The 143,397-nt window shown below is 42.3% G+C and overlaps 4 protein-coding genes across 12 annotated transcripts in view; all 4 read right to left on the reverse strand.

The window, feature by feature from the left end:
* Positions 1 to 7,444: 7,444 nt before the first annotated feature.
* On the reverse strand, positions 7,445 to 31,650 carry CTTN (cortactin). Of its 3 annotated transcripts, XM_071559241.1 has the most exons (17): positions 31,478 to 31,650; positions 28,259 to 28,342; positions 27,958 to 28,031; positions 26,801 to 26,930; positions 25,659 to 25,769; positions 24,796 to 24,850; positions 23,309 to 23,419; positions 22,557 to 22,667; positions 21,233 to 21,343; positions 19,578 to 19,633; positions 18,369 to 18,438; positions 17,784 to 17,932; positions 12,587 to 12,676; positions 12,325 to 12,517; positions 11,312 to 11,383; positions 8,909 to 9,041; positions 7,445 to 8,433 (listed from the first exon to the last, which is right to left on the reverse strand). In XM_071559241.1, exons 2-17 carry the CDS (start codon positions 28,340 to 28,342, stop codon positions 8,430 to 8,432), a joined length of 1,554 nt encoding a protein of 517 aa, XP_071415342.1. In that variant the 5' UTR covers positions 31,478 to 31,650; the 3' UTR covers positions 7,445 to 8,429. The 3 variants fall into 3 exon arrangements, with proteins under 3 accessions (XP_071415342.1, XP_071415341.1, XP_071415343.1); XM_071559240.1 differs by having other exon boundaries at positions 7,445 to 9,041; XM_071559242.1 differs by lacking the exon at positions 21,233 to 21,343 and having other exon boundaries at positions 7,445 to 9,041; positions 31,478 to 31,649.
* Positions 31,651 to 33,957: 2,307 nt separating this feature from the next.
* PPFIA1 (PTPRF interacting protein alpha 1) lies at positions 33,958 to 88,236 on the reverse strand. Of its 6 annotated transcripts, none has more exons than XM_071559244.1 (30): positions 87,125 to 88,235; positions 85,761 to 86,024; positions 68,379 to 68,480; positions 67,713 to 67,877; positions 66,864 to 66,938; positions 66,317 to 66,418; positions 65,842 to 66,063; positions 64,967 to 65,113; positions 64,106 to 64,240; positions 62,949 to 63,032; positions 62,267 to 62,398; positions 60,055 to 60,117; positions 58,779 to 58,858; positions 58,354 to 58,483; positions 57,502 to 57,725; positions 56,488 to 56,722; positions 53,060 to 53,211; positions 52,161 to 52,333; positions 51,934 to 52,027; positions 45,952 to 46,033; positions 45,632 to 45,832; positions 44,745 to 44,807; positions 44,146 to 44,172; positions 42,395 to 42,570; positions 42,205 to 42,302; positions 41,353 to 41,528; positions 40,556 to 40,624; positions 38,933 to 39,098; positions 37,641 to 37,711; positions 33,958 to 36,321 (listed from the first exon to the last, which is right to left on the reverse strand). In XM_071559244.1, exons 2-29 carry the CDS (start codon positions 86,022 to 86,024, stop codon positions 37,653 to 37,655), a joined length of 3,696 nt encoding a protein of 1,231 aa, XP_071415345.1. In that variant the 5' UTR covers positions 87,125 to 88,235; the 3' UTR covers positions 33,958 to 36,321; positions 37,641 to 37,652. The 6 variants fall into 6 exon arrangements, with proteins under 6 accessions (XP_071415345.1, XP_071415346.1, XP_071415344.1 ...); XM_071559245.1 differs by having other exon boundaries at positions 57,502 to 57,719; positions 58,354 to 58,486; XM_071559243.1 differs by having other exon boundaries at positions 58,354 to 58,486; positions 87,125 to 88,011.
* Positions 88,237 to 106,514: 18,278 nt separating this feature from the next.
* FADD (Fas associated via death domain) lies at positions 106,515 to 109,884 on the reverse strand. The gene is made up of 2 exons (XM_071557117.1): positions 109,424 to 109,884; positions 106,515 to 109,067 (listed from the first exon to the last, which is right to left on the reverse strand). The coding sequence occupies exons 1-2, from the start codon at positions 109,776 to 109,778 to the stop codon at positions 108,781 to 108,783; spliced, it is 642 nt and encodes a 213-aa protein (XP_071413218.1). The 5' UTR covers positions 109,779 to 109,884; the 3' UTR covers positions 106,515 to 108,780.
* A 12,524-nt stretch (positions 109,885 to 122,408) lies between these two features.
* ANO1 (anoctamin 1) overlaps positions 122,409 to 143,397 on the reverse strand; it is an 83,254-nt gene continuing 62,265 nt past the window's right edge. The window contains exons 14-27 of one of the 2 annotated variants that reach the window (XM_071559251.1): positions 142,693 to 142,704; positions 141,784 to 141,855; positions 139,971 to 140,048; positions 138,761 to 138,835; positions 136,995 to 137,196; positions 136,030 to 136,141; positions 135,817 to 135,874; positions 135,603 to 135,703; positions 134,879 to 135,024; positions 134,024 to 134,176; positions 132,263 to 132,315; positions 127,431 to 127,615; positions 125,827 to 125,932; positions 122,409 to 124,914 (exon numbers count right to left, since the gene is read on the reverse strand). In XM_071559251.1, the coding sequence (XP_071415352.1) occupies positions 124,654 to 124,914; positions 125,827 to 125,932; positions 127,431 to 127,615; positions 132,263 to 132,315; positions 134,024 to 134,176; positions 134,879 to 135,024; positions 135,603 to 135,703; positions 135,817 to 135,874; positions 136,030 to 136,141; positions 136,995 to 137,196; positions 138,761 to 138,835; positions 139,971 to 140,048; positions 141,784 to 141,855; positions 142,693 to 142,704 (1,614 nt within the window). In that variant the 3' untranslated portion in view covers positions 122,409 to 124,653. The remainder of the gene's footprint in view (positions 124,915 to 125,826; positions 125,933 to 127,430; positions 127,616 to 132,262; positions 132,316 to 134,023; positions 134,177 to 134,878; positions 135,025 to 135,602; positions 135,704 to 135,816; positions 135,875 to 136,029; positions 136,142 to 136,994; positions 137,197 to 138,760; positions 138,836 to 139,970; positions 140,049 to 141,783; positions 141,856 to 142,692; positions 142,705 to 143,397) is intronic. The other variant, XM_071559250.1, reaches the window with a different exon arrangement.

Genomic DNA, 143,397 nt, shown 5'->3' on the forward strand with positions numbered 1-143,397 from the left:
GTGTGGTGTCCTACAGGGAATAGTGTGAGAGTTCCCAGTCCCGGGGGTTGGAAGTTCATAAATCCAGAAGAAAGGGGCTGTGGTGTGGTGTCCTACAGGGAATAGTGTGAGAGTTCCCAGTCCCAGGGGTTGGAAGTTCATAAATCCAGAAGAAAGGGGCTGTGGTGTGGTGTCCTACAGGGAATAGTGTGAGAGTTCCCAGTCCCAGGGGCTGGAAGTTCATAAATCCAGAAGAAAGGGGCTGTGGTGTGGTGTCCTACAGGGAATAGTGTGAGAGTTCCCAATCCCAGGGGCTGGAAGTTCATAAATCCAGAAGAAAGGGGCTGTGGTGTGGTGTCCTACAGGGAATAGTGTGAGAGTTCCCAGTCCCAGGGGTTGGAAGTTCATAAATCCAGAAGAAAGGGGCTGTGGTGTGGTGTCCTACAGGGAATAGTGTGAGAGTTCCCAGTCCCAGGGGCTGGAAGTTCATAAATCCAGAAGAAAGGGGCTGTGGTGTGGTGTCCTACAGGGAATAGTGTGAGAGTTCCCAATCCCAGGGGCTGGAAGTTCATAAATCCAGAAGAAAGGGGCTGTGGTGTGGTGTCCTACAGGGAATAGTGTGAGAGTTCCCAATCCCAGGGGCTGGAAGTTCATAAATCCAGAATAAAGGGGCTGTGGTGTGGTGTCCTACAGGGAATAGTGTGAGAGTTCCCAATCCCAGGGGTTGGAAGTTCATAAATCCAGAAGAAAGGGGCTGTGGTGTGGTGTCCTACAGGGAATAGTGTGAGAGTTCCCAGTCCCAGGGGCTGGAAGTTCATAAATCCAGAAGAAAGGGGCTGTGGTGTGGTGTCCTACAGGGAATAGTGTGAGAGTTCCCAGTCCCAGGGGCTGGAAGTTCATAAATCCAGAAGAAAGGGGCTGTGGTGTGGTGTCCTACAGGGAATAGTGTGAGAGTTCCCAGTCCCAGGGGTTGGAAGTTCATAAATCCAGAAGAAAGGGGCTGTGGTGTGGTGTCCTACAGGGAATAGTGTGAGAGTTCCCAATCCCAGGGGCTGGAAGTTCATAAATCCAGCAGAAAGCCTGTGTGCATATTCTTATATATTATTTGTTGTGATACTAAATTCTTCCCTGTGAGGGTGGGCAGGCCCTGGCACAGGTTGCCCAGAGAAGCTGTGGCTGCCCCATCCCTGGGAGTGTCCAAGGCCAGGCTGGACAGGGCTTGGAAAAATCTGGGGTAGTGCAAGGTATCCCTGCCCAGGGCAAGAGGAGGCATGAGATGAACTTTAACATCCCTTCCCACTCAAACCATGCCAGGATTTTCTGATTCTATGATATATTTTACATTGAAAAATAATAATCAGATTAATACTGAAGCACTAGATGAAGCACTGGAGCAGGGAAACAAAAGCCTGAGATATGCATCTAAGAGATCCAAACCTGGCTGCAGTGTTCATCTGGGGGAAGAGGGGCAACAGTTTAGTCAGGAGAGATAAAATCCTGCCCCCTCTGCACAAGCAGTGCATAAAATAGGTGCAATAAAGTAGCTAAAATAATGAGCTGATGACACAAGACTAAGCAACTGGCCCTGTTGCTCCTGTTGACAAGTGCCATTTACTCCTCACCTTCAAGTTCTGTTTGTTTTCATGGCTTGTTTTGCTCTTTAATTGATTGATCGATTAATTAATTATAAATGAATGAATAAGTGAATGCATGAATGAATAAATAATTTAACAAATGAATGAATAAATGAAGGAATAGATAGATAGATATAGATATAGATAGATTATAGATGACAGATAGATAGATAGATAGATAGAGAGAGAGATAGATAGAGAGATAGATAGATAGATAGATAGATAGATAGAGAGATAGATAGAGATATAGATAGATATAGATATAGATAGATATAGATAGATATAGAGATGGATAGATAGATAGATAGATAGATAGATAGATAGATAGATAGATAGATAGATAGATAGATAGATAGATAGATAGATGATAGAAGTTGCATTGCTGTTGGCATCAATCCCTCCCTTCCCACTGCAGCTGGAAGGTTTTATGTGTATGACTTCACAGGTGACATCCTCTCAGCAAAACACATAATTTTCCTTTTAACCATTAAAAAACAGATGGAAGAAACATCCTAACCAGAGGATGCTCCATCAAGGGCAAAAATCCTGTGTGGGTAACTCCAGCAGCAAATCCCACCAGGAATGGCTTGAAAGGCAAACCCGGTATTGGAAACAAGGAGAAATCAGTGGGGGATTGTAATGGTTTGACCCATGGCTTCCTCAGTAACCATTGTATCTAAGGAAGTTACAAGTATTCCACACGTGTCTTCCACGTAGCAGTGGGGGAGTGGTGTGGTTTTCTTTTTCCTTCCCTTCCTTGGCTGAGGAGCTGGAGGGAGGTGGTGGAGGTCTGGTCCCTCCGGTCCCTGGTGTTTCTCCTGTCCTGAGTGAGATTGTTTCATTCTTGTTCCCCTTCCTTGAGGTTTTTAATTGTGTTTGTTTTGATTCATTCGGTTTCTTTGGGTTGGGTTGGTGTCTTCCCTATTTTCCAGCTAATCAATCCCCTTTTCTCCCTTCCCCTCTCCCCTGGGGGGTGGGATCCTACGTATTGTGTATACAGTGTGGTTTGTAAATGTTAGTAAATATAATTTATTCTTTTTATTCAGTTCAGTTTCTTTAGAGTGTGTTTCTTCTCAGTTTTTTTTCCCTTTCCTTTCCTGGGAAGGTTCTAGGAGGGGGAAGGGGGGCCAGTCCAGGGTTGGCAACAGCTGGGCCAAACCTGCGACAGGGATTCACTGTCCCCTAAAGGGTGACAGGGCCACCTGTTAATAAGGACATCACTGTCACCGTCCAGGGGGACTGGGCCAATATTTGCTCATTTACACTACTGAAAACACAAGTTCTATCTCATTGTCTGAGTCTCTTGGGTTAATTTTAAGAGTCCATTTTAACCCTGAACTGTAAATGGAGGCTCAGAGAAAAGCTGGAATGAGTCGGATTTATTTTTGGGAGGGGTTGTTTGTGGGGTTTTTAAGTCTAAGAACTTAAAATATTGATTATTTGGGGTTGTGCCACTGCCTTACACAGAGCTAAGAGGGAAAGCTGCCCCCTCAGTGGTCTTGGTGCCTCTCAGAGAAGCTGTGCTGATAATTTGGATTGGTCAAACTGGTAGGACTTGGCAAGGTGTGAGGCAAGGTTGGTTGTTCAGCTTCATTATTTCACTCTTTTCTTTCTTTCTTTTTCTTCTTTCTTTCTCTTTCTTTCTTTCTTTCTTTCTTTCTTTCTTTCTTTCTTTCTTTCTTTTTCTTTCTTTTCTTTCTTTCTTTCTTTCTTTCTTTCTTTCTTTCTTTCTTTCTTTCTTTCTTTCTTTCTTTCTTTCTTTCTTTCTCTCTTTTTCTTTCTTTCTTTCTTTCTTTCTTTCTTTCTTTCTTTCTTTCTTTCTTTCTTTCTTTCTTTCTTTCTTTCTTTCTTTCTTTCTTTCTTTCTTTCTTTCTTTCTTTCTTTCTTTCTTTCTTTCTTTCTTTCTTTCTTTCTTTCTTTCTTTCTTTCTTTCTTTCTTTCTTTTTCTTTCTTTCTTTCTTTCTTCCATTTTTTTGGGTTTTTTTAAATATTTTTTTACTCAGGGCTTCTTTCTCCTGACTAATCTCTTGTTCTTTCTGAATATATGATATTCCTGATTTTCCTTCCTAATCTCCAATCTAAGCCCACCCTCTGGATATTTGTATTGTCATATCCACCTAACAAATTCAGAAACAAATGTTAGAACAATATCTGTGGCAATAGGTCTAATAAAGGGCAGGATTTAATCAACAGCTTCTAATGTGTTTAGACTCCTTCAGTGTAATTTTTGTCATGATGTGGATACTTAGAACTTCAGTGTAAAGATTTGTTTGTAGCTCTCAGCTAGAAAAGCCAAAGGCCAAAACTAACTTGGAGGCTTTACAGAAGGAAAAGGTTATTCAAGCACAAATGAACAGCAATGCCATTTTGAAATTAGTAGAATGAGCTCACAAATCTCAGATTGCAATGGAAACAACACCCAATATTCAGCAGAGAGATGTTGTTATCAACTCGCAGCACTCCCAGGCTGTATTTGGAGGTATTGCTACAATACCAAGGACTGTGATTGCCTTTATTTTCATCAGTGCTTTGCTGACCACATTAACACTGTTGTGTAAACACAGGGGAACAGAGCAATGAGAGGCTTAGGATTTTATTTCTTTTGTAGCTGGCGTATAGATGAGTTCAGGGTGAGATGATGCACGTAGTGGTTTGTATTCTACCAGAAAGCCTGAGTCTATATTGAGTGTCTTTTTTGCTTTGCTGACCTACCTGAAGTTTGGTTTGTCACATGCTCTGCTTTCAAAGCAAGGTCAGTAATTACTGGGAGTGAGAATTACTGCCCTGTGTAGGCAAGAAAGCAAATGACGTCATTTCTCTGAAGCTTCTGCAGGCCTTGCAAAGCTTTCAAAGGAAAATCCAATTAAATGAGACCCTCAGCCATGGCCCAGCTCCTGACTTGCCATTAGCCTGATGTTTACTCTTCACTTAGGGCTTCTCTTGCTGTCTAGAGAATTAATGAACCTTGTTTAGCTTTTCATTTTCACCCTCTCTGACATTGTGCATTTTTTGCTGTGCCTGAAACTTCTAAAACCCAAAACCTGGAGTTTGAAAGTGAAAAGGCTGAGCTGGGAAGTGATGTGAGCCCAGCTCTCTGGGGAGCATCACCTTGATTTTAGCATGGGAGTTCTGGGAGAAGTTGAGGTCAGGCAGAATGGGTTTGGATAATGGAAATAGCTGATTTTTTTGCTTTAATTTTTTTGCTACATAAAATTAACTATTTAATTGATTTTGCCCAAATCCACACATCAAACTCTGTTTTTGTGGCAAACTGTATTAGGCCCCCAGGCACCTGTTTTTGGGGTTGCCTTGCTGGGTGTGAGGCTGCTGAAGATACATTGCCCCTTTTTGGGTCCCAACTCCTGGGACAAATGTGTCAAGCAAAGCTATTTTGATCAATTCAAATTCCCTTTTTGGAAGTTCTCCAAGACACCACTCTGCACACTTAGCATTGCATGGCTGAGATTGATTTTTGCTCTTTTCCCCTGGACCAATATATCAACTTCTCCTTTGCCAAGGAACTTCAGAGCAGCTTCTGTAAATCAAAGTAGGAACAGGCTCAGCATGAGGAGAATTTGAAGAAGCTTCTTTCAGATTTAGCACAAATTAAACACCACATCCTCAGCATCCTGTTGATAACTGTTGTACTTTGAAGGCTGAAGTGTCTCAGGGAATCACAGGTGGCTTTAAGTCTGCATTTGCAAAAGCTCTCACCTAAAAGTAGGGGCTTCAGATGAATATCCTTGGTAACCTGATGGAAAAGGCACTGAAAAACTAGAATATGCTGAGGTTGAACATGAAGGTCAACTGTCATAGGGAAAAAAACCCGCAGAGGGATGCAGAGCACATGCAAGGTGAAAAGGTGCTGGTGTGCATTTTATCTTAGCCAAACCACCCCTTCAGAGGGTATTTATATCCTCTGCTTCACTTGCTCATTTATCCTGCCTCTGTTCTCCTTCATTGGTTAAAAGTCAAAAATCAAGGTATGTTGATTCCTGCTGTTGAAAATCCACTCAAATTAAAAAATCAACAGCCACCAGCAATTTGGGGCAGTCAAGGGTATCTCATGACTGAGAATTTATCCATCTCCCATGTAGTATCTTTTCAAGCCATGTTTGTTGTTGCTAGTAATTATTACAGAAAGAGGCAAATTAAATATTATATTTATACAGAAATACTGCATTGATTTCCTATGATTTTCCATTGAGTGCTTAGTTCTAATTTAGAAGAATGATGCTTAGAAGTGTGAAATCATTGATTAGACAGTGAATAAAATGGGTTATGCTGCCGCCTCCTGCCAGCTGAACCTCAGCCCCAGCAGGACTGCATTAAGCAGCAACACTGTAAATTCAAGCCAGGAAAGCCATCCCAAGTCAGACAAGGGATCAGTGGGAGGTTCATTAACAAATAAATGGGGTTTGCTTGCTGCTTGCATTGGTTATCCAGGCTGCTGGCAAGTGCTGAGTGTTTGGGGTGCTTTCCTTCCAGCAGCAAAGTGTTATGGATCACTTTATCACTGCTGTTAAACTGGAGTGATCCTAAAACTTCCAGACTGGACTCATGAGTGGCAGCACTCACAATTCTGCTAGCTAAAGATGTTTGACAAGATAGTAACTCCATCTGGACAGAACACCTTGCCATGCTGTGAGATTAGAGATGAAGCTTTCTCCATTAGGTGAGGCAATCCATGAATAAGCTCCCAAAACTCAGTATCTTAATATTGCTGACAGTGTCATCACCTCATTTGTCCTTCCAGTAACTCAGTTCCTCCTCATTTCTCTCCCCAACAAAGGGCTGCAGTTTTTCTCTCATGAAAGAGTTTATGAAATTTATGAAGTTTACACACAGTGAATTCACTTTGAGGTTTCCCCTCCTTGCTGGAAGCTCATTTCTTGTCATGCAGGTGCCTTTCAGTGGCTTTGGCACTCCCCAGCCCTGTCGTGGCACCAGGCTGTGCCCAGGGAGGGCTCAGGGGCTGCTGTCTTGCCCCAGATCTGCCTTGAGCAGCACCAAGCTTGGACAACACCCCCCTCCACCCCTCTAGTGCAAAACCTGCACTTTGTCTTCTCCAATTGTGTGGTTTTTGAGTTATCTGTTCTCAGTCTGTAGTTTGGGACTTGTGGCAGTCGGGTCTGAAGCTTTGGGTTTCCTGTTAATTAGTAGCATTAATGAATTATTAGAAAAGGGCTGTTGGGCTCTCCTTTTGTAGCGTTTTCCAGCAGTGCATCCAGCACCAGATTCTCAGAGAAGTTGGGGATTAGAAACTGTAAATTATGGACAGCAAGGCAGGACATCTTTCCACAGCCAAGGCTTGAAGGACTGGAGCTTTGGGAAGCTTATCCTGCCATGAACCAGAGCAGAACAGCCTTAAAGTGATGGAAAAGTTTCTTTGTAACTGATGGCCACGTTTTCTCTGTGTTCTGCTGCCACCAGTACTCCCAAAACCAGGACAGCTCTTCTCACCAAACCCACAGCTCACTGGAATTTATAGCAGAATTAACAGCCACATAAAACAAAACTGAGCTCAATGCTAAGATGTTTGAAAAGAAAACAAATTGCAAAAAAAGAAAAAATCATCTCTCCTTTAAGTTTACCCGAAGTCTCATTTTGAGCTAAATATTTCTACATGGGAGAAGGACCAAAGGACAAAGTGGTGTTCTGAGAAAGGGAATTATGAGACAGGCAGCAGCAACCTGGAAGGATGAAGGTGTCCTCACCAGAGAAAATACAATTCCTTAGAGTAAAAACAGTCCCAGGTAAGCTTGCAACGAGGTGAACTATCTGTAACAGACTGACAAAGAGATTTAAAAACACACAAAATGTTCCATGCCAATGGTTCAAAAAGTTTATTGATTATTTAATTTACAAAAATCATATCTCTATGAGGTGTTCTATGCAAAACTGGATAAAATAAACTGCATATAAACCCCAACCCCAGTAATGCAAATACAACACAGAAATGAAACCATGGAAAGGAGGGGGAAAAAATAGTGATAACGAGACATTTATGACATTCATCAAGGATTGTCTCAACTATCCAAGAATTTGTTCAACATGACGTTTTCTTCCTCAACACATTAGACGTCACCATTTTTATACTGGTCTTCTATATTCCATTGGTCCAAATGTACAGTTAATAAAAATTCTTTGCATTCCTTCTTAACTGCTACACCAGTTTTGCCCTTTTCATTTGGATCAGAAGGTGGGAACAGACAGTACAGACATTGAACATGTGCACTATTGGATGCAGCTTGCTATCTTTGGTAGGGACCCTAAATCTGCAGTGGGCAGCTTTCTAGAATGACAAGAAATTCAGGTTTGGCAAAAAAAAAACCCCCAGGTTTAATTTTGTTGTTTAGTAGAACATTACTGGCAGTTGCTGTTGAACATACAAAAAGTGCAGTTGTCTCTTGTATGGTTTGAAAGGGGGATTGTTTATATGGGTTTTGGATCTAACCACTGTGTTTGCATCTCACTGAGTGACTTAACACTTGGCTAGGAACTTTTCCCAGTTTTTCTCAGAAAAGAGGAGGGTGAAGCAAAAGCAAAAAGTAAAGAAATGTCAGACAATCAGTGCTAAAGAGTTTGCAGCCCTCCTCTGGGATAACATAAGCAGGAGGAGCAGGATCAAGACAAAATCATTAATAAAGAGGAAAAAACCCAAAAAAACAATGCAAGACCCAAGGAACTTCACTTGAAGAGAAGGAAAAAGTACCAGACTTTCCTTCAGAACATTAATATTCCATAATACTGGACAGTATCTGATTAACTGCCACTAGCTGTAGCTTTCAAACATTCTCTCTGTTTTTTCAAGCACTATCTGGAAAAGAAGAGAAAAAAAATTATGCACCTCCCCACTCCCTCTAAGTGGAAATGCAAACAACCTACAAAAAACCAGGATTTTCTTTGCTGAAATCACTTAGTGGAAGACTAACTAGACTTAAACACTGAAGTAAATCTGCTCACTTATGAGTAAAACATGCAATATTACAGCAGACAGCCAACTAACTGTCCTCAAAAAGGTGTTTTTTTGCTAATTTGGCAGAGAAGAAACGTTCCCAAACGCATGAAAATAATCTGAAGGAGCCTTAGTGACAAACCCTATGAATTACAATATATTAGCGATCCTCTGTGGCGTAAACACCTTAAAAAGCATCAGCAGAGTTATTAAATATAAAAGCAATATGTATACACCCCCCCACCCCTTCCATCCTCAGAAAAAAGCATCATGATCTGTAGTGTATGGAGTCAGGGGATGGGGAATTAAGGCATGACCAGGGGCTGGGGGTCCTCACTGCCTGAGCTCCACGTAGTTGGCAGGGAAGAGCCCATAGCGGCCCTTGCAGACGCCTCTCCACCAGCCATCGTCGATCATCTCAATGTTGGTGATGATGTCGTCGGGGTCGAAGGAGATCTCGTCGTCCCCAGCTGCAGAGAGAGTGGGCAAAGGGCTGGTGGGCACACAGGGGGCAAAGGAACCACCCCAGGTTGGTGTTTGAAGCAGCTCCACTGCCCCAGTGCCAAGGGTTTGAGGGGAGATGTTAGGGAATATGTGCCTTTTCAAGCTAGTGAACCAAGCACCAATTTGTAGGTGGAGCTTCTGAGATAAGAATGGAATTTCTTTGGAGACCTTGGGCCCACAGAGGAGCTGAAAATGGAGCCTGCAGAAACTCCATGGAGTAATATTATGTCTTAGTTCAGCAGGTGGGACCAGTTTATCACTGTGTGGGTGTGACCAAATCTGTGTATTCTAAACCCTCTATCCCATTTCCCAGGAACTGTTAACAATGGACCATTTGCAACAGCTGCCCAGGGCACACCTGACCCCTCAGGCTGGGAGCTGGGTGGGAAAGAATCCTGGGAGTCAGGAGCTGGGATAACTCCCCTCCAGGGAGTCATTGGCACCTTCACACCCACCTGAGGGGTCATGTCTGCCCATGGGCCAGCAACCATTCCAAAATCCCCCCTGACTCACAGAGTCAGATCACCCATTGTGGAACTCCCTGCCCTGGGGGAGGGACTGGGTGCTCCCACCTGGCCCTGAGAGGATGGAATCTTGGGGTTTGGGGACTTCTGGGACCACTCGTTGGATCCAGAGGAGGTTCAGAACCTCGACAGGAGGAGACCACCACTCTTGACCAGACTGTGACATCATCTGCACCAACAGGGTTTTCACTTCCTTTTACTTTGGACTCAGAGGAACCACGTGGGGCTCAGCACAGGGGCCAACAAACCCCATCGTGTTTGTGCCCCAGTGGACTGGGTTATACTTCTGGGTCTTGTGGGTTAAAACCAATCTCTCTTTGTGCCATTGCATTTATTGTAATATTGTTATTAAACTGCAACTCTGACTTATAATCTCTTTTGTGTTGGGTTCATTTTCTCCTGCTGGTTTACCTTTAAACCAGCACACATTAGTAGAGCTCTTTTATAAAGTTAAAATAAGTTGCATTAAGACAGTTTAGATCTAGCAATTTTTAGGAAATATGTAGTACTTCATAATTAGCTATAGCTGTGTGATGTTAAATAGCTTGCATGGTGCGTTTAAGATTGTGTGTAACTGTGTGGAAAAGTAGCTCTGAATATAGTCCCTCCTAAAAGTTAAATATGCTTGTGTAAGTTTAGTTTAAATATTGTTAATGTAAACATAGTCAGCCCTTCTTCTGCTCCTCTTCCTTTCTTTCCACAGGACATGGAGCTGCTGGAGTGAGGCCAAGATGATCAGAGGGATGGAACAGCTCTGCTGGGAGGAAAGGCTGAGGGACCTGGGGTTGTTCAGCCTGGAGAAAAGGAGGCTCAGGGGGACCTCATCATTCTCTACAACTACCTGAAAGGATGTTGTAGCCAGGTGGGGGTTGGTCTCTTCTCTCAGGCAACCAACAGCAGGACAAGGGGGCACGGGCTTAAGCTCTGCCAGGGGAGGTTCAGGTTGGACATCAGAAATTCTTTACAGAGAGAGTCCTCAGGCATTGGAATGGGCTGCCCAGAGAGATGGTGGATTCACCATCCCTGGAGGTTTTTAAGATGAGACTGAACATGGCACTCAGTGCCATGATCTGCTAATCAAAGCGGGCTTGGATCAAGGGTTGGACTTGATGATCTCAGAGGTCTCTTCCAACCCAACTGATTCTATGATGCTATGATCTAATTGTGGCCTTCCAGTGCCTGAAGGGAACTCAGCAAAGATGGAGAGAGACTATTTACAGTAGTGACAGGACAAGAGGGAATGAGTTCAAACTGAAAGAAAGTAGGTTTAGGCTGGATAGTCGGTAGAAATCCTCCCCTGTGAGGGTGGGCAGGCCCTGGCACCGGGTGCCCAGAGAAGCTGTGGCTGCCCCATCCCTTGAAGTGTCCAAGGCCAGGTTGGACAGGGCCTGGAGAACCTGGGCTGGTGGAACTGGCAGGAAGGTAGAACTAGGTGATCTTCAAGGTCACCTTCTAACACAAACCATTCTGTGATTCCATGAAGAGTGTTAACACTTGGCTAACTGTTAAGATTTTGAAACTTCCCATCATTTCCAGAAACCTTAGTGAGAAATTTTCAAAAGTGGCTCAGTGCAACTGTTAAATCACTAAATTCCTAATTCTCCACATGTTCATTTTACATACCACTACAAGAGACCAAAAGATGAAAAGGCAAAGGAAAAATCCAGACTTATCTGTGCAGAACAAAGGTTAAAAACAAGAGCTTTGCTTACCAGCTTGATAATCATAAAGGGCTATGGCTGTAATTCCAAGTTCATTTTCATACTCATCATAAGCATTTTCTTCTAAAGAGAGAGAGAGAGAGGGGAGAAGGATTAAAGCATGAAGCACACCAGCCATCATCACCCTGAGCTCTTCTCTGTCACGCTCCTCCTTTATTTCCACTGCCAACCCAAATGGCAAGCAGGGAACAGGCCATGCCAGGTTTTAGGAGTGCTGACACTCCTTGTGGATGGACTTTTTCCCTAAACCACACACAATTTAAGCCTGGAAGGAAGCATTCACAAACAGGCACCTCATACAGTACAAAATAAAAACTATCAGCCTTATAATGCTTCTGTAAAATGTGACATTTAATACAAGTTGTGCATGTTGGCAGAGAGGAGAAAGGAGCCTGTTTAAAATCCCCAGGCTTTTCTACCAGAGCAAGTTCATTCTTCACACCTCATTTAGTCACCAGAAGAGGTGAGAAGAGACTCAGAATTTCAAAAGAACCTCATTCTTACAGCTTCAGAAGCTTCATTCATCCGGGCACAGAACACAACACATCCAATTCAAAATCCAAAAAGCACTGACAGAATTTTGTGCTGGCTCAGCAAGCATTTCATCTCCGTCTCTGTGCTTTCTTCCCATGCTGAGCTTCATTCCATAGGGTGGAAATGGTTACCCCTAAAATTCTTTTTGAACTGAGACCCCAGAGAGCACTGTAAGGACTCCAACATCAACTCACTGAAGTTAAAAAATTTCAGCCTTACTTTAGCCATGTCTTTGATTTAAAGAAAATCTAGATCAAGATAGTTTGAAACTTTTAAGCCATATTACATTGTCTTCGTTTCATCTTAATTTCCTAATTAAATTTTGTTGGTGGAGAATCTAAAAAGACTCATCAAACCAAGCCTTTAGAAAACTAGGACAAGTGTGCTATCAGCACAACTATTCATTAAGTCATTGCACCAGGAAACAAGCTTTATTTTAAAGGGTTTTATAAGAGAAATAAACACTCTACCTGCTTGGTAATGGTCTCCTGCTCCTGCCACTTCATAGACAGTCTCTGCTCCATAGTCTGCCTCTCTCTGGCTCACTGCTTCTTGGTAGTTGGGCTCTGCAGCAGCTTTGTAGCCAGGCTCTGGCTCCTGTGCAGCTGGATGGGATGAGTTGGAACCCTTGTGGGCAGTCTCTGCCTCGCAGGAAACTGCGTCCTGCAGGAACACAGGGGTTTGTCAGGGCTTTGCTGAACATTCCTGTCCCTCAAAGTGACCCCAACACACCTCATAGACTGGGCTGGAGGGTGCCTTCTGCTCAGCTGGCTGGGTGACAGGAGATGGTGGGGGAGTCTGCTTCTTGGCTTTAGCTTGTTCCTAAATTGAGGAGAAAGGAAAGTTTCAGTGCAATTTAATCACGGAGGTGACGTGAACAAGAAACAACCCTCCAGGAAGAAAGAGAGGCAGCACATCCTGCAATAAACTGCTGGGAGCAGGGAGCAGAGGAGGACTGGATAGTTAAACCTACTGAAGGTTGAGACTGGTTGTACAGCAAAGCCTCAGAGATCCTGTGAAGCAGAAGAGAAAAAGTGAAGACATAAAAACCCCACAGTACATAAGCATGTGTTTAAAAACCAGAGGATTTTGGTGTCCAGTATATTAATTTTGTTCAGCACCTGGGTGGGCCTCGTCTCCCATTTCAGCCTAAATTTAAAGAACCTCAAGTCCACCCATCCTAATTGTACAACTGATTTATTATCTATCTTGGATGAGAAATAACTCTATGCAAGCTCCTGCAGGTCTGCAAAACATCCTGCCAAGGCAAGAGACTGAACAGACAAAGCAGGTCCCAGATAGTGACAGTGAGGGATTCAGACACTCAGAAGACTTGGATGTGGTAGAAATAAAAGCAGCATTGCTATGGCATTCTGTGACACAAAACCCGTGGATCTCAATCGAGTGTTCTGGCACTCAAGAGGGCAAATCCACAATGGCTGGAAAGCCACTCCTTAGGGAGCCAGGACACTGTAGCACTGTCAGGTACCTATTTAACTTTGCCTCTCTTTACCATAGAGGAAAATTGTGAATCTAAGACCAAACTGCTTTCTTTATTGTAAAAAAAGGAGAGAGAATATGTGCTGTGAGAATCTGTGCACTCCAATAGTTTAGGTCCACCAAGTCACAAATTCCCAAAGGATTCTCAGGGGAAATCACAGTCCAGAGACAGGATTCTGCTGCAGAAAATTCTTTTTTTCCTTTGTTTGCCACAGTTCAGAAAAAAAGTACATCTAACAAAGGAAGCAAAGCATGTCTTAAGAGCAGAGCCAGCTTTGAAGACAATTCAAAGCTTAGTACTTGTTCTTTCTGAAGAAAGTCTATCCTCATGCAAACCCTCCCCTACACTTTTAATTCCTGTGCCACAGAGGAAAAAGCATGAGCAAAGTGATTACTGAAACTTGAACCTAAGTTTGGGAACAAATGAAGTAGCATCAATCCATTAACAGTGTCCCATGGCAACAGTTTGACTGATTTGTCCTAAAAAATGGTCTCTGCAGTCCAGACAGGAGTTGAGGACAGAGACACAGAAAACATTTGACCCCTCCAAGGCTGGGTTTTGCTGCACAGAGAAATGGTTCTGGTTGTTCTCCAAGGCAGCAGAAGATAATAATGGAATCATGAGGCACCAACAACCCAAAGCAGCCATCAAAGAGCTCCCTGAGCACCATTTCATTACATGACACATGTGAAAAGCAAATCAGAACCAGGATATCCAGGAAACAGGGCTCTGGAAGGAAGGAATGCAGCCCATATGCACATTCCCATTGTGGGAGTACCTGTGCCCACATACTTTCTCAAAGTGAGACTTCCTTCCTTTGGTGGGAAGTTCACTTAGAGAAACAAAGTTCACTCAAGCCACAGTCCATCCCCACCCTTCACAGTGCCTGTGGATGGGGTGGGTCCCATCCCTGGCCTCTCCATGCTCAACCTGGCAGCAAAGGGCAGTGCCAGCAGTGCCATCTCAGCTCCCTTTACCCTCATCCCCCCTCTCTCAGCGTCTGCAGAATCCCACAATTAACCATGGAGACGTTCAGACTGTGAGAACATTAATCATCCCGTTATGGTGAAATTTAAATACCAGCTTTGGGGGGAAAAAAGCTCCAAATGTGTCCAGGCAACAGAATCTTTGATGAAGCACAAGAAAAATCAAGCATAATGGCTTGAATTTAACCCACATTTACAGCAAAAATATGGGTAAAGGAATAATGTAATTTTTGATAGCAAAGAGAAGAAAAAAAAAGAGACTCAGCAGCTCATTGACTCACAAGAATCTGTGTTAGCACATTTAAATCCTTCTGGAGAACTATGTTCTCAGCAGCAGGAAACCTCAATGAGAAGCTGAATGGGTAACAAAAGCCTAAATCCACCACTGTCCATCCACAGACCTTACCTATGATACATGAGCACCCAAAATGAATAGCAAGAGAGCCCATGGAGCAGGTGAACTTCTTCCCCCACTCAGCCCAGGTTACAAAACCATGCAGTGGAAGGGAACGCTGGGCAGAAAGCCTGAGGACTTTGTCTGGTCTCACTGGTTCAAAACATGGCTCCAACTGGGTTGTAAGAGGAATAGTCTAATGGAGAGACATCCAGCATCTGTAGCAGGTTGTGGCCTCCACATCTCTGGGAATGTTCAAGGCCAGGTTGGATGGGCAACCTGTGGAAGGTGTCCCTGCCCACGGCAGGGGGCTGGCAGGTGATGACCTTTCAGGTCCTTTCCCACTCAAACCATTCTGTGATCTCCTCTTGTCCCAGTTTTGTCCAGCAGAGTCAAGAAACCTTAAAGGTATTAAAAGTCCACATGACTGAAAGGTTATCATTAAAATACATCACTGATGTACAAAGCTGAACTCCATCCAACCTTTGTGCTCACACTGTGCACCTAGAAAAAAGCAGATCACTCCAGATGCAGAGAGCTGATTTATACCACAAAACCAGAATTTCCCAAGCTCCACACACAGCTAAAAAGGAAGACAGAGGTTTTCAGAAGTCAAACTGGACCCAGGACACATGAGCCATGGAATTTCAGCACAGCACCAGCCTGAGCAGCAGGGCTGAGGGGCCAAACCACTCAACCAGGCAGGGGAACTAGTTTGGGTCTAGTTAACCTGAAGTATGTTTTATTTGCTAGGGTTAATTATCATAGAATCACAGAATCGATTGGGTTGGAAAAGGCCTCTGAGATCATCGAGTCCAACCCTTGGTCCAACTCCAGTCCCTTTACCAGATCATGGCACTCAGTGCCACGGCCAATCTGTGTTTAAAAACCTCCAGTGAGGGGGAATCCACCACCTCTCTGGGCAGCCCATTCCAATCCCTGAGCACTCTCTCTGGAAAGAATTTTTCCTGATCTCCAACTTAAATTTCCCCTGGCAGAGCTTGAGCCCATTGTCCTATTGCTGAGTGCCTGGGAGAAGAGACCAGCCCCCACCTGGCCAGAACTTCCCTTCAGGCAGTTCCAGACAGTGCTGAGGTCACCTCTGAGCCTCCTCTTCTCCAGGCTGAACACCCCCAGCTCCCTCAGCCTCTCCCCACAGCACTTGTGCTCCAGTCCCTTCTCCAGCCTCGTTGCTCTTCTCTGGCCCCGCTCCAGCCCCTCAATCTCTTTCCTCAACTGAGGGGCCCAGAACTGAACACAACACTCAAGGTGTGGCCTCCCCAAGGCAGAGTCCAGGGGAAGGGTCACTGCCCTGGGCCTGCTGGCCACGCTAGTTTGGATCCAGGCTGGGATCCCATTGGCCTTCTTGGCCACCTGGGCACACTGTTGGCTCCTGTTGAGCTTCCTGTCCCTCAGTCCCCCCAGGTCCCTCTGCCTGGCTGCTCTCCAGCCACTCTGTGCCCAGTTCTCCACTTCTCCACTTCTGTGTGACTACACATGGGGTTTCTCTGCAGTCTGTTTTTCTCAGTTTAGGAAGATCAGAACTACCTTGCCATAAACCTACCAAGCACTTTTCATACTCTCCAAACAAACCAGTCAGATCAAGTCTGGACTTGTGATGAATCAGCTGACACTGAGAGAATGGGATGGACATGGTGTGACCCTGACATCCTGCAGCAGCCCCCAGATAAGGGGGTACCCACCACATCTGAGAGAGCAGCACTGGCTCTGCCCTCTTTGTTCCCAAAGAGATCTGAGAAACCACCTGACTGCCCTTCCTGGAATCCAGATGTCTCACAGAGGAGGTTGAGACAAGTTTTATTAGTGGGGCTGCAGCTGCTGGCATATATTGGCTCTAACAATGAAAAACACTTTTGGCAGAAAATAAAAGCAAGAGAGGAGAGAGGGGAAAAAAGAAAAGTAGGAAAACTTCCCCCTATAGCCAGATACAGCTTTTCGTGTCCCTTGCTTAGTCTCCTCCAGCATAAACTAATACCTGTAAAACAAGAAGGGAAGGAGAAGGGGAAAAGAGAGACTACTCTTATATCTGTAAAACAAAAAGGAGAGGGGAAAAGAGGGTCTATTCTTACTCCAGCACCAGCTGCTTCCCTATTCTGGCCATAATATCAGGGTTATTATGCACTACAGTCATGAAATCAAAATAGCAGCATGAGAGCACAAGAGGAGCTGCCAGAGAGGCTCTGGACAAACCCTGGGGCAGCAGCAGCCTGCATGGAAGGTCCCCCAGCTGCAGACTGGTCTTACTGGGCTGGGTCACTGGGGATAGGTCACCTCAGTCCCTGTGTAACAACGCAAAGGAAGGAGACACAAAGGACAAGTCACTATTAATGCACTAGTCCTTCTACCTCACTAGTCCTTCCACCTCAGCAGCAGTTGCACCAAATATGCAAATTCTAGAGAGCTGGTAAGATGTAATTCCTGACTAAACACTTCCTGAAATTATCTTGCTTATGAATAACACAAACATCACAAAGCTTTACACCATGCCAAAGCCAAGCTAATATTTTTTTTAATTCCCAAACTAAGAATCAATTAACATTTGAAAGACTTGTAAGAGTCTAAGACTATCTTCTCCTACCCTCCTGGCTACATCAATGAGTAGTACCACCTCCATCTTCCACAACACTGACTCCAAAAAGCTGCATCACCAATTATCACCATGGTACTCAATTTTTTGACAAGCTTTTGGGGACCACAGAGCTCTTCCCTTCTGGGCTCCAACAAGGGAATCTGGTAGTACCAAAAGGCAGCAGTAAGGAGGAAAAGGTCCTGCTACAAGGATTAGTGGTCAAAATTAGCATATTTTGGGCCAAGCTAATTAAAAAAATGACATCCTATGAAGTGTTACCCTCTCACCCTGTGTGCTGGCTGATACTCTCATGGTGCATAGAGTCAGACACAAGTAAAGAGCAGGTACAAACACAGGCAAACACAAAAGGAGCTTTAAAAGGAAAGAAGGGAGATACCTTTTCTTAAAGAGCCCCTTTTCTCCCAGCACTGCTCCAGTGGGAGTTGAATCCTACTGACCTCCAGTTTCCTTCGAGCCTCCTCCTGTTCCTGTTTCTCCCTGGCCATTCTTTGTGCTCTCTCAGCTTCTGCTTTCCTTCTGTCCTCCTGTTCTTTCTCCTTGGCCAGGTTTTCAAAGTTAGCTCTGATAGTGCTTGTTTTATTAGCAACTGGAACACAGATTGGAAGTCAAGTCAAATAATACTGTTGAGTTTTCGGGACAAATTCCTGCTCCTCTGCCTTCTGAGCTCATAGTCCATCCAAAAAAAGTCCTTCTATCCTTCTTTTACCCTCCTCCCTTCAAAGGCCAAACCTCTTGTGCACATTCCTGATATGAAAAAACCTCTGCAACACTTCTCCCTCCTCTCCATGGCACAGCCTCCACCACTCCCCTCCTCAAGTCCATTCTCCACTCTGATGCTTTTTATTCTCCCTTCTCAATAAAAAGATAAAAAGAAAAGAGAAAACAAACCCCAACAAACCAAACCAAACCCTAAAGGGAGGAGGGAAAGCAGCTGAGGTTTCTAGAGCTGCTGCATTCACAGGAATTCCCTGGTTTTTGGACGTTACCATCTCCAAAGAAAGGATTTGGGGCCAGAGCTTTACCAGCTTCTATTGGCTTGGTCTTCTGGTAAGTTGATGATGGTTTCTCAATATCTTCAAAAGTTGCTGCATTCTGTGAGTGAGGAGAAAAAAAGAACACATTTTAAAAGCCCCACAAAACCTCATGAAGACATTCAGGTACTTCCATCTGTGGCATTTTATTGTGATTCTGTCCCCAAGGGTTTTTTTTCAGAGCATCAAAATAAAATCAGGAAGAATCCAAACTTCACAAAGGGAATAATCCTTTCTGTAAGTCAAACTGCAAAATAATTAATCTTCAGGGGCAGGTTTAAACACATCAAAATCTTACTCACTAAAAAAAGACAGTTTATGAATAGATGATTCATCAGAACTAAAAATGAGGCAATGTCCTAAACATATATTGTGTAGCTGTTGCTGTTCTAATCCACATTGTGCAGAATTTCTACCATGGTAAAAGCCTCCAGTACCCTTGAAGAGGAAGATATTGTTCAAATGGAGCAACTGTTTTGGAAACAATACTCAAAAAATGAGGGTTTTTTTAAAATGAATGGTCTCAGGTCCTGAAGCCACAAGTTGAAAAAAAAAAGCTACAGCTTTTCAAACTCTGCCACTTTCTCACTTTTAAATGTCCTACACAAAGCTGAGAGTAAGATTTATTTAGTAGATAAATCTCAATGAGGACCTTTTCACTGCCTATTTTCTTAAATTAGAAAGTAGACAGGGGGCATAAACTTCCCTATCTTGCACTGTTCCAAATACCAAACCAAATTTTCCTAAGGAGAAGGTCCCTGACAATCAAAGTGAGCAAAATTGGAAGGTATCAGACACCTATTTTAAGCATCCTCAAGATATAAGACATCAGCTAGTTGTTTGAAAACATGAGTAAAATCATGGAATTCATGGTTTTTCTTATTCTTTTTTATTGATTTTGCTGTTCTATAATTTCCCTACTTAAAGAGATACCCCACAAATAAGTACCTGCATCCAGGTGGGTATGAAGAGACTCTGTGTCACTTTTTGCTTTTTGATGATTCAGAAAGGCACAGAACTCTACTGGAAGATGGGAGAATGCAGAGTTGAACACTACAGGCTTAGTGCCATGATCTGGTAATCAAAGTGGGGTTGGATCAAGAGTTGGACTTGATGATCTGATCTCAGAGGTCTCTTCCAACCTTTCTAGGATTCTATTTCGTACCCCTACAGAAGCCATTGCCTTTTGGAGCAACTCACCTTATCCATCCGATCCTTCTGCACACCATATTTCCCTCCAAACCCCTTAGAATAATCTAAAAGCAGGATAAAAAAACCAGGTCAGAGCAGGGGAGTTTGTTATCCCTCCCACCTTCCAGCCACCTCAGATGCAAACAGCCATGTGAGCTGCATGCAGAAGGTTCAGCCAAGGAAAATGCAGCTTGGTTTGGATGCAGAAAGGGCACAGAAGTGTCAGAGCCTCCAGGAAGCACCAGCAGACAGACCATGGGCCACATGCACTCTGGGAGGAAAAAAGCTGAGCACTGAGAGGACGTCAAGCAGGACTGAGCCCTTCTAATGCATCCCTTCTGCCTTTCCCAGCAACAATTCTGAGCCCTCTGCAGTGGGCACAGAGCCCAAGGCACTTTGCTTGGCTCAAAGGAGACCACAGAGGAGTTTTGGGGTGGTTTTTTGGCCTCTCAAACTTGTTAAATTGTATAAATGGCAGGAAAAGTGAGCAGATTTCTTGTTCTGGTGGATTTGGTTGCAACGAGCATTAAAAAGTCCTGCTCTAACTTGGACAGGGGCAATGCCAGCAGAGCCTGTGGCACCTTCCCAGCACAGAAATGGGCACCCTGAGCTTCACACTCCTCCTCTCACTTCAGCCTGACTCTGGCACCACTTCCACTCCCAAACCCCACTAACTCACTCCTGGCATTAACAATAAAACGAGCAACCAGAGTAGTTTTCTGCTCTTTCCAGTGACCTGCACTCCAAGGAATGTCTGAGGAGCACCAGAGCAGGACTGGAAACACCTCTTTTTGGTGGCAGAGAGCTGTAGGAATGTGCCCTGGGGACAGACAGGCTTTCTATGCCCCCCTGGAACACAATCCCAGTTACCCCTTCTCTCTCAGGCCCCAAACCACCACCAGTGTTTGTATTCAGGCTCTGCCAAGGCTCAGCTGACACTGCAAGTCGGAATTTGTGTCACTGTAGCACATCAGAAGGAACAAGCTCCTCTCCTTCTGCTTTGTATGTATTGGCAGCCAGAATAAATGTACTACACTTACATTTTCCTGATCCAGACTCCTCACTTTAAGATAAAGGAAAACCAGGAATTCATTGTTTGTACCTCAACTCTTTCACAACGATTAGAGAGAGCATTTTAGAGAGAGCATTTTAACAGCATTTGCTCACCCAAGAACCACAAACTTGCTTCAAAGACTACGAACACTTTAAAATGATCTTTGCCATAAACATTACCTACTTCTTGTTTCAAAGACTATGTCACTTTAAAATGATCTTTGCCATAACCCATTGCTTGTTAATGGTTACATGCACTGTCCTTATCCGAGTATTTTTTCACCAATTTCTCCAAGGAAAACTTTTTATTTAGACTCTAAAACTGCTAAGCACAAAACTTCCTTAACATCCCACTGGCAATAATGTTGTTATTATCATATTCTATGCACAGCTATTGACTAACTGCCTGCTTTTGTAAAGCTGTTAACTAAACACTGGACTTGTTTCCTGGACACAGGATTGGTTCAGATAACACTTTAGGAATAAAATGGAAGAGGAGGGACAGAAGCAAGAAGGTGCCTGCACATTCCTAGCAGGGATCTGCTCAGAACAGAACCATTCCAGCCTGGGTGAGAAGTGGCTGCCCTGGCAAGAGAGGAAAAAAACAGTGCCTTTTTGAGATTCATGCTTGGCTAGTTTCTCCTTGTAATCAAACCCCACAGCAGATGGGTCCTGCCTTTCTGTCTGTACACCAAATTTCCCTCCGAAACCACTCTTATAGTCTGAAAAAGCCACATGTGATAAATTAAAAAGGAGGGAGGAAAAAAAGAAAAATTCAAAATATTTCTTGCAGTATTTTCAATTATTTTGGATGGTGGGAAAAGAAAAGAAATAAAATTTCAGGACACTTTTGTGACAGTAAATCCAAAAAAAGTTTCGACTTGAGATGAGTAAGAGGTCAATGTGATTTATCAGATGTGAAGTCACAGAATAAAAAGAATTTCTCAACTTTTTTCATCCATTCTGCATAATGCACTTCATCAAGGTTATGAACACAAACACACAGGTAATATGTTCACCAAAACAAAACAACAAAAGATACAAGAGAATAAACAAAATAATAAGTAACAAAACATGGAAGGGAATAAAATGAGCTTCCTTCATCAGTGTGGTTAATATCTGTACAGACATCTGACTGATGGGCTCCACAGAGCCCAACCCTCAGATATTCCTACAAAGAAAGGAGGAATATTCGTGCTATAACACAGCTTGGGGAAAAAAATTACCATAAAAATTATCTCAGCTGGAGCTATGATCATTCCCTGCTGCTGCCTAGGGAACAGCCTTTACAAATACACACATAAATATATATATATATGTCATAAAATGAGGGAGGTCACATTAAAAAATGGGTTTCAGGTAAGCCTCTCAACCAACCTGCTGGAGCACCCAACAGAACAATATTCTGAGGATCACCTTGAATTTCTTTGATTAAAAAAATCATCATTTCCCCAAGGGAAGGAAAGGTGAAGACAGGCAGAGGGATGGAAAGCTGTATTTTACAGCTTTTATTCTAGATCCCAAGTATTTCATGGGAACAGGCCATGAGAGGGGACAGCATTAGATATTAGATATCAGATTTTCCCTGCATGAAAACAGGGCTATGCACAACAGAGTCTATGTGGCAAGTACAAAGGAATTGCAAACCTGTGGTTTGCATCAGTGAACTGAAAAAGGGAAAAAAAAAATGAAGCATCTCCAGAGAGAGCTCAGCACTAAGTCTGAGCTTTCAGGGCCTCACTATCAGATGTGCTAAACTGCTTTGCAGACATCAGTACAACCAGTATAACCAGTACAACCAGTGCACAGGAACTACCGCAACGCAGGGAACGGAGACTCATGGGGGAGGATGTGGCCAAAGCCACCAGGGAACAGCAAATTCAGGATGAGGGAAGGGAGAATAAATAAATAAATACTCAAACTGAGCTGCTGTACCTTTCTGGGACTCGTGAAGTTGCACCTTCTCCTGGTGGTCCCAGCCAAGGGCACACTTGTCCTGTCTGTCTGTCTGCACACCAAACTTGCCTCCAAACCCCTTCACATAATCTGTGGAGTTGCAGAAAAAGTTATTGCAATTTATGGCTGTAAACAGGATTTAAAAAAAAGTAACATCATGTCATTAATGACACCATCTTTAAGGATAATACTCTTTTTATCCCCTGCTACACTTCCTGAGTGAAGGAGAAGGGCACACAGGCAGTAACTCTGGGACTACAATGCAAGGAAGCACCAAAAGTCTGACACAGATTCAATAATATTTAAAGATCTGAAGAATCTGCTGCACTTCCACCTAGAACTGTAACATCCACATGTATATGCACAATAGAAATATAAAGAATGAAGGGCTTGATGCTGCCTCTGAATAGCACAGATCTGTGCAATTATACATCTATTTCAATAACCAATTATACATCTATTTCAATAACCAATTATACATTTATTTCAATAACCAATTATACATTTATTTCAAGGTCCCTTGGAAATCAGGCTGTGAAAATAATGCAGTTTGTAATGGCTTCCTTTTCATTTAAGGCAATCCAAAATTTGCAAACACAAGAAGCAAACACACACTTACCATAAAACAAACAAAATCCCATAAACCAAACCAACCCAACCCCACAAAGGAAATACTTTTCCCAGGTTTAAAAGGATTTGAATGTCTGTTTTAAAAAGATGAAAATAAAAACCTTTCTGTGATTCATGTTTTTCCGTTTTGCCTTGATACTCAAAGCCAACAGCACTTTTATCCACTTTATCCTTGTCCACACCATATTTCCCACCAAAGCCCTTGGAATAATCTGGAGATAAGAGGGAAGAATTTTATTTGTCAATAGCAAAAATATTGCCTTGGAAAATGGTGACAATCAGAGCTGCTAACATTGCATCATGAATTAAAAGAAGCACTGACATCCTCAGTTAAATTCATTTCAGACACTTATGGCTTTCAAAATACATTCTCCAGGATGGAAAATGAAATAGAAATAGCATCATGTCAGGGCAGTATCAGCAATTCAATTGCTTAATAGAATTCTTAAGACACTTCTGCCACAGTGAACTGCAAAAACCATGTCAGCAGCAGCCTGGATGCTTTCAAATAAGCATCCCCTTCTTGTCAGCATTTCTAGACAGCAAACATTTCTTTGAGATAAACAGACAGCAGATGGCAAAAATGTCACCATTTTTCAATAAAATGGTCGATATTTTGATCAGAGATGCCTGGAAACCTGATTAGCAACAGAATATTAACTCTAGACACCACTGACTGGTAGATGTTTTAATCTACAAATAGAAGATTCTTTTAGAAGCACTGGTTAAACTGCTTGGAGTTCTAAGTATTTTACAGCTTGACAAAAGAAGTGGTTAAAAAAGTCCAGACAAACCCATTTCCAAAGTAACTGGCAGTTGGGTCACCACTTCAAACCAGGCAGGACCTGGTTTTGGTGTCTTTTTCAGAAATTCAGGTTGTCAACAGCATCAATGTTATTCAGTGTTACCTCTCAGGAGTGCAAGAGATGTAAAATATTAAGAGTTTACGACATGGCCTGTGGTCAGTGCCTACAAAATCAGAACCTGAGGCCACTACAGTGTCTATTCACCCTTCTGGGAGTGGTGTTTCTCAGTTTTCCCCTGGTAATCAAACCCCACTGCACTCTTGTCCACTCTGTCAGTCTGTACTCTGAATTTTCCACCAAAACCACTCGAGTAGTCTGCACAACAAAATCAAAATGAACACACTTTTCATGGGCACATCACACCCCAGCAATTGAGGGCAGGGGAGGGAAGTAATTTCAGAACTGAATATGAAGCTTTTAGCACATGAAATTAAACTTCTTTTTGAACACAAACAAGTCCCACAGTTTATGATGGTTCCTATTAAATTGGCTCCCTATTTCCAACAGGGTGCAAGACAGCAAAGAACAATTCCCATCATTTCTAAGATGTCCTTGAACCTCATTTCTAAAACAAGACTCTCAATGATACGTCATTTTCTTGTCTTAAAACCTCATCAACTCATGAAACTACTTTGAAATACACTTTTTCATCCTCTCTTCCACTAAACACAACATCTGATTCACTGAGAATGTCATGCAGAGGTGTTTTGCAAACAGTGAAAGCATGAAGATCTATCAGTTATAGAAAACATGCCCACAGAGGTGACTGCTCCCCACTGTACCTTTCTGGGAGGGATGCTTCTCAGTTTTCCCCTGATATTCAAACCCAACAGCTGACTGGAAGAGAAATAAAATTTTATGTGAGACAGAATTAGATATTAAGAGGAAAACTGCATGAACTTCAGTGGACAGAGAGCATGGAAAGCTCCTGTGTCTTTGGTACTGCTCTGACCCTCTTGATTGGGAGCATAAACACCTACTTAACTTCCAGGGCATATTCATTTCCATGATAACTTAGGACTTGTGTCCATGGCAAGGATTTTTGCCCTTCCTTGCCAAAGCAAACTGCACCAGCAACATATTCTAGTCTTGCCAGGTTGAGTAATTCAGTGCCACAGAAATTCAGTATTTCCATGAAGGGATTGTGACAGATTCCTGGAACAGGACATGAGTTATCCTGCCCAGCAGTTTGTGTTGAGATACAGGATAAACCATCCACAAATCCCTTCTACAGCATTCAACTGACCTTGTCAGAGAACACAAAAAAAACTGGTTTAACATCTCTTTTCAATTCATCTCAATTTCCAATAAAAGCTTTTTTTTTTGGCTTTACTTTAAACAGTAATTTGTCTTTGTTGCAGTCAGTGTTAGTTTGCTGCTAAACTTCAAAACCAGCAGGAATGGCAGAGGCTCCCACCTCTGTCCATTCTTCCCATTATACTGATGGAAAACTCAAAGCCCTGGAAATTTTAGGTTTTACGTGTTTTTTACAAGAGCTCTCTTGTTATATCACCTGAGGTAGGAAAGGCTTAAGCATGTTGTACCAGACCTTTCTACATCTCATCAAATACCAAACATCACAACATTTTAAGCACATCAACATTTGAAGGAATTGCACACACAAAAGGAGATGAAAATCACTTACCTGGTCAACTCTGTCGGTTTGTACTCCAAACTTCCCACCAAATCCTTTCACCAAATCCACTTGGGAGCAATGCTGAGAAAGCTTGGATTGATATTCATGTCCAACAGCTGACTAAAAGAAAAGGGCAAGTTCAGAAAGAGCAGTTCCACCCAGTTCTGTGTGTAGGAGAAAATGCTTTTCTCTTGTCCTGTGCTAAAGGGCAACCTGCACTGTGCCACTTAGGGGTGCCCACACACCTGAGTGAGTAAAGTTATTTTTACAGTGTTTGCCCTTTTTCTTCCACACAGGTGCTGGAGGGAACATTCCTAACAGGTGGGAAAGCAAAACATTTCTGCACACAATGGCTGAAGTAATTGCCAGGTAACAGAAAAGGATGTCAATAATAGGACATCATTTCAACTTCAAGCATTACAAAAGCTCCTTTCTTTTGCTGACTGAAACAATCACCCCCTTGTTCATTTTGCAGATATTCTGTAGTAGAATGAATGTTAAATGTGACAGGAAAGGCTCCCACTCCCTTTATTCTTCCCATTACACTTATGGAAAACTCAAAGCTCTGGAAATTTCAGTTTTTAGATGGTTTTTACATGAGCTCTCTTTCGTTATACCAACTGAGGTAGGGAAAGCTCAAGCATGTTGTACCAGACCTTTCTACATCTCATCAAATACAAAGCAGCACAACATTTTAGAAAAGACCTGGGAAAAGACTTTTCTTGGAAATCTGTGGGTATTTCAGAGTAAAATACCCACAAAAATAATTCCTCAGCAGGACACTCTGCTACATTTTAACTCAGTTCTCGAGGGCTGGCTGACAGAATGATGTACATGCTCATTTTAACTCAGCATCAAGGTTTGGTCCCAAATTCAGCAAATCTCTGTACCATGACAATGCTGCAGTAACTTAAAGCAAATAAAGGAAGAAACCCTTCCTATTCAGGAATGTTTTGATACTTATTTTAACAGAGCATATAGAATAAAGTAGCCAGAAGTTGAAATGTCTAATTATCACACAGCTAAAGGAATTACATAAAGAATTATTTTAAAGAGCCCTCAACTCCTTACATAAACAGTACAATCTCACTGGACTACAATATTTTACAATGATATTTTCCAAGGATATTTTAAATACTTGGATGACTCACTTTATCCATTCGATCCTGTTCAACACCGAATTTCCCTCCATATCCATGGGAAGCTTTGGGTCCTCTTTCAAGCTCCTTCTCTTTGAGGTTCTGGTGCTCTTGGAAGACATTCTCTCTCAGCTGGTGAATACTTTGAAGGCAATGATAATGAGCAGAAAGTTTGACTAAGAAAGTTTCAGCAGACAACTTCAAAAGGATGCAAACCAGAAAGTTGACAAAAATATCATCTTAATTAGGAGCTGGACAACTTGCATTTTTCAAGCCCTTCCCATTTTTTCACTGCATAAAACACTTCATCATATTCTGAAGAACTGGATTTGTTCCACTGCCCAACTGTCTAAAAAAGAACCAAAACAACTGTTGGCTTTAAGATTAACATGGCAGGGAACTTTGCTATTTGAACAATCAATTATCTAGAATTAATATGTGCCTGAAACACTTTTTTGTGTCCTAATTTAAATTCTTTCTTTTTATTCAAATGACTACTTTTCAGAATAGAGATCATCTCCCATCACACAGTCCCTATGGTAAAAGGACTCATTCTAACTGAGCATTTTGGACACAAATGTAATGCAAAAATAAGAATGCAAAGGGACATGCAGTTCCTCTTCCCAGAGTGATCCCTTGCAATATGCAGGAATTGAACTCACAGTAGTAAGACAGAAAGCTGCAAGAAATACAAGATTCAGCAGATAGAGAATTTCTGTTTCCTACAGCACTCTGTGATACTCATCTGCTTTCCTACCAGTTTGTTACTTGGCCAGAGGTTTTGTAGTTTGGTAACAGGTTTCTAAATAAAGCCTAAGAATTAAGGGCCCAAACATTTCCTTAAAGCACCAAACTGGAGCTGCTCAGATCACTCAACAGCAATTTCCTCCCTGGAGCTATTTGCTCATACACCAGAGCAAAGAAGCTTTCCAGACACAGAGGCTGGAAAAGAACATTTCTGGTGACAAAGAAAGATTTAGGAGTCTCTACACCATATTTCTGATTTTAACATCAGATCGGAAGGTACTGAGGTATCTGAAAGAGCAATCTGGCAAATAATCTTCTACAGGGCCTCTTGTTTTAATTATGAAGACACAAGTAACTGAGAACATGAGTTGATTAAAAGCTGCCTGTCCCTATTAATACATCCCACAGGAGAGTTGCTTTACTTGATGTGCTCCTGGTGGCCGGATCCATTCACAGTTTTGGCTCCCCAGCGCTGCTCCTTCTCACTCACATCATTCTGTGAAGGACACACAGAGAAAGAGTTAACCCCCCAGAGAAAACACACAGTTATCTGCACTTCAGCGTTCAGAGAAAAGCCTCCAGCAGAAGGAGAGATCAGGAGAGATAGAAAGGTGGATACCACCACCTTCACTTCCAGGAACATGCTCCCAGCATTTGATTTGGCTACCACAGCCCCCACCCTGAGGAGTTACTCTGAACAGGAGTAACCCAAAATCCATTTACCACGAAGTCAGGATCCGTCTCCCAGTCGTCGGCCTCATCTTCCCGGTTCACACACACCACGTAGCCTGCAGTGGCCTTCCACATCTGCAACAGCAGCAGGACAGGCAGGGTCACCCTCCAGTCACCTGCAACTCATTCATGCACCAGCTGATGGAGGTGCAACCTAAAATTCCCGATAAAATATGTTATTTACCCACAGCACCAGAAGCTGTACTTGCAGTGAAAGCAGATTTGGCCACTGGCACTCAGGATGTCTTCTCAAGCTGGTTTGAAAACCCCTTTAAGGTTTCCTATCTACACTGTAAAAAGGTTAGGAGGCATCACTGATATGATTTCAGAGAGAACAACGAGGTCTTTCCTTGCTCATATTAACACATGTCTTCTCTTCCTTCACTCCACCCAAAGGCTTCTCCTCACACAGGTTTCCAAGCCAACATCCACCTTCTTCCAAAGGCTGCTGCTAATTCCAGCTCCTCTGCATTTAGTTAAGGTGCAGAAAGAGGTGGTTTTTCTGCTCTTCAGGCTCCATAACCCACATTATGCCTGCACAGTCTCCTGCATTGTGTAAGAGTTTCATTAGGACTACAGAAATCCAGATAACTGTAAGACTTTGCACACAATCCACCAACAGAAAATGTGAGTTTGCGTCTCTTAAGACAGACAAACAAACTCAGCATCTTGTTTGATTTCAGAATAAACACAGGATGAGTGCTGGAGTCCTGACACCAGGAAGCAAGATTCATAAAAAGGCAAAGAATGACATCTAGAAACAACATCCATCTAGAAACAACATCCAGCACTTCCAAGAGGTTAATGACTTGGGGCATCTCACTTCGGGACACCTTATCCCCTGTGGAGTATCAAGTTGGATGCTTTTAATTAACACTTCTGAATGTGACTAGTTAGCAGAATTCCTGACCTGCCTGGAATGTGGCTGTGTTTTAGACCCTTTGTTCTAGCTAAGTCAAAACAAATAAATTCTAAAAAGCAAAACTGAAACGTCAAACCCAAGCTTTCAGCTCTTCCAGCTTTTTCAGAAACACAAAGAGGATTTTTCTTTGCTCTTCTACTATAGTTCAGCTTTTTAACATGCCACCATTCTGACCCCTTACCTTTATCTTTGCAATTGAGAACAAATTTTAAGGAGGATTGTCACAGGCTATTTCATTCTCACAAGCATAACTCAGTAGGTGGAATGACAACTCCCCTTTAAAAGCATAACTATTAACCCCTGGGTAAAGTCCACAGCTTGTTCTGCCAGGCTTGTTCTCCAGCCTGCCAGAATGAGCTGATGAACCAGTTTAATGGAGCATTTCAGAAATTTCAGGACTGGCAACGTGAATAACTGCAAAACTGATAGTCCAACACCAAGGCAACAAAAGGATGGAGCAGCCCAGGAGGAGGATGTAAAAGTTTGTAACACAAACCTTTGGAACACTGGTATTTTATCCTTGTGCTTCGAATATTCTGCCTAAAGCCTTCTCTACTCTGAGACCATGTCTCAGGTTTTTCTGCTGTTTCCTACTAAAATCCAATTGCTCACCAAAAAAGAACAAAAAGCCTTGGAAAACAGAAGCAGAATCACCAGCATAATAAAAATCAGCACGGGGTGCAAGTTCTAACTTGATGGGGGATCCCAGCCCAGTGATGGGGGATCCCAGCCCAGTGATGGGGGATCCCAGCCCAGTGATAGGGGATCCCAGCCCAGTGATAAGGGATCCCAGCCCAGTGATAAGGGATCCCAGCCCAGTGATAAGGGATCCCAGCCCAGTGATAAAGGATCCCAGCCCAGTGATGGGGGATCCCAGCCCAGTGATGGGGGATCCCAGCCCAGTGATGGGGGATCCCAGCCCAGTGATAAGGGATCTCAGCCCAGTGATGGGGGATCCCAGCCCAGTGATAAGGGATCTCAGCCCAGTGATGGGGGATCCCAGCCCAGTGATAAAGGATCCCAGCCCAGTGATAAGGGATCCCAGCCCAGTGATGGGGGATCCCAGCCCAGTGATAAGGGATCCCAGCCCAGTGATGGGGGATCCCAGCCCAGTGATAAAGGATCTCAGCCCAGTGATGGGGGATCTCAGCCCAGTGATGGGGGATCTCAGCCCAGTGATGGGGGATCTCAGCCCAGTGATGGGGGATCTCAGCCCAGTGATGGGGGATCCCAGCCCAGTGATGGGGGATCTCAGCCCAGTGATGGGGGATCCCAGCCCAGTGATAAAGGATCCCAGCCCAGTGATGGGGGATCCCAGCCCAGTGATAAAGGATCTCAGCCCAGTGATGGGGGATCCCAGCCCAGTGATAAGGGATCCCAGCCCAGTGATGGGGGATCCCAGCCCAGTGATAAAGGATCTCAGCCCAGTGATGGGGGATCTCAGCCCAGTGATGGGGGATCCCAGCCCAGTGATGGGGGATCCCAGCCCAGTGATGGGGGATCCCAGCCCAGTGATAAGGGATCCCAGCCCAGTAATAAGGGATCCCAGCCCAGTGATAAAGGATCTCAGCCCAGTGATGGGGGATCCCAGCCCAGTGATAAAGGATCTCAGCCCAGCGATGGGGGATCCCAGCCCAGTGATAAAGGATCCCAGCCCAGTGATAAAGGATCCCAGCCCAGTGATAAAGGATCTCAGCCCAGTGATAAAGGATCCCAGCCCAGTGATAAAGGATCCCAGCCCAGTGATAAAGGATCTCAGCCCAGTGATGGGGGATCCCAGCACAGTGATAAAAGGATCTCAGCCCAGTGATGGGGGATCCCAGCCCAGCGCCAGCAGGAAGCTTCCTGGTTTCCGCCTCTATTCCAGCCTCAGTTCCAGAGCACAAGGAGGAGAAATCCGACCCACCCGGGAGTCAGTGGCTGACGTGGTCACAAAAGGAAAAGACGACCAGCCCGGACTGGAGCACAGAGCGAGCGCAGGGCTCGCTGCGAGCGATGTGCGGACACATCACCCTTCAGGCAACTGCCCCTGCCCAGGGCCCCGGGACGAGTCCCGCAGGAACAGGGACAGGGACAGGCCGAGGCTTCCCGGTGAGCGATGCGGGCTGGGGGGCACTGGGAGCGGGGGTCGGCCGCGGCATCCCCGGCGGAGGCGCCTTCTCTGCAGCGCCTCTCCGAGCGCAACCAGCACCCCATAAAACCCCGTAACACCAAAGGCAGGAGATGGAACAGTCCCGGGACCCGCAGGATGCTCCGCAGCCGCCCCTGCCCGGCCCCGCTGTGCTCACGGTGGTGCTGGTGCTGGCTCTGCCTCTGCCTCTTCCTCTTCTTCTTCTTCTACTTCTTCTCCTCCTCTTCCTCCCGCTCCCGCTGCTCGGCCCTGGCTCCGCCGGCGCTCCCGGGGCTGGCCGCGGCTCCGCGGTGTAATTTCCGCTCTGTCCCGTTCCCACTTCCTCTTCCCGATCCAGGTGGGAGCGGCGGGGCCGGCCGCGACCCGCCCCGGGGCGGTGCTGGGAGCGGGGCAGGGGCCAAGGGGCGGGACCGCATTCCCGGGAGCGGGGCAGGACCCCCAGGAGCGGGGTAGGACCGGGATCGCATGCCCAGGAGCGGGGCAGGACCCCCAGGAGCGGGGCAGGACCGGGATCGCATGCCCGGGAGCGGGGCAGCGGCCAAGGGGCAGCTGCGAACGCGCGTTCTAATTGTTCTCATTCTTCTCTTTTCTCTCCCCCTCCTTTTCCCCCTCTTTTTTTCCTTCTTGTTTTTCCTATTTTCTCTTTTTTCCTACCTTTTTTCCTTCCTATTTTTATTTTCCTTTTTGCCTTCCTCTTTTTTCTATTCTTCCCCGCCTGTTTTCTTGTTTTCCTTCTTTTTTTCCTTCTTATTTTCTTTTTTCTTCCTCCTTTCCTTTTTCCTTCTTCTTTTTCCTATTATTTCCTTCCTTTTTTTCCTTCCTATTTTTCCTTCGGTTTTCCTTCTTCTTTTTCCTTCCTCTTTTTTCTTCCTTTTCCTTTTTTTTCTATTTTCTTTTCCTTTCTCTCTTTCCTATGTTTTTCCCCTCCTCCTTTTTTTCTTCTTTTTCTTTTTTCCTCTTTCCTATTTTGTTTTTCCTTCCTTTTTTCCTTCCTGTTTTTGTTTTCCTTCCTTTTTTCTTTCCTATTTTCCTTCCTATTTTTTTTCTTTTCCTTCCTCTTTTTTCCTTCCTATTTTTTCCCCTTTTTCCTATTTTTCTTTTCCTTCCCCTTTCCTTTTTCCCTCCTTTTTCCTTCTTTTCTTTCCTTTTTTCCTCTTTCCTATTTTGTTTTTTCCTTCCTCCTTTTTTCCTTCCTATTTTTGTTTTCCTTCCCCTTTTTTCTATTTTTTCCTATTTTCCTTCCTATTTTTCTTTTCCTTCCTCTTTTTTCCTTCCTCTTTTCTCTTTTTTTTTTTTTAATTTTTTTTTCTCCCTTCCTTTTTACCCCCCAGTTTTAATACTCATCTGTGCCCCATTATGTTTTGGTAACCCAAACTGCCCTGTCCCAAAGGACATCCAGTTTCCATCACTTTCATCAGCAGGCAAAACAGTCTGGCTGTTCCCAAAAGACTGGAACTGAAGGGATGCCAAAAGGAAAACCAAGTGGGGTTTAAAGCCTTAACACTGTAGTAGGAGTTATTGTTTGCCCTCTCTTTGTGTCCCTTGGAGGAAGGGAAACAGACTCCAAGGAATGACATTTCCAGTGAAAAACATAATAAATACACAAACTGTAGTAAAGGATAAGGAAAAAAATCCAGGTGAATAGGAACATGGCTTACTAATTCCAAAGCATAAACAAATTCAATTACTTTTTTCTGGGTTAAATATAGTCTAATTTACCCTATAAGCTGAACACAGCATATTTTAAAAATTGGGCTAAATTGACCCTCAAAAAGCTGAGAACACGGGGCAGAGAATCTGAATCCTTTGGCAAGACTTCTGTCCCTGTTCTGTGCCCTTTTGGAAGCTTCCCCTCTCCCTCCACATTCAGGTTGGAGTAACAACCACATCCCTGTATTACTTTTCATCCATCTGTTCCAACATCCCATGTAAACAAGAAGGCACTGATACCTGAGTTAACTGCAATTGCCTTTTCTTCCTCCAAACCCCCTATGTTTAACAAGAAATGTACTTAATTAAATTTAGAGTAACTTGAGTTTAAGCAGGGTACCAAATCTACTGCCCTGACAATGGAAAGTGAAAAATTTTCCTTTATAGAGATAAAGTAACTCTTTAGTTCCTTTTAAAAAAAAATCACTCCCAAACATAACTTAGTGTCAATTTTTATCTGAAAATTTGTTTTGCTGCCCCTCCCTCACAATCCAAGCTCCCAGAATAAATCCTGCTTTGAATTTATTTCCTTCACTACTTCACCCTTCTCCAAATGTTGGCACTAAGTCACTACTGTCCATAAGGCACTGCTAAAGCAACTTCCTGTCCTTTACATCAGTTTGAAAGGAGCAGGTGAAGATATCTGTGTTGAGATCCCCTGTCCTCTAAACATGCAGGAATTGCAAGCTTGAAGTTCACTCAGATAATTCTGCTGTCTCCTCACTGCTGACAGAAGGCATACTTTAATTTGTATTACATTTTTCCAACCAAAGCCTTTAAAGACATGGGGCAGTTTACAAAGACCTGTATTTTCCACAATGTTTTTTCTTGGGCAAGGAGGGTGTATGGGTGCTATTAAATTAATGCTTTTCTTGTTTTCCCTGTGTAATTCAGAAGGAAGTCACCACACAGTTGTGCCAGTTCATGAAAGCTTTTGCCATTTCACTCATTTATTAATTCTAGCTCTCATGTCAGTTCCATTGTTCCATAAACAGTTATGGTTTTACAGCCTTAAAATAATAAATGCATTTCCTTTTCACATTTGACAAGTCTACCCCGCATTGGTTTCACTTTTGAGAAGCAACTATACATGACTTTTCACACCCACTATCACATCAGTGACCAGCAACAGCTATGCAATTTTGCTCTAAGCAGTGAAGTTCAGCTGAACAGGGAGTCAGGAGCTTCTTCTGCAGTTCCATTTTAGCTTTTTCTAGAAAGATAGATTCTCTGAAAGTATAAAAGAGCCTGCAAATGAACAGAGAGCAACTCACACAGACAAGGCAGACAAACAGAGATGCATTATTGAACAACATTTAGAGCATCAATGGCAGTATTTCTCCACTCCAGGCATTCCTGCTGTCCATCCAGAGGACAGCATGGAATGTGCTTCACTACTGCTTCCATTTTTCCATAGCTTTATCCTTGTCTTCTCTTCTGCACAAGAAATGGCTTACAAATGTATTACAATTGAAATAAACAGCCCTATTGTGACCCAGCTTTTTATTGGTTCCCTGTTTCTCCCCAAATATCTCTATGGTCATAATTTCATTTGATTAACACAGTAACTGTAGCTGCTCTCTAGAACAGCACTCCAATCTTCATCTTGTGGACCAGAATACACTGAAGTTGCGTGGTAGTTTTTGGAACCACTCTTAAAAGCAAACCAGAGCTGTAACAACAAGTAGAAGGAGGCAATAAAGCAGTTTTCTTTGGAAAACTGGTTTTCCAAAACCGATTAATGAATTTGAACCTGAACAATTCCAAAGAAAATGTCACCTCTAATGGAGTATTTTCTTTTCCCACTGGAGAAAGGTCATCATTCCAAACAAGATCTACAGGGCAGCAAACAATCATTAAGATGCTTTATTGACAATATCCACTCACTGCAAAAGTTTCTGCCTGCACACAATTAGATCTCAGCTTTTCCATAGTGTTTCATTGGCAGTGGAAAATGCCTCAGTACTTTATTGAAAGAAAGCAATAAATAATACTGTGATAAAAATAGTTCAAAAGTAGACTGTACATATTGTTACATAATCTGAAAATACACAAAAGATTAATAGAAAAAAACAGAACAGTAACAATGAATTTCAGTTTTACAAGCAAGTTAAAAGTGGAAAAGTAAGAAAAAAAGACATGCTATATATATTGTTGCATAATAAATAATGCACCATCAGAACAGATTCTTGCTGGCTTTTTAATATGCCATTTACAAGTATCAGATACATTTTCTACTCATACAGTCCAAAATGGCTACACCCATCAAAATGAAAGTCCAGAGAAGTCTTTAGAACAAGTTTACAAAACACATAGGATGACTTACACAAGAAAAGTAAGGCCTTTAGTAGAAGATGCACTGCTTTAGTGTTCAGCCCATGGTACCTTCATCTTCCCCTACCCATCTGACAGGAGGCTGCAGTGCTTTGATTGGTCCATTACAAATAGTCCCACCAGAATCTTGCCACAAGTGTTTTCAGTCCAAAAGCTCTAGGACAAAAAACCCACCTCCCTGTGGCCAGGAATCATTATGAAGTCTGTCCTCAGTTCCTCAGTTAAGGAAAAGAAAAAATACAAACAGTTCTTGTTTTATGGCTTGTTTTCAGTCACTGCAAAGAGTCGCTTTACAAATGCAGCAGAGAGTGTTGTGAGTGAGTCAATCACCCCTAAAACGTGTTTTCCTCAGTGTCAGAGGTCCTTCCAGCTCTTAAAACAAGTTCTACTTTAAATACAGACAATTTGCCCCTACTTGCCAAGTCCTCTGTGTGGAAAGGGCCAGGTCTGAGGAGAACAACACTGGTGTACCGCACCTTCTGCACCAGCATGAGCAGATCTGACAGCTCCAAAAACACAAAATATACTGCTTGGTGTCATGATACTTTTACAAAGGTATTAAAATCCTTTCCACCTTCAGGATCATTATTAAAAAACAAGGATAATTACAGTAATGGCATAATTTACAAAATCCCCTATATTGCTCATAGGGACATATACATACAAGCATTACAGTACATTCAGTTGGAAAGACTAAAATTAGAATAAAAAAACAGCAATGATTTGATTTGTAGACTGAATAGAAACAGAAAAAGTGACTGTATAAATGAGAAGTCACATAAATATAAGAAACATTTAGATTCTAAAATATTTTCTCTATAGTACTCATGAATTTCTTTGCTAATTAAAAACTCTGTAATAAAATATCTCCAAGTGTCCATTTAACAAGTATTAACAGTTTAAGGGTTCCAAATGTTCAAAATGCTGCATATCACCGGTAGAAATAGTGTGGGTAAACTGTGAAAAGAACAACAAAACAAACAAGAAACAAAAAAGAAACACACAAAAAAAAGATCCATTAGGAGGTTTTTAACAATTTTCACTGTAAGATTCCCACACACAGCTCAGGAGTGCAGCATCATGCATCAAAATATTACCATGCCACCTTGTGTGCCATTTGATTGCCTCCTGTTGCAATGCAAAGGACACGAGGTCAAATATTTCTGCCTCCAAGAATTTTATCCCAAGTCACCTGACTATGGAAAATCCAGCAAGTGTGGGGACAGTCTGAGGGAGGGGAAGACTTAAAACTTCAGCTCCTTGGAACTAAAAAAACCTTGGAGACAGCCCCTGAGATCATGAACTGCCAGATCCACATGATCTTTGTTTCTATGTGCAGGAGCTTCCCTTCTCAGCATTTCACACATAAGAACTCCTTAGAACGAAACTCAAATGTGCAAAAAGGTTCAGATTTGAAGAAAAAGCAGCCCATATGTGAGTTGGAAGAATAAAGAATAAAGAAGCTGCAAGAAGAGACAATTTACATTCCATGAAATATACCAGCTAGGGAGAAAGATTCACTGAATTACTTCTTTTTTAAATCCATTATACTAAAAATTAAAAAAATTAACTTCCTGACTTGCTTGAAAAATGAGAGAAAGAGTGTTCATGAGAAAATACAGCCAAGGCTGATGAAGAAATATTAAAAATCTTGGAATAAGACAGACTATGGATCTTTCACAAGCCACAATACATGTATTTTGTGTTACACCACCTGTATTATCAAGCTGCCTTTCACTGCCAGCACTGCTGCAAATTTAGGCTGCAGTTACCCAAATCCTAAGCAATCACAGTGGCATGGAGTATCCAAGGACTGGAAACCCATGGAATTATCCCTGTAACCACTCAACCCCCAAGTATGTTTTAGTGGGATAACTTTGACCAAGTTGGCCCTGAAAGATCAATAGTCAGAAGTGAAGTGTCACAGACTGAACTCCTTTCTTTTCCTTCCATGCCCACTTTAGCTCTCTTCCCTCCTCCCCACTTTCAAGAGTTGTGTTCCATCCAAATTTTGCTTTCAACACTTTCTACACAGCTACTTAGCACAGGCCCTTTGGAGGCTGTTTAAAAACCTTCACAAGGCTACAATATTGATAAAGCTAAGTATTTAAACCTCCAGCCTTCACTGTAAGAAATAAGCCCAAGATTTTCAGTATAAATCTAGCCTTGAGAACTCCAGCAGTTATTTTGGTGTGTATGATCACTGTAATAAAATACCTGACTTTTATCATTCCATAAATAGCTGCTTTACCAGCAGATCTATCAACTTTACTCACCAGGAGAAGGCTTTAACAGGAGTAGGTCCTTACTGTAGCAGAATCCAATCTTTGTGTTCCTGATACACTGCCTATTCCAAGGAGCATGGGGAGACATGCAGAACACAGCATGCATGTTAGTTTTCAAAAAAAAAACCCCAAACCATCACAGCAATGTGATTACAGCTATGGTACTCACTCAGCTCTAAGGTTACAAGTTAGCAAAGCAGAGTTTGTTTCACATTTTATATATTAACCACTCCCAGTTTCAGTGGCTAACAAAGAGAGTTCTAAAAGAACCTGCAAGCCAACTGGCATAGGTAATTTTATAAGTTTTTTACTACTTTACCTAGTTTTCAAGTGTTTATTTAATATCTCAAAAAGAAAGGGGTTTTATATGGTAAATACTTCACTTGTTTTAACTTAGGGAATTTCTCACATGAATTCTGGAACATATTTTGAGCTAGTGACAATACCTAAGATTTAGAAAAGCTCACATTTTAGAGAGTACCATCAAATGCAAAGATTGCTTCTTTGAGCTTGACTGATAAATACAATTCTCAGAACCTGAGACAAATCTGACAGATTATGCTGCAGTTCTCACCCTCTGTTCCAATAAAATGTAATTTTTAATTGTCTTTTGCAAAACAAATTCAAGTCAAACCTTATCCTCATGGTACCACACAGACTGTTTTTTAACAGACAAGACCCCTCATGTGACAGGTCATCAACTTCCACTTCCAGATGGGGTTTTGGGGTTTGCTCTTGTTGTTCTGTTGGGTTTTTAAAATTCATATCCCTTTCTGTGCACACATACACCTGCTGACCATTAAGTGCACACCAGTGAATGAAGCAGTGATTTCAGATAAGATCAATATTTAAGTGACCACTGCAGGGGGTAATGCACATATTACTCAAATTTTAATAATCTCAAAGTCACCTGAGTGAGTTTACTGACACCATTTCTGATTGCATTTTACTGCATTTCAGAAGTGGGACTCAATTGCTGCTAATTACAAATTATGCACCACATGATTAAATGACTTCTGCTAAAATGTCCTTTTCTTTTCCAAGTTTAAACTACATTTATTTCTAACTGAAATTCTCATTTTGCTACTCCAATGAAGCAATAAAGAAAGCCACATCTAGTTCCTGCAATGATAAAGCACCCTGTGGTTAAACAAAGTGTTAAATGTACAACCATGCACAAGGTAGATGCTTTTTTATGCAGCAAAAAGGTCATTTGAAATGGATTCCCCTGTAAATCTCAGGCAAAAAAGCACATCATGCTTAAAATAATACAAAACCAATACCATCAATCTGCATCTTCTTTGGCTGCATAGAGGGTGAAGACATTGAGGTTGTAACTCTGAAGTTTGCAGGGAGAGTCTCTGCTGATCCAGCAGCTAAACCTCTGATGTCCTTTGGTCTGAACTTCTTTCTCCATGAAGGGGCTCTCCTAAAGCTCTTCTCATCATCCTGTCATAGTCAGGGACAACATTAGCAATGCTAAAAAGGCAGGGTTGTTACTGGCATTAACAGAATTACTGGCAATCTGGAGTAAATGTATCACCACTGAGTTAACTGTGAGAGAATAACAAGTTTAGTAAATGCTGTACTGCCAAACAGTGTTTTGCTTAAGCACTTGGGTAAACTTAACTTGTAACTACCCAAGTGCATTTTTCCTTCCCCCATAAATACATCTGCATCTTTCAAGCAATAGTGCCACTTCAGAAACATAATGTTGCACTTACTAAATACACTTCAAGTCCCACTTCCAAAGCCATCTTTTCCAGTGAAGGTGTTGTATCAATGCAAATACACCCACTGTGCAGCTCCATTTGCCAACTCCCCCTTTAGAAACAGGTCAATCCTTTGAGTGCCATTTTACCTCAAATGTATTCCCTTTTAGAATTAGGAGATAAGTATCTACATTATTTTAGGAGATTTTCATGATCAAACTGCCCTGTGCCACTGGAACAGAGCAAGCATCTGTTCCCTCCAAGCTCCTTTTGCAGTTTGAAATCTCCAAGGAAAAACACCTTAAGGAACTATCAAGCTGCTTTCTGGTATGTTATTAAAAGCTGAGTAGAGATGCCCACAGAGAATAGAACCATCAGGATGTGCCACAGAAGGGCTGCAACAAGTGCATTAGGCAAGAGAGGAACACAAAAATAACCAAGGTTTGTGGCTTTGCCACTTTAGCCTTAATCTGAACCACTTCCACCACAACCTCCCATTAGCATCAAAGATGAGGCAGCACAGAGTGAAGACTCTCCAGGGGAAGTAAAACCAGCTTGAAACCATCCACAGAATTACAGCATGGAGAAACTCAAAAGGTTAAAGATGAAGCACTTTCTCCTCTATGGTGTGGGTTCACAGGGTCTACAAAATAGTCTCACATTTTCAAAGTTTTACACTCATCACATTTCAGTGACATTAACACATTTAATATCACAGGTTGTCCATCAGAAATTACTCAGATGTGTGAACACTCCTGGTGATCCTCTACTCCAGTATTAATGAAAATTAACTCCACAAGATTTCTTGAAAAACACTCAAAGCTATTTGAAATTTGCTCATCAGGATAAAGAGCCTTTCTCTACTACACCTTGTTAATCTGCAGCACTGGGCACTAATTTTCCCATATTTTAGGTAAAGAAGACAGCCCAAAATGCTACCATTAGATACTAACCACTTGAGCTACAAAAACAAACTTGCAAATCTTCTCCATACTTTCATATTCGAAGCCATCTCACCTAAATACACAAACCCTGACATATTTAGAAACTCTCAAAGACCAGGAGGTTCCAGTTAAGGCTTCTGGCACTATTCTGTCAAAAGCTTCAAAAGGTTCAAGCTAAATTCTTTCATATAAATTCTTTCTCATAAAGTTTCCAGGACTGTAAAATGGGTCAACAGCTTAAGTAACTTACTTCATCAAGTCTTCTGTCAGTGCCCATAGCAAGAAGGTTATTAAATTCCCTCTCCAGAACAGCACGAGCCTAAAAATTCATGGTATGAAAGAAATGGAAATTAATTTCAAAAGATTAGTGATTAGTAACCTGTAATGATTTTGAAAACTTAACAGAACTCAAGTTGTTTAATACTTTCTTATCAGATTAATAAACATACCTTATACTTGGAAAGACAGTACTCAAAAAGTTACAATTTAATTCGTAAGTTATTAAACATTTCAATAAGACTTAACATCTCTCCCTTAGCTGTGACATGGAAGTTCATGAGGAAGACTTAACATCTCTCCCTTAGCTGTGACATGGAAGTTCATGAGGAAGACTTAACATCTCTCCCTTAGCTGTGACATGGAAGTTCATGAGGAAGACCTAACATCTCTCCCTTAGCTGTGACATGGAAGTTCATGAGGAAGACTTAACATCTCTCCCTTAGCTGTGACATGGAAGTTTCATGATTTTGGCTCAAAATTAACTATTTCACAGTAAAAACTAACAAACAACAAAAATGATGAGTTTTACAGTAGTGCTGTCAATATGAGCTATGAGGAAAATATTTAAAAATTTTCCTCCTCAAAAAAAATTTACCCACGAGAATTGTTACTAACAAACAGAAAACTGTGAGACAAGCATGGTTTGAAGGTTTTCTCTTACATGATAATGGCCAATTTTCCATTTCCATGCACTTACCTATGCAAAAAACCCACTCAGTTCTGGTTTTAACCTTTCAGTGAGCCACAAAGCAGCTCCTTCTCGCTTACCTGTGTGTTCTGGGTGGGGATTTGCAATAGGAGAGCTAATGCAACGTAATCAAATGATTCATCTAAGGCCACAAGTGCACCATGAACTCCACTCTCAAGAAGGTTATTGGCATATTCTTTGAGACCGATGGACACGACCCAATGGATCATCCTTTCATTGCTCCACACAAGGACATCTGGGGAGGGGAGGAAACCACGGGAAAAGATTGATAACAATACAAACCTTCTGAGAAAAAACACCCACAATCTTTACTTTGAAGTAGAAGTTTGCTGGAAGGCATTTCATACTGTAACAGTAAAGGGGAAGAGGAGGCAATGAGGCTTCTAAGCAAGTTGTGCACAATGTAACCCCAAATATTTTAGTCTAATATATTAGAAAAGACTTCTGATATCAGGCAGGGAACAAAATTTCTATGAGAAGTCTCTGAAAGTACTGTGAATTCCCACCCTGCTTTTTCTTATTCCTCCTTTTTCCATAATGACCATGAATCTGGAAGATATAAATACCTAAATCAGTTGGATACTTTCTCATAAGCTGCTGGGGTAAAAAAACCCCAAAAATAACACCACCACCTCCTCCTCCCTAAAACATTTCATATCAAACTTCAGAGCAGTAAGAGTTGATTTCAAACATGCTCACATTTGTAGCACATCTCTGCACAAGTAAATGATTTAATGATGTGCTTCATCATTCACTGTGCAGGGCCTACATCCAGACACACCTCCTGCATTTAACACTTGGTATTTTATAAGCGATTCCTTCCCCTAATGCCTGTTCTCTGTTAATAAAATTTTGAGGCTGATCAGTGCAAACATGTTAGAATCAGACTGAGGGAAAGATAACACACAAACCCTTAATTTCATTCTGGCTTTCTTCTCTTTTCCTTTCAAGCTCTTTTCGATCATAATTCAGTCTTCGCAGGCACATGATTCCACACTGAAAACTGTTTCTGTTTAGAAAAGAGAAAAATAATTGAAGACAAGTCCTTGGAGACAATGAGAACACTGAGTGTAAGTGAGGCTGCAGCTGCAATCCCTTTACCTGTGGAAGCTGTCCACCATCTTGAGCTGCCCACGCAGGTCCTTCTTGGTTAGGTGGTCCAGCATGCGAGCGTCCACGAGGCACTCCATGAAATAGCTGCGGTACTGGGGCAGCCCCAGGCTGGGCAGCCATTCATTGCCAATCCACTCGTGGTTCATGTCACCATAGGCCAATGTCTGTGTTTGGAAACAAAATGAAGCTTATGAAAATGAGAAATGAAAGAGAAAAGCTGTTTTAGACAGCATATTTTAAAAAAAGTGCCTTCTGAACTGCCTGTGACAACAAGCACATTAAAATAATGAACACTCCATGTGTGTTTTCTGAAAAAGTCACCCTCATGGAGAAAAGTCAATTTAGACATTCAGATCAGCAAGTAAAAACTGCCTCAATTTACAGTAAGGAGGAGCATGAAAATAATATGCAAGAGCCAATAAAAATTAAAAAATACTAATCTTTACAGAGAGTGGTCAGGCATTAGAACGGCCTGCCCAGAAAGGTGGTGGATTCTCCGACCTTGAGGTTTTTAAGACGAGACTGGATATGGCAATAAGTGCCATGATCTAGTAATCAAAGCAGGGTTGGACTTGATGATCTCAGAGGTCTCTTCCAACACAACTGATTCTATGATATGGTTTGACAGCAAAAGCCATAGAATTTTATTGTGTTGAGATGTTACAAATACTGTCTCTCTTGAAAACTGGGGGGGGGAAATCTTATTTTTCATGTGACTTTATAAGGACAAGATATCAAAAATATAACTGCAGGCTTCTTTTAATATACTTAGCTATTTTCAGAAACTGACAAAAACCTACTACCGAAGAACAAGCCATTCTAAGTCCTAGTCCCTTTCCTAAAACAGACCTTTCACACTACAGTTTTGAAATTCCAATCAAACAGGCATTTTTTGGAGAGATGCCTAAAGAGATGAGAGTTTGTAACTACGTATGTAATCATTCTTTGGGCAACAAAACCCAGCAGCTCCTTTTTCCAAAGGGTAATAATTCTTTCACACACACACACACCCCCTCCTCTGCAATTAAAAGTCCAAAGCTTTATTTCCCCTCTAGAGGAAGCACCTTCCAGAAGGGAGCAAGGCCACATGGAAATGCACTTCTCCAAGCCATCAGTAGGCAGCAGAGTGAAGTGTCTGCGGGCACAGGGAGCCAAGTTGGGACTATTATCATTGACAATCACCAAATGAGTAGCTGAGATTTAGTTAATGGACCTTAACTAGGTTTAATTTGAAGGGCAGCCAAGCAAGAAGAGACTATACAGCCCAAAGATATGGGGCAAGGGTAAATACTCAGTTTTATTTAGATCCCTGTATAAATACTCAACTATATCAATGCCTGAAAATACAACCAGGATTTGTCACCACTTTAAGGCAAAACAATTAATCAAGGAGGATTACAGAATTAGTGCATAGAAAACTACCTAACTATCTAGGCTCAGGGTGTCTTGCAGCACACCTGGAGGTTGAACAGGGACCTTCTGCACAGAGCAGGTATTTTTCTTGGACTTTGGCTTCCCAGAGAGCCAAAACATTAAACTTTTGAAATCACCTGAATATAAAGATGTATCTTCCAGGTATGGATTGTACAGAGATAAACCTGTGGTTTCCCCCTCTCCCAATCCCCAAGCCACACCCAGAATCACTAAAAGATGCTGCTATAAAAGAAAACAGATTCTTGCATGCTCTAATGATTGTATCAGTTTACATACAGTCTGTAATAATAGAGAAAGTTTCCAACCTGAGCCCAGCTTCCCTCCTCATCTTCCTGTTACGTGGTTAGAAAAGCAAAAGAACACACACATATTAGTATTTAAGTTTAGTAAGGAGATCAAAGTTAATGGTGCACTGCAAGACTCTACTTCTACTGCATACCAAAAAATCTAGATAAAGCAAGCGTCATGCAATGTAAAAAATTATACACAGGGCCATTACTTTGTATGAGAAGTTGCAAACCCCATCTACTGATTACATTTTTCTGAGGAGGAGAAATTTCTGCACCAGTAATTTAATTTGTCTACTAGCTAATCAAATCAGAGCTCCATTTTACAGATTAGAGTTTTGTTTACAATCTTATCAATGTTGATTTTTTTTTAATACGCTTCTGAGAAAAATAACCCTTTCAAGGTGCAGGTTACAAGGTTAATAATTAGAAAAAAGCAATGATCCAGAATTTTAGTGTGTTAATTTGAAAAGAAAAAAAAAAAAGAAATAGAACACACACCAAAAAAAAAAGAAGGAAAGAAAGGAAAAAAAAAAGACCAAAAGGTACTTGATTCAAAAGTTCAAAAAATAGGAAAAGCACTCTAAGGAACAGAAGTGGCAACACTGTAAACTAACCGTTTGCTGTGTGGCTGTAAGATTTTCCATTTCTTCATGTGTTACCCAGACATTGCCCGTGGTCTAATATGAGCCCACAGGGAACCAATCCCATCCAGTGAAAGGAAAGCAGTAACAGAGAGGAGAGGGTGCAGAACAAATAAGCAATCGGTACATGTGAGGAGCAGGCACGGGCAAAGCAATGGTCTCTACAGTCAGGGACAGGGACATCTACTGACAGTAAGGGCATGCAATAAAACCTGCTGAGAGGGACCAGCCTCCTCCAGACATCAACAGTACTGCACGAGGCCACAGCTTACACTGATTTCATTAATGGGGAGCCACTGGACCCTGCCCTGCTCCGAATAATGCATGTATGCAATCCCAGGAGTAACTCTGGATTGCAGGATAGTCTCACAAGAGAAAATTCGCACTAAGTGTCTGAATTTACTGTACCAGAGAGACACAGGGGAACTCCTATGTAGTCTCAAGTTTTTGGAGCTAAAGGCCTTGTGTGTGGAGTAAAAGAAGCTCCAACTATTTTACAAATTTGCCTACACACACATCTACTTCATCTGTATTATAAATTCTTCCAAGACCAAAAGATGAGGCAAATAACACGTACTCTAAATATTATTTTGGATTACATACTTATATTGAAACAAACTTCTCTCTCCCTCGAGAAAGAAAACATAGTTATTCCTTAATTTCCATGAAAGGAAGAAACATTCTACATTTAAGTAATGTGTTCCTTCTACAACTCCAAATTCTTAGTTAAAGCTCAAATTCTTTCAGTTACGTATTTACAGTCGAAAGCTCAAATCCTTTTGGTTACATATTTAAAGTCAAATCTTGGGAAATCTAATGGTCCTAAAAGCTGTTTAATGCTGGATCCCCACGTTCCTTACCGTCCTGGAGGTGGGAGGAGCAGAGGGGCTTGTGAGGGACATGATTTCCTGGATGGCCAGCCTCAGCTTGAGCCTGTGCAGGGGGTTGCTGATGCCGATTTCCCGCTGGATCTCTGTGTCAGACAGCGCTGACATGATGGCACCGCTTTTCACATTTGCCCGGCAAGCAGCCACGTACCAGGCTGGCATCCCAACCCACAGCTGCAACACAAAAAGGGCAGTGAACAGGATCTGGGGAACTGTGCCAGCTGCAAAACCTCACATTCTTTAGAAGTCTGTGTATTGAGGGTTTTTTTGTTTATTTTGTAAGGACCACTCACCTCCAACCACACAACGACAGTGGGCCCATCCCACTGTGCAAAAGGCAAGCCTTGCCTTCTGGCTTCCTCCAGCAGCTCATGCCTGCAATTACAGAAATAGTTTTAGTTAGAATTGATGTTACAATTTGAACTCTGCATTCAAACCACCTCATTTCCAAGAGTTGTCTTATTTCTTTCTCAGCCTTATAGGATGCACTCACTAAGGCAGGTACAGCACAAGTACAGGGATGAAAGCTGAACTGGACTGGAAATTTGAGAGCAGCAGGGAAACTGTGCCTGCAAGCTCTAATGACACTCCAACCAACACTCCCAACACAAAGTGGAGATGTCAGACTCATCTGGCAATCAGAGCCTCAACTGCTGCAGTTTTCTGTACAGCGAATTAGACTGGCCCAAAGCAGTCACTGCCTCTCACAGTGCAGGTCTGAAACCTGTGGCAGAGCATGAGCACATCAGATGGAAAAGGCTGGAAACTGGGACAGTGACCATTTAACAGGTGAACTCTGCAGCAGCCTGTCAGAATTCCAGGCAGACGTTCAGACAGCCATTATATTCAGAGAGCCATGCTTTGGCAATTACAGCCCAAAAGGCTGTGTACTGAAACTCAGCTTTCATCTCCTGTGATGACACCACTTCCTTTGTTATTCTGAAACACAAGAGCCTGAAGTTTAATATTGACAATTCAGCTTACAGAAACAATGGAAGCTCACAAGGGCCCTATAAATAGCTGCCAAAAATGTTTGATAAACCAAAAGACAAAAAACAGTATTGTGGGTATAGGCATGCAGTGCTGCTTGGCTATGCCTATCTGAAAAAAACAGAAAAAGTCTAAAAAAAGCATATTTACACTGCCTTTGAAAGCCAGTTGTATATGGTTAAGTCTCCACTCACTCTGCAGAGAAATTCTGAAAAAACAACTTGACCTAATTAGGGAGCTTTTACTGTTTTATGCCATTTATTCCTGCCTGCCCAAGTGTAGAATTAAGAAGATAATCAGCAATACTACAGACTCAGGTTCCTACATTATGCATTTGTCATTTTCTCACTATTTAAATCAAGTAAAATCTCCTTGCCTTTTGAAATGTGTCATTGGGTAGATCCAAGACAGTAAAATATTTAGAAGTTGTATATAATAAAAATGACAAGGCATCTTGAACAGTGGTTACTGACAGACTAGGAGCTTTTTTGCTACTAGTACAGAATGGATGTGAAGCATTCAGCTCTTCTAGACAGATCTGGAATCCTTGTGTTATATTGGTAGATAATATTAAAAAGCAATCAGTGAAGGAATAAATCAACTGTTCATCAATAAATGTGTTTTCCACCTGCATGACAATAAATTCCTACTGCTCTGGAAGAAGCTCCCAATAATTTTTCCTAATTACATGTGCTGCCCAGAGATGGAAAAAGGGGAAAAAGGAAGGGACCACCAGACAATGGGTTATAAATAATAATTGTAAGGGACTGTTTGAAGGCTCAGCAATGAAGGTAGAACAGTGTTCAGCAGTCAGCAGCTCAATAGCTCAATTGCATGAACAAAGAAGAGAAAAAAATACGTTTTGGACACTTCAAAAGATACATGTATTTCTAAATTAGGAATAAAAGATCACCTATTTTCCTGCTGCTGTGGAACACTTTACATTAATCCCACAAATCACTAGCCCTGAACACATTCAGTTCTATTTCACTTTGTTGCTTAAAGATTTAAAAATTAGGGGAAAAAAAAAGATCAGATATTATAAAATACTGTTTGGTAAGAACAGATTAAAATGCTTAATACTGTATTCACCAGAAAGGAATACAATGGTTTTTTTCCAAGTACTTTGACTTCCAAATTGGTGTCTTTGTCTTCTTTTTTGGTGGTTGTATTGTACAGAGTTCAGAGAATTTCACTGTAATTTCTGGTAGTTTTATAAGTCTCACTGTGTAATTCATGTGAGCCATGACACAATAAATCCTTTGGAGTAGTAGAGGGAATATAGAAAAAATGTAAGGAGAGGTTATGATGCAAAGTGGAAACTCATGGTGGTACTGTAATGCAGACAAGAACTGCATGGCTGGAAGTGAGTGTTATGTGATGGAGGCAAATGTAGAAATAGAAATAAACAGAGAAAAAACTGTTTATGAGGTGACTTTATACAAAAAATATTCAAATGGGTCCAAAGAGAAGTGTAACCATGAAGAGGAAAATTAATTGTAGAATTTGTTCATGCGCAGTAAGATAAAAAATGTGCTTTCATGAGAAATAATTAAATCCAAAGCTCAAGATGTGGTACAGGCTCAAAACATCTCACAGAAAGAATCCAGAGGCAGCTGCTGTTTCAGCTGCAAATGATCCATCAGTGGTGTTCCTTTTCCTAGAGCACAGAACTTCCCTTTTCCAACTATTTCCTTCCAAGACACTCCCTGCATTCCATAACATGTGATCACACCCCTGAAAGAACACCACTGAGAGGGCAACTGAATTCCACAGGCCATCCAATTACACCAGTGAGGAAGTGAGTGCAAAATCCAGCCTCCCATCTTGGGGAGTTAAAAAATAACACATGGTCCAAACCTGGCACTGGGAGGGATAACAGAATGCCAAAGGAGTAGCTGGCTACTGGAATAACTCTTGGGTGACAAAATCAAGGGATAGACTTCACAAGAAAGTTGGCAGAGCTTCACTTGGAATGAGAGCCCAAACATGCTGCTGCTTGTTGTTCCACAGGTTTCAGAGGCATCTCACACCAGCTGTGCAGAACAAAGGAACTGTGGACAAAGAGGATGGGGAATGGTGCCCAAAGTGCAGGTGCTTGCTGTAGCAGGGAATGCATAAAGGCCATCCTAAAGACCTTTAAAGACCATCCCAAGGGTCTGTGTTGGGAATGGCTCTTGGCAGGCAAGGACAAAATAACTCTGTAAGGAAAATAAAGCAGCCTGAAGCAACCTCACTTTGTCAGTGCATTAAGGCAGCAAGGGAAGGGCTAAATCCAGGCCTTGCAGCCAGAGGGGAAATGCTGCATTCCACATTTCTTGGAAGGAACCAAAGAGAACTGATTTGGAAGAAGTTCAGGACAGAGAAAACACAGTAGTGTGGAGAAGAGAGTGATGCTGATGGAAGTGAGAGTTTCAAGGTGTAAAAACTGAAAAGCAACAGTGGCAAAACATGGAAATAACTGACCAAGTCCAGGCAGAGCATCAGGGCAACATTAATATTCTTATCACAGACTCAGTTCAGATGTATAACTTTAAGAAGAGGTATCTTAAATTTAGGTTTGCCTTCCTTTTTGATTAATACAGTATTAAGTTTGCTGTGTGGTACACAGAAAAGCACAAATACAGTTATGGCAAACACTGTCAATGCTACAGCTCACAAAGATGGACACAACACTAGAAACAGCTCCAATGTAGTAAACAACAAGCAACAGTTTTACAGGAGTACATCTACCTTGGAAACAAACACCCACTATTGCTAAACAACTTTCAAACCCCAAATTACAAAAATAATTTAATCTCAGTAGGGTTTAATATTTCCATTATGAAAATTCACACCATGCAAATTAAGACAAGACAATGAACTACCATTCACACTGAACTAGGTGACACTGGATTTATGTTTTCATAATATATTCTTTGGAATCTAGTATTTCCTCTCATAATTAGACTTCCTTGAAAAAAGGTTAGAGCTTTTAATATATTGCTAAAAAATCCAAATGAGATTTATCATACTTCCACAACAATCCTAATAAAACAAATATAAACTTACCCTGATTTTGCACTACCACATCAAATGGTAAACAAAAGGAAAATAAAATAATGAAGGAAAAATATAAAACTGGGATTAAACTGAACTCAAAGGCATACAAAAACAGACAAATAATGTGTACTGTAATTCAATTCTGTAGCTATAAATAGCTTTTTGCTAGCAGACAGTGAATACTGTCCTCAGCCTGTTTGTGCACATGCATGCAGAAATCAGAAAGATAAGCAAGCAAACAGGGATTAGAGACAACTATAAATAGCAGTAGCTGTCGTTGTTCCAGGCATTCAGGTAACTGGAATTCTTTCTGCTGAATACAAGATTTTATAAGAGCAAATAGCCAGCCCCAAGAATTTGTTTTAACCCACTCTCCTCCAACATCAAAATGAAGAGCAACTCTGGGCAGCTTTCCCACTTTTTTCCTTTTGCTAAGGAGCATCCCAAAGGCAGCAAGGGATCTCTGACCCTTTGTGGTGACATTGCTGCCCATGTTCACAAACCTGCCAGGATTCTGAAGCAGCTGCACTGGAGTCTCTTACTGGGCTTTTTAACATTACAGATTTAGGTTGTATTAATTTATTTCAATGAGAGCCAAGCCAAAGCTCCAGGGAGATCTTAGAACCCCTTCCTGTACCAAGAGGGGCACCAAGAGAGATGGAGAGGGACTTAGGAACAGCTTGGGAAGGCAATTCCAAACTAAAAGTTTCCATTTCTTTAATACAGACTCTTGCCTTTTAATCAATCAACAACATGCAGCCATAAATTACACTTTAAGTAATACAATACATTTTTGAAAGGCAGGATGTTTACAAGGAAAACCATGATTTATCTGCAACTGCACTTTTTGCATTTCTTAAAGCAAGCCAGAATAGATTGTTCTACTTGAGAATGAAATTTGTGGCTGGTACTGAGAAATTCCTGTATTGCTCAAAGCATAAATTACATACGGCCAGACTAAAACTATTCCACCATCACGTGGGGTATGACTTTAAAGCTCTGTAGAAAAGGGGAAAATACCAGATCAGAATAATGTATGATTGCCTTCAGTGCAGCAGTCTGAGGAAAAACAGCTGAGCCTTCTGTTATACAAACAAACCCACATTCCAGTCCCACTTTCCAAACCAACACACTGCTGGTTTGCATTAGCAGCCACCAGGCATTATTCTTAGCTGTTAACACAACTTAGGTACTGCAAGAAATCCCTTGCAAAGACAAAATTAACACACCTTTTTTTCCAACAGTCACTAGTTTGACTTCAGAAGGCAAAGAAAAAAAGCAAGAGCTGTCTGAGCTTTGTCACCTTTTCGACACAATAAAGGCAGCTGAAGAGAAGCAACAGAAGTTCAAGGTATATGGCTCAGTTTTGGGTGAAAAAATGCAAAGAATGCCTGATCCTACTCACATAAATTCAAGTGTTTCACATATTACCATATGAGCCTTAAATCAAGATGTCTGCTGGTAGCAATATCTATTTTTCACCTATGATTATAGTCTTTGATTCATGTCTTCTAACTTTAGCAACAACAAGCATGCAAATAGATATTCAAAAGTTGAGCAGTAAACTACAGATTTTCTTGGACACACACTGAAAAAATTCTCCTGACTAGAAAAAGGTAACTGCATAAAAGGTGCTATTAAAAAAAGGAATAGTCACAATTTTTATATAAAAAAGAGGAAATCAGTTTCATATGGTGCAGACTTCAGTTGTTAAAAAATGTGTAAGAGAAAACATCAAGATAGCCTTAACCAGAAGTGAAAAAATGAGTGAAGAGAGAAGCAGCTGGCAGCTGCAACACAGAAGGGCAGAGAAAAGAGCAGCAAATTCATACAGAGGGATGTCAGCACTGAGCATCTTGTGTCTTCACTCTGTCAACTCCTTCACACTCTGCAGCAAGGAACAGCCTAAGGCAACTTTGGGAAAATTTCCAACTGAATTAAACCCAAACCAGGTATTTAATATAACAAATTTCAGGGAGGGTTTGATAAGAGTCCACTTTTATCTCAAAGTTTCTTTGTATTCCAATAATAAGGTTTCAGCACTGAAATGAGTTTCAAACTTACCATGACCTATGCTACTATTAATGTTCTGAAAAAACAGTAAAAGAAAAAAAAACTACAGAGGCTTATTAGCCATAGCACTATATTAGGCAAAAACATCCAAAAATAGGACTAAAAAATAAACCACAACATTTTTAAAGAAAGCAATAACAACAGAGGACTAAAAATATTTGATAACTTACTTTTTCTGCATTTTCCTGTTTTTCTCTGCCTGCCCTCCAAGCTTGCTGAGACCTAAGGCATCCTGAGAGGAACCATCTGCTTCTCCCATGCCACCTAAAGAAACCAAACCAAAACCCAGCTTATGTTCTCAATCAAGCATTTAACCCTCTGTAGTATTACTGATCATGTCCAAAGCCCAAGCCCCAAGCCCACCCCTCTTCCTGTGCAAAGCAAAAAGCAAACCTACCTTGCCCTAATCCCTCCTTGCTTGTTTGTCCAGGTCGTCCCTTCTCCTTCTTGCCAAACAAGCGGCCGATGGAGGATTTGATGCCCTTCTTTTTGGGAGCTTTGTGAAGGGAATCTTGGCTACTGTTGCTGCTGCTGGGATTACTTGTTTGCCCATCCTGAGAACCTGTTGAACTGTACCCAAAAAAAGGAGCCCATGTAAAACAAATTCACCAGTGTAACAGCGAGAGACAAGTTCAGGGCTCTGTGCAAATTAACAGAAGTTCAGTAACTCAATCATGACATCTAATTTCAGCTTTTATGAGTCAAGGGAGGAAATTTATCTATTAAAATACATAAAATTGAACAGAAAAAACAGTGAAAACAATGCAAGAAAGGAAGGAAGGGAAATAAAAATTATATTCTATGGCATGGAACTACAAATCAGTGGAATTGTTTAAAGTGCAGTTCAGAGAGGCCACAGTTGCTAACATGAATTCCTGACCAACCGAGGCAGGCAGCAAAAGCTGGAAGTACCTGAGTGGAATCTAACCCAGGCACTGAGGCACTTTGAAAAGAATGTATGTCAATCAAAGTGATTGTAATTTTGCAAGTTATTCTTAAATTTACACCTGAATTCCAACCTGGAGAGTGGAACTGTGCATTTGTCATTTCCTAAACATGAAGCAAACTTAATGCAGATTTGAGTACCAGAAGAATTCTTCACGTTAAGGCTGTTTCTGATCAACAAAACTCATATTCTTATTGTTTATGTAACCCAGTCACTCATTTCTGTGTTCAGACATTTCAACACCTAAATTAATGTCCTGCAGGCTGAACAGCTCTGCAGATTCAGAACTTTACTCTGATGCTGTGAAACACTGAGTTTGTGGTAGGGCTGGGTGACTGAGAGCCACTTACTTCCTGATGTCCCTGATATCCTCGTGGCTCACAGTGTGCAAAGCTCCTTTCTGCACTCTGTCCAAACGCAACGACCGAGGGGAGGACGGTGGTGACGTCTCACATTTGATGGTGGTTTTATCATCTCGTACCTCTTCTCTGGAAGCTGGAGACTAATGGAAAAGGAAGGAAAACTTGAGGGGGAAATGTCAAACCATGAATGTAGTATCAACACTACACAAAACAGTGAAAGGAGAAGTAAATTCTTTAAATGTTAAAAGGATTACTCTTGCCCTCACCATCCTGCAGGTGCCTATTTTTTGCTTGACTTATTTCTGATTTTCCTGCTACCTTCAGTGACAAACTACTAAATTTCAGTCTGAAATGAGCAATTAGCACTTATCTTTTATTCATTCAGAGAGCTAAGAACTAAAGTAATGCCTTAGCACCACAAAACTAATGCACCTGACTTCAGTTTGAGCAAGTGCAAAGACAGAAAACCAAAGAGTCCTGTGAAAAGAATCATTAACAAGTTTATTGACTTTATGAAGGCAGTTTTGACACACTTGTGGCTATTGCTGATCTTGAAGTTTTAGTGAAAGAAACTGTAATTTCTTTGTGTGTGCACTAACAGATCTATAAAATTAAACATTGATGCATCAAGACTGAAAAACAGTGTTTACAAACAGAAAGCAGCACAGCAGTTCTCCACATCGGCAAAAAAAAAAAAAGCCAAACAAATAAAAAAACACCCACAAAACAAATCCACACTTTTGCTAAAATGATAAACCATAATCTTGCTTTATTAAAGAGTTACCCTGCAAAATGCTTTCTTTTATGTTCCTGTTATCCTTTAAGGAGTTTGGGGTCAGGCAAGGAGGGAAAGGAGCACACCATTAAACAAACTGAAGATGTTTACCTTTCTACGGTGTTTCCTTAAATCACTAGGCTGACAGATGCATGCAAAGAAAAGAAATTTGGAAGAGCTGTATTTATTGTAAACTGCAGCACAGACTGAAACAACCAGCAGAGAGACAAAACATATTAGGGAGAATATAACTAACAATTACAACAACGGCACAGAAGAAGATAGTGAGCATGAAGTACTCTTCAAACCCCAGATTACTTAAAATGCACCCCTGAAAAGAGGAAGGAAAAAAAATAAACACTTAAAATTGGTTATCTGCTGAAGAACTGTAGATATTTGAGTGTAATGGTACTACAGGCAAATGAGCACACAAAAAGTGCAGCACCTTCAGCAAGAAAAACAGTGAAGTGTTGCTTTTAAAAGGTGAGAGATTTCCAGTCACTGTCAAGGGCTTGCCTTGAACCCACGTGTCACCCACAGCAGCCTCCCAACACATTGTCTGCACTAGTTCCCCCCCAGCTGAGTGATTTCTGCAGCTGTTTCCTACACAGCACAAAAAGCAGCCAATATTTCATAACTGGGAAAGACAACAGTGCCAATAGTATCTGATTTCTATACAGTAACAGGATTCTGTACCTTTTTACTAAGTTTAAAGTGCTGGAATGTTTGAGCCAGAGTCCACCCCCAGTTTTACTTATCCCTCCTTTCCCAGGTACTGCTGAGCTCTGCCAGTGCACAGAGCAGGGCAGAAACCTTGAGCTACATAAACAAGGTATTCAGACTGATGCCGACAAAAGTTAAATTGAGATGGTTTGTTTAACAGTTCTCATTATTTAAAAACGCTGCAACCAAAAATAAAATCAGTTTTATCTATTAAATCTGATGACCCCTAAAAATGCATATGTTTACCACATGGAATGAACACTGTCCACCAAAAATGGCCAAGAGAGCTTTCTGCAGGCAGCACTGAGCTAATATGCCTACATGATCATCAACTGATGCAACTTTCCATTAAAACATTAAAAAACAAAGCAGAACTCTGAATATTCAGTCTAGTAATTCACAATACTGTCCCAGAAGTTTCTAGAAAGCTCATGTTCTGTAATTCTAGAACAGCTTATTTTCAATTTTAATACAAGAGACATTCTCCTAATCTAGTTAGATTAGATTTTAATACAAGATACATTTTCAGATTTTAATACAAGATACATTCTCCTAATCTAGTTTTTGGAAAAAGAGCTACTTAAATTTGTACATGGTTTTATGCAAAGAAGTACTTTGCTTAACTACTTACTGTGAGATGTTAAAAGATAAAGCACCTCATAGCCTGAATTTTGAGAGTTTGTTCTTCTGGGCTTTTTTCAAGAAATGTGTTTTGCTTTCCATGTACAAACAAGAAAGGAGAAAACTTGTGTCTTGTTTTCACAGATGTGCTTACATGCACGACACAGCTCTAGAAGGATTAATTTTTCTAAGCAGTCATATGAATGTCAAAGAATGGACCCATCTTTCTCTATTAATTTAACTGCTAAACCTCAAGTATTTCATTAGCCACAAGGTCTAACAGATACTTCTATTACCTACCAGCTTTAATAGCCTAAAACAGGACACTGGCACTCATTAATATTAAAACAGCAGTGATACCATCACAGTCCTCAAGATTAATATGCAAATCACTTTTTACCTGAATGTTTAGTGGAATTGTGGATTGCTAAAAATAAAGTTTAAAGCAGAAGGAGAAAGTGGTTGTTGAGCAAGGGTTGAAAATAAAACATTACTTTTGCTGGGGAGTTTGAAGAAAGACCATAACAACAGAAGGAATAATACTTAGGCATGAGATGTTGACCAAACAATAGAGTTGAGCTCTGAGTGTTTTACCTAATCATTATGACTGTATCTTACACTTTTCACAGAAATTTCACAGAATATTCTGAGTTGGAAGGGACCCACAAGGATCATCAAGTCCAACTCTAATGCTTATCTCAGTTTCAGCATATGGTGAAGTGTGTTTGCAATCAAATAAAGTGAGAAAAAAAGAAAACTCTAGGGGAGACTGGATAACTTTGAACATTCACTTTAAAATGCTTAACAGACACCTGTAAATAAACTGAGAGAAGGAATTTAACTTACTACATTCAGGCTGAAGTAAGAACTATTTCAGCCTCCACATAACATTAGCTGTCCTCACCCTTAAAAAGCTCCCTCTCTGGAATTACACCTTCACACACAGATCATAGTACATGTGCAAAGAGGATTTGAACATGCAACAAAACAAACCCACTCTACCCCACAAAAAACAATTAGGCTGGTGGTGTGAGACCATCCTTGGTATTTCAGGACTCCCTGGTACAGACACTCAGCTTAACCCCAAAGGAGCCACCGGATCAAAGAGGGCTGGGGCAGGGAACGGTTAAACAGATTAATTGGTGACATGGTTATACTTCTTACAGAAGCTGAAAGGAAGCATTAGCAAAACCTAGAGAAAGGAAAAACACTGCTGAGTAAGGAGAGGAAGCAGAAATCAAACAACCCACACCCGAGAGGAAAGAAACACTGTTCCAAAAGAGCTGGGGCCACTTACCAGTGTCATGATGCCCAACCTGTCCACTTCCCGAGCTGGGCTGTGTGGGACTCGCCTCGGGGTGGAGCGGCCGCTGCCAGGGGGGGAGGATCCAGCCAGGGAGGTGCTGGCATAGGAGGGAGGGAGGGAACCCATGGAGCAGAACCGGCTGTGGGCATCCAGGCTGCCGCTGCCCACCCTGCTCTCGATCTCTTCGGCGCGCTGCTCCGTGTTCTCCTTCTCCTCCTGGATCAGCCTGAGAGAAACAAGAGTGCCAAAGGAACACGGCGTTCAGACAAGGGCCATACAAACACAATGAGTGGGTGTTAGGGGTTTAGCTAAGTGTAGGCCTCAATGTAAGCTTTAGATTTTAGAGTGAGCCTGAGACTATCAGCTGACTTGAGCTGGGCTGGGCCAGTGGACAGCTGACTACTATGGCCAATGGTATTCCATACCATATTCCAACATCATCTCAAAATATAAAAGCTGGTGTAGGAGTGGCTTAGTTCCTTCAGGCTGTGGGCCCAGGAGGACACACTGTGCTGTCCCAGGAGGGATGGGAGGCCCAGGCCCAGCACTGGCTTACCCCCGTGTTATCTTAGGGAAGTAAAACACTTGTTCTTAGTCTTTCTCCCTGCTGGGTCTGTCCCTCTGGAGACTGAGTTCTCTGGAGTGATTTGTAGCTAAAATAGTGGGATTTGCATTCGATGGGGAGTGGGGAGTTATTTTCTGTTATATCTAACCTGTGTAAGTGTGTGTTATACTGTAGTTTTCTTTTAAATTTCTCTTTTCTGTATAAATATATATAATTAGTTTAAGCATAAATTTAGTTTGAGTTTCTAGTTTTTTTTATCTTTCTCCCTTTTCTCCAGTGGGGAGGCTTTGACTCTGTGTTGGGCAGTTGGCATTTTGCCAGCTCAACCCAAGACAGATATTTGGTGGAGAATGTGGGCACCGACCAAGGACCTTGGCAGGAAGGATCAGGACATTTTCCAAGCAGTTTTTATCAAAGCCCTGACAGCAGACAGGCCCTACCTGATCTCTTTGTTGATGGCATCCAACTGCTCTTGAAGCATTATGGCCAAGGTCTGAGCATCAGCCTGGCCACTTGGGGACAGCAGATCAACTGAGCTGAATATGGTCTCCCTGTCATCCTCCACATCAGAAACATCCACATCGCTTTCAAAGGCTTGTGCCACATTGGCCAACACACTTGCTTGCTGGGCTCGCTCCCAATCCTGCTCATTCAGAGTCTGAACCTAAAAGAATCCATTAAAAAAAAAATAAATCCAAATTCAAAGAGCAAAAACATGATGCTTCTACTGATTTTCAAGATGTCTAAAATAATTTTTGTAAGTCCACTTACATGCAGAATGCATCCATCAAGACAGCAAGTTTTAGAGAAATGTAAAGAAAAAAAAGCTGTAATGTAGGAAACTTTTAAATTTCACTTAAGTGGAAGACACAAAATAAACAGGCTCGTGGAATAAATTCAAACATCACTATCTTGGCTGTACACACTATAAACTGAAGTAGAATTCTGCTAAAAATTCCACGGAAATTCTGGAGTCAGTCCTGAAAGGGACTTGAAATTGCTTGCAGAACAGTAACACATTAGATTAGTGTATAGACACAAAAGTAGGACTGTTTCAAATTATATTTTATGGGCTTAGCAAAATTAAAAAACAAAATTGGAATTAAAACCATAATCTTGCAATTACTTGCTAACAATTAAAAACACCATTTGTGCCTTAGTTAGTAAAACAGGATCTGTAAAACCTGATTTATTGCTAGGTAGATTCTAAAAACTCCCTGCAATGATTAGCTCTATGCCACCTATTTTTTTGTCACAATTTTATCTGTACTTTGATTTCAGAGTTGTGTTACCTTTGAAGGCTCATCTCTGAGAGCTGCCAAACGCCCCTTCTGGGGACGCCTTAACACAGAGGAGGTGCCAAAGGAGTCTGGGTGAGTGTCACCCACAGATGAGGATGCCACAGGGAATCTGAAATCTGGCCTGCTGGAATACACAAACAAACATTTCATCCTTACAGAAGGGGCCAAAGGGGAGAACAAACCTAAAGAAAAATCACCCAAATGATTCCTTTCATCCTACCAGTGCCAATTGTTTCTAAGCGGAGTAAAAACTGCTTTATAAATGTATTATTTAAAAAAAGTATTAAAAGTATTTATTAAATATAGAAGTATTTTTTGTAGATATGACTAAGGTATTTTCACTTATGACACACAAAATTATATTTAGCATAGTGACTTTAAAGAAAATGGAAAAAAAAATGAAATTCTGCCATTACCCATGATGAAGTGATGTGGCTCTAAGTCTCACTTGGTCATTTTCAGCCCTTAATGCATCAACATTTATTGCAAGTTGATCCTGCAAAAATAGGTAAATCAAATACATAACAATATGCTTTAAAAGCAGTCAGTGTCAAACAGGGATTTATAAACTAACATTTAGGGTTTTGACCTGATTTTTATGCAACTCAGAAGTAACAGATTTTAAAACACACCCATTAACAATGTAAAGTGTAAAAATTGCTTTGCAGCACTGCCACAAAAGGCATTCCAGAGTAACTCTGCTGCCTCTCTACACTGACCCTAGTAATGACAACACGTATTTTAAAAATCAAATTCACATGCTACTAACTTTATTCTTTAAGTGATACTAGTAAGAAACAAGAAGATTTTACAAGCTCTCTGCACAGAAGATTCTAAAGCATTCACTTTTAACTTGGACATTTTTACATACACTAGAAACTCGGAATTTGCCAGCAGAGAAAATTCAATGAATGACAAAACAACAGCAGGCCAATAAAAAGTGGCTGATGATGAACATCTGTGCCTTGTGTGAAAACTGCTGGCCTGCACACACAGGAATTCCAAGCCCATTTTGCAGAACATTCTTCATTTTATTACAGAAGCACAGCCTCTAAACTCTAAACACTGGAAGGGTGTGGGGAGGTGCAGTACACCTGTGATTTAATAAGCTACAGGAAGCATTATTTCAGAACAGACAGTGGGACACAAACCAACTGCCACTGCTCAAGGATGCAAAGATAAGAAAGGCCTCAGCACTTGTTCAGGGAAGGAATTTGTCATTTCCAGGGCAAGCACAACAAGAAAGCTGCTATTAAAAAGCAGCAGCCAAGTCTAATAAATTGGGAAAAAATTCTAGCACTTGCACAAGCATTTCATGATATCCAGTGCTTTAAAAGGAACTTTATGAGGAAAATACTCAACATTAAAAGTGTTTCTCTGTTCTTTTTGCCCATCGAGGTCATATGTACCACAGCATAAGAAGTCTACACAACCTCCAAACTTTGGCAAATTAGCATACCCAGGCCCTTCACATATTCAGGAGTGTGTTAAGCCTTTGAATAAAAGATTATGCATTCCCTATAAAATCCTCATAAAGCTGAGGCACACAATACCATAACATGAACAATAACAGCTCCCTTCTTTCAAGCAGAGCAGGTAATGTTGAGTTTTACAGGGAATTAAAATCTGAGCCTACTATGTAGCAAAGCAGCAATTATGCTCCACCAGAGTATTTCAGAAGTGCAGTTGTACCTTCTCATTTTGAAGTTCTTCTATTTGTTTTTTTGCGTTTTCAATTTCTCGAAGAAGTGAATTCTAAAATAAAAGGTATCACAAATTAAATCACTTATAAAAAGCTTTACACTTTAAAAACAAGACCATGAGGAGTATAAAAAAAATCCAGTCAACATTATTACATCTTAAGTAACAGAGACTTTACTGCTCCTGTCATTTCACTTTGATTATAGCTGAAAGGCTTCTCCTTCAGGTGTACAGACCTCCAAATAATGGATTTAATAATAATACTGGTTCCATAAATTTTTAATAGCAATAGCAGCCTTTTAAAGCTCTGTTTGAGAAAGTCTGACTAGGAAAAAAAAGGATTAATTAGGCAGCTAAAATAATTCCAAGTAATTCACTGAGTGGTTCCTAAGGTATTAGCAGCCATTATCCTTAAGTTTTCATTCTATTTGCACTTGCTTGACCCAAAAAATTTACTCCACAGTCATTTTTTGGATGTACTGTACCCCCAGAACTGCAACGCTGCTTTCCTGAACATCAGAGCTGTTATCCTTACAGTTACACCAGGACTTCTGACCAGCAAATATAAATACTTATGACTGTTACAATCTCTACTCAAAGCATTTTCCAAATACAGACCAACAGTGCTCCGAGAAATAACATTTGAGAGCTACAACAAACAAAATTAATTCCTACTTCTGCACACGACTGCAGTATGTGACAGCAAGGAAAAAATGAGACTCAATACCTTCATTTCATGCTTAAGATGCAAATACATTTTCATACATGAAAAAACAAATCATTCCAGGGAAAAAAGACCAAGTGATCAGAACAAAGTCTTAAAATTTTTCCAGCACGTTTCCTCCTAACATCACAAAAGAATGGGCTGGAAGGCTCAAAAAGAACTTCTTTCAGAAGCTGTTACTTAGAGTAAAGGACAAGCAGATTTTCCTCATTATTCATGAGGAAATTCATGAAGGAAATTGTGAAAGCCAAGAGGGAGTTTGGGTCAACCCTAAGACACACACTCCACCCCCCCCTAATATTCAAGCAGTTAAAAAAACCAATGCAGTCATCTATTTCTTAGAAATTGAATTTAAAAGCGCTGTTAAAGCAACCCTGTTGATGTCATAACATGGCACATAACTGGTATTTCTGAAGCAGTTGGTGATGTTGAAAATAGTGATGTTAACTAAAAAACACAAGGCACAGTTTGCAGCCATAGATGTCAGATAAGCCCCTCTGTCATCACCTCCAAGGATGAGAGTCACCAGGACCTGTATTTGTTCTGCACTATTCAATTCCTCCCAGCTCCGAGAGTGAAAACGCAGGGAAAAGAAGGAACTAAATCCCTGTAATTATCCAATAGGAGTAGAGTCCTGGAATTACTGAGCTGAAAAAATGCAATAGGAAGCAAACATTTAGGGAGAGCTTGAATACATCATTCTACATACTGAAGTGCTCTATTGCCATGACTTTAAAACAAAATTCATAGAGCTTTTACTGGAACATTTTCAAGATGGTCATTTCACGCTCCAGTAAAAGAAACCAAGTTGTTTTTTTTTAATTCAAGACAAAGCAATTCTACATCAGCATCAAGCAAAGTGCCACTTCAGAAGACATTGCTTTGTTGGATATAAGGGAATCTAACTTAAAGTCATGCATGGGAGAAAAACCCATAAGGACCCACAACCAAAAGCAGAAGGGAAAGAAAAGAAGTGAACTGTGTGTCACAAGTCAGAACTTGAACTGAATGCAAGGAAAAGCTCCAAGAGGTGCATGGACAATACAGGGAACAGTACTAAAATTGTCCACCTGGGAAGAAAACACAAGGGTGTTTCAACTTGTAAGAATCACAAGGACTCAAGGGAACTGGTACAGCCAAAAGCAGCCAAAAGAAATTGAACTGAAAAGGCCAAAGGTCTAATCTTAATTATTTAGGCTTCCTTTATTACTCTGGATGGGTCTATTTATGCAATCCACACCAGTCAGCCAGGAAAGGGTAAAGCTTCTTAAAAGATGCCTTGTCAACACTGCAGTGCAATGCCCAGGGCCAACCTCAAAAACTGAATTTTAAGTACAGACTTCCAAAATCCACACTGAAACCAGCCTTACGAGAAACTACTTATTAATAAGGATTTCATATTTATTTACTGAAGTTACAGACACATTGCAAAATTCTGAGCATTCTAATGAAGGTATAGGCTGGAATGAGATTGGTTACCTTATCTTCCAGGGCAGCCATCCTTTCCTTGAGGTGAAGCTGGAGCCTTTCATTGGATTCAGATAGAAGCTTATCAACAGTTTCTGACAAACGCTTGTTATGCTCTTCATTCATCTTCTCTCTCTGTCTGGCCTAAGATACACAAGAGCTACTGAAATAACTTGAAATTTTCAATGTCCATAACAATTGTCAGGTTACAAAAGCAGTAAGCTTTTATTAACACTCATTTTCTTTAAAAGAACTATTTTTCCCATGGACCTCCAGGGCTCTGTAAGGGAGTACAAGAGACACTTCAGAGTTTAATAACTGTTCAAGATCAGAAGCTTGCAAATCTGAGCTTACATTTTAAGGAAAAGCAGATTTCAGAACTTATTTCATTTACAACCCAGGAACCAATTTTTCCATAGTCATTTGATTCAGCAAGTTTCTGATCTCTCTCTTCATCAGGAAGTGTAACTAGCAATGAGGTATTTTCTATTTTCAAACTTTCATTGGAGACTTTCAGCTTTCCCTTGAGATATAAGGTGAGACACAGAACAGCAACTCAAATGTCTCAAATATCAGCCCCAACTCTGGCTTTATTTTAAACAGAGAAATAAAACCAGCTTTGCTGAATGGTGGCAGCCATGAAGGGGATTCAGTACTTTAGGCTTTGTATCTTTGTCAAAATTCTGTACAATACCCTTTGAAGCTCTTGATTCTTTTCCTCTAGCTGTGCTTCCATCTGCCTCAGTCGCTCCTCGATGTTGCCATGCCTCTCCTCAGCCTGTCAATTGGAAAACAAAATGAGAATTGAGGTTGGCTTTTTTTAGGTTTCAAAAGCATAGAAACACTGAAGCACAATAATATTCTAACATGCTTTGCACAAGTGCCATTTATGGTAACACAAAATGCAGAACAGATGCTTTTCTGTACCAGAAACCTTGCAAGAGTTCATATGGGAGTAGCAAAATGATGAAACCTCTCATCCCTAAGTGCCATGAATCAACTGCTATCTACACAAATGAGTTTGCAGCAGCAGAAGTCCATTCATATCCCCAGGAATTAAAAACAAATAGAAATAAAAACTCAGTGCAGTTTCAGCTTTCCCTCACTGGTCTGGACGATGTGAGCCTGTGTTAGTAACCATGACAAAGCAGGAAGCAGCAAGCAGAAACAAGGACTACCATTCAAATTCTACCTTCCTAAGCCTGGTGGCAAGTTCCAACACTTTTGCATCTTTAGCAGCAGAGCTCCCAGGAGACAAAAGGTCAGACTACAGAGCCAGTTAGAGACAGGAAAGATAACAGGGAAAGAAATGAAACTAAGGCTTCAGAAGAAAGCACACACACACACAAAGTAGTTACTAAACAGAATTCTTCAGACTTCATTATTCCATTTGGAGCCCTCTAAAAATCTTCATGTTTATTAGTATCATTACTTATCTCTCCCCACATTTTTCCCTTGGTTAACAGAGGAAGAATTTTAGGTTTCCCCTTCAGAAATAGTTCATGTTTAGAAGACTTTATGCCTACTATTGAATTGATTTCAATAAAAAGCACCAAAACAATAATTCAGAGAGCCATTTTCATACTGTAACATCATTAAAAGAAAACCTGCTAAGGTTCCAAAGAGCGGAAATTTAAAAAAAATTAAAAATGAAAATAAAAATAAAAAAAGAGTAAATCAAGGGCATCTTTAGAGAGGTAAGTGGAAAAAGTAGAGAACAGGGATAAATATTTTCTGAATTATTTGTGGGAAAACCAGAAGCACAATGTAACAAAGCCAACACAGAGAAGAGATCTGGTGCAGTGGGTCACCAATGGAGCACAGTCTGGAAGATACTGTCAGGTGCCTCACCTTTGTAAGGGCTGCAACTCTCTGGGCCAGCTCAGCTTCCACCTCTGGCAGTGTCTCAGCTTTCCTCAGAGTCTGCTGCAGCTTCTGCTCAGCCAGTTCCAGTCGTTCCTGCAACTGCCTGTTCTTATCTTCACTCTGACAGGATGACAATCAAACAATGCCTGGGGTTAAATGTGGTAATTCATTTTCATCAAAGCAGCGAAGAACAAGCTGTAAATTTTCTGTATCAAGGCTGTGCTAAGACAAGGAACAAATTCCTCCACATTTTAAATAACACTGTGCATATTACTGCAAAATGTAATGTTTTTTAAGTGCATACAACTACTTTTATGAATTATACTAAAAAGAACTTCTCTTGTTGACCAGGAGTTGCTGCCTCTAACAAGAAAGGGATTGGCTAAACAACCATTTGTGGTTTATAAAGTTGGAGTATTTCATGTCAAGCATACATCAAATTTTCTCCCCACTAAAGCAATATTCACTACTATTGTAGGCTATAAAAAACACTACACACTATCCAATATAAATAATAAGTAATTCTCATACACGAAATTGAAGATGCTTGAATACACAAACAGTAACTTAAAAATCCATACATAACAGGGACAACAGCCCTGCTGCACTGCAATAAAGTGCACTGAAATTCTCAAAATCATTTCCCTCTCCCACTAAAACTTTATCATCTTCATTACCAACGTAAAACTCTGTATAATGCCCACCTCCAGTTAGCAACAAAAACAAATTACAGGTTATGACATGTATCTTCCTAAAAATAAAGTGCTTCAGTAGAGTGTGAACAGTAACTAATTCCATTTGTTTTCTGCTGAGCAAAATGCATTGTGTCTCATTTCAAATCCCAACCTGTCGGTGCATGGAGTCTTTAGTGGCAATTTCATTTTCAAGTTTATCGTTGAGGTCGTGCACAGATGTAGCTTCACGTTGTGCGGCGAGGTAGCGTTTCTCCAGAGTTGTAATCCTCTCCTCCATGTCTTCCTTCTGGGCCATGGTCTGGGCAAGCCACAGGACAGAATTTAGAACAGAAGAGAGAATTATTTAGTGATCAAACTGGGGGAAAAAACCCCATAAATAATAAAAATTTAAAAAATAAAAAAATCCGGTATTTCTGTTATTTCTCTCGGTATAGAATGAAGTAGAAAGAACAGCCTCACTAAAGCTTACAAGTTCAGTGTCTTTTCTCACCACAGATCTGCTGCTTACCCTTTCAATGGCACAAACACAGCAAATCTTTACTTTATGGGGATGGTCAGAGAGTGTTCTTGGACTTAACTAAGCACCTTTTCTATGTAATTTCAGTACACTGTAATACCTGGGGCCTTGGAGATTACTGATTGATCAGGAACTGTCAATCACAGCACAGAATTCAGAGTGATTCCTCAACCATGTGCATCTCTTAAAAATGCAAACACCATGAATAGGCTTGGCATTTATGACAAGATCAAGCACCGTCTCAGGAACATGTTCAAGTTTGCCATGCTAAATCTCCAGTAGGTTAATGAAATATCTAGTTAGTCCTACATTTAGTCTAAAGACAAATTTTCTCAAACAACTGATCTTTTATATTAAAAAAGCAGAGAATGATCATGCCTTAAACAATTCTCACCTACCAAAGCAAAGACATTCAAAAGCATAAAGGCTCAACTGAGCACCAGTAAGACTAAAGTTTTCTAAAACAGTTGCATTTGTGGCTACCCAAATTCTGAAAGTTCCCTCCTCACCTCTCGTACATCCCTCTGTAACTTGGTGTTCATTTCTTCAGATTTTATCAAGTCTTTTCTAGCTGTGTCCAGATCTTCTTCCAGCTCTGTCACTCTACTGGACAGAGCAGTGAGACGCTCTTTCATCTGTGTCTGCTCTTTGTTTTGCTTATCTATGATGTCTTGGAGTTCAATCACTTTAGCAAGGTTTTCATCATGGCATAAAGAACCATCAGAGGATCTCTATTAAAGAGGAAAAAAGAGCATATTTGAGGTTACAAATAAGATGGAAAAACAAACTGTTACTCACCTGTAAACACCCCTCCTCAAAGATAATTTTATTACTGGATAGATTGCAAAAATTGAAATTGTGGTAACTAAGACCTTTTAATTAGAAGATCACTAAAAATATGTTACTGTAGTTTAAAATTAAAATGTTACAGCTACTGATTAAGAATCAGATGTCAACTGAACCAAACAGGGTAAACAGCTGTACCTTCCCATTTGTAGTTGGTGTATTTTCTTGTTCATGATTTATATCCAGCATCCCATCTGGAAGTGTTTTCTTCTGATTATTTTGCTCTTTCAGAATCATTAACTAAAAAAAAGTTTACACACACATGTTTCAAGTCAGTTCCTTTCTCACTAATAATATAAGAAAGAGCTGCAAAAGCAAAGAAGCAAAACATTTACTGATTCCACTGCAAGCTATTTATTGGTAAAATATGGCCCAGGCACTTAAAAACTTATGCCACTGAAATCCAAAAATTCTTATTTTCAAGCCATGTGAGCTTCTTTTGTTGTGTTTTGTTTGGGGTTTGTTGTTGGGTTTTTCTAGGGGAGAAGGTGTCAGAGGGTTGAGGTGTGTTTTCTGCCTCTCCTTTGCTTTCAAAGCAACCAAGGTAAAAATTAATAGTTACTCCATTTGGCAAAACAACAAAGGCATGAAGTGAAAGTGAAACTTAATAAATTACTATGTACAAATATTGACTAAACTTCCCATAATGCACACAAGAGACTGAACTTTCAAGGCAGAAACCTACCTCTTTATGTGTAGTACCTAGTTCTTCTTCCAATAAGCTACATCTTTCAAGTGCTACTCGTAACCTCTCCCTTACCTGAAACGGTAATTTCATATTAATTGTAATCATTCCAATCAAAAAGAAATCGATTTCACGTACCATTCAGGTAACAAATCACACTATTTCCACCACACTTAGAGATCTGCTTCATCTGGAGTCAGTACTAATTACAACACAAAAAAATAGCCAAATAATGTGCATCTTAAAAATCTTGCTTTTCCTCTTCTGTCATAACCAAACTGTATCTTAACATGACGTGTACAATTAGGCAAGAACTGAACATGCTCAGCATTTGCTTGTCCTTTTCCAAGGCTCAGAGTGTGTAGGTTTTTGCTTATTTCTGCTTAAAGTAATTTCCCAGATTTTATACACAAGGGTCAGGAAAGTCAGGTAAACTGTGAGTTGGCAACAAAATTCACAGTGAACTTGAGGATTTGCATAACCTGCTGCCAGTATCAGGCAGAGATGAAGGGAGAGGCTCCTTTCATTCAGCTTCATATCACAGTGTAAGCAGATTCCTCTCCTCCTGTTCTCTCTCTGATTTCATAATCAAAAGGCTGATTCCTGACATTGTACAGGGAAGAAACAGCATGCAATCCTACAGCAAAGGTACTGCCCCAAACCATGCTGAGTTTACATTAACTAATGAAGTACTAAAATCAACCACAGCCCCTTGAGTCATTTCAACATTAACCTGGGAGAGCAGCTACTGATGTAGTTACAGTTCAGATACATCCACAACTTCAGTACAAACCCTATGTGGCCCACACAAAAGAACGAGGGACAGGTTGAGAAGATGTATTTCATTACCTTTTCATCAAGGGCTTTATGGTGCTCAAATAAAGATTTTAGTGCTTTGAGAACTTCTACTTCACTAGAAACTCCTGCTGGAGACTGAGCTTGCCTCTTCACCACAGTCATCCGCAGCGATCGCTCGTGCCTGGACACAAGACACTCCAGGTGTTCCAGTAACAGCTAAAGCAAGAGAAGGAACAAGGTTTACCCCTGCTCTGAAAAGCTGCAGAAAATTTAGCCTCCTAAAACAAAGACTTTTGAGTTCTAAACTTGAAATCTCGGAGATGAAGAACTTTATCTCAGAGATGAAGAACATTGTATCAAGTGGAAGGACCGGCTTTCAGCATTTGACCTGCGTTAGCAGCATAAGCTGCTCACAGATCACTCCAACCCACCCACTGCCCTGCTCTGATCCAGGAGCTGTGTGAGCACAACACTCACAACCACACAGCTCAATGGCACACACAGTGCAGCCTTGCAAGCTGTTCCTGATTCTGCACAGCACCATTTGGGGCCGTGCAGCAGCTTCCAAACTTTCTTCATCAACACACATTTGCACTTCCATAGGGATTAATATGCAAACCCCAGGGGAAAAAAATACTTCTAGCTTTTCAAATTCAACATTCAGTGTTTTCCTCCACGCTTTAACAATGGTGAGCTTGGAGAAGACAAGGAACTAACCCTCGTGTTATTTCTTTCTGCTTTCAGTTCCGCAATTTCTTCTTCCCTTTCCAGCAGCTGCTCCCTGCAAACATTGAGTTCTTTTGTAAGCGCTGCAAATTCCTGGAATAAACCAGAGAGAAACACCAGGATACAGTGAGAGTGGATTCATGGGAACACCTGACAATCTCTTGAAGCACTCAGATGTCTAAAGCCAATACAACTGGACAGTCAAGCTTAAGTTCAAACACTTAAAACTGTTACCTTACCAACTGTAAAGACAAAAAAAACAACATGTAAAAACACAAGACGTTTGAGCAGTGCTTTGGAAAACTCCTTTGTCTCTCGAGGCAATTATTTGAGTTGGGGTTTCCCTGGTAAGCAAGGGGAAAAACATATTTGTGATGCACTTTGTTAAGGTTTCGAAGAGCTGTTTCTTTTGTGTTTGTTTTGGTTTTTTGTTGTTCTTTTAACAACTACTGAGGGAGACACCATGAAACAAGCACAGAAAAATAAAGAAATCAGAAAACACAATAAATTTCAAGTGAGTAGATAATTGTGAGAGACATTGCATAGCCCTGACATCTACCAGAATACAGCTACATAGTGGAATTTCATTTCTGCCTTCTTTCAAATCTCCCAAAGCAGTACTGAAGCAGCCCTTTCCCTGAAGTCTTGCTAGAAATCTCAAAGGATTATAATCAGAATTTTCTCAAAGCCTGTGGGGTCAAAACCTTCACAAGGCTCACCCTTCAAATTCAATAAAGATAGAATCATAGAATCGATTGGGTTGGAAAAGACCTCCAAGATCATCGAGTCCAACCCTTGGTCCAACTCCAGTCCATTTACCAGATCATGGCACTCAGTGCCACGTCCAATCTGTGTTTAAAAATCTCTAGGGATGGTGAATCCACCCCCTCTCTGGGCAGCCCATTCCAATCCCTGAGCACTCTCTCTGGAAAGAATTTTTTTCTGCTCTCCAACTTCAATTTTCCCTGGCAGAGCTTAAGCCCATCGTGCCCCCTTGTCCTATTGCTGAGTGCCTGGGAGAAGAGACCAACCCCCACCTGGCCAGAACTTCCCTTCAGGGAGTTCCAGACAGTGCTGAGGTCACCTCTGAGCCTCCTCTTCTCCAGGCTAAACACCCCCAGCTCCCTCAGCCTCTCCCCACAGCACTTGTGCTCCAGTCCCTTCTCCAGCCTTGTTGCTCTTCTCTGGCCCCGCTCCAGCCCCTCAATATCCTTTCTGAACTGAGGGGCCCAGAACTGAACACAACACTCAAGGTGTGGCCTCCCCAAGGCAGAGTCCAGGGGAAGGGTCACTGCCCTGGGCCTGCTGGCCACGCTAGTTTGGATCCAGGCCAGGATCCCATTGGCCTTCTTGTCAGCAAACAAAGCCCAACCAAAGTGACATAGTACATAAGGGTGAAGTGTCATCAGGGAACAGGAATTGAGGTAGTAACTCACATCAGTTACTGTGTATTTATTACTACTTAGAACACACTGTAGTCAAGAATAAAGAATAGCTTTCTACATTTCTGGGTTTCTGTCAGGAAAAGATGGCACCAATATCTGAAAGAGTCACTGCTCCCTAAACCCCTTCTTCTCTCCATCAACAGTCTCACTAAAAAGCCTCAACATAAAAGGCATTTAAACATTTTATCAACTCCCTGAGCACACACTGAACACAATTAAGGTACAACAAGACACCACATTTAGAAGCAAATAGGAAGTGTTACCTTATCTACCTACCTACTCTGCCATAATTTAAGTTGTAATCTGAACCACACTGGAAATTAGAATTAGCAGTAAAAGTGTGAATGTGAACAAGTCCATGCTTTGGAGGAAAGCTTGTAGGAAATGGGAAAAACCCCTCAATGTTACTAACACAGTTTAGGATGTGAAAATAAATATGCATCAATCGCTCCAGTGGCCAGTGAAACTTCAGAAGCACTTGGATAAGAAAACATTGAAATGTTAGTAAGGAATAGTCCTTTTAGTTGTTTAAAATAACACTAATAAACAGGAGACATGTCTAATAAACAATGGATTAGTACAGCTGATGATCCAGACAAGGTGAACACCACAAATGGCCAGCTCAGTGGAGGCACACTGTGCACAAACTCTGCTCCTCTAAACTTCCCAGACTCTGCAAGACCTTCTGTTGAACAGTGAAAGCTCAGGATGGAGCAGTTTTGCAGCAAAATTCAGGGCACAAAGCACATGCTTCAAAACAAAAGGCCACATCAACCAATTATACTGCACTCTGCAAATTCTAACATGCAGCTACAATAGGCAGGCCCAGTTCAAAGACACTGCAATTTTCAAGATTCATTTGGTAAACTTTATTCTAAAATAAACTGAAAAGACAATTTGTTGCACAATATGTACCTCCATTGAACTCCTTTGGAATTACTCATGTTATCAGTCTTTCAAAAGTGGCAAAGACAATCATACCACCATCACAGGTGCAGAACCCACCCCTATATACCCTCTTCCTAAATTAAAACCTGCTCACTGGAAAAAACTTTCAGTTTAGTCCTCTCGTTAATCTGAAAATAACTGCAAAAAGTCTTCATTTATTTTCCTTTTTCAACTGCTAAAAAATGACTTGATTTCTCTACCACACTTAATAATTACACCCATATAAATATTTCACTGCAGTGATGCATTTGCATTCTTAAAAAACAAAAAAGGCCTGTTATTTTCCAAATGGCCTGAAAATACACTAAGGGGAGGGTGGGAGGGGGGAAAGGAAATACAGCTACTAGAAATTTTACACACACAAAACAAACTACAAAAGGGTCCTGACTGCAAGTAAATCAAGAAAAATCTGCTTCGGGTTTCACTGGAGCTGACAGAAAAATTGACTGTACTGTGAAATGTTTCTTCACATCCAACCTTTTCCTATACCTTCCCCATCCCACCTGCTGGAGTTTCCAAGGCTCTGCTGCATATTTGGAAGGAATTCTACTCACTCTTCAGATGGATGGAGCACAGAGACTTCTACTGCACTGCATAGTTGTGTGGCACAAATCTATCAATTATGACACGACCCATCACACTGTCAGATGACCCAAACCAACAGAGCACACAGGAATTTCTGCTGCTGCTGAATAAACACACTGGCATGAATTTCTGCCATTGCATAACACCTCCAGTGCTGTTTGTTTGGACGAAATACAGTCGCTCTGAGTCCCGTCAGCTGCCTCATAAAGAACATTTGAAGGTCCTCAGTTTCAGCTGACACTGCCAGGAGACATGTCCTTTCTAGTTTTAGTGCTTACCCTCAGTGGTAGACAGTGCATGATTCCCTCAAGCAGTTCAAAAGGAGACAAACTGCCTGCAACTTTTTAATCTCAAAAAATTCAGAGTTGGGCCATAATTTCTTCCTCGGCATTAGATGAATGTACAGAAAGAATTAAAGGAAAAAGAAAAAAACCCAAGAAACTTTTCTACTTACCCCAAAAGCTCATTAATTTTCTGTAATTAAGATTGAGAGCATCAGAATGAAGTTCTGCTCTGTTTCTGGCTGCCATCAAAATAGTAAAAACACAGCTCTGAGAGTGACAAAAATGGGACTTACAACAAGCACTTGCATGAAAAGAGAGTGCTGAATTTACCAGGGAAATAGTCCCTGTTGATCAGAACATTCTGGCAAACACCCATACCCTGAACTAAACTGAAATGTTTAGAGAGGAAAGTAACTTTCTGACCCAACTGAATCAGTCCAAACACATCTCTTGCTGCCTGAAATAAATATTCTCAACAAAAAGCTGCACTGAGCTTGTTCAGGGATACATATGGGGGGGGATCTGTCCACAAAGTCCAGGATTTTTTAAAGCAACAGAGTTCCTTCCACACCAACCATCAGAGCTGGCCTTCAACCTTCAGTACTTTCAAGGTCACAGTATAAACATCCTTCCAAAAGTTGGATCAACTGAAAGTCTGTTCACGTGACCTGTGTATTAGGAATGCTCTATAGAGAAAGAATTGTACATTTTTGGGGAATTTGCTCAAGCAAACAAATCTTATTCCACAAGGAAATGCAACACGGCTCTTGAGTACATAGGGAATCATGGATTACAGGATAGAACATGGCTGTAAAACATATACAGGATGGAAAGATATGTAACAAAAAAAAAAGCAAACATGTTAAATTCATGAAATAACATACTACTGTTCAATTACTGTAAAATACCACTGTTAAAATGAAATATACTGCTATAATAGTACCATTAAAGTAGTAACTTCAGGTAACAGAGAGATGAAGTTGTGACTGTTGCATCTTTAGGAATACCTCTGACTGAAATACATGAGCAGCTGAAGGGAGCACAGGAAGAACAACCAGGGAAAGTGCAGGACATCAGGGATGGAAGTTTCCATCAGGATGTTTGCACACATAGAAACCACAATTATTCCAAACGACGCATGCATGGAAATGACAAACACACAGTCTTAAGCAAAACAACCCAAGCAAATTTGAGTATTTAAGCTTAACTTCACAGTCACTTCACTTTAAATCTAAGGATTTTAGGTAGCACATAGGGATCAAGATCCCAAATATATCTGAACATTCCTAGCAACCAAATTTTTGTACCCAGTAAGTCCCACCAGTCGTGTTTTGGGTTTTTTTAAAGGTAAGAATCAGAATTATGAAACAGTTGAAGGGTAATGAGAGTTAAAACTGAAAAGAACTGACACATTTTCATCACTAAATCCAGCCATTGAAGAAAATACAGTTACACACTTCCACAGCAACAAATTCAAAAAACCCAACCACCAAGACAGATTATATTTGGCCTGTTCCAGGTAATAAACCAGACTGCTTTCCACCTTTCCACATCTCTGGCATGTGCTAATGAGAAAGAGAAAAATCAGCTCAGAGTATGCAAAGAAAAGTATTTTCCTTTTCACCTTGTGAAATTGATTTCCAGTAAGTATCAGGCAGCTTGGATTTACTAACCTGGAATCACAAAACTTATTTCAAGCATTAAGAGAATCAGTCCAATGGAAGCAGTTTATCTTTCGTTCTCAAAACCCCCAACAACTTAAGAGAGAGTGTGGGGGAATAATTAAAATATGGATATGTCAAATTCTTGTGTTTCAGAACACTGAAAGGCTTTTCATGCTCAAAATAGCTGTTTTTCCAGCTAAGGCTGAGTGAGAATACACTGAAGCTTGTTACATAATTATTGACCTCTTTTCCCATTTCTGTCCATGCATAAGACATTTTATAACTCAAAAGACAACCAGGTGCAGATTTCTTTACTCTTATAAACCTCTCCCATTCCTACTGGTGGCACTGGGATACTTAATATGATTAATACCACCCTTGGTTAACTCAGAAGTCTGTATTTCCCTTGGCTCCAGGAACACACATGGTTTTTCCCCCCCATCAAAACCTGTAACACGGCATGAGAACAATCAAGTGAATATTGCTGCCAGCTGACTAAATACTAACCATGAGTAACTTCTTATCATTCCAGCTCTCTTTCTTAGTACAATATTCTTTCACCTCCTGGATTGACCCATCTAGGCCTCTTCATTAACGCTCAATCCTAAACAGGCAATTAAGTTTTAACGTGTTTACAGTTGCATAATGTTATTGCTCAGGAATGAAAGTCTTGCTGTTCCCAGCTCACTGGGGAGCTGAAAGCAGAATCCACTGCCTGGTGTTTGACAAGCAAAGAGTCAAAAAGATCTCCCAGCTCCCAGCCAGCAGGTACCAAACATATGCTAAAGAGCAAAGTGGAAAAGCTTATGGCAAGACCAAGTCTCCATGGTAATAAGGAGGTTTCCAGTTACCATCCTGCTTAAATTTATGCACAGAGTTCACTGAAGCTGAACTACAAAGCACTAAATCCAGAGCTCAGCACTCGCAGCTTTCCAGAAGCACTGCAAGAAAACATAAATGAGGAAAGGTGGCATTTGGCAGCTCTGCAAAAGGAATTGCAGGAGCAACAGGAAAAGGGAGGTAGAAAACATCAGTTCAATTCTCTCCCTCCTATAGCCTCCCTTCCCTTATTCAACACATTTCTGATAGGTGTGTCCTTTTTGGGGCGTGGGGGAGTAAAAGCACCTAAATATGGCTGGATCCATAAACCCCCCACTTCGAGGTTTTCCTTCCACGACATCAGTCAGTGCTCAGACTCTGCACCCAACAGAGCAGGCTGGGAAGTGAGCCTGCACTCAGAGCAGAGCACAGGGGACGGGCACACAGGAACCACCTACACTGCAATCATTAACCACAGCCTGTCTGAACCACCCGGGCTGGCACGACCATTGCTGCCTCAACTCCTGCATTTCATTTTCCCTACACCCAGCAAAGCAGTGCTGTTGTGTGCACAGGAGCAGTGCAAAAGCCTCATGCAAAAATGGATCTCTCTGCATCACTGGAGAGCCAGCAGTCCCAGTCACACACCGTGGGCTGCACTCAAGAGTCTCTGCAGTGTCTTCCAAGCTCCACTAGCCAGACCTGCCTCCTCCACAGTCATACATTATCTCTACTGTTTGCTGGTAAGGTGCTGGAAAATAAGCACATTGCCACAAAAATAAGCCACAGCTGCATTCTACAACTTCTTTGTAGGTCTGTGACATTAAGGAAGGAGGACATGAAGTTTAAACAAGTCAGAAAACTTCATCCACTCACTCCTCTTAAAACTCGCACCTTCTGTAGAATAACCAGCCCAAACATTCAGAATCCATCATTTCTCCAGGTCATCTTTTCACCAGCCTTAACAAACCAACAGAGCTTGTTCCAAGTATGGCAGATCACACAGGGTGTATTTTCAGTCAACCCAGAGCAGACACAACCCATTTTTACCACAGCCTTTTTAACATGGCCTTTTAAACCACATTTAAAGCCAGAGATGTCTTCAAATATTGCATGTTGAACTCCACCAAAGTACCTGTTTTTTCCTCAAGGTTTCTACAAATACTCAGGGGAGCTGTGAACTCAACCCTGCAAGTTAATAGAATGCACAGAGGATTAGCAAGAAATGAGCACATTGAACACCAACTGGAAATACTGGTTTTGAGTTATTTTCTTCACTTGTCTCTGTAAAATTCTTCTAAAATTTTGCCCCTACTGAGGCAACACTGTGGAACTTCTGAGTAAGGAAGTCCAAAAGCTCAACCATTATAACAGTTGTAAGCTACCAGCTGCCTTCCAGCAAACACAGGAAATTCAGGAGCACTCTTTACACTTCCATGAAACTTGGCATCTATTCATGTGCAATGGTAGCAGAAAACCTTCCATCACATGGTCAGAATCACTTCAGTGTGGTGCCCATACAGAGTTCCACCACAGCTGCTCTGGGATGTACAGAAATTCACCCACTGAGAGCAGATAAGGCACAAAAGTATTCAGAACCATACCAAGCTTGTTTGGCTTGGAAAAACGTTCAAGATCAGCTGAAATATGCACCAGGAAAACTTTAGTCATCATTGAAAAACAGGCTTTGCAACTTGGGATGTGTTTGGGTACTTTGTGCAGAAGAGGAGCTGTTGAGACTGGTCAATAACAAAGGAATCCTTCCAATACCGAAGGAGTCCAACTACCAATATTCCAGAAAAATACCTCAACTTACCACAGAAACAAGTCTGCAATACTTGGGGGGTGTTGGAAAAACAAATGTCACTCAGTGACACTGAATCAGTGAATTCCAAGGGTTTCACAACACCAGTTCCCACATTCCTGCACCCCTAGCCTAACCTATTTTGATTAATAGCCAACACAACCAAGTAGCAGCACAACTTCTTAGTTGTAGCTTTAGGCATCTCCATTTCTGGAGTCCATGGAAGTGAAGAAACCCACCCACACCCAAACCCACTGTGGCAAATGAGAATACAGTTGTACTTAATTAAAGAGGAAGAATCTTGCACTACCAGTTTGACAAGGTATGGGACAAAACCAGCCTCCATCTTTATTATGATACTACAGAGATTTCACTCAAGTTTTTCCTCTCCACACAAAGCTGGTCAGGATTTCCTGGGATCCCAGGCTGGATTTCACAGCCTGCAATGAACCTCAGAGATGCCAAACTGTAAAACAACTGCAAGATATGCTGAGAAAATTTAACAAGCACAGTAATTTTCCTGGGACCCTCCACTCTGCAGAGTAAGCAGCTGCTACAAAAGCTACAAGTTCTAAACAACACTGAACTGTAAGTTTACTTGGGCAAGAAAAAAATATGTATTTTTCTGTACATCAACTCTAAACATACTGTTCTCACAAGAAACAGCACAAAACATTACAACATTAAATATTAAACTTCTGTAGCTTTTATTCATTTAAAATTATTTAATCCTAGATATTGCATTTGAGTCTTTAAAAAACTATTTCTCCCATGACTAACACTCCACTATTTTTTACAAACAGACCCAGCACAAGACCCATCATGCAGATTATTCCAGTGACAAGATAGTCCTGCTTGCAAAACCTGTGAGCAGCAGCTGAGGCCCAGCCCTGTCCTGTTCTAAACACTCATCTTGGCCCCCAGTTGCCAGGGTTAGTCCTGTGGCCAGTAGCTGAAAAGTACATTTGTCACACTGTTAAAAGGGAATGCTTGGGAATATCTGAACAAGGCTGGCCAAGCCACCCTCATTAAACAAGCACCAACATGTACCTCCCCCTCAGTGCTCTCCTATTATATATACATGTATTTTTTTTTGCCAAGTGATGAACACTTCAGTCTTCTAATTTCAAACTTGTTTAAGCAAGTAATGCTCAATGAGGACAGAGACGTGCCTGCAGCAGGAAATTCAACTTAGCAGCTCTTTACATTTTATTTTTCTCCTTCTCTGTACTCTTATCACCCCAGTTTACATTTTAAGTACATTTACTGGGCCAAATGAAGCTAAAAATATCCAAATCTGTAACATTCTGACTAAATGCTATTGGACCATCCCATGGAAAAGTTGCTCAATTTTTACAAATAAAAGCAACTCCACAGTCCGTGCAAAGTGAGCACAATCTCAGGTCATACAACAGACAAGTCTGGTATTTAAACACAGAAAAAAACCAGAAAAACTTAATTCAGCAACACTGATTAAGCACCAAGCAGCTGGTTTATGGGAGGTTTTAAAGCTTTCTTTAAAGTTCAAAGTAATTGTTTTATCTGCCACAAAACATATCCATGATGAACAGTGCCAAACTTGGTGACTACCTGGACCCAAAAACATGTGGCATCCCAGAAGAAAACCAGGGAGGTGAGTAACACTCAACTGCAGAGGAGGAATAATTAATAAATAAATAAATGAATAAGGAAGAAGGACAGCCTGTTCAAGCTGGTGTTACCAAATGCTGAAGTGAAAGATGGACTGCTGAGGAACATAAATGAGAAGCATTAATCAGACCCAAGGAGGGGAACAGGACAGTCTCTCTCCTGCATGGACAAGAAAATTCTAAAAAGCTGCTCCATTTCCACTTTACATGAAGTAATTCCAGACTTCTTCAAACAAAGACTCAGCTTTTGGAAGATAATGTTGAACCACACCCTCAAAACACATTCTGAAAACTCCAGAACTGTGTGTTCTAAAAGAAAATAAATTACTAGATGCACCTGCTTCATGCTCTCCAACAGAAAGCCAGAAGAATTTTATGACCTTCCAAGCCCTTTCCCATGAAGTACAAAAAGGTGATAATACTGGATGAAAAATGTATTACTCAGGAATAATAAAAAAAAAAGACTCACAATGGTATCCCAAGGCATCCTTGAAATTATCTAACCCAAACTTTTAGTCATTCACCCAATTGTAATTCAGCAAATAGAGGGAGCTTTGAAGGGATAATCTGAAATTAGGAGTTTACCTTCCACATGCATAAACATGCAGAAACCCCAACCAGCTTTACCCACACCTCCAGTATCACTGCACACATCTGCTGTTCCTGCTGCTCTCTCAGGGGCAGGGGCATCCCTGACACCCATCATTAGTTCAGCTGAAGAACTTCTACAGGTAACTCCTAACAAGAGAATTTATTTTTTTTAAATGACCTTTGACTTGGACAGAAATTTCTTTAACTTCTGGGTTTCCAAAGCAGCCCAGGTCCCAAATTCCAGTAAAAGGAAGAGATTCAAGCGTGAGATGGTCCCAGACTTTAACCAGCATAAGCAACAGAACTTTAAAGAATATAAAGTTACAGAGTTCAGCTTCCCCCTGGAAGCCAATCCACAAACTACAGTGAACAGCAAAGCTAAAACCAGAATTTAGGCCCAAGACTGTTCACCAGAAAGGTGAACAGAGCCCCATGAACCCCAGCATTTTCAGCTTTCAGATTTCCCAATTATGGACAGGACTGCAAAGAAAAGCAGAGTTTTAACTACAACATTCAACTGGCAAAGCAGATATTGCTCAGTTATTGTTTGTAACAGGCTCACATGAAACACTTGAGATCCCACAACTCAAACCCACAAATCCACAATTTAAACCCTGCCACTGGTAAGAAGTTCTTTCTAACGTGTACAGCAGAATTCCATTTCCCCCAAATGTTCTTTTTAAAACAATTTTTGTTTGCACACTGAGAAAATGAGCATATCAATCACTCTGTGAAGGACACAATAAAGCAAATGTGCAATTCCACTTTCACATCTCTCTCTCTTATTCCAGGATTGTGCCTGACAATTCAGAAATCCTACTAGAATTCCAATTTATTGAGATAATCACGGACCCAGGACCATTAAAACAACAGGAATTTATGATCTTTACTGAATGACCCCTCATTAAAGGAGTTTTAGCTTTTACCCCAAGGACCTTGGTTGCCAAAACCCACATTTTATTTGCATTTACATGGGAGATAGGGTTAAAAAAGGCAACCACTCTGCTTCAGAATATCTTTATACAACTAAGGTGACAAATTCTATGGTGCAGTGGCAATAGAAGTGAGGCACAACACAGCACAGCTCAGCTCAGAGCATTCCCACATAGAGACCAAACAACACTTTAAAAATTCAATTAAAAAGAAAAAAACCCCAAGAGCTGCCCATTGTCCTATCATAACAAATAAAAAATGCTTATGTTCTAAGTGGAAGTTCTTTTTTCTCTTTAACAAAACTCAAAGCATGCATGTATCAAATTTTCCAAGCCTTTTTCCACATGGCCCTTCCAACGTATGAAGGTCCTTGTTCAAAGTCTGTGCTGAATATCTCTGACTATGCTCAACACTGGCAGTGTAAGGGACCTTTTCATTTAGGGATCACAGATTCCCAGAATGGTTTGAGTTGGAAGGGACCTTAAAGATCATCTCATTCCAACTCCACACCACCAGGTTGCTCAGGACCCTGAATCCTGTGCACTTCCCTTAGCTTGGTGCACCTGACAGATTTTCTAAAACCAAGTATTAATTTTAGGCATTTATATTTCTGAAAGCACAGCCATAAGACAGATAAACTACAGGAAAAGACATGCAGCCTGTTCTTACTAATTTATGTTCATTAATAGTCATCATGTATTTCAGATCTAACCAAAATGATGTTGCTGTTAACATTTTAACTACTGTCCTCAAAAAGCAAATGCTGAGTAGAAAACATGAACACAAACACATGAGCAAAGTTCAAGGCCACTGTGGAACAGCACAAGAGAAGATTAAGCAACAAAGCTTCTCTTTTCAAAAAAGCAGGAACAGGCCACAGAGCCTTGTCAGGGCAGAGGAAGAGGAGCTGATTTTTAGTAGAACTTACATGAAACAAAAGGAAATGTCTGAAAGAGATAAAGGTCATAGAGAAAAAAACAAGTTAACCAACTCTTCCCATCAGCCTAAGGAGAACCACACAGCAGAATGAATGGGACTTGTAACCACAGCACTCTGAGTATTCCAACCAGCAGAGCAGTGACCCCCAGACATGTATTCAGCTCACTGCACCATCAGCTGCAGCTCAGCAAACATGGAAACTGGAATTTCCCTGCCCCTCTGTGAAAGAGTCAAACTGAATAAAACCTCAAAATAATAATTCCTCTTTCAGGCTGGGGAATGTGAAAACATTTTGCCTGGCAAGAACTGCCACACGTTTACACTTGGGGAAGCCACAGGCAGGCTCACAAAAAAATACACTTGGAAAGTTGTGAACACCCAGATTACCTGACTCACACAGCACAAATTCATCCCTTCTCAGCAACTGCAGCTTGAGATCCACACACACAAGAGATTATGACAAGTATTTTCTAATATATGTCAACAGATTCCAGTCACCCTCACAGAATTAATGTGACTTAAGCTGCCTAAATTGCCAAAAGCAGCTTACATGAAGACCTTTGTCATATTCCTCTAAAGCTGGAAATCTAACAAAAAAAAATAAAAAAATAAAAAAAATCCCCCAACTGAAGTGTGACGTGTATTAATGCAGTTCTGAGATGCAAGGCTCACTTAGGAGGAGAGAGAAACTTATTAATACATAGTTGAAATGTTCTCTCCCAAGAGTCAAGTTCTCTAACACTGTTAATTGTAATTTGTTAATTATATATCAAAACACAAACAAATGTGTCCTCTCTATACCAAGTTCAAAACCTATAGCAAGCAAACCAACATTTACCTCTCCTAAATAAATACCAGAAAGGACAAACCAAGGTCTCAGGCCAGTGTACATTAAAACCACTAAGAATCTGTAAAGGGGTAGAGAATTGTATTCTACATTCATATTTATCTTACAGAAAAGAAGCCAAAAGGTTGTATTTTTTAAGGGAATTGCAACTCTGTAGCCACATTGTATCTTCAAGTCTTGTTATTAAACATCTTCAAAGCAGTTTCTTAGTTACACTCTCGAAAAGAGCTGAGAAAAAACAGGAGGCTGCAGAAGAAGAATTCTCAGAATCCCAAAACACACACTCCCTGTTGAACCAGAGGTTAGTGGCAAATTCACACTGATGAGCAGGTATGTGAAGTTCACTCAGTTCTAAATACATATTTTAAAACACTTTGTTGTGATTGTTGATTGTCAGATCACAGCAAACCAAGTGTTACAAACCCACTGTCAGACATTTGTACACAGTAGCTGAAGAATAGGGAAAAATAAGCACCAGCTCATCTTTCAGGGCCTCATCCACTATTAAAAACAGATAAAAAGCATTTCTGTGTAGTCACCAAAACATTCTTTCTACAAATAAATTAAGGCAAACAAAAAAGAGTTTCAGACTTGATAAAATCTGCTTGTTAATGGGATGGATGGGACATCATAACAGCACTAAAATTCATTCTCAAATACAACAAAAAGGTCTATTAATAACCAAGAAAACCTCCATTAAAAGCACAGTATAAAACTAACAACAGGCAAACATGTGCTGGGCAGGGGTGGGATGCCAGAAGTCAGAACCAATGCCAGGGACTTGGTCCTCAATATACTCCAGGAGATTATTTAAGTGTAGCTACTCTTCATACTTTCAGATCACTTCACGTTCTGAAGGTTTTGGGCAAAAGTTGTCCATTTCCTTATCTTGCAAAGAAAGAAATGCCAGGGAAGCTGAAGTTTGTCGATACAGACAGTGCAGAATCTGAACATCTGAACCCATCTCCACCTTGACTTCTGAACCAGCACAAAGCTGAATCTATCCAGTAAGAGCCAGGGAAGATTTAGCAGCTGAAACTCAACACAGACAAGACTACGATGACAGTTGTGTGACAATGCACCAGAGTCATGTCTTTGCTGTGAGGAGGAGTGACAGAAGTGCAGGAGACATTTGCTCTGACCTCACTTGCACATCTGAAATGCTTGTGGATCCCTGTCATTTCTGGACACACACAGTTCTGCTGAGATTCATGCTGGTATTCAGAAGTCTGCACCACTTCTTGCCAGAGGAAGGAGTCTAAGCTATGGCAGCTCAGGGCTGAACACCTGTGAACACTGGAAATGGAGCTGCACTTCAAATGCTGAGGAAAGTTCAGCCTCTGCAGAGTTTGGCAAGGCCTTTGCTTAATTACTGTCTGCAACTGTGTTCTTCAAATTATGTACAATTCAAAACCTCATTTCTCCATCTATGACATCCTGTATTACTGAAAACCTGCCTGAAGGAAATCCAAGTACCCCTGTTAATAAAATGGCAACTAAACCCTTCAGTCCATCATTACAGAACAATGGCAGGGCAGCCTCTGGACCAAGTGCTTTGGTATTCCCTACATGTGAGGGACTGAACAGCATTTCTGAGATGGGCTGAGGCAGATCATTCTACAGAGACACACCTGAATTTAACAGAATACAAACCAAAACTGATACACACCATTTTTACCTGAAGTGTGCAGTATTGACAGAATATTTCCTGTGGGTAGAAAGCAACTAAAGCTGACCTGCTATGGACTCACTTTAAATTATGACATGACAGGCAGCCCAGTAAAGCCAAAGCCAAACCAAAATTACAGGCAGCTTCTTTTCCCACATTTAACTCCACATTAAAGTGCTCTGATTTACACACAGCACCTGAGTTCTCCTCTGCTCCTACAGACACTACTGAACATGACCATCACAAGTAGAGAAAAAACTTCTATTTTGATAACCTTGCATAAAAAAAAATAAGGCAGGACAGACTTAAGACCAAAAGAGGTGCAAAATTAAGTTGGTTCTTAAGTGTTGCTGTACCACAGAAGCATAATATTTGTACATCAGTTTATAAAATTCTTAACACACACATGAAAATGCTCATCCTGATAAAAGTTGCTCTGAATTCACCAACTGTGCTTTTATCTGTGAGAGGCACCAGAGTTCCTGTAAATTAAACTCTACTCTCCTCCATCCAAAACAAGCATCTTGTTTCCATTTACAGAAACACTTACATGAAATTCTAACAGCAAAATGAACCCTGGCCTGCAAAGCCCTACCAGCTGGTAGTCACTTGGACCTCATCTACCTTAGGTTCAAAGATTAACTGCTAATTTCAGTAGCATTCTGCATGTTTCACAGATTAACCTATAGATTTTCAACCCTGAGTTCTATGGAATACACTCTAAAGGCACAGGAAGGGCAGAATTAAATCCACTAAGAGCATAATCAGACTCATAAGTGAATGTGTTTACATTAAAAGTTCCATAAGCTCTCCAAGTAAAAAGGTAATTTTCATTTTTTCCTGTGAAAAATTCTGAAAAGAATAAAATTAAGTTCCTGCACAGCAATTTGATTGCTCAAGTTCATTTTCCAAGGTCAGAGTACAGTCTGACTGGGGTAATCTGTAATAGAAGGTAACTCCCAGAAAACAGAAAGCATTGCCAAGAATCCAGTTATTTTATCAAGGCAGTGGTGATGTATTTAATTTGCAGCTGCCCATACAAAAAAAAAAAAGAAAAAAAAAGAGGGGAGCATTTTTATTTTGTGTAAATTGATTCAGTAATTCACACAATTCCACCAGTCTTTGTACCACCAGTTACATTGAACTTCACAGGTCTACTACATAGAAAAAGATTACCATGACTAAAATAAAAAATGGAAAATGTACACAAGCACCCCTTCTCTCCCAAAGGTATATCACATATTTGTCAACAAATTTAAAGTTATCCTGCTTCCACCCTCCTTGAAATCCACAGTTAAACAATGGGCCATTTGAGCCAATAGTTCAAAAAAATGCTCAGTTTGAAATAATTAACAAAAAAGTATGAATAGTTTCAAATATTAATCACCACAGTTTTGACAGTGAACACATATTAGAATATTTTAAAAATCTTGTTTCACCCCATCAGAAATTTACAGCCATGAAGCAACTGACTCTGCCAAAACAACAACAAACTTGTCAAACACAGCAAAGTTACTGCTGATTGTAGCAATAAAAATAAAATATTTCTGTTTTCTGACAGCACCATCAGTTGTCACCTCACACAGAAATTTCAGCTAAGCACCACTGAGGACAAAAGTGGCCACTTTCATACTATGAAAACAGTATTTTTACCAGCAATCTACAGAAATCCATACACTGCTGTGTGTTTATATAAAATTGTGGCAAAATTTCCCTCTCAACTGACTTGCTTTTCCTACAGATTTCACAGGAAGCCATGCAATTATGACACTTGAAAATGGGAACTGTTTATTAATTTGTTAGAAATGCTTAGAAAGAGATGTTTGTGTGTAAGTAGCTTACTGGATTTAGGAAGGGAAGCTGAGAACTGAAAAGGGAAGGGCAGAGTTGGGAATTTGGGTGCTTCTGCTCAGCCACTAATTCCAGTGTAACAGTTCACAGGTCACACAACTGGTTAATGGCACCATTAATGCAGCAGACCTGACACAGAGGCTGAAGAGAAGCCACAATTATTACAACAAAAAACCAAAGAACGATTTTTGCCTGCAGCACATGATTTAACACAGGGAGCAGCAAAGGTTGGAAACTTCTTTCTGATTTCCATCACACCAGTGCAACACAAGCAGATTAACACGTGTAACATTTTTGTTCCTATCCCTCAGTAATTGCCAGTGTAATTACCATACCAAGAGGCATACGGTGATTACATTATAATGAGAGCAGTGAAACACGAGGGCTTAAAACTACTGTTTTAAAGGATATAAACAGTAACTACAATACACTGAAGGATATGTAAACATTTGTAGAGGTAATAACATCATTGTGACACTTGGGACATGGCAGAAAGCACAAGGCTATCAACAGTTAACCAGCACCTAAAGCAGCCACGTTTTGCCTACAACCAAACGCTTCTCACCACGTTCAAAGTTCACTTTGCACTATTTTTAACTGGAGTGGATAAAGCCAAGAAGTTCTGTAGACACCAATCACCTTTTCTGACTATGTTCCTTAACAAACTTAGCACTACAGGCCACATGCTGATGCACTGCATCCCCTCAAGTCAGTAATTAGCAACTCCTACGAGGATCAAAAAAGGCCAAATCCGAACTCAGCAAAAGTAACTAAACAGGTTAAACAACACACTCAGACTTCTACATTGCCATGACAACTCAGCATGTATGCACAAGGTAGCAGTCTTCAACTTTTCAATGTTTTAAATCCAAAGTCCATAATGGTGCCAGAATGGCCTGTATGGAATTCACAGAACACATTGGAAGGGATCTTAAAGACCATCTCGTTGCAAACCCTCTGGACACCTTCCACTAGACCAGGTATTGTTTTTAATCAGGCAATTAGCAACAGCCTTACAAAAGTAAGTGTGATAAAACAAAGTGCATCAACTTCTAGTAAAGAAAAGGATGTAGATACAACTTCATGCTTGTGTTAAGCCAAAGAAAGTCCAGAAACTGGGAGAGCACACTGGAGGGAAAGGGTTGTTATTCCCTGCTTGCTATGCTTTTGCCCCTTTCTCAAGGTGAGCAAGCACCAACAGACACTTCAGGAAAGTCCTAAACCAGATTAATCCTCCCCTAACACAACCCAACTCTGCAATAAATCAAACACACAAAAAGCCAACAAAATACCCCAAAGAATACAGAAATTATGGAAAGATACCTTCCTTCCAAGATGTCCTTACCTGTGGAAGTGCAGTATTGAGCTGTCTCTGCAGGGAATCTCTCTCATGCCCAACTTCATGCAGCTTGCCCTGGGTCAGCGCCAGGGTCTCCTGGGTTTCTCTCAGCGTCTCCAGAAGGCGATCCCTTTCTTCCAACATGGACACCATTAACTGCTCAAAATGGGAATCAGCATCCGACTGTAACGGGGAACCTGAACCGTGGCCTCCATTTCCCCCCGCGGGAATCTCGGCCTCGCTGATGGTTGGCATCACCTCACACATCATCTTGAAACAAAACGAGACAAAACACAGACGGTGAACTCGAGTCGAACAGATCGGAACAGGAACTTTGAGCGCTCCCCGTAATACCCACTTGGCTTTTCCCCACGACAGCAGCAGCAAGAGCTGCCAACACCTCAGCGTTTGCCACGAGTTCATTAAGGCTGAGCGAGAAAAGGTACACAGGCAATTTAATCAAGGCATCACTTGGTAATGAGAATCTTGTGACTTCTTGCAAAACCAGATTTTTACAGCCACCTTTTAAACCGTGATCTCACTTTAATGGACTTATATTTTTGTTAGGAGTAAGCCGCTGCCGCCGAGATCTTTAAAAAAAGACAAAGATAAGGCGTGCAGCCTGCCCCCAAAAATGATACACTTAACCCAGTAACTGATTACACTGCACATTTTGAGAACCATTATCTGCTTCTTCCAGTGCTTCAAATGTAGAAAGATTGTATCTAAAACATCCTATTTTATGTTGGCTGTAGAAAGTTTATGGTGAAAGTGACGCATGTAAATGAGTAGTAAATCCAAACTGTCCAATTTGGGAGATAAAAACATGTGAGGGAAGATAAAAAGCAATAAAATTCATTATGAAGTGGTAGCAGCTATCAACATGGATAACAACAGTAAAGGTAAGCAGAAATAATTAAAGGCAGAGAACGAACACAGATAAAACAATGCAAACGTAAATCCTGTACTATTGTTAAACTGGGAGGACTTTTTAGAGACCCTAATGATCCTTACCAGAGCTTAGGCATCAGGTTTTTAAAAAGCACGGAAAACATCACTAATATAATTACTGCACACTTTCACTGAACCACTAAAGACTTCTAAAGTTCTTGAGAAAGCCTCTCTCAGCATCACAAACCTACAAAAACATGAGGCGAAGGAGGAAACGGACTTCCCTCAGGTGCCACAAACTTTGTTCTCAGCCTTAAATTTCATACCCATGCCTGAACATCTTAAAGAACAATTAAACGTATTCGGAGTCTGTGGGTCTTGTCAATCCCCTGAAAGACTCGGAACAGCTTGAAGTGTTTTGTAACACTTTCAATGCACAAAGACGATGAGCCCTGTATTTTGCCCACTGCGTTATTTACCTTGCTCAATAGAACAAAAAGGCTCGGAAGACAGGCCCCAGGTTTCCTGCAGTCCCAGTTCCCTGTTTCAGCAGTTTTCTGTTACCCCCCAAAACCTTTTGGCTTGCAAAGCATCCATTCAGCTCCAGTCCAATGTCTGTTTAATCGAAACACCCCCGTGCACAAGAAAACAAATAAACCTGCCAGGGAAAGAGCAGATACGGTAAACAGCAGCAGCTTCGGCCAACTCGCCAAGTCCCCAGGTCAGAAGAATATAAAAATAAATTGTTTCAGCTTCCCATCCCTCTATTATTGGCCTATAGGTCCTGTAAGAGCTGGGATGGAGCAATCATGTGCCGAGACAAAAAAATGTAGTCGGATGCAGCGGTGCAAGAAACTTCAATTAGTTCATCGCTCATAAATTCCACTCAGGTCACAATGGCATTATTAAACAGCGTGCGAACAGCATGGGAAAACAGCACGGCCTTTCTCGCGGAGGGTTTGGAACAGCCTCCCTTGTTTTCTCTTCTGTTAATTCCAGCGGGAGGCTCTCCTTCCAGTTCCCCGGGCCTTAGTTCGAACATTTATAATCCCAAGAGCGAGGTGCAGCTGTCCCTCTGGAAAAAGGCGAGGAGAGCGGGGAGACCTGTTGTTCCGCAGTCCCGCACCGCGCTGGGTCCCGGCAAGCGACGCTCCCGCACTGAGACACCCGGCACGGGGGAAATAAAGCGCCCGGGAGGCGCCGCGATGGGGCCGGGAGCGGGCCGAGGCCCGGGCGGGGGCCCGGCGGACAAAGCTGCGGGCTCGGGGCGCTGCCAATGCCGCCGGTCACGGGCAGCGCCGGCCAGGCCTCCCTTCGCTCTCCGGCCCTGCCGCTCGCTCCCTGCCCGCTCCCGACGCAGGCCCCGGCCCCGCTGCGGCCCCCGCCGAGCCGAGCGCCGGGAGCGTCCCCTCGGGCCGGGCCCGGCTCCGCCCGCGGCCGTGGCGGCCAGCGAGGGGGGCTGTCCGGGGGCCGGGCGGGCGGTGGCGGTGCCGAGGGGGCGGCAGGAGCCCGCAGAGCGCCGATGGCCGCGGCCGGTCGCGGTGCCGGTGGCGGCCCCGAGCGCCTCCTCCCCTTCTCCTGCTGCTCCTGCTCTGCCGCCGCCGCTCCCGGCGCGCTCCGGGGCCCGCAGCAATCAGTGCGGCGCCCACAATGCACCGCGCGGGGCGGCGCGGCCACCCTGCTCCGCTCCTTCCCCCCGCAGGGCCGCCGGTTCGAGCCCCGCTCCTCCCCTCGGAACTGCCGGTGCGGGCCCCGCTCCCCCCGCAGGGCCTGCTGTCGCGACAGGGCCCGGCCAAGGCGGGCCCGCGGCTGCTCCGCGTTGTCCCGAGGGTTCCCCCAGCCCCAACCCTGCCACGGGGTGCCCGCCTGGCCTCGAGGGGTCCCTTGGGCGCGCCCTGAGTGTGTCCTGCTCTGGTCACTGAGTCCAGGAGGGACACGAAGGGGCTGCCGCCAATCAAGGGCAGGGAATGGAGCTGGGAAGGGGCTGGAGCAGCAGGAAAGGCAGAGGGAACTGGGGGAGCTCAGCTGGAGAAAAGGAGCTCAGGGGGCACCTTCTCATTCCACACAACCCCCGACAGGAGGGGGAACCCGGGAGTGTTTCTGCTCCAGGGAACAGAGACAGGAGGACAGGACAGCCTTTAGCTGTGCCAGGGGAGCTTTGGGCTGGACACCAGGAGGAATTTCTTCCCAGAAGGGTGATGGGACATTGGCAGGGGCTGCCCAGGGAGGCGGCGCAGTCTCCATGTCCGGAGGGGATGAGGGAAGGCAGGATGTGGCACTCGGTGCCACGGGCAGGGGACAAGGTGGGGATCGGGCACAGGCTGGGCTCCATGGACATGAAGCTGTTCCCGTCCCTCTGGGCTCCATGGACACGGAGCTGTTCCCATCCCTCTGGGCTCCATGGACACGGAGCTGTTCCCATCCCTCTGGGCTCCATGGACACGGAGCTGTTCCCATCCCTCTGGGCTCCATGGACACGGAGCTGTTCCCATCCCTCTGGGCTCCATGGACACGGAGCTGTTCCCAGCCCGCTGGGCTCCATGGACACGGAGCTGTTCCCATCCCTCTGGGCTCCATGGACACGGAGCTGTTCCCAGCCCACTGGGCTCCATGGACACGGAGCTGTTCCCATCCCTCTGGGCTCCATGGACACGGAGCTGTTCCCAGCCCTCTGGACTCCATGGACACGGAGCTGTTCCCGTCCCTCTGGGCTCCATGGACACGGAGCTGTTCCCGTCCCTCTGGGCTCCATGGACACGGAGCTGTTCCCAGCCCACTGGGCTCCATGGACACGGAGCTGTTCCCATCCCTCTGGGCTCCATGGACACGAGGCTGTTCCCATGCCCCTGGGCTCCATGGACACGGAGCTGTTCCCGTCCCTCTGGGCTCCATGGACACGGAGCTGTTCCCAGCCCACTGGGCTCCATGGACACGGAGCTGTTCCCATCCCCCTGGGCTCCGTGGACACGGAGCTGTTCCCATCCCCCTGGGCTCCGTGGACACGGAGCTGTTCCCATCCCCCTGGGCTCCGTGGACACGGAGCTGTTCCCATCCCCTGGGCTCCGTGGACACGGAGCTGTTCCCAGCCCGCTGGGCTCCATGGACACGGAGCTGTTCCCAGCCCACTGGGTTCCATGGACACGGAGCTGTTCCCAGCCCACTGGGCTCCATGGACACGGAGCTGTTCCCATCCCTCTGGGCTCCATGGACACGGAGCTGTTCCCATCCTCCTGGGCTCCATGGACACGGAGCTGTTCCCATCCTCCTGCGCTCCCTGGACACGAAGCTGTTCCCATCCCTCTGGGCTCCATGGACACGGAGCTGTTCCCATGCCCCTGGGCTCCATGGACACGGAGCAGTTCCCATCCCACTGGGCTCCATGGACACGGAGCTGTTCCCAGCCCGCTGGGCTCCATGGACACGGAGCTGTTCCCATCCCTCTGGGCTCCATGGACACGGAGCTGTTCCCAGCCCACTGAGCTCCATGGACACGGAGCTGTTCCCAGCCCACTGGGCTCCATGGACACGGAGCTGTTCCCATCCTCCTGCACTCCCTGGACACGGAGCTGTTCCCATCCCTCTGGGCTCCATGGACACGGGGCTGTTCCCATGCCCCTGGGCTCCATGGACATGGAGCTGTTCCCATCCCTCTGAGCTCCATGGACATGGAGCTGTTCCCAGCCTGCTGGGTTCCATGGACACGGAGCTGTTCCCATCCTCCTGCGCTCCCTGGACACGAAGCTGTCCCCATCCCTCTGGGCTCCATGGACACGGGGCTGTTCCCATCCCCCTGGGCTCCATGGACACGGGGCTGTTCCCATCCCCCTGGGCTCCATGGACACGGAGCTGTTCCCATCTCCCTGGGTTCCATGGACACGGAGCTGTTCCCATCCCTCTGGGCTCCATGGACACGAAGCTGTTCCCATCCCTCTGGGCTCCATGGACACGGAGCTGTTCCCAGCCCACTGGGCTCCATGGACACGGAGCTGTTCCCATCCCCTGGGCTCCATGGACACGGAGCTGTTCCCAGCCCGCTGGGTTCCATGGACACGGAGCTGTTCCCAGCCCGCTGGGTTCCATGGACATGGAGCTGTTCCCAGCCCGCTGGGCTCCATGGACACGGAGCTGTTCCCATCCTCCTGGGCTCCATGGACACGGAGCTGTTCCCAGCCCACTGGGTTCCATGGACACGGAGCTGTTCCCAGCCCGCTGGGCTCCATGGACACGAAGCTGTTCCCATCTCCCTGGGTTCCATGGACACGGAGCTGTTCCCATCCCTCTGGGCTCCATGGACACGAAGCTGTTCCCATCCCTCTGGGCTCCATGGACACGGAGCTGTTCCCAGCCCACTGGGCTCCATGGACACGGAGCTGTTCCCATCCCCTGGGCTCCATGGACACGGAGCTGTTCCCAGCCCGCTGGGTTCCATGGACACGGAGCTGTTCCCAGCCCGCTGGGTTCCATGGACATGGAGCTGTTCCCAGCCCGCTGGGCTCCATGGACACGGAGCTGTTCCCATCCTCCTGGGTTCCATGGACATGGAGCTGTTCCCAGCCCGCTGGGCTCCATGGACACGGAGCTGTTCCCATCCTCCTGGGCTCCATGGACACGGAGCTGTTCCCAGCCCACTGGGTTCCATGGACACGGAGCTGTTCCCAGCCCGCTGGGCTCCATGGACACGGAGCTGTTCCCATCCTCCTGGGCTCCATGGACACGGAGCTGTTCCCATGCCTCTGGGCTCCATGGACACGGAGCTGTTCCCATGCCTCTGGGCTCCATGGACACGGAGCTGTTCCCAGCCCGCTGGGCTCCATGGACACGGAGCTGTTCCCATGCCCCTGGGCTCCATGGACACGGAGCTGTTCCCATGCCCCTGGGCTCCATGGACACGGAGCAGTTCCCAGCCCACTGGGCTCCATGGACACGGAGCAGTTCCCAGCCCACTGGGCTCCATGGACACGGAGCTGTTCCCATCTCCCTGGGCTCCATGGACACGGAGCTGTTCCCAGCCCACTGCGCTCCATGGACACGGAGCTGTTCCCATTCCCTGGGCTCCATGGACACGGGGCTGTTCCCATGCCCCTGGGCTCCATGGACACGGAGCTGTTCCCATCCCAGTGGGCTCCATGGACACGGAGCTGTTCCCATCCCCCTGGGCTCCATGGACACGGAGCTGTTCCCAGCCCAGTGGGCTCCATGGACACGGAGCTGTTCCCATCCCCCTGGGCTCCATGGACACGGAGCTGTTCCCATCCCAGTGGGCTCCATGGACACGGAGCTGTTCCCATCCCCCTGGGCTCCATGGACACGGAGCTGTTCCCAGCCTCTCCAGTCCCGAGATTCCAGGACTCGGAGCCACCGCATCCCCCACGCAGCTCCAGCGCGATGTGACTTCACTGGCAGCCTGTTCTCCACGGGTAGCTGGTTTGGCTACATTGACAAAAACACTTATTTTTTCCCACACAGACCATTTCCTAAAAAGCATAAAAACGTTTTTCACCTGCGTTTATATGGCTTTTCCTCTGCTCCCAGAGCTTCTAATGCACGTGCATAAGGTGGAAGTTTGTTGGCAAAGCGCAGAAAACTCTTCTCTCTCTTCCGTTTGTGTTGCCACCAGGAATGAAGCATTTGCATTTTGGATCCTGTTGTGGCTTTTATAGTGGAAAGCTCTGAAATCATCGTGGGCCAGTTTTGCAGACAGAGGCATGTTATGCCAACAAGTAGCAGTCCCTGCACAGAATGGTCTGCAGATTGATGACTGGATTAATTTGTGAACACAACATTTGACACCTAGCACGGGATTGAAAGGATCCTTAATGAGTCATTCTTCCTTCCCTCAGATATGAAATTCTTTACAGTTACAAATTTATGACGTTGTGCTCCTTCCCTTTGGCATCTGAGCCTTTAGAGTGAATTCAGGTCACAGTTTGTAAGCCTTCCCTCTGCAGCTGTGAAGTCTAGGTTATTTTTTTTTTACCTCTTGATATTTCTGATGTAATCACATGACTCTGGAAGCTGGAACTGTAGGGAAAAAGCCAGATGTGATGAGGCACGTTAAAATCACGAGTTCTGCCAAATGTTGGTTATCACAGACTTAACAGTGAATAATTTCCCACTGACATGTAATTATCTAAGTACCGAGATCTGACTTTTCAATATAGAAAGAATAGCAAAAAGATTCCAAAATCAATTGTTATGTATTAACCTATGTTGTCTAGAAATGTATCTAAATGCTTTTATTTATAAGCTTTGGGATATAATATTTGTAATATTTATGTAATATTTATAATATTTGGAAATGCAAGCTTCAATTTTAAGATAAACTACTTAAAATGATCGTGAGAGGGGAGGAAAGCACTGCCCTTCAACCTGCTGCTGAGGCTTTAACCCACACTGAGAGTTTCTTTCAGGGAATTGGTATTACTGCAGGACTGTCAGCAGATTCCAGGCTTATGAAGCACAGCAACAAGTTTCTCGGGTCAAAGGCAGTGACTTAAGGCTTATAAAGAGGTCCTGAAGATAACCTTGAATGCAATCAGCTCTTTGTTTTTAAGTGCATTTCTAAAGGTAGACACTTCTATTTCACTGACCCAAACTCTCCCCTTTGTCTTTACCTGTATCAACAAAATTGTCTTCCATAACTCACATGCAATTCATCAATGACTGTATTCTTTATACAGGAAATGAGGAGGAAAGTCATTTTACAGACAAGCTGGTAAAAGTATATGAAGAGATGTCATTTTTTTATCATTCTCCAAATGGAGACCTGCAGATGACCTGTTGTGCCTGATCTATTGAATATGACATGTTAAATAAAATGTGCAGGCCTAACCATTAAAGCATGCTCAAACAAGCTACCATCAACTCATTACAATTAAATGTTTCTTAGGCTTTTTTGTTTTGAGAAAAGCAAAATTTTTCCACTGATAAAAGCATGGAATTTTATCCCAGCCAAAGTTTCCACACTGGAGTTGCTTCAGTGCATTCAGAATCTGATTTGATTTGTGTTTAACATGAGTCAAATGGAGAATTTGTGAGTGAAAAGGCAAAAGGTTAAACACCGTAACAGGCACAGAGTCGATAATCTCTATCTGCAATATATCCAGTCATGTTTACTGAGAATAAATCAGTGAACCTCAGTAGTCACCTGCATCCTATTAGATGTCATTACATTTTCTCTCAGTTTGGGATGACTTGGAATATGCTTGTTTTTCTTTTGAGACTTAAGTTTTGTTTTGTCCTTAAATGGTTAAAAGCAAACCCAAAGATTTGTACTATGCTGTAATCATTCTTCATTGTGCAAGCATTGAAGAACCTACCACACAATTCTGAAATGGAGAATAAATATGAATTAACTCCATATACTAATTTTCACTTCAACCAGTTTGCGTGCAGACACATCCACTTGCTCAGCTCCTCATATCTGTGGCTGGATTTCTCACCTAAGAGGTTGTAGCACTGGACCCTCCTCAGCCTCAAGGAGTTGTCACCTTTATCTTTGTCCCTTTAAATCACATATTACTCAGTACACAAGTTTCATGGAAGAGATGGAAATGCCTGTGGTCAGGCACCTTCTTGAGAACTGGATTTCAGCCCCAGGTAGGAGCAGAGTTCCCATGGCTTATAAATGTCTGCTCTATGAAAAGGAGGCACTGTCTCCTCATGTGTGAAGAGCTAGGTATTTATTCATGCCCAAAAGGATGGCTTAGTCCAGGGGGGAACTGGAATCTGGAATATCCCAGTTAAGGAATATGCCTCCCACATGACACAGTGCAATATCATCCTTAGGCACCTCGTCTGTGAATGCCAGACTGTGGGTACAGCAGAAGTTCTGAGGCATCCCAAAGACATCTGAAAGAAAGGCCTGATTTTGAAACCCAACTCCTTTCCCCACGTGCTGAGAGTGGATTAACTATTGGAGCTGGGACTTGGAATGCCACAAATAAAACTGAATAATCACATCTTTCCATAATGCCCTATGCTGCACTCGATACACATGAAATATTAAGGTCAGGAGAGTTCACACGTTCTGCAAAGAGAAAAATATCTCTCAGCATTCCTTTGTACTACAGGGAGAAGTTTCCTTTTTTCCCTTCCTCCTGGGCATGTAACCCAGGATATACCATGCGACATGAAAAGCACTAGCAGCTCAGATCTTTTTAATTAAATGAGTGTGATGTCTCTTTTGTAAGTTCAGCAAGAGGTCTGGCTCCCTGTCCATGTCATTTAGTGAGATGTAACACTTGTAGATGTGTCTAGAAAGAGCCATACATACATCAGCCCACAGCAGAATAATCAGTTTAGAGACCTAGATTAAATATCTCCCCACTCCTTCCACCTCAAAACCACCTGATGAAATTCAAACAAAGGCTGTTAAAAACAGGGAGGAGGGGGAAAGAAAAAAAAGGTTTTTCCTTTCCTGTCACATGATAAATTAGATCCTAATGTTTATCCAAGCTCAGCAAAACAGCAAGCTCTTCCTGCCAGCGAGATGTCGGGTCGGGCAGCTCTGAGGACAAACACCTGCTGCCAGCGGCGAGGAAGAGCTGCCCACCAGAAGGTGAGGGAGCAAAGCACTTCTCTGTTCACTTCCCCCGCTGCTTTCGCTGCCCACTGAGTGCTTTATGCTCATTTGTACTGTAGTTTCCTTTGTGAGCCTCAAAGCCACCCTGCACTGGCACAAAAACTCCCCTGAAAGTAGTCCAAGAGCTCCTACGCATTTTTTCCTCCTCTGAGTTGAGCTGACAGTACCTTATTTACTCCTTGTCCTTTACAGATGACTTAATGACTTAGCAGCAGAATGCATTTTGGACACATTTCATACCAAATTGAATAGATGAAAGGACAGGATTTTTGCCAACAGCACCGATTATCCTTTTGTCAGTAGATAGATGTGACCTGGACCATTCTGTTACTGCAACAAATGTCTCCAGAGGTTGCTGACAGAAGAGACACTTTGCCTGAGGGAGAAGGAATGAGAAGGGAAGAGGCTGGAGGGTGTCCTATAGAGAAGAGGACAGAGGTAATGAGTGGTTGTGCCCATGTACAAAGATAAGTGAACCAGTAAATGTGTCAGCCCCTGGGCAATAGAAGCCGTGACTTCCAGCAACCAGGCATTGGCACAGTCCTTTACACTGTCATTTTATTTATATAACATGGGTCTGCATGGATGTGTGTCAGATTTAGACAGGTGTAAATCAAACCAGAATTGGCTGCTCTGAAATTTAAGAGGGTTTTTGAGTTGGACTTACTCCCTCTGACAGGAAGAAAAGTCTCCACAAAGCACACAAGAAAGTGGAAATGTGGAGAAGACTCTTAAGAAACCAGATGAACTTACACAATTTATTTTAATGGGAATCCTACCTATGTCAAGACCATAAATATTTTTTTAAATTCAGCTCCTATTCCTGCAATCAAAACCACATATGCCTACTCAAGTCCAAACCTGCTGAACTCAGAAAGGTTTTCAGCTTAGTTTCAGCTTCAGTTGTGCAATTTGCAGTTCAGAATTATTGCAGCTGTTGCCTTTTTTGTATGGATTTACAGTGGCAGAAATCCCCTTGAGCTAGAAAGGATTTCTAAAGCCAAGTATCATTTATTTCAGTCTGAAGTGAAATATACCCAGAGCATCTAATGCAAATGTAGTACATTCACTTAGTGTAGACTGATTTCAGCACATTTGCATATAGTTTATAACTATAATGAAAGATATCAACCTAAAAGTGCATTCAGTTGTGTGTTCAGTGCCATAGAGTTGCATATTATTTAGCTATGCATTTTTAAAAAAAAGAATACTTTCAGGAAAGGCCAAATTCATGTAACATAGTTGTGAATAATAGTGGAAGAAGAAACTGAAGAATTCAGAACCAGCTGTGATAATGCAGCTCCTGCCTAACTTGAACAGGTTTGGATACATTCCACCTGGCTGACCACCCACACCATGAACCCATTTAGCCTCTCCTACCTCTGTAATCAGTGGAGCTAGGGAGCCACTGCATGGGAGTGAGTCACAGCTTTGGTGTGGCCCATGAATCACCTGCTCAAGATACTTGTCTGTTCTCTCTGACTCCAGAGGGAGCCAAGGGCAGCTGGATTCTTGCTGTGGGAGCCAGGGTTAGCTGTCTAACCCAGTGGGAGATAAATCTGGATGCTGGATACATGCGAGATCAGCACAGCTCTGTAGGAAAAAGGGATGTGAGTCTCCACAGGAATAAGCAGGGCTGTTATTGTTGCTGTGGATTCAGCAGCCCAGGGTTTGTCTGTGCTGTTAATTCTCACTGGTCTGCAAGTATTTACTACATTTATTTATAACAGTATTTATTACAGTAATTTTACTGTATTTGCAAGACTGGAGCCTGGAGCTCCAGAGCCATGGCAGTGTCTCAGCACAGACAATCACAGAAGCAGAGAATGGTTTGGGTTGAAAGGCACCTTAAAGACAATCTCATTCCATGGGCAGGGACACTTTCCACCAGACCAGATTGCTCAGAGCCCCATTCCAGCCTGGTTTTGAACAGGGATGAGGAGTCCACAACCTCTCTGGGTAACTTGTTCCAGTGCCTCACCACCCTCAGAGTAAAGACTTTATTTCTTCTGTCTAATCTAAACCTTCCCTCATTCAGGTTAGGGCTGTTCTCATTCTCTCACTCCATTCCCTTGTGAAAAGTCCCAGTCCAGCTCTGTTGAAGCCCCTTTAGGTATTGGATCTAAGGGCTCCCTTAGATGATGAACAGCCTCAACTCCCTCAGCCTGTCTTCATACCAAGAAAAGGTTGCTGTTATTTTTATTCCAAAATAGATATTATTTTTATTCCAAATCCCCTATATACACATACATGAGCTCTGTGGACATTGAGCCTTATACCTCTTCACTTCCCAAGATCCCAGGAGAGAACAGGAATTGGGTTTTGTCTGCATCATTTCAAAACTGATGCTCTAGCTTTCAGAATGTTTTGGGACTTTGTAAGAAAAAAATAAAATTGATTGTATTATTTTAATAATATATGTAATAAACTTTATAAATAGTCTGACTACAGTAAAAGGGATTTTCATGTGAAGTAGCACTTCTGTTCCTGTAATCAGAGTTTGAAGGAAAAAAAATAGGGTGTTTTGTCTCTGTCTACTATGCAAAGGCTCCTACTGCTTCAAGTGGTTTTGGAGCAGGCACTAAACAAAGTGGACCATGATTTGTATGTACTCAGAATCCTCTATTATTAGTCCTTCATAATGTAGTAAAGTAGACAAAAGCATTTAAAAATAAAGAGATCTCAAATAGCACTTCAGCCTATTTTTAATCCCTAACTGACTAGATTTCATGTGATAACACACCTTTCATTACCTGCACATTGCCTGCATGAAATGGTACGCAGCAATCACCACCTTCATTACTCAGGTGCATGTTGTATTGTGAAGATAATAATGTAGGGAAGGTATTAGTCCCAAATCATACATTAAAGAAGGCAGAAGGATTTTTTCTGTGCAACCAGCTTCAGCTTATAGGCAAATGAAAATGTAAATAACACTTTCAGTGAATCACCAGTTTATGTATGAGCTAAATGTTTATTTTCACCACTTTAGAACGCCCCACTGTCTTAACAGTAATTATGAAAAATATTAATTTGATAAAATGGATTGACTGAGATGGTGACTGAAAACCAGCACAGCCTCAAAATGAAGTCATAAAGCAAACTGTAACAGATAAAAATTATAAAAACTATGGACACTTGCAATGGCAACAATGTGTTTTGCAAAACAAAGCATCTCCAGGTTCAAGGTAAACCTAAGGCTCAGGTGAAATTGTCTGCCAATAGATATGGTGTGTTAAATTGCTGTCAAAGTTCATATCCCAATATTATTTCCTGTTCTGATTAATAGCAATTCCTCCTAGGCAACCAAGTCTTTCAAAACCAAATTTCACCTTTGGCATTTGGAGAAGAAGGTTACTAGGCCACAATGTGACATGGGAAATAAGGACAGGTAGAAGCCATTGAATAGCAAATATTCAGCTCAGAGCACCTCCCAGTAGCCTTGAGCAGCAGAGTGACATTTAAAAGCAATCAGAGTCAGAAGAGAACCTTCAGGAAAAATAGACAGTGCTTTAGAAAAAGCAGCTCTGTGCTTGCCAGGGGGAAAAACCAAGACCTTTGGGAACAACGCTCAAGTGAACTTGAAATAAATATTAAAAATGATGGAAATACAATAAGTGGGGCTTTTTAAGTAAATTCCACCCAGCAGCACCCTCTCCAGGGTCATTGGGAATGAGAGCTGCCTTTGCCCTGGATATGGGTTGTCCCTACTGCTGGGCTCACACTGCCCTTAGAGGAAGCAGTTTCAGGGTTCCAATGTGAAATTATATTTTTAGTGCTGCTGAGATATCCTGGGTTTGAGATTAATGTGTTAAGAGAACCTAAGTCCTTATTGAAGCATCTTCCTTTTAATAATGACTAAAATCACAAGCAGCATGGCTGTGACTACTCTGTCCAAATTTACCTTCCCCCTACCCAGAAATCTCTGTAAAACTTCTGGTCAGAGAGCACCTGAAGCCTTTAAAATCTGAGGAATGCCTCTGCAACCCATGGAATTCAAAGTTTAGGGTACCCAGTGCAACAGCATGCCCAGAATCCAAACACCAGTGACTCTCTCTTACTGTTCTTCAGGAAAATCTCCTCCATCAGTGTTACCAATCATCATGTACAATGCTCACACCTTCCAGAGAGAACACCTGATGCTCCTGACTTCGGCAGCAATTGCTCAGTTGTACAACTGAAGTGGCCCTTCCCTGCATCCCCTTCTAGAAAAAACATGGCAAGAGCTGTCCGTGGTCAGAGCAACGCAAAGTCAAGTTGCTCACACTGGCAACTCTAACTGGAGTCAGACCCATCCCTGGGGGTCACTCTGAGTTCAGGCATCCCTCAGGAATGTCTTTATCTCCACCTCAGGTTTGGTCCAGCGTGTCCTCAGCTGCCATTAAGGTTTCCACGTGTAGGCTTTTGACTCAGCCACCAACAAAGGATTTGCCCCTGTGTTGTGCCAGATAATGCTCTTAGTAATTCAAGTGTTCTTTTTCCCTTTTGTCTGTTTGCCTGAACGCTTTGTTCCTTTGTACGGAGGTATTGACACAGCTTTTGTCAAATTACAATTCATTAAGGCTGGCAGTTACTAAATAAAAAGCCACTTGCAATCCACCTGCTGAAAGTAAGATTACATGGCATGTAGCTCTAAAAACAAAAATAAAAAAAGACAAAACTCCAAACCAAAGAAAGAAATTTAAAAAAAAAATAAGAAAAAGGTATGAAAGGCAGCCCTCTCCCTGGTCTTGGTTAAGAAATCCTTATTTCAAGGAAGGTGGACAACAGCTGAAAAAAACCTTGTCACTGTCTGAAGTTAATCCTTAAATGGACTGAGGATAACAAAAAATATTTAGGCAATGGCTGAAAGCCACATGTGAGGTTTAAAAGAGAACAATTCATAATAGAAAAAAAACCCCAACAGACTTGATATTGTTCATCTGTGCCACAACAAGCAGGGCAGATGATTTGTTTCAAAGCTAAATTCCCTGTTCTCCTGAGCACAGTTGACACCAAAGCCCCTTTGACCAGGCCATCTGTTTGCATTGTGGTTCCCGTTTGGAAGTGTCAACATCAATATTGACTCAGGAGCGGGTTCCAGCTCAGGCCTCTGAGCTGAGCTCCTCACTTTTTCCTTCCGTGGCACTCACAATCAATCATTCAGTGCTTCAAACACAGGGCAGATCCCCTCACAAATCCAAATAAACTTACACCTTCCCTTTGTCTCTTAACCAACTTTAAATAACAATGCCTAAAACTTCCAGGAATCATTAATGTCTTTTTTTCATGCACAAACGTGAAGTATTCAGCCTGATCAAGGTGAGATTAACTTGGCACTTTCAGTCTAGTGAACTGTGCCCTTGCCACAAAAACCGTCGAGGAACTTGGCAATAACTCCTTCTTTGTACTTTTTACTTGTGGAGCCACAGACTGAAGTGGCAGAGACTGACCTGCCTTCTGCCATAACCATGTAGAGGCACCACAAAAGCACCTGCAGAATGACAGAAGGATTCTTCCATTCACCTTGGTCAGGTACATAAATTCTAAACTGCACTGGTGAATGATTTCCTTCGTGTCTGCAGCTGTTGCCTGCAAAAGCAGAAGAAACAGGGAAGAGAAAGTTCATTTCAGCATCACAGGTTTTGTTCTGACCCAAAATACTGGACTGAAGGAAAATGCTGAAAATCACAGTAACTGCTCTAATGTGAACTAGGAATTAAGCCAATTCTTGCATTTAAAATTTTAAAATGGCTTAAAATCACTTTTGCTCTGGCTGATCTTGGAGATGCTGCAGCTGGCTCTGAATTTGTGCTCAATATTTAGTGTTGGGACAGAAATATCACCTCTGTTTCTAACAAAATGAGGACATTGGCATAGGGATATATTTCTTTACATAGACAGTATTCAGCTTCTAAGGGGTAGACTTAAGTTTGAGAAGAAGTGTTGAGAAATAGCCCCTGTCAGGAAGGTCTTGTTTTCCAGATTTTATCAAATGACTTTCCTTAAGGGTAAAGCATCTGGATACACATGCCATGAACACACAGAGAGATGTGTATATATACATGCACAAGCATAGCAGGATTTGGGAGGCACATAATTTTCATGTCCAACACTTTCCTTCTCTCCTGTAATTAAATGTGCAGTTTTCTTTCACAAAAATAACATGGCACCAGTTTGATTTATCTTTAAGCTAAATACAAACAGTAATGTTTCCTTCTGTAAATATTCAGCATTTACATGCTCCATGGCCATGGATATTCAGTTAGTAAGGGGAATATTCAGTATAAGTCATACAATGAAAAGTTCTGCAGCACCAGATTTTTTTTTCCCTGCAAATCATCAAATTTTATACCTGCCAAAACCTACAGTGCCAATTTTAGGTATCAAATCCAGCTATGTTTTGCTGGATTGAGTTGCTTTATCCTGGATTCTGCAGGAAGGTCAGGATGTCCACCAGTAGCAATGGAGGTGGTTCTTGACTCCCAATTTTCAGAGGATACTCCCTGACCTGCTTCCATCCTTGCCCATTTTTCCCTCATTGAGGTTGTCTATCCTATTTGAATGCATTAAAAACTACTGGCACAGGCTGTCTGAATAACTGGGGATGATTCAAGAACTGTCCAAGTCCTCTTCAAACCACCAAGAAAAGGACTGCTTGTCCCCCCTCAGGCTTGGGTGTTGTAATTATTCAGCATTTAATGGTGAGTCGGGGGATGAGTTTGTGGGAGGGAGATAAGGCAGGAAAGTAACATTTTCAAGGAGAAAATGGGACAAGCCAATGGGGCACTTCAGGTACGGTGTAAATAAAAGAAACTGGGATCTAATTTCTCCATAATTCCTTATCTAATTCCTCTGAATCAGCCTGTGGGAACTAATCAGACCAGAGCAACAGACATGAGACTTGCTGCTGAGGCCTCTTCTGGCAGAAGAAATGGCCCAAGCCTGTTTGAATCACCCATTATTAAAGCAATCACCTCTAAAAAAATTGGGTAAACCTAAATTCAAGTATTATTAATAATAATAATAATAATAATAATAATAATAATAATAATAATAATAATAATACCCTATGAAACAGTATGAATCCTAACCCAGGAAGTGCACAAACAAGGGCATTATGTGTGAAAGCAAACTCTGGATTTTCAGAGGTGTTGGATGACATGAACTTTGGTTCACACTGTCTGTGTGATGGCACCTTCTCTGACACTGTTGGTCCAGACACATCCGCAAACCTCAATGCACAGGAGTGAAATCTGCCTTTGGCTTTCAAGCTGCAAAATTATCTGGCCCTTTCACACTACTCAGCATCTTCTCCAGTGGAAAGGAATACTGAAGCATCAGGAATTTCTAGAGCTGAAGGTTTCTCTCTGATGAGAATTCCCAAATGCATTCCCACTTTAAGCCAAGTTAGGCAAAAGGAGGAGATATCCCTAGGGAGAAAATCCTGACCAGAGTATCTTATGGCACACTCCAGATAGATGCTTTTATTTACCCACAGTGGCTGAAGGGAGCACAAGCTGAGGAGCCCAAGGATTGTTTGAGCCCTTGGCCAAGCACCTTGGACATCCTTCCACCCCAGCACTGGATTTGGGTACTGAATGCAGGGTGGAAAATGAGGATCCCATCCATGGAATTGCTACCAAAGGCCATGATTTGTGGGTGTAACATGAAAATAAGGGGTTCAGGTTCTTACTCATTCAGTCACACAAACAGAGACTCAAAAGTGAGCCAGGGCTGAAGTGCTGACAACTATGAAGTTCGAAGAATTAATATTAAAAATACTGCATGGAGTGAAGTGCCATATAAATACAGTCCTCTAAGATACAGCCCAACAATTAATATCTCTTAAAATTCAGAGGCCAGATGTGGAATTTGATATTTTGATTTAAAGATTCACACATACTCTATGGAGACAAAAGTTCTTCAGCATGAAACTGTTTTGGTTTTGTTGGTGGGGTTTTTTTTTGTATTAAGTAGAATATGGTTTACAGAAAATTATATGAGCAGGTCCATAGTGAATAACTTATTTCAGTGGCACATAGCAAAGCTGAAAGAGCCCTTAGCTAGAAATGTACACTTTGTTGGTTTTAGCTCTAATTAATTGTAATTCATCTGCATATATATTAGCTGCTTCATGCACAAACATGCAGTCACACACACAAGCTTGAATTTCACCAATCCAGCTGGATGCAGAAATGGAAGCACCACGTGCTAAACTGGTGGTTTGAAGAAACAAAAAGTGTATTTCTTATTTCTTAATGTCTAATCCTGCTCTCTCACACATCCTATTCCAGTGGGCAGTGGAGCTGAAGGAAGAGAATTCATCAGGAAATGTCCTTTTACATCTCTGCACTCAGATCTTGGGTTTCTGGCTGCTGTGCACTCCAGTTGCCATGGCAACAGTGGTTTTGGGGGGAATTCAGGCTGTCCAGGCTTTCCCACGTTAGGGCTTTACAGCCAAGAAGCTGTGACTGAATTCTGCTTGCACTGAGCATAACATAAATTCAACAATATGGGACGTGGGTCCCAGACCTGCCAGGTGCAGCACCCTTTTAATTCACATTTATCTGTCACTTCAATATGCCTGGAAGGGACAGAAACACCTCTCAGGGAGACCACTGGTAGGGAAACAAAGATGAGATTTAGCTCAGTTGTTCACATTAATGGCAAGAAAAGTTTTATAGTTTCATTTTTATGCCAAATGTTTCTCACAGTTTGTGTGCTCACTGTATATAAAACCTGGTTCCAGGTTTGCATACAAGAATCACCAGCTTTTGCAGAAATTCAATCTTTATACATCCCTTTGGACAAACCTTTGCCCCAGGTAGTGTGCACACTTGCAGAATAGCTGTTATAAACCTTTTAAAAGTCAGATCACAATAAGAAATGCTCGTTGATTACACTCTGCAAATCAGTTCCTGAAGTTAATACTCCTGCTGGGATCAATAGGAGTAACAGAATTAAAAAATGGAAAACATTCTCAAACTCATGAGCATTTTTAATTGCAAGCTCATTGCTTTGTGCAGAAGTTAAGCCAGGCTCACCTGTAGTAAAACACCTGCCACAGAAAATCCCAGGGGGATGATTTTACCTCTCCAGTGACAACGGTCCAGTCTGATGTCTGTGCAACTTCCCCCAGCACAAGAACCTGCTCTGGAGGCTTGAACTCTATGAAGCAGGGAAAAATTCCAGGCTGACAACTTTCTGAAGCATGAGGCAGAGACACAAAGTTGACATTAAGCTGCTTTCCTTAGCAACTGCACTTACTGAGCCTCGAGACCTCTTTAGAGTTGTTATTTTTTATATACTGTTCAGAATCTTAGAGAAACCCTTCACTTTGCTGCAAGAGCTCTGGTTACTTTGAAGGCTGCTCCAAGTACTGTGACCTGCCCAAAGCACAGCACAACCCCTTCCTTGCAGAAACCAAAAGAAAGGGAAGATAAGTTGCCCATCACACAAGAACATTTGGAAAACAATGAAAAAGTTTTCAACTTCCCAAAGTGATCCAATCACAGGAATTACTGAATTGAAACTCAGTTAGGGTGACCAACTGCAGGCATTTCAATATTACATCATATTTTACAAGAGTAAACCTGCTGATTTAACTTTAGCCTGCTTGAAGAAGGGCATGTGTAATGCTCTCAGGAATGAACCAGTAGCAGGAATAGTTCTGTGGGTGAGACTATTTCATGATTAAGAGTTCCTCCGAGTTTATTCCACGCAAATTCCCATGCAGAAGGCTGAATTCCTCCAGCTTTTCCAGCAGCTGAGTCAGGCTGGGCTTCCTTGTCTCCAAACCTACAATTCCCAGCACCCATTGCAACACTCCCTCTCCACATGAAGCAATCCTCAAATACAATTTTCATGGAAAAAAAAAGATAGATCCTTCAAAAGTTCTTGAACCTTTAGTCACAACTCCTTCCCCTACCCCTCTGCTCAGCCCTACAAATCCTATTTTTATAGTACATACTTGAAGCAGTGGAGTAGTTTCTATAAATCTACCAGTGCATCCCTGCAATCAAAACACTGGTAGAGAAAAGAAGCAAGAAATCAAAGAGGGAAAACAACTTAGAAAAATATTTGTGCTGGAGGACATCTTAAGGACATGGGGTTCATGCAGGGAATGAGAAAGGCTCAAGACAGTGCTTAGAAATAAATTTGAATTGAAAAACCCACGACCCAAAAGCCTGAATGGAACATGCTGAGTGTCAGAGAGAGCTTGGAGAGTGTCACTGAGCTTTTTGCATCAGCCAACTGAATGAACCAGTTAGATTTCAGAAAGTAGCCAACTATTTTAGGAATCAAACAAAAGACTGCAGGAAATGCAGCTGCATTTCTGTGGGGAATGGAGAAAAAGGAAAGCAGAGCATTGCATTTGAAATATTCACAACAATGAATTTGTGTAAGAGGATTTTTAATTAATAGTCTAGAAAGTTCTTTTAACTCAATAAGGAAAAGAAGGCTATTTTTAAAAGAAAAGCACTTTAATATGTGAATGTAACTGATGCCTTCAAAAATCATAGGAAATGGCAAACAAATACTGAAAGGGACTGAGAAGTGACAGGGAAAAACGATTCTCCAGAATGAGAATTCTCCTGAGATGGCACTTTCAATTCTCCACATTTTGATATGTTGTTTTCTCAAGGCTGTAAGGAAACAAGATTCTCAAGAGACCAAAAGGAAAAGATTTTATAATTCCTCACAGGCAGATACTCTTGCAGAGCATCCTAAAGGATTTGATTAAATGGGTAATTTAAGTTATTTGTCTTACTCATTCCCAGCTTGAAGTGCAGGCTGACACTTCAGTGCCAGGATAAACTCCACAGAACACCAAAGCCTCTGTCAACATCTGAACACACCCCCTACAAGCCTGACCAACAGAAGGAGCCAGCAGCTATGCTTTTAATTAATCCTACAGCAAATATAACATCCTTACCAGAGGAAAAAGAAGGAAACGACTGAAGGCACCCCCAGGCAGCATCTCCCCTGCACACACTGCACTGCCTTTAATTTTAGGCTCCTGAGGGCTGGCAGAGAACCTTTTTTCTCTTATAGTTCCCTGAGTGACAGCATTTCAATGCCACTGCTGGAAGGAAACTGCAGCTTGTTTAGCACTTCTGAGAAATTCGGTGACAAAGCCTTTTGCTTTTGTTTCTTTAATGTCCCCATAAAGACACTGGTAGCAAAATGCCTGTTTAGCACCACTCCTTCCCTAAAAAGTGTACTCAGCATTTCTCTTCTTGCAATTAGAGGTCTCATCACAGAGAGCAATCCCATGACATAACAATACAGTTCCATTTGGTTTTTTAGTGAAGTATTTTTAATGAAATGCATAGAAAGTTATACAATATAAAGCTTCAAAGTTACAAAAAATAGGCATAAGTTCAAGGTATTTAAGACAAAGATTGCCAACTGGATCAGAAAACATTTTCTTTCAAATTTCAGCCTTTTCCCTTATCCCTCCTCCCAATAAAAACGTTTTGTTCCCTTTGCTTCATTTGATTTTGTTCTCACATAAACATTTTAATCCCTAATAAAAGCAATTATAATTAGCCCTGAGGTTCTGCTCAGATTGATGCAGTCCAGGTTTTTATCTTGAGGCAGAATATTTCTTGTAGCTGATGAGTGCCTGCCTACAACTAATGAATTACTGTGATTGATTCCTAAAGTATCTTGATTCTATGCTCTAGTTCATGTTCCACACAAACCTCTCCTGTGAACCAGACTTATTAAAAGTGAGTAAGAAAAGCAGATAAGAGAGACTCAAACTTGGAGCTGATGCAGAGCTGTCCCATCACACACATCATTTATCTTGCTCACTTCTCCCTGCTCAGAGAAGGAAAAAAGTCTGCAGCAATCATTTTCTTTAGATACTGTGAAATGAATCCTGTGTCTATTAAACCCTCCAAAACATCTGAGCTGGCTGCTCAACTGAAGCACAGCACTGTATCTCCCCCTGGGAGTCTGGAATTAGTACATGGAGAACTCTGCATGCCCAAAATGCAGACAGGCAGGAACTCCTGGCTTACCCTTCCCTTGGATTCACTGATACTTAAAGTACTACAGTTAGGAAGATAGTGAGAATAATCATAAAATCATGGAATGGTCAGGGTTGGAAGAGAACTTAAAGATCATCTCGTTCCAACCTCCTTCTTTGGGCAGGGAGACTTTCCACTCAACCAGGCTGCTCCATGTTCCATCCAACCCAGCCTGGAGCAGGAGCAGGAACGGGGAGAAAAGTAATTTAAAGAAAAAACGAAACAACAAAAATGGTTTTCTGATGTGAACCTACTGCTACCTATTCAGGCAGTTTGAAGGTTTGCAGTGACAAACAATCCTACAATCACTGAAGCAGTGACAATTTCAGAGGACTCTTCCCCCTGGCACAGGAGATGGTCCCCAGAGGCCTCTACTGCCCTGCATGGCTTGAAGCTGGTGCCATTTTTCCAGCCTTATGTCAGGTGTGAAGGCCATTTATTGAAGTCTGTCCCAGAATAAACCTGAGTACTGAACCGGGTCTTCCTCATAATCCTCTGTGAGCTGCTTTCAACCACTTTCAAAAAGTGTCAAGCAATGGGAATGAATTAAAAAAAATTGCCAGAGGACTTGGAAGAGCTATGGGATGTGGAGGGGCCTTTATAAACTGGCCCAAGACAGCTTGATCTTCCCAGGATATTACCAGAGAAAAGTCTGTGATATAGAAATGCTCTCAGCAGGCTTTCACACACCCAGAAAGAAAGCAATTTGTTTTCCAGGTTTTTGGCACAGCACACACTTTTGTTACCAAGAGCTGAGCTGCACCTTACAGCAGACACCAGCAACCACTGTGAGAGGTTAGGAAAGGATTCCTAGCAAAGGATCCTAAAGCAGTCACAGCTTTCCAAAGTGGCTGCTCTGAACATTTGGGAGACACACAATTTCTTTGGTAGTTTCAGAACACTTCCTTCAGGATGATGAAGGCACTTGGTAGTGATTTCAAGTAGTTAATTTTCAAACCAGGGCACATTTTTGCCACGAAAAAGCCACCACATTTAACATCCCTGTTGCTCTGCAGTCTTGGGGTCTGAGGTTACAATTGTCTTAGTATCATTTGACAGAGAGCAAATGTATTTGACAAATTATGGAAGACATTATCTTATGCTACTTAAAAGGAAAACTCAGTCCACAGCTAAGACACTCCTCCCTTTCACATTATAACAGGCCACAAAAAAAAGATCCAATCTCTCCAAGACATTTTAAATTACAGCTGCCTCCAAAGTGTCCCCTGGATCTATTTCCAGAGAAGATGTATCTGAAAAGCACCTGCAGTAAGGGAAATCTTTCCAGGTGGGTGGCAGAACCAAGAGTGAGAATTTCTACAAAATACATCTCAGGTCTTCTAAAAGAAGCATCATACTACCAAGTGTTACCTGAAAAGGAACCTGTTTTCATGCTAAGTGTCATCTGACTACAAATGAACTTATTAAGGCATAATGAGCAACCAGTGATAATTATTTTGGTCCAGAAGAGAAGGCACTTTTACTTTTTTCATCCCTATCTGTGGGGCGTGGAAGTGTTTTCATATTGATCTCATCTGGTTCCAGCGAGTTCCTTTGATATCTCCTCTTCAACTACGTCTGCCACATAATTCAAGAGACAGGCCCGGAGAGCTTTTATCAAGTCAGCCACTTTTGCATCTCTTCCCTTCATCCTCTGCCACTCCCGAAGGCCCTGCACGAGCTGCTCGTACAAGTTACATCGATGTGCTGTCTCTATCCTGTCCAGGGCCACTTCTGACAGGCCAAGCTCTCGCATCAGCTTCTTCCACTCTTTCCCAACACGTTCTCGGATGACAGCAATAGCTACCCTGATAAGGCCTGGAACAGCAGAGACACATCAGGTTAGCCGTGCATTTACCAAGAAATACAACAAAACGGCTAAAAGTTGGGGGAGGTTGGTTTCGGTTTTGGTTTTTTGAAGCAAAATGCTATTACTGTTGGTGCGTTGCACATCCTGAGTCACAGCACGTCCTGAAAAGTACTGGATATACAAGGAATTCCAAGTACACAGCAATATTTCCCACTGACCATAAATAAAACGATCAAGGAAAGACGAAAGGAGGGGATTTTCACCCCGGAAAGCCGTCTGCGTTCACATTTACTGCGGCTGATGGGATGATTGGGGGACACACATATAATATATAACACATTCTAATTCATAACAATTCACCTACGTATTTCATGCTCGTCTGGCTGATCTTCGGGAGCAACCAGCTCTCCTCGCTCCTCGAACTCCTGCACCAGTAACAGCAAGTCGCTCCTGCGGATGTGCTTGAGCAGACTCTTCAGCAGCCGCAGGTCGTCGGGGGCGAGCAGCCCCTGCTCCATGAGGATGCTGAACAGTTCCATGCCGCTCCTCACGGCCTCCCGCCGCCGCTTCCGGATATTCTCATGGCACAGGAAAACCATGGATTCCACCTCGTCCTGGGGCAGCCCGGCGGCGATGGTGTACAGCAGGCTCAGGAACGGGCTCAGCGGACCAGGCCCCGCCGCGGCGTCCGGACCCCAATTCCCGGAGGCGGACGCCATTCCCGCCGCGCCGGAGCCGCTTCCGGGGACGGCGGAGCTGGGAATGGGGCTGGGAATCGGGCCGGGAGCGGGGCCGGGAGCGGGGCCGGGCCCTGCCCACACAAGATGGCGGCGCCGCCTGAGGCGCCGCGCGGGAACCGCCCGGGGGCGGGAGCGGGAGAGAGGGGCGGGGAATGGGAACGTGTGGGGAGTGGGATGTGTGCCGGGGATGTGTGCCGGGGATGTGTGCCGGGACAGGGAATGTGTGCCGGGGATGTGTGCCGGGACAGGGAACGTGTGGGGAGTGGGATGTGTGCCGGGGATGTGTGCCGGGGATGTGTGCCGGGACAGGGGATGTGTGCCGGGGATGTGTGCTGGGACAGCGAATGTGTGCTGGGAACGTGTGCTGGAACAGGGAACGTGTGCCGGGGATGTGTGCCGGGACAGGGAATGTGTGCTGGGACAGGGAATGTGTGCCGGGACAGGGAATGTGTGCCGGGACAGGGAATGTGTGCCGGGGATGTGTGCCGGGACAGGGAATGTGTGCTGGGACAGGGAATGTGTGCCGGGACAGGGAATGTGTGCCGGGACAGGGAATGTGTGCCGGGGATGTGTGCTGGGACAGGGAATGTGTGCCGGGACAGGGAATGTGTGCCGGGACAGGGAATGTGTGCTGGGACACGGAATGTGTGCCGGGACAGGGAATGTGTGCCGGGACAGGGAATGTGTGCCGGGACAGGGAATGTGTGCTGGGAACGTGTGCTGGGATAGGGAATGTGTGCTGGGAACGTGTGCTGGAACAGGGAACGTGTGCTGGAACAGGGAATGTGTGCTGGGAACGTGTGCTGGGATAGGGAATGTGTGCTGGGAACGTGTGCTGGAACAGGGAACGTGTGCTGGAACAGGGAACGTGTGCTGGGACAGGGAATGTGTGCCGGGGATGTGTGCCGGGACAGGGAATGTGTGCCGGGACAGGGAATGTGTGCCGGGGATGTGTGCCGGGACAGGGAATGTGTGCTGGGATAGGGAATGTGTGCTGGGAACATGTGCTGGGACAGGGAATGTGTGCTGGGATAGGGAATGTGTGCTGGGAACGTGTGCTGGGATAGGGAATGTGTGCTGGGATAGGGAATGTGTGCTGGGATAGGGAATGTGTGCTGGGACAGGGAATGTGTGCTGGGAACGTGTGCTGGGACGGGGAACGTGTGCGGGGACGGGGAATGTGTGCCGGGACAGGGAATGTGTGCCGGGACAGGGAATGTGTGCCGGGACAGGGAATGTGTGCTGGGAACGTGTGCTGGGACAGGGAATGTGTGCTGGGACAGGGAATGTGTGCTGGGACAGGGAATGTGTGCTGGGAACGTGTGCTGGGACGGGGAATGTGTTCTGGGATAGGGAATGTGTGCTGGGACAGGGAATGTGTGCTGGGACAGGGAATGTGTGCTGGGAATGTGTGCTGGGACAGGGAACGTGTGCTGGGACAGGGAATGTGTGCCGGGAACGTGTGCTGGGACAGGGAATGTGTGCTGGAGCCAGCTCCACGCGGACGGTGTCCTGCTGCAGGGATGGGCTGCGGTGCCTCAGCCGTGGCCGTGTCCATGGAGCCCAGGAGCATGGGAACAGCTCCGTGTCCATGAAGCCCAGGAGCATGGGAACAGCTCCGTGTCCATGGAGCCCAGGAGGATGGGAACAGCTCCGTGTCCATGGAGCCCAGTGGGCTGGGAACAGCTCCGTGTCCATGGAGCCCAGAGGGACGGGAACAGCTCCGTGTCCATGGAGCCCAGCCCGATCCCCACCTTGTCCCCAGCCCGTGGCACCGAGTGCCACATCCTGCCTTCCCTCATCCCCTCCGGACATGGAGACTGCACCGCCTCCCTGGGCAGCCTCTGCCAATGTCCCATCACCCTTCTGGGAAGAAATTCCTCCTGGTGTCCAGCCCAAAGCTCCCCTGGCACAGCTAAAGGCTGTCCTGTCCTCCTGTCTCTGTTCCCTGGAGCAGAAACACTCCCGGGTTCCCCCTCCTGTCGGGGGTTGTGTGGAATGAGAAGGTGCCCCCCGAGCTCCTTTTCTCCAGCTGAGCTCCCCCAGTTCCCTCTGCCTTTCCTGCTGCTCCAGCCCCTTCCCAGCTCCATTCCCTGCCCTGGATTGGCGGCAGCCCCTTCGTTTCCCTCCTGGACTCAGTGACCAGAGCAGGACACTCGAGAAGTGGCCTCACCAGTGCTCATCTTGGCTGAGCCTGATGTTGGGGGAACTGTGGCTTCCCTGCTTAACACCAAATTATTGGACTTCTCATGAACACCTACCCCTAAAAGGGTCACTTCCTGTGGGATTTTTGCAAAATGGGATAAGGAGAGGAATGCAGCACAAGGATGAAAGGCTCAGCCTGGAGAAAAGGAGGCTCAGGGGAGACCTTCTCACTACATACAGCTCCCTGACAAGAAGGGTGTAGAGCCTGTCTCTTCTCCTGAGAAAAATGGGCAGGACAAGAGGAAAAACACCAGGGGAGGTTTAGGTTGGGTGTATGGAAAAATTTCTACACTGACAGGGCAGCCAGGCATTGGATCAGGGTGCCCAAGGGAAGTGGCAGAGTCACCATCCCTGGAGGGATTTAAAAGGCCACATCTAGTGGTGCTTGGAGACCTGGTGGTTGCCTTGGCTGTGCTGGGTGAACAGTTGGACTCGGTGCTCAGAGGTCTTTTCCAGCCTTAATGGTTCAATGGTTCTGTGAGTCTGTGAAAGAACTCGCTCCACAAAGAGCAAGAAAGGCTACAGCAGAGGCCTATTCCCAAAGAGATGCCATTCTCATGGTGTCCTGCCCTGACAGGTGCCTAGGAGAACAGCCTTTGCCCTCCCTGCAGCCTTGGCTGCCCCTGCAGACCCCCAGCTTTTCCCTGGAAACACAGGGCATGCAGCCTGGGCTTTGTTCCTCACTGAGATTAATTGTGTCACGAAGCACCTCCTGACCTTTTAAAGGGAAGAAAGAGGGCAAATGTCGAGTCTCTGTATTCTACAGGCAATTCTTATGCAGGGTGAAAGGTGGTGAACTTCTCTGAAACAGGAAAGTTCAGGTTCATCCTGTTGTTTTGTAGGTACCCAAAGTTTAGAAAACCCAGATTGGTTTTTCTTCTCAGCACATGCAGGTAGTTCAGTTTTCCTTGTTCCTTCTGCATGTTTATTCCACAGGCTACCCCTTTCCTAAGTTTTTTCCAATACAGCCTTTAATTTATTATTGTTCCAACACACTGACAGACCTATGGCCCTCACCATAAAAAGATTTCCATCTGATAAATGGGCTTAAATGCTGTCATCTTCTGCATCTCCATCTCCACACTCACATTCCAACGTGAACTCCTACCTCCAAAGCATTTCTAAAGCTCCCAGAGGCACAAGCCCTCCTTGCATACAAGCACTAGATTTTCAGCATCCTGTTGCTATCTGTGACACAGAGATGGTCTTACACAGGGCCTAAAAAGCTGATTTATGGAACTGGCTACACACACAAAGCCCATCTGGGCACCCACAGCTGTGGGCAGAAATGGTACCAGAAAATACTGATTTCACACTGAGTACAAGATTTGTTTCCCATACAATCCCCCCAGTTTAAACAACACCAGGTTGCATTATCTTCTCCAAATAAGCATTTCCTTAAAATAATTCCCTTTGCTATAGCATTAGCAATATTTGCTTTGATTTTTAACCTGATAATCCCCAAATTCACAATAAATTTGGGACTTGCAACAGCCTCCTCCTCCCTGCTTTATGTCCCTCATCCAGGAAATGTCATAGGGCATCTAATGATACCAGCCTTAAACACAGACAATGTACATATTGCTCCCAATCTCTCAGGTAAAATATTAAACCTGTTTAAAAAGGATATTTTTGTTTAGTCCCTAATTGCTGCAAATTGGAGAGAGTTAACTTGTTGCAGGGTCCTGTGGTAAAGTCAAGGGCGAGAGGAACCAGCACTGAGAATCTGAGCTGGGATGAAATGTGCCTTTCTGCAGCCCTGAATAGACCTTAAACTCAAGGAAAGGCATTAATAAAAAGGGTGGTGTGTTGTCAAGGAGAAATATATTTGCTGTTTGTGGATTAATTTATAAAGCAGATGTGACCCTAGTAACAATATAAGAAATAAAAATCCAATTAAATAAAATCTCTTTTGAATTTTGCCAAGGAAGGGGACTCTACAAAACAGTGGGGATCAAATCCCATGGTGCCTGGTGGTGGCAGCCAGCCAAATTCAGAGACAAATCTATGTGAGAGAAGCCTAAATCAGTAAAATTCATACCTTTATTCTCTATACCTTGACAGCAATTGAAAGCAGCATCAACTGAGGTTTTAACTGGTTCACAGGAACTTAGTAGCCAGATTCAGCACTGAGGTATGAGGTCTAAATTAACAAACATGAAACTAAAAAATACAAATCATCGTTTAATTAAGATAAGTCATCACTTAAATGCTTTTAAACTCATCCCTGATGGTGGGCATAGTGATTTAATAGTGCCTTTTATTCTGACTGACTCTCACCCATTAACTTGACTTTGACACGCTCACTGATGAACTCACTGCAGGAACTTGCTTTATTCTGGTTATTCCCTTTGGAAGCAGTTCGTGGGGCTTTAGCAAAGGAAGAATTAGATCCAAGCCTAACAGATCAGAATAAAACTTAATAGAAACGATTTGTTAGAGCAGCTCAGGTTTCAGTGGTAGTTTCCCAGAAATTTAAGTGCTGTGAATGATCCGGTTCATAACCAAGTACTTTGGATGTTTCTTGAGGCAAGATGAGTCCTTGCAAAATACTGCAGAGGGAGCTCGAAGCCTGCGAGTCCTGGTCTTCGCTGCAGGAACAGGGCAAGGAGACAATGAAGGGATTCCTCCCAGCCGAGTCCTCGGTGAGGTGTCTGTCGGGCACTAGGACATGCAGGCGTCACAACCCGCGTGGGCACTGCGGGCACGGAAGGGCCAAGTGGTTGCGCTGAGCTCGGTGTTTGTGCCGCCACTCGGGAAGATGCTGGGTGGTTTTCAGCCAGGGAAACAACCCACGTCCTGCTGGCCCTTCTTTGCTCTGCTATCACCCCGTGACCTGCTGTGGGGCTGGGGAAGGGTGTGGCAGCTCCTGCAGGAGCTGCAACCCCTCTGATGGAGTATGATTTGCTATTAGTGCCCATTAACAAGTGTGAGTTTGTTAATCCCCCACTGAGGGCTGTTTTCTCTGTTACTGTCGAGCAAAGTGCTCTTGATACAACAAACAGCTTTCTGTAAATCCAAATACCTTGCACTCCCTTTGCTGCCAGTCCCTCTTCCCTGGCAGGGGATTTGCTGGTGACACACCAGGACGAGTTTTAATCTCACGGTTTCAAATGAACCAGCACAGCTACTCCAGCACAGAACATGGTGTGCTCAGAGCAGAGATGGTAATGCAGATAGAATCATAGAATCATAGAATCAGCTGGGTTGGAAGAGACCTCTGAGATCATCAAGTCCAACCCTTGATCCAACGCCACTTTGATTACCAGATCATGGCACTCAGTGCCACGTCCAGTCTCACCTTAAAAACATCCAGGGTTGGAGAATCCACCACCTCCCTGGGCAGGCCATTCCAATGCCTGACCACTCTCTCTGTAAAGAATTTCTTTCTGATATCCAACCTAAACCTCCCCTGGCAGAGCTTAAGCCCTTGCCCTCTTGTTCTACTGCTGGTTGCCTGAGAGAAGAGACCAAAGATAAAAGATACTCGAAGAAATCTCTCTCCTTCCTCAGGGCCACAGCCAGGGCTGCATACACTGGTAGAATTTCGAGTGTTAATACATGTATTTTTCTTCTTTGCTTTTGTTCAGTTCCATACTGCTTTATATGCACTTTGCTTACTATGTTTGAAGCTTAAATCACTGTGGTTAGTTCAGTCCTGTTGTATGAGAGTCCTCTGCTCCTCCTGGGCTTGGGAGATGCAAAGGACATGCTTCTGCAGCAGCTCTGGTTATACAGAGCACAGAGGGGAAAACTCCATGAATCAGGACATACAGTTGATTAAAGTAATGTGCAGGGTGAGGAGATAGACCATAGGTGTCTTCAGAGATAAAAACTGAAATCAGTTTTGGTCTGCTGCTGTTTCTTTACAAGCTGCTCAATGGCACTCATTAGAGTGGCTGTGCTGATTGTCAGTGGGGAAGTAGAATTGTCAAAGGGGTATTTGTTTCTTTTTTTAGAGGGGGAGGAAAAAGGAAAACCCATACAGTGGAGGTGGGGTTGATATTCAAGGCATTCCATTGTGATAAGAGAAATGGATATGCCAGTACCCTGCACGGTGCTCCCAAAATCCCTGCAGCTCTTGCCTTCTGACCAAATAACCTGATGGAATGCAGTTTCCTGTTGCCTGAGTCCATAAAAATTGGAGAATTTAAGGCCTGCAGCATTTTTAAGTGAAGCAGCTTTGGTAACTTTTCTAACTCACCGGAGAATTCCATGGCAAATAACCCAGGAGGAGTTTAAAATCCTCACCCCTGGCACTTCTGAGACACAGGTTGGACAATTTCTTGGCACAGACTATATATATTTAACTCTGTCTCAGTGCTGAGAAACTATTTCTCTGTGGAGGCCCAGTCAATGGTACACTTCTTTTATTATAACTGCTGTTCCTTTCAAAGGAATTAGGAGCATCTCCTTTTTTCTTCAAGGAAAGAGCCAATTTTGTGTTAAAAAATAACAAGATTTTTTTGTTTCCTTGCTTTTTTACTCCCGTGGTGAATAAACTGATTTCCATAAAATTTCTCAATGTACTTATTCAATGCCTCTCACTCTTTTTTTTTTAAACACTAAAAGGCACATTTGTCAGCAAAGAAAAGAAAGCTTCTGTTTTCTTCTGTGAAAAAAATGGATCTCTTCGTGTTTCTTTTGTCAGCTATTACCTCCCTGTTGCTATACCCTCTAGCACAGAAAGAAGTGCTCTGGTAAAGAAACTATTTGTGAAGAAAGCAAAGATCCTAAAAGAAAACGTCCCTGACAAAAGGGCCTATAAGACATGTCAAATTATTGGGGGTTGAGAGAGAAAATTCGAAGCAGAGTGTGGGAAAAGTAAATAAGTACTGAAAAGAGAATGAACTCCGGCATGAATAGGTTGTATACAGATAAAGGATCTGGCCAAGTAACAACAACAACAAGCAATAAGTTGTTAACAGATGCTTGAACTTAATATTGAAACAGCAGAAGTGTTGATATAATTCTGTTGATACAGTTCTGTTGTGTTATTGTTGGCAGAAGAAGTGAGTTTAACTTTAGGGAAAGGGTAACTTGTAAGACTTTTGTTTATTTTCTCCAGCTAAAAACCTCTGACTTGACTTTTTACCTATTTTTGTAGGGAATTTTCATCGTGCCATGTAAGTATGAAATAATTCAGAAAAATATTTCACATGTCAATAGAGCTATCTGTATATATTAGCCCAGCACATTTCATTCCTCTAAACCATATTTATTACTTAAATAAATATGGTTTATTCTGCAGGATCAATTTTGCACTTGGAAAAACAGAAGAGCAGAGAAAATGGTGAACCAGGGTTGTTTGCAAAGGAATGCTGTTGTGAAATAAGCCAGGGAGGAAATAAAACCCTCCCCAAATAGTGCTGAATGATCATTAGATCTCTTTTGAAGCCCCTTCTGTTTCTATTCAGTTCAGTCCCTGCTCTAAGATTGGCTGAGACCAAAGCAAAGGAAGTAAGATCCAAACTGGAAGTTGCTATTCATCCAGGGAAATAATCCAGCACTTCTGATTACTAGACTTGACAACTAATGTTAATTAATTTCTGAAGAGTACATAAATTTGTTTCTTATTTTCCTGAGCTGCTGTATTGCCAGTTCCTAAGCCAAATAAAGCCATGAAAAGGTAAATTGTTTGCCACATTAAGGTTTATTTTCTATAAATTGAGATCTTTTTCTTCAGTCTCCTTCTTTGCATTAGAAAATACAAAACCCTGAGCAGCTATAAAAAGGGTTAGGATAAAAAAAATAATGATTTTGCAGAAAATGAATGAATTTTGTACCACATGGAAGTGTTTCTTATAAGGCTGTAAATAGTCCTATCCAACAGGACTTCATCCTCCCACCTATAGAAGTAGCAGCAGGGATTTTTTTGTGTCTGTGAATGTTCAACTCTGGTTTCTGCTGCATTATCAGACTCTGCATCGGACCTGGTCAGGAAAATGGTGTGAAAAATGTGAATTTTTCTCTGCATCCAGCCTGCAGGATGGCCTCTTCCCAGAGCAGAAAACACCCAAATGCATCCCAGAGGTACTAAATTTTTGCTTTAATAAACAGAAATGAGTGAGCCTGGTCACACTTGATTATTGAGTTAAACTTGGGTCTTGTGAACTCATTATGGTGACTGTAGATAATGACAAATCAAGAAGGGGGGAGGGGGGGAGGGGAGATATGTTTCCTAAAAACAAGTGTTATCTTAGATATCTGTGACTTTTAATTTTCCCTTCCAGAATGTGCCAATACAGTATTTTGCATCTGAGTCACTACCTGACTTTGGAAGGTGTGAGTTTTTTCAGTTCTGATTAGAGAGGGAGTTTCTGGTGTGCTTGAACACAGTGCAGTTGTTATCCAGAGCCCTCATTTCCTTTTAAAACATGAGTAGTTTGATGTAGTCATTAAGTGACACAGGATGTGACTAGGTTAGTTACTCACAGGGATTTAGATATAATAAATAAGAAAGCAAATCTGGTTTCATCATCCCTCTCCCTTGATTCTTGGGGGAAGAACGATTACTTTCTGCTTTCTAAAGAAATGCTGTAATTTAAGCTGGTCTACAGTGCTGTACTCAGAGCCAGGTAGAAATTAGTCCTCATCAACAGCTTAGAATTCATTTTCATACACAAACGTAAGGGAAACTTGTTGCATTTGTTCCCAGAGATGAAAAGCCTATGAAGGAGCAAAACTTCCTGAGAGGAGCCTGGATGGATCTAAATCAATATACAGCATGTAGATATTTTCCTTACAGTCTGTGTACTCTAGAAGTAAGGAAGTTACACTCACCACAGCGTTGGCTGCCTGGCCTCAACAAATCCATATATTGTGTTCTCTTTTTTTCTCATGTAGCTCTTGTTTAGAGATGCAACACAATGAACTGACTTGCGAGGCAGGATCAGACACAAACCCTCCCTCTCTTGTCTCTCAAATATACATGTACACTTATTTCGCTTTGCTGTTATTCACCAGTTGTGGAGTGAGGCTTTTTAAAGCAGAAGGATCCTGTATCACACCTTTGCCCAGTGCCTGAACCTGGCAGTGATAAACTGCCTTTTCTTAGGCACAAGAAGCCCCAGAGGTGATTACCAGTTTAGCTCTCTCGGCTCAAGGCTCAAAGACAAGCAGAGAATTTTGGTTTCAGATGTAAAATTCAAAAAAGTCGTAAGTGAAGAGGTTTAGCAGAATTTCAGAACTGACTCTTGCTTTCACTTCTTTCATCCTTCAAAGACAGGATGAAGGTGATGGAGCTGATACTCACTCTCAGGATTTTCATTCAACCTCAGTTTTTGAATCCAGGTAAGAATTTATGGTTTGCTCAGCTCAGTGTTAATAAGAGGTGTGTTCTGAGACGAGCTGTTTGTTTTTGATTGCCAAGGATCATGATATCACTGGCAATTCAGTAGATCATGGAGAAGGCACACTCCTGCCTCTCACCCTGAAAAATGGGCTTTATTACACGTTGAAGTTTGTTCAGCACAAGCACTCTGCTAAATATGCTGTCTTTTGATTCTTTTTCTCACAAGCATCCCAGTGGATACGTTGCCCATTTTGGCAAGAGTTTTCTTACAGGGATGGTGTCGCAGGTTTGGCCTGGCTGTTGCCAACCCTGGACTGGTCCCCCCTTCCCTCCCTCCCAGAACTTTCCCAGCAAAGGAAAGGGGGAAAAAAAAACTGAAAAGAAACGCACTCTAAAGAAACTGAACTGAATAAAAAGAATAAATTATATTTACTAACATTTACAAACCACACTGTATACACAATACGTAGGATCCCACCCCCCAGGGGAGAGGGGAAGGGAGAAAAGGGGATTGATTAGCTGGAAAATAGGGAAGACACCAACCCAACCCAAAGAAACCGAATGAATCAAAAGAAACACAATTAAAAACCTCAAGTAAGGGGAACAAGAATGAAACAATCTCACCCAGGACAGGAGAAACACCAGGGACCGGAGGGACCAGACCTCCACCACCTCCCTCCAGCTCCTCAGCCAAGGACCGGAAAGAAGGAACAACCACTCCCGACACGTGTGGAATACTTGTAAGTTCCTTAGATACAATGGTTACTGGGGAAGCCATGGGTCAAACCATTACAGATGGTACTAAGCAAGATGAAAACTATGACCTCAAAATCTTCCAACCTGTGGAACCAAGTTCACATGATTGGATTTTCCAAGCCCTTTCCGTGGTGGAAACCAGAAAAAATGCGCACTTGACTCTACTGCTCACACGGTGCATCAGTATATTTTGGCTTTAGCTGAAACTATGGGTTATAAAAATAACTCATAATAACTGTTATGAGTCTTTATTCCAAGTCTTTATTCCAAGTGGAACCAATCATTCAAGAAGCAATGCTCAGCCTCATGCAAATTGTGCTGCAATCACAGGGAATCAATGGAATTACTTTCTTTGGCAGGTGGCTTTGAATAAGGTGGTGTGCATGGCATTAAAAATTAGGGATGGAGCCTAAAATCTAAAAGAAGCCATATTAATAGTTAGTTTCTTCTTCAAAAAGGCTTCTTGGGCTAAAAAAAGGTGGCTAAAAAAACAACTTTGTTTTTTTCTCTGCTGTACTAAAAACGGAATATTGTGTTTGGTCATGGAATAAATAATGCTCAAACGTGCAAAATAATTGAACCAGAGTTTGAATGGAATTCATATAAATTTTAAGACAGGGTTTCTTCAGTGGCAAGATGAAGAAAAGTTGTTTACTCTGAAAACTTCATAGGAAAACTTCATAAATGCAATGAAGTATTTGTGGAGCTTCACCAGAGGTCAGACTCCTGAGGTATGAGGATAAAGAAGTAAATTATTATTGCTTATTGGAAATCATCACAGCCAAAAAGATCATTACCATCTCAGGACCACAGAGCATGGAGGATTCAAAAATAGAAACATGTCTGTGCCTTGACGTGAGACTTATTCATCCTTAAGCTATTTAAGGCTGCAAAATATTTTTAAGACAGTATCTTAGGAACACAATGAGATGGAAATCCAGGGGATTTAGACTCACAGTGGCAACACAATAGGGTGGGTACCATTTCCTCCTCCAGACATTGTGTCTTTGCTCCAAACTGGATGGCAAAAAGCAAACTGTGATTTAGTAACAGCTCAAAAATGATCTCTAGAGCCACTTCCAGCAAAAATCTTTCCTACTGTCTGTATTTGCAAACTGGTGTAATGACTTTCCTCTTTAAGACCTTGGATTTGGGATTTTTTTTTCCTTGATCAAAGCAGGGCTGGGAAATGGTGTTTTGTGCTTAAGAGTTTTGGGGCAGAAGGAGGCCAGCAACAGGCTGAATGCACGTCAATACAGAATTCAGCTGTGTTTTTCCAAATAAAACAGTTGGTTTGCTGTCTTTCATTCAGCTCATAAGGTCCCCGTGAGCCCCACTGAAGCATGTTCAGGTATTCCTTGGGAACTTCCAGATCCCTATTTCTCTGTTTTATTTCCCCCCCTCTCCTCCAGTGAATCCTTATTAGCATAATCCTGCCTCAAATTTGCTAGGGGTAAACCCCAAACTTGTTTCTTCTTTCATCTCAAATACGAAAAAAAACCCCTTTCAGAAGTACCACAACTACAGTGCAAGTCTGTTTTTGGAAGGCATTATGTCTAACAAGGTCATATTTACTGTTTTGTTTTTAAGAACTGACAACCCCAAAGAGTTGGGATTTACCTACTTCTAGTGCTTACTTTCTCACAACAAAATTCCCACCTCCTGACTAAATTTCATGAGTTAGAGCATTAATACTTTTCTGGCTAGAGGAGGACCACTGGTGTGAAGCCTCATGCTTTGCATGAACAGTTCAATTAACAGAACAGTTAAATGGGAGAAGGAGAAAACATGGCAATTATCAAGTCAGGTTCTGAGCCCAGTTTTGGCTGTAAAGGTCCCTCAAGGCAGAGAAAATGTGGCATCCACAGTTTATCTTTCCTTCAGAGCTGAGCTCAGCAATGCACAGTCCAAGGAATCCCTGAGTTTCCTTCCTTTCCTTCTACAATTCCATTCTTAGTAATTAATACATTTTTCAATTTAAAAGAACAAAGCAATTAGCATTCTGCCTCATTATAAACCAATTTCAGATGTCTTAGTGAAAGCTCCTACAAGTTACACAGATTAAATGAGAAGAAAATTAAAGCTCTCAGGCTGAGCCATCACTTGATATTTTGTGTATGGTGCAGGCATAAAAACCAGCCAAAAATTCCTTCCGTGCTCTTGGAGACAGAAGGATTTCAGGTGGGAGTCACTTATCTCCAAGCACCTCAGATATACCTTTGTGAGGAAAATGTCTACACTCAGAGCACAGGGAGGGCTGGGAACAGAACCTGTCCCACAGGAGAAGCTCTTGCATATTCAAGATTATTTCAAAGAAGTGTTCAAGGAAGAAGGAAAAAAAAAAACTAAATAAACCAGATTTAGTATATATTTGCTTTTCTTAAAAAAATGATTCCATGAAAGAATTTTATAGATATCTAAGTAGTAATACAGATTTTTTTATATACAAAATTCCATTTCAAACAATTTACTGTACAAAAGAAAGTATAAGCAACTGTTACTATTTCATGATTTCAGCAAATAATGAAAAATTCTGCTACGTATGTGTTGAGGATATAGTTCTACCATTTACAGGAATGTCAGTATTAAGCTGGGAATACTTTCAGGTGAGTATTTACAGATTAAATCCCCCTTCAAGGACGTTCCCTAAGATTTCTCTTCAGAAAAGGTAGTTCAGGTTTGGTTTTCTTCTGCACCTTTTGGGCTACCAAGGAATGAGAGGAAGAAATGGTTTTCAGCAAAATGTGAGGACAGAATTCTGCTTGATTTATTCCCACTCACAGTCCTTTCACCACCAGGAGTAACACTTAGGTGTGAATAAATCAGGCAGGATTTGGCTCTCCAGTAACACACTCTCAGAAGTTACAAATTTTTTTAAAAATAGTGACATTCCTGCAAGTCAAAATACAACAGAAACAAGAGTTAACAAAATATAAGCCCTTTATTAATAAAAATCTTTGGTTGGATCAATATTTTAAATAAGCTTCAAGAATATTTGGTTAATACCATTTTCTTTCTTCCACATAATTTCTTTTCTGGTACCTTCTTTGGACAGACTACAGAAAAAAAATATCAAGTTTGTCACATACTTTAAAACAAATAAATATATCAAAAGCTAAATATGGCATTTTTTAAAAAGTTCTAGCATTAATCTTTAAATTAGCTAGGCAAAGAAAAAAGAAATGGAAAAAAAAAGAAATAACCAACTTCTCTTGAAAACAGTCTTTTGACATTTGGTTTTTTAACAAACCATACAGTAGTTAAACTTTAAAGAAATCTTTCCTTTTTTAATTTTTATATTTGTAATGCAAGTGCCATGGAGAAGACAAAGCAATAAAACAAATTAGGTTACTTGCACCAATTTTACTTGGAAATGCAGTATATTGGTTGACAAAGCAAAATAAAATGGATTATGCTTAAAAAGAGCTGTACTGATGGGATTTAACTAGGCCTAGCAAGGAAGGACTTTAGATTTATACTTTAAGGAAGTTCCTTGTACAAAAGATAGAGTATTTTAAGACAAAAGAAGAGTCCTGTAACCAGCTGAAGGTCTGGTCCTGTAGCCCCAGTGCAGGCAAAGCTTCCACTGAAGACACTAAGAGGGACACATTGGGGGTTTACTCTGGGAAATGTCACTCAACAGTAGAAAATCTCTGAGAGAAATTGGGGTGCAGAGTCCCTTCTCCTGCAGAGCACAGAGGGCGACAGGGAAAAACCTGGCCAAGACAATGGGAAAAAGGGAATTTCCTCAGCACTACAGTGGACTGAGCAGGGCAGTGGGAGCCACTGGAGCTCTGCATGTGCTCCTCAATCCAGGGCCCTTCCCAAAATGCTCTGGGATCATCCACCTGCTGGGAGCATCCCAAAATTATCATCCACCTGCTGGGAGCATCCCAAAATTGTGCTGCTGCTGCTGCTGCTGCCTGGCCACGAGGGAGGAGCTGCTGGGAGCCGTGCCTGGGGACACCAGGGTGGCTCTGGCCACATCAGTGGCACCAAAGGACTCTCCACTTCCCTCTTCTGGCCGTCCTGAAGGTGTTGGGCACACAGCAGGTTGCCACAAGTGCCACTGGTGGGACAGCAAAGCTCAGCAGGAGCTCTGCTTGGTTCAGACACAAAGCTAAAGATAAAATCAGTCACCCTGGGAGGTTTTACGTGACTTCTCTCCACTCTGCAGCTGATTTTGCATCGAGTTACCCCATGGACCTTCAAAGGTGGGTTTCCAAAAAAATTTTAAATTATTATTATTATTATTATTTAAAATTTACCTTTATTTCATTAGTTAATGAATAGGCTAAGGTCAAATTCTCAGAGAATATCTCTAGCAAGATGTACTAAATACCTGCATTTATTAATGCACACAAATGTTAAGTGTTGTTTAACCATGAAATATAAAAATTCCCTGCATTAAACTGCTTGTGCAAAAGAAAAGAAAAAATCCTTATCAGAAAGAGAATGTGGTCCTCCATGTTTGCAAGAAGGGCATTTCCCACAGAGATGGGAGCAAAATGGCAGCACATCCTCCAACATGCACCAGGTTGTCCATGACTCGAGTCCTGCCCCTGTGGAATGCCCCAAGATCCTCAGCTCCTTGCTCTTCTAGACATCCAGAGGATAGGAATGGCAGGATGACAAGCTCTCACTGTGGCTCCTGGAGAGTCTGGGGCTGTGATTGTTGCAGTTTTCACCTTTCCTCTTGTCCTGGTCTTTCCATGTCTCCAGCATGTGCAGCTTCCCTTGCTCTTCTCTCATGAAGACCTCCACCATGAGAACTTTCTCTTTGTGGATCTGCTGACTAATGTCCTTGGGAATGTCTGGGATAATCCAGTCAACAAAGTCACTCATAAACATGACCAAGTTCTGCAAAATGAAGTTGTGAGAAAATGTTAGCAAGGTCAAAGGAAAGGGTGGCTGTGGGGAAAAGGTTTTGGTGTACTCAGGGAGGAAGGATGAAGAACGGACAATATTTGAGTTGGGATCAACTGCAGGTCACAAGGCTGGTACTGAACCAAATTCACCTCAACTGCTTGTTCATGCTAGAAGTAAAAAAAACATCAGGCACAGAGCCCCATGATTTATCTACTAATACTGTCACAGCCACTCAGGAATCCAAAGAAATCCTGGCATTGATAAATTGCTCACGAGTTTTGCATCAGGAAGGCAGAAGCAAACACAAGATCACAATGGTGACAGCTGGTACAACACATTTCAATTAAATGTTTCTGATTTAAAACCCCCAATTCAAGGACAGGGAGGTCTTTCACAAAAAAAGACACATATTTTATCAAAAAAAAACCCAAATAAATTCTTGAAACAAGAGTTTCAGACCAGGTAAACTTAAAACACTTGTGTCACAATAACCAGCATCACTGCTGTGACTGAATAATATAATTTAAGGCCAAATTACAAGACATTGCCTTCTTTTTCAGATGCATCTGGGAAATGTTGGAAATTTCATTTCTTGGCGAGCTCTAAAAATGATTTTGGATAAAATTGATGCTGCTTCTGTGAAATTGCTGATGTCCCATGGGAGGAATTTGTGGGACTTAATTAGTATCAGCCTTGCGCTTTGCTGCTCTCTAAGGCCATTCAATTCTTCTGCATCAAACCAGTTCAGGGAATCCCAGGGGATGAATTTTTCCACTGAGGATACACCTATGCCTGGGTTGGTTATATGAAGAGGGGGATGAGGGTGGGCTCTGCTTTTCCATAAAACCATCATGAAAAATGGTATTTCTTTGGCCTAATAACTTATTTCCAAGTGTAACCTACCTGGAAAACAATCACAAAGGCTAATCTTGCTGCTAGGACAGCCCAGAAATCCTTTGAAATGTCATATTTGTTCTCAGACCAGGGTGGTTCTCGATAATCTTTGTATCTACAAAACAAGACTCAGTAAATCAGTGATGTTGTTCAGAAATTTTAGCACCAGAAGGAATTATATTGTCACACAGACAAAAAATAAATGGAGCTGCCTAAACAAAAGTTCACTATTACAGTGATGAACCTCTCAGAAACAAGACACAGCTGAAAGTCTCCCATAACCTTCAAGCTTTACTAAAATTAAAGGTCTTTCATCTTAATGCCCTCTGGTTAGTACAAATAATGCCAATTTTGCATGACAGAATAAACTACACAGCACAGATGATTTATTTTCTTTTAAGATTGCAAAACAGATGTTGTCTTTTTACCTAACTAATTTAGAAGACAAAAATACTGATCTCAGACCCATAGAACACATTACCCTGTATAACACAATTAGCAAAAGATCACAGCTAATCACTGCCATTTGGAGAGGAGAGAATTTTACCTTACAGAAAATCTATGTGTTGATCAACAATAATTTGTTAGAAACAGAAGCAGGAAAAATACATTAAATTTAAAGCCACAGGAACCTGTCAATATTTTGAAAGAATTAGGGCTCCATATTTTCAAGTGATTTAAAAATCCTTGAAATACCAAAGAACTGATGGAATGGGAAGAAGAAAGTGGCTGGGATTAGAAAACAAACTTGGCATTTTGGTTTTAGACCACAACACTAACGCTGCTGTTCAGTTAGTTCTGTGCTAAAACCTGTTTGCCAACCTCATTTATCCTGTTATCAGAGATTACCACAAGGAAACGAGGAGAAAGGAAAAGCAAGCAAAGGTAATACATATCAATTTTGATGGTTTGGGTTATGTTTTTTTCTTTCACCTTAGAGTGATTCTTCTGTTTAGCAGTCATTTCAGCCAATTAATTCCCCCTTAATTCCAAATTTTCCCCTGTAATTCCAAATTTTCCCCCTCCAGGCCAAAGTTTCCCCTTTAATTCTGGATTTTCCCCCTTCATTCCAAATTTTCCCCTTTAATTCTTAATTTCCCCCCTCAGTTCTGAATTTCCCTCCTTAATTCCACAGTTTCCCTCTCAATTCCAAATTTTCCCCTTTATAAATCCCACTGTTCAAATATATAATAAATACAAATATGAATGTGTTTTATATATTTATATTAAAATATAAATATTGTTTTCTATACAGAGAAAATAATATGATTATAAAGGCAAGGGGTTTTCCCCTGGTCAGCTTCTGTAACTTTTCACTATATGTGAAAATCATCTTTCTGTTTTATTGCCCTGGAATGTCTTTTTCCTCATTCTTCTGTTTGCATGGACAAAACCAGTGAATTTAACTAATATCCATTGCTAATCTCCATTTCCCCAAAGCAGCAGTAGTTCATATTCAGGTTTTGTGATTGCTTAAAATGTAAGCCAAGGTATTCAAGGCAATGGATATAAAAGTCTTCCAAGGTGCTAAAGAGGAGCTGAAAACACATGGGATGTAAAAATTTGGCACATTCTCCAAAACACTTAATATTAGTTATCATCCAAGAGAGTACCTGCAGATCTGAACCTCGTAGCCAAGGTCCAGGGGGTCGTTTGGAGCTGTTCCTGCTTGGAAATCGCTGACATTAAAAGAGGACAGTGTATGGTTGACGAAGCCATGCATGGTGCCATTCTCACTGTACATGTACAGGTACACGAGGCGTGGAATGAAGTCGGATGTGAATGAGATCACAAATGCCTAAGCCACAAGAGTAAAGAGTGAGCGCCGTGTCCAGGCAGTGCTTAATTAATAACACCCTCAATCAATCACCCAAACAACTCGTGCAACCCTGGGGGGGACTGCAGCCCACTGGGCCCTAAAATGGAGCTGTTTACTGCTTGCTCTTCTGTCTTAGTTCAGCAGGTGGAACCAGTTTATCACTGTGTGGGGGTGACCAAAGCTGTGTATTCTAAACCCTCTATCCCATTTCCCAGGAACTGTTAACAATGCACCATTTGCAGCAGCTGCCCAGGGCACACCTGACCCCTCAGGCTACAAGCTGGGTGTGAAAGAAGCCTGTGAGGCAGAAGCTGGGATAACTCCCCTCCAGAGAGTCATTGGCACCTTCACACCCACCTGAGAGGTCATGTCTGCTCGTGGGCCATCAACAATTCCAAAATCCCCCTGACTCAAAGAGTCAGATCACCCATTGTGGAACTCCCTGCCCTGGGGGAGGGACTGGGTGCGCCCACCTGGCCCTGAGAGGACAGAATCTTGGGGGTTTGGGGACTTGGGGAACCCCTCTCTGGATCCAGAGGAGGGCCAAAACCTCAACAGGAGGAGCCCACCACTCTCAACCAGACTGTGCCATCATCTGCACCAACAGGTTTTTCATCTCCTTTTACTCTGGACTCAGGGGAACCATGTGGGGCTCAGCACAGGGGCCAACAGAGCCCATTGTGTTTGTGCCCCAGAGGGTTGGGTTATACTTGTGGGTTTTGTGGGTTAAAACCAATCTCTCTTTGTGCCATTGCATTTATTGTAATATTTTTTAATTAAATTGTAACTCTGATTTATAATCTCTTTTGTGTTGGGTTTGTTTCTTCTGCTGGTTTACCTTTAAACCAGCACATCTTCCAAGCTGCAGCATATCAGATGGAGTAATTCTGCATCACCTGAGATGGCTGTGGGTGATGTGAGCACCACAGCACTGCTTCCCCTTGCCCCATCACAGCCTGTCCCTGCTGCATTGCATAAAGTCCAACTTTTTCTGTTCTGTGAACAACTGACAGTGAAATGACTCTTCAAACTCTCACTGCATTCCAAAAGGGCCATTGATTGTATGTGGGTTTTAACTCCATCAAGATAAAAGGATGACCCCAGTTTTATTTTTGTGGTGGCAAAAATTGCATTTCATTTGGTTATTTGAAATGGTTTTCTTTTTTTCTAGAAAATATTATACAGAAAATGCACAAGAGCCAATTTGGCTGAGTTCTCCATAACTTTAGCCTTCCTCATTTATCATTATTATGAAATTACATAAATCTCATGTACATGTGGAACAAACACAGTACAAAATGTTTTATTTATTTTATGGTAAAGAGGAATAGTACATTGATCAAAGAGGAAAAAATAACACTGGAAAATGACAAAGAGAGACTACATGGAAGAAAAGAGAAAGACACAGAGAAATTTTTTCCAAAGAAGAGGAGAAATATAAAGAAAAATGAAGGCATCATACCAAATAACCAAAAGAATGGGCTTGCCATAGCACAACAGACCCCTGGGGGAAAACAAAACTGAAGGGATTTCTTGTCTGGATAATGCAAAAAATCCCTGGATATGTGGCCACAAGCCCGACACAGACCCTGGTTTGGTTTTCATGTTTCCCCATTGGGGGTGCAAGGAGAGTGATCATTGTGGATGTCTATTCCAACAGAATAGCAGATAAGCATATACATTAATATATTAAGGTGTGCTAAATTTTCCTAAGGGCTGGGATTTATACTTTGATGTTGTGGTGTGATGGCCCCTGATAAGGCCTGATGGGCTGAGGAATTCACCTCAGCCTCTGGAGGACAAAGGCTTTCAAACTGATAAGAGTACCAGAGGGTGGAGTGTTGTTTAAGGAATGACATGCCTCCCCTTTGCGATATCTTCTATGACTGCTCAAAGGAGCCACCTCCCCTCAGGCATCTGCTTCACCATCACCCCCTCCCAATACATTGACTATTGGTCACAAAACCACATGAAGAAAAAAAAAGGTATAAAAAGTGTTTGGAGTTTAAACTCCAGCAGAGAGGAGTGGGAGAGGAAAAAATGCCAGCCTCTGTGAGGGTTAACTGCTGCAACTTGTCCTGCCTTCTCCTCCTCCTGAAACAATGTAAGAGGATGAGACCATGTGCTTTCTATTTTTTTCTAACTTGATTTTCTTAAATTCACTTTCTTCCTTTCTTACTTTGATTCTTACTTTAACTTGCTTCATACTTTGCTACTTTATATTGGTTATTGCTTTTTGCTATTCTTACTTTATAAGACCATCTCTGTTTTGCAACTACAGTAACTTGCTTTACTTTCAAGGTGCAGTTTATTTTTTCAACATGTGTTTTTTCAATATAAGAAGCAGCTCTGCTCTTCCCTTTTGTGTCACTGAGAGAGTGGTGTGCAAGATATTTCATTGTCCTATGTTATTGATAGAGTGTCTGGATAAATGCTTTAGGTGGCTGTGTTTTAGTTAGTAGTTCTTTGTTGCTGGTTTCTGTCTGTTATGAAAATGACATACATTGCTGTATTGTAACTTGAGTTCAGTGTGTTTGTCTCTGTAGAATGTGTTTGTGCTGGTTTCTTTTGGGGTCTTTTATTAACAATTAAATACAATCTTGCAGCTGAACGTTATCACCGGCAAAGCAGAACCCACAATAACTGTCACATATTTGTATTAATAAATGTTATTTCGGGAGCTGCTGTGAGAAAAGTTCTTTTTTGGCTTAAGTGTGGCTTCATATTAGAAGTCAGAAAACCTTCTAACCTGCGGGCTGTCAGTTAAAAGACAGACAGTGTTGGGGAACATAAGGCTCTGATTGTCTAGAAGCGCTTCTTGCTAATAATTTTCTCCCTGGCTTAAGTGTGGTCCACATATCAGGGGTTAGAAAACCTTCCAGCCTGTGTTCTGTCCCAGTTTGGCAGTCAGTGCTGAGTTCATAAGGCTCTAATTGTTCTGGAGGCGCTTATTGCTAATTTTTCTCCCTGGCTGAAGTGTAGCTTCATATCAGAGGTCAGAACCCCTTCCAACTTGAGGGCTGTCCGGTAGTTGGCAGACAGTGTTGGGGTACCTAAAGATCTGATTGTCTGGGAGTGCTTATAGCTAATAACCTTTAATTCATAGAATCACAGAATCATAGAATCGATTGGGTTGGAAAAGACCTCCAAGATCATCGAGTCCAACCCTTGGTCCAACTCCAGTCCCTTTACCAGATCATGGCACTCAGTGCCACGTCCAATCTGCATTTAAAAACCTCCAGGGATGGTGAATCCATCCCCTCTCTGGGCAGCCCATTCCAATGCCTGAGCACTCTCTCTGGAAAGAATTCTTTTCTGTTATCCAACTTAAATTTCCCCTGGCAGAGCTTGAGCTGTGCCCCCTTGTCCTATTGCTGAGTGCCTGGGAGAAGAGACCAACCCCCACCTGGCCAGAACTTCCCTTCAGGGAGTTCCAGTCAGTGCTGAGGTCACCTCTGAGCCTCCTCTTCTCCAGGCTGAACACCCCCAGCTCCCTCAGCCTCTCCCCACAGCACTTGTGCTCCAGTCCCTTCTCCAGCCTTGTTGCTCTTCTCTGGCCCCGCTCCAGCCCCTCAATATCCTTTCTGAACTGAGGGGCCCAGAACTGAACACAACACTCAAGGTGTGGCCTCCCCAACACAGAGTCCAGGGGAAGGGTCACTGCCCTGGGCCTGCTGGCCACACTGGTTTTGATCCAGGCCAGGATCCCATTGGCCTTCTTGGCCACCTGGGCACACTGTTGGCTCCTGTTGAGCTTCCCGTCCCTCAGTCCCCCCAGGTCCCTCTGCCTGGCTGCTCTCCAGCCACTCTGTGCCCAGCCTGGAGCGCTGCAGGGATTGGTGTGGCCAAAGGGCAGGACCTGCACTTGGCCTTGTTGAACTTCATCCCATTGGACTCAGCCCATCTCTCCAGTCTCTCCAGATCCCTCTGCAGAGCCCTCCTGCCTTCCAGCAGGTCGACACTCCCTCCCAACTTGGTGTCATCAGCAAATTTTCTGCTGATGGACTCAATCCCCTCATCTGAATCATCAGTAAAGATGTTAAACAGGACTGGACCCAACACAGACCCCTGGGGAACACCACTGGTGACTGGCCGCCAGTTAATACAGTTAAGACTAGAAATCTTTGTATTTCTGTCTCCCTTCTCCCTTTCATGTGACAAATGTTGAAATCAAAGTGTTTTCAGGATTTTCTGAGTGGGAGCAATGCAGATCAAGGGCTGATTTTCCATGGACGGACACTGTGCTCTGAGAAGCTGAACTGATTCTCACTCGCTTGACTACCAGACCCAAAATAGCACTGAAATTAAAAAGTACATCATCTTAGTGAAAGTATTTCAAAAGAGCAAAAGTAAGCAGCTGTGGTAATAATTGTTTGAAGGGCAAAACTGCTTTATGAAAACATTCTGGAAAGAAAAAGCTGCAATGACTAGTTGCTATTTTATATTACTGCTACTACTCTCACAACTTTAAAAGAAACACTGCAACTGATTCTCTAGTAGTTCCAAAAATTTCTAAATCATATACTTCCACTTGATTTAAGGGATTTATGCTGAAATAAAACTAATGGAGCAGAATGGAAAAGCCAGCTTGTTGAATTCAGATATTGTTCATGCTGATTTACTTACGTTTATAATGACAGCAAGCTTTCCAATACCTCTAAGGATATTATACCAGATTCCTAAGGAAGGAGACAAGCATGTAAGTTCTGTTTTAGTCCTTAGAATTACATAAATTACATTTTCAGTTAACAGTGCTATAACTAGAGTTAGATTTTAAATTTAAAATGTACAAATTATAAGATATAATTTAATGATATGTAAGCAAAGGGAGCCCAACTCTGTATTCTAAAAGGGTTTTTTGAGGTTTTAAGCTAAAAGCTTCTTTGAGGAAGAGGAAAGCAAGTGTGAGAGAAAGGAATGCTGGCACAGGTGGAAAAGAAAAACACAATGAAATTTCATTTAAAATTTTCCAATTTTTGAGGAGAGTAAGAAGGATACGGATAGGGAGCTGCAACCTCCACACACATGATGCAGTATATACTGGTCTGTCAGCTTTAAGGATCTACTTGAATCTGTTTCTATACCTCCTCATCACTGCTGATCCTACAGCAGTTTTGTGAAAGTAATGCTCCAATGGAGCCACTTGATGGGATTTTTTTCCATTTGCATCTGGAAACCACCCAGGGACAGATTTCCTTATCATGGGCTCTGTGCATACATAATGTAAACGCCACAGTGGCTCAGGTTCAGCCCCTCTGGATTCAGTCTGAGGGTGTGGAATGAAGTCCCCCAGCTCTGCCCCTTTCCCATCTCCAGGCTCCATCCCTCATGGAACGGCTTCTCTGAAGATATTACAGGGACAGAACTCTGTGGTTTGTGCCTAAGGCAGTGGGAGCCTGTTCCTCTTCTGATTCTGATGATCTCTGCACTAAAAACCTTGTCTGGTTTGACTAACCTTAGGATGCTCTAAAAGAAGTGAGGTTCTTCCACCCACAAGACTGTGATTGAATTGCAATGAATTGCAAATTAACACCTTCTGAAAATCAAAATCCCACCACAACCACAAAACAAACCCCACCCTTCCAACCATCTCCACCAGCAATCTCAGTCAGCAGCATCAAATCAGGCGGCCACAAAAAACCACCCTCAAAGCAAAGTTATGGCAAAGGCCAGGACACAACAAAGGCCAGGACTTGATGTTCCTCAAGTCCAGGGTGATCCTAAGGCAAGGGATGAGCCCCAAGACAAACTGTCTGCACAACAGGAGAATGAACACTGAGTTTAGTGACAGAGCATAAACTCTGCTCTTGCTGGCTGGCTCTGTAATAAGGACAATTATTTTTTCAATATATTTTCATTTTAATGACCTTTTTAGTCATAAGTGACCAACATCCTCATACACCCACAGAGCACAGTTCCAGCTACAGTCACTGCAGCTTTCACCCTTTCAATGTTCTTGCTGAGTAGGGACAAAGGGATACATTTACCCATAGCCTTTGGAGTCTCCTCTCATTCCCAAGGGTATTTCTGAGGCCAGCCCTGAGTTATTAAAAGCAGAAATTTTTGCTTCTGCAAGAAAACTGCGTTGCCAGGAAGGACTGTTGTAGTGCAGAACCGTGTGAGGTATTTTGCTACTGCATTGATCATTCTGATTTAAAAAGTGATAATGTTTACTTAATAAAATATTAATCTGAATTTAAAACACTGGTGTTCCTATTTTAAAAGCAAAGCCTTGATAAATTACAGCAGTTCACAGTTCAGCCACAGCCTAATGTTTTGAATTTTCCTATAAATATCCTCCTGTTATTGCAACTAACTCAGCACAATAACATCCTGCCATCAATCCAGGAATAAACAAACAGGGCTACAATAGCAATATGCACTTACCTATATCCTTGGCTCTCACTGCTACTGGTCTCCTCAGCTCAGTAACAAACTTCTTGGCATCCAGGCGGATTTCAATGATGTTGTTCAATAAAGCAAACAAAGGTGCCAGCGGGAAGGATGCAACAAACAAAGTGACAAACCCAAACTGGATAACTGGAAAGAAAAACAGACCCTTTCAGTGGCTGTGGCCAGTATTTACCAAATGCCAGTGCTTCATCTTCTTCCTCTGTTGCTTCCAAATGCTGCTTTCAGTAACTGCATTTTTTCTTATTTTTAGGAACTGACAGCATGACCTTGTAGTTTGTAGCATTGAATTTCCATCTGTTTCAAGTACTCTGAACATCAAGGTCAGTGAGTATTCTAATTTGTCTCATTCAATGTAATACTTTTATTTTTTTATAATGAGATGTGACCTGCTGAGTACAACCTGGCTTAGAGATACATATCTCTCTTGGAAGACGTAGTCCAGATTTCAGAAAGAAAGAAAGAATGTGGTGTGGAAATTATCAAATCTTAATCATTTCCAGTGTAGGGTGCAACTTGATGATAAAATATGCCTCACAATCTCAAGCATATGCCACTTAATCATTTGCATTTGAAACTTGATGGTGACATGTCACATGGCTTGAAAGAAAATATCTAAAATAAAGTGCTTGTGAACAGCAGAGAGCACAGTTCAGCCCCCAGGCAGCCAGAGTTGGCTGAAACCTGCTACAGTCCAAGACTGTACACATTAATAATTAAGTTATCCTCATATCCACTGCCCACTGAATCTACAGTTGAAAAAGCTCAGCTCTCCATCCCAATTAATCAGAATAATTATGGCTTGAAGTGCCTTCTTTCCACCTCACTCACTCATTTCCATGTACTCAGGGGTAAGGCCAGCAAAAGGCTCCAGGTTATAGTCCACTTCATAACGTTGTTTTTTTTTCATGTGCTCTTCATGGTCTAAGGAACGCCGACGCTTTAATTTCAAGTATCGGAATAATTTCTTCATTTTCCTGAGGGGAATGGAAGTGATAAAGTCAGCATTCCATTCTGGACTCATTTCTCAGCTATTTTACATTAACAGACACAATAAGCCCTGCACCTTTTGTCATAGAAACTGTGCAAGAGCCACAATGAAAGTACATTTGGTATATATATTAGGTATGTATTATAAAAGTATATATCAAAGGGATTAGGTGTTAAATATGGTTATAATTGAATCACTTGGTCACCATTACACCTCTTGTTAACCAGTAGGATAGAAATAAATTGCCCAGCACTTTCCAAAATGCAGTTATGTGAGAATGCAGCCATTCCCAGTCATGGAATCATGGAATCCCAGAATGGCTTGAGTTGGAAGGGACCATAAAGATCATCTTGTTCCAACCCCCTGCCATGGGCAGGGACACCTTCCACTAGACCAGGTTGCTGGTCATCCAGCTTGGCCCTGGAGCCTCCTCAGCTCCTCCTGCTGCAAATACTTTGCACATAGTCCATGAACTACATTCACATCTGGGGCAGGGGATACACAGTGGGTTGCATGGAAAAACACCCCTTTAAAAAACCACAGGGAACAAAAGTTGCTACTTACGGGATGCCAATCTCAAATAAATTGTTCTGAATCAGCTGCTTGCCCAACATGATAATACTGAGCTGGATACACAACTCCATCAGGCAACCCCCTGGAGCACACTAGGGTGGGTGACACAGGAGAGGTCAGTCAGAACAGCTGCTGCACCCCTGGGGCAGGGGCACAGGGTGCTCCCACCCAAAGGGAATCACACACAGGATGGGAATGGAATTACCTCTTCCATCCGGAAAGAATGGAAAATGTAGACGTAGTCACCTGGACGTCCAACAAACCTGGGGCACAATGCTCAGAGTTACGAATGTCAAGTGTATTTTGTACTTCCAATATTTGATTCCTGATGCAATTTCTGCCATACTCTATGCCTTGGAGAAGGACTAAGAAGGGCTCCACCAAGCTGAAACCCCAAACAGCCCTTGGTGTTTCTCACCTGCCTTTGAAGAAGGCGACGTAGAAAATTGGGGTGTAGGCGTTGACAAACTTCAGCAGGAAAGCCTTGAAAATCAGCCTCTCTTCGAAGTTCTTGTCAGTTTTTGGCACCTCTGGAACCCATGTGACATGGATAAGAATCATTAAGGAATTATCCTACCTGGAATATTCCAAGACCTTATGAATGTGGAGTTTGGAAAGCATCAGTCATCTTTTAAACAAAGAGGTTTATATGTGTAGTATTATATATATATATATATATATATATATATATATATATATATATATATATATATATATATTTATCTATATATATTTATCTCTCTATATGAAAGGAATATGGTCTCATTGAGGTCAGTGGTCAATCTGCTGAGGATCCCACCATCCAGACACATTACAACAATAATTCCAATTCCATTCCACATCTGGCTGACCTTCATGACAATCATTTGCAGATGGACCAAAACTTACCTGAAGAGATTTCTGAACCCTTTTTCTACTGATGCTTTTGGGAAATGATTCAAAAACTATTTTTAGCACTTAGTTCTGCATTTTTGGACATATCTCGAGTGAATTAAAAAATGGCAGGAAACAGAAGGAGTAATTGTGGGATAGGGGAATTTCTGCTGTATCACCCACAGATGGATTAGTGATTAGCATTATCACTGCTGAAAAGAGAACCTTTAAAAACAAATATTTCAAAGCAGTTGGTTAGAATTTTAGGCACACATTCGAATTCCCGGGATTTGCTCATGCCTTTGAAGTCAATCTTGGGTCCTCCTGATTTAGACCCGTTCTAGCAAGTCCCAGTCATGGGTTCAAACCCACTCAAGTCTGTCTTGGGTCCTCCCAACTTCGACCCATCCCAGCAATTCCCAGTCACAGGTTCAAACCCACCAAAGTCAATCTTGGGTACTCCTAATTTAGACCCGTTCTAGCAAGTCCTGGTTGCAGGTTTAAACCCACCGATCTGCGTCAGCCACCGGGCGATGCAGCCGTAGACCTCGTCCAGGATGATGATGACCACCAGGTTGATGATGACAGCAGTGGCAGTGACGGTGACGCGGACACTGGACCTCCCCGAGGGCGTGGAGCTGATGGCCAAGGCGGCGGCCGTGGAGATCCTGTAGATGATGACTCCGAACACAATGGCGAAGGTCAGCCCAACCTGCAGGGAAGAACAGCCCCACCTGGGGTGAGACCCAACTAAAAACCTCAGCCATGGCACCTCTGGGCCACACCATCCTGCATGAAGGTCCCTCTGAAGAGCTGTGGGAAAAGATTCTCTGTGATGAGGAACTTGAAAATCACATGGAAAAAATGATATGATGATGCCTCAGTCACACACAAAAGGCTTTTTGTTAAAGGCACCTCTATGTGAACTAATTGCTTAGTAGTATTAAAAAAAAGTATGTGTTACTAATAGTTTAATACTGAATGCTAAATAGCAAATATAAATATAAATTATAAATATAAATACTAACACTAACTAATACCAACACTAACAGCATCTTGCTTACTACTATTAAAAAAGTTACACATTACTGTTAGCTGAATACTGAACACTAAATACTAAAATATTATCTAGTACTAATTATAACTACTAATTTAAAAGTATTAATGGGCTTGTTTTCCATCCTGGCACCAACAGCACCTTGCTTAGCAGTGGTAAAAATTTTATATATTACTAATAACTAAACACTAAATACCAAAATACTATGTATTACTAATTAATATAAATATTGATATTAAAAGTATTAGTGGTTTGCTTTCAGCCCTGACACCAACAGCACATACACATGGTATTTCCTCCATTATATATAAAAAAGTCATGCCTGAAACAAATAAAAGGATTTCAGCTTAACTCGAACACAAGCCTTGAAATCCCTTACTCAGGCTTGTTCTGTTGTCATAATCACAGACTGAAATTAAATCTGATTAAACCAACCCACTTCCTGGCTAAGTAAAATCTTACTCAATTTCTCATTGTTTAAATAGCAGAATAATTTTAAAATGTGGGTCTTAACAGCTGAGAACATTTGGATTTGTGGCATTTCCACTCTCTGAAAACACAAACATTAAAAAAACAACCCCAAACCAAAATCCCTATCCCCAAAAAACCCCAAATGAATTCAATTAGTCTGGAGAATTCTACTTTTGGAAAGGGCTTAAGCTTTTTTTTTATCTGCCTGCCAATCTGTTCCAAATCTTGATTTATTATTATTTCTGTCAACATTTGTTTTAAATGCTGATGCTTTATCAGCAAATGGAAGAAGGCTGTTCTCATAATTATTTTACCTTTTCCTTGAATTAAGTGCTCTTTTTGCAATTCTCTTGGATGGTATAAATCCAAATTTGATTGATCTATTAAAAATCCTGCAATCATGACTGCAATTGGCAACATCATTTCTTTCAAAGAGTTTGGTTATAAAAATGAGCAATTTCTGAGAGGGCTCTTTGTACTTTTTATGCTTTTTCCTATCAATGATGGTGGGAATTTCTATTCCTGTGCTTCTATCCTAATTTAGGATTCTTATTTCCTTACCAGAAAGAGACAGCAGAAATTCAAGCTCTTGAACTGATTTTAGATTATAAAACAATAAAATCCTTGAATTTTTTTCCCTGGGAAAAAGTCACCATGAACAACATCCATCTGCCAAAGTTTCACTGATGTTTCCATCACTTCTCTTCTATACACAGACTCAGTAACAAAAATTTCAGGTGATGCTTACCATGAAGATGATGCCAACAAAATTGGTTAAATAGGCTGGAAAACGGTCCTTCCATGTCAGCTTTTCTTTATCTGTCTAAAATTTTTTTGGGGGGGGAGAAAAAAAAAAAGCACATTTAATCAAGAAAGAGCACGTGATTTTTGCACGTGGGACATAAACAGAGAGGGGGAAGAAAAGGCTGCAAACCACAACCCGGCAGGAGATGCAGACAAGGCGTTTACAGCTACAGTTCCACACAGGCAAATTGTTTACTCCATCTCCAGGTTCAAACTGGTCAAGGGCTTGCACTGGGAGTATAAATAAACCAGATTTTTCTGTATACATTTGGAAGGAAACATGCAAATAGGCTGTCAGAAACCATGAAGGAAGGTCTCTTTTACTCTTAAATATTTTCTTTTGCTTTCCCTAGAAAAATTCTTCTCCTCCTTTTGCCTCTCCCAAGTTAATGTTTGCAGCTTCGTATAACTGGCTCACTTGAAATATAGATTTAAGTATGGTATGGAGTAACTCCAAGGTGAATGCAGAGTTGACAGGGAAGATCTTGTTTTGGTGTGGGGTAAGACTTTAAATTCCTTGGACATGAGTGATTTTCAGCTATCCCCTTGGTACTCATTGGATCACACCAACAGGAGATAAGAAGCCCATGGCAGGAGGGTTGGAATGAGATGGTGTTAAAGGTCCCTTCCAACCCAAACCATTCTGAGATTCTGTGTAGAATAAATATTTATAGAATCCCCTGAGTCCAGACAACCATCCACTGCCTGAATTTGGCCATGAAAAATTCACCTAGAGCCCTTCCCAGACTTTGATGCCTGGAATTGTTTTGAAACACCGGAAAATAAACAGCAAAAGGAACATCACACAGAACATGATGCACACAATTGTAATGAATATTTTGCTCAAATTCTGGTTTTATGACATGCATGTTGTCTCAGGGAAGTGCAAGCAGCTCTCTCAACACATGGCCCATGCTCCACTGCAAAACAAAGTCAGTCCAGGATGGGATATCTAAGATTAGCCATGCAGTGCCAATCCCAGGGCATGGAAAAGTGTCCCAAAAAGTGCTGAAGGAACAAGGGGAGGAAGGGGAAGAAACTCAGAACTGAATGTGAATATTAAACAAAGATTCAACAGCCAAAAAACAAATTGATTTGTGTCTTCCATAATTACTCATAATTTGAGTTTCTTCATAAGTTTGAATAAAAAGAACCAATTTCACCCCAGCCATGACTGTCTTAACTCTTTGTCTCCATTTGTTTGCTGTCTCTTCTGGAAAATATCGGTGCTTCTGATGGCAGTCAAAGGAAACAAGAGAGGGTCGGGCAAAATCACATTACACAGCACTGCTCAATTCATTGCACACTCTCTCCTGACTCAGCTGACACAGCACTTGAGCACAAGGATATTCCCTTTTGAATATGGGATTGTGCTCTTCTTTTGTGAAGCCTAAAGAACATCCAAAACTTTTTTCCTTCCTTTTTTTTTTTTTTCCCCTTTTTTGATGGGACTTCTCTTGGAAAAAAATATTAAGCAATTTTGGTGTAGCTTTAGATATTTTGTCCTTTGATAAGATTTCCAAGTTGTCTTACAACTGTTGAATTTGAACTTTAACACACTAGATCCCAACCAAAGATAACTACCAAGTCTTTCAGGAAAAAACCCTCATTTTCTCATGTTTCCCAAATTAGTAACATCCAAATTGAACACAGACAAAAAGTTTATAAATAGTCTGGTTAAAAAACCCCAAACAACAAAATCCCCAAAACCACCAAAAAACCCCCCTCTTAATTGCTCAACTTTCATACTCCAATAACAAAGAACTACCATTCATTAATGGTCCAATTTGTCCTTCCACATTTAAAACCTGAAATCTTAACATACTCAAAAGTACAACAGGTTACAGGTTTTTAGCAGAATACAGCAAAGTCTGAATTCAAAATCATTTGCCCAGCCTAAAAGAGTGCAGCAACCCAAATTCTTTCCCTTCTGCAAGGGATTTGATTTGCTGCAATGAAGGGGTTGCATAAGGCACTGAACCACTTACAGCATCCTATAGATTATTGTGAGCAGCAATGTAGCCTCTTTTAGGAGGTGCCCAATGGTACATAAGTATAAATTTAGTTTAACACCACTCCAATCTACATATGCTGCCCCTAAAGAGCATGTTATGTAAATGTTGTTGTCCCAGTTGGTATTTTCATAGGTTTGTCATAAAACCCCAGTTTAGGGAATGACTCCACTGGCAACAGATACAAAAAAAAGAAATTTTGCCAACAGGTCTGGCTTATGCTGGAGTTTTATCTTCCCTGTTTGAAACCACAGCATACAAATGGCTAAATTCTTGCAGTTAAGGAGGAGTAGCTCCTGGTAGGGTGGAAAGCAGCATGTGGAGGAGAAAAGGAGCTTTTTCCAATCAGTCTGCTGATAACAGGGAAAGAATTACAGCCTCCAGTGAAAGGGCAGGGAAGCTGCTCGTGGGCACTGACCATGCCCAGGATGAGTGGCAGCACCTTCCTCACAGCAGTGGAAGAGCAAGTTAAAAGCACAAGTGAGCACTTCAATGTTCAGCAGAATAAAACAGAAGTTGTGTTTTTAAAAGGCAGAAAGTGATTATCCAAGCTGGAATTCGGCAAGGAAAGGGCTGTTAATTCTGTTAATTCATGCTTTTATTTGCAAAGAAACTCTCTGAGAGGCTTGGGGCACTTTTGCTGCCCAGAATAAGATGGTTTGTTGGCGTTGTCTCAAACCTGGTTTACTAATGTAACAGAAGCACCTTCTTGATGGGGCTCAGTTAAATTCCCTAAGCCACACTCCTGAATCTAATTATTAAAGGTATTTCTAGACTTAATCAGGTCTTGTGCCCTGGCACACACCATGTATTCTAGGACTGAAGACACCTGGAATTTAAACAAAATTTAGCAGCAGTTCTATTTTTTCCCTCTTTCTTAGTCTTGGGTCAGTGGCTCTAATGACCTTCTTTTTAAGTCTTTTATGATTGAAACAAATGAATATTTTTACCATACCTCTTTCTGTTTGTGTTCTTTCCTCAGGGATTTTTCTAAAACTTTGGCTTCGTATTCTGCTCTTGGATGATCCTGTGAAAGAAGTCACATTTAATAACAAACAAATTACTAATTTCCTGTATCAGGTACAGATGGACTATTTGCAGGTCGACTTCCTGATAATTAATTTCTGAGTTTTCTAATTGAATACTAATTTGGTTGATATGTCATTCATGTCAACTGAGCAGCTGACTGTAAATAAAGAAATATTAAATTCCATATCATCCACAGTTCTACAGCAGCAACTCCAGAATGATCTGGACACCCATGTGCAATGTTACATAGATTAAATTTAATACGAGACATGCAGCCCAACCTGCAGACAGCAAAGCTCATACCAGGTGACATGATGCTTGGATTTAATTACCTATATTTTTGATAAAAAATAAATACCATTAACTTTAATTTCAATGACCCTCAGCTCATGAGGGAAACAATTTTCTGCTGTAAGTTTGCAAAATATTTGGCTTTGGGATCCCAGAAAATTGTCAAGGTAGGGGGGTGTTCCCCTAATTCTGTCTTGGACAGCACCCACAGATTCTCCATGTGCATTGAAGGAAAAGGTGTAGGAAACACTTGGAAGTAAGAGACAGCCAAAAGATTCAGAAAGATTTGTGGATTGAGAATTCACGATAATTATGCATTCATAGAAGAGGCAGAATTCAAAATTATGCATTGGATGAGAAATGGAACAGAGCTGAAAAAAGTCTGAACAAGTGGAGAGGGGGAGGATGTAAAGGCAAAGCAACCAGTGGGAGATCTAAAGAAAATCTGATGCTCAAAAAAGGAGAAATGGAGATCAAAAGATGGCATTCATCAGTAGGCATGGAATAAAAAAGGTAGGAGCAATTAAAAAAATGTTTTCCAAACCTTGACTGCCTCCTTCAGGAAACCAGAAAAACCCCACGAAAAACAAGAAAAAAAAACACAAATAAGCAAAAACTTGATTACTGAACTGTTGCAGATCATACTGGACTTATACTTTTAAAACTACATAAAACATAGGTACAGTGGATGGCCAAAATCAGTCTACTCGGGTTCTACATTTCTTAACATCACTGTAAGTATTGTATGAACACCTACACACCAGAAGATCATAGAATCATAGAATTAACCAGGTTGGAAAAGACCTCTGAGATCATCAAGTCCAACCTTTGGGTTTTAGTATTTCACTTAAACCCCTGATGCTTCAACATAATTTGAGCTTACGTTTGTCCCAGATCAGAGGTAGGAGCAGCTTAAATTCTGTGCTAAACATGATTATATTCTCTAGCACTGACTCTCCAAAGCACAGAATAAAATCCACTGCATTAACAGCTGCTGTGTAGAGCTTTGAACTCAGACACCAAGGGGATAGATACCAGAAAGATACACTTAATCCCCTACACTTTCATGTATGATGACAACAAGTTACCAAAAATACAAGTGTCCAGGAAATAAATCCCTCTATTAAATCCCAGTAAACAGGTATGAACCAGCACAGCACAAGACTCAGAGGCTGCTGGCACAGGGCCCCTAAATATATTAGGGAGGAGATAAACATATTAAGGGGAGATAATTCCCACAGAAAGACTT

Source organism: Pithys albifrons, chromosome 6 (assembly GCF_047495875.1).
Source record: "Pithys albifrons albifrons isolate INPA30051 chromosome 6, PitAlb_v1, whole genome shotgun sequence".
NCBI lineage: Eukaryota > Metazoa > Chordata > Aves > Passeriformes > Thamnophilidae > Pithys > Pithys albifrons.

What these genes read in the sequence shown, in the direction of transcription:
- CTTN (XM_071559241.1), bottom strand. Translation starts at nt 28,342, where the DNA reads ATGTGGAAGGCCACTGCAGGCTACGTGGTGTGTGTGAACCGGGAAGAT. An exon ending in AGACGGATCCTGACTTCGTG is followed by an intron (nt 28,032 to 28,258) that starts GTAAATGGATTT and finishes TGTCCTTCACAG; the next exon opens with AATGATGTGAGTGAGAAGGA. An exon ending in CCTTTATGATTATCAAGCTG is followed by an intron (nt 9,042 to 11,311) that starts GTAAGCAAAGCT and finishes CTCTCTCTGCAG; the next exon opens with CTGGGGACGACGAGATCTCC.
- FADD (XM_071557117.1), bottom strand. Translation starts at nt 109,778, where the DNA reads ATGGCGTCCGCCTCCGGGAATTGGGGTCCGGACGCCGCGGCGGGGCCT. An exon ending in GCCAGACGAGCATGAAATAC is followed by an intron (nt 109,068 to 109,423) that starts GTAGGTGAATTG and finishes CTGCTGTTCCAG; the next exon opens with GCCTTATCAGGGTAGCTATT.
- PPFIA1 (XM_071559243.1), bottom strand. Translation starts at nt 86,024, where the DNA reads ATGATGTGTGAGGTGATGCCAACCATCAGCGAGGCCGAGATTCCCGCG. An exon ending in ATAAAGCCCTTGATGAAAAG is followed by an intron (nt 66,939 to 67,712) that starts GTAATGAAATAC and finishes TTACCGTTTCAG; the next exon opens with GTAAGGGAGAGGTTACGAGT. An exon ending in CACCAACTACAAATGGGAAG is followed by an intron (nt 66,064 to 66,316) that starts GTACAGCTGTTT and finishes CCTCTTTAATAG; the next exon opens with AGATCCTCTGATGGTTCTTT.